General features: G+C 41.7%; 3 protein-coding genes across 8 annotated transcripts in view; 1 reads left to right on the top strand and 2 right to left on the bottom strand.

Moving 5' to 3' along the window:
• Positions 1–9,785: 9,785 nt before the first annotated feature.
• siah1 (siah E3 ubiquitin protein ligase 1) lies at positions 9,786–48,208 on the top strand. Of its 4 annotated transcripts, XM_047381299.1 has the most exons (6): positions 9,786–10,334; positions 17,874–18,011; positions 37,252–37,308; positions 42,681–42,862; positions 43,150–43,446; positions 46,396–48,208. In XM_047381299.1, the coding sequence occupies exons 3-6, from the start codon at positions 37,299–37,301 to the stop codon at positions 46,765–46,767; spliced, it is 861 nt and encodes a 286-aa protein (XP_047237255.1). In that variant the 5' UTR covers positions 9,786–10,334; positions 17,874–18,011; positions 37,252–37,298; the 3' UTR covers positions 46,768–48,208. The 4 variants fall into 4 exon arrangements, with proteins under 4 accessions (XP_047237255.1, XP_047237246.1, XP_047237262.1 ...); XM_047381290.1 differs by lacking the exon at positions 17,874–18,011 and having other exon boundaries at positions 9,789–10,334; XM_047381306.1 differs by lacking the exons at positions 9,786–10,334; positions 17,874–18,011 and adding an exon at positions 28,298–28,318.
• A 6,413-nt stretch (positions 48,209–54,621) lies between these two features.
• lonp2 (lon peptidase 2, peroxisomal) lies at positions 54,622–94,838 on the bottom strand. Its single transcript, XM_047381268.1, has 17 exons — positions 94,543–94,838; positions 91,410–91,545; positions 83,940–84,056; positions 72,889–73,020; positions 72,678–72,800; positions 71,348–71,511; positions 68,812–68,906; positions 66,932–67,050; positions 63,405–63,544; positions 61,176–61,317; positions 60,935–61,085; positions 60,060–60,186; positions 58,989–59,122; positions 57,929–58,014; positions 57,490–57,697; positions 57,210–57,400; positions 54,622–55,266 (listed from the first exon to the last, which is right to left on the bottom strand). The coding sequence occupies exons 1-17, from the start codon at positions 94,773–94,775 to the stop codon at positions 55,036–55,038; spliced, it is 2,529 nt and encodes an 842-aa protein (XP_047237224.1). The 5' UTR covers positions 94,776–94,838; the 3' UTR covers positions 54,622–55,035.
• A 2,859-nt stretch (positions 94,839–97,697) lies between these two features.
• Positions 97,698–144,179, bottom strand: part of il34 (interleukin 34) — an 82,956-nt gene continuing 36,474 nt past the window's right edge. For 2 of the 3 annotated variants that reach the window (XM_047353264.1, XM_047353271.1), the window contains 6 exons: positions 128,303–128,406; positions 123,448–123,525; positions 123,091–123,159; positions 116,703–116,810; positions 113,273–113,456; positions 97,698–104,788 (listed from right to left, as the gene is read on the bottom strand). In XM_047353264.1, coding sequence (XP_047209220.1) covers positions 104,706–104,788; positions 113,273–113,456; positions 116,703–116,810; positions 123,091–123,159; positions 123,448–123,525; positions 128,303–128,406 — 626 coding nt within the window. In that variant the 3' untranslated portion in view covers positions 97,698–104,705. Of the gene's footprint in view, positions 104,789–113,272; positions 113,457–116,702; positions 116,811–123,090; positions 123,160–123,447; positions 123,526–128,302; positions 128,407–129,642; positions 129,900–144,179 lie in introns of those variants that run through there. The other variant, XM_047353257.1, reaches the window with a different exon arrangement.

Genomic DNA, 144,179 nt, shown 5'->3' on the forward strand with positions numbered 1-144,179 from the left:
TGCGGGGAGTCGGGGTCTGGGAAGGGGTCATTCGGTTTCGGGCGGGGCCAGCACTAATCTGGACTTGAGCTGGGGCGGTATGTCTCCACCCCAGAATGAAGAGTACCATTTCCTGGGGTATCGGTACCTGGATCTGGGAGTATAGAGTTTGTATGGGGAGTGTAAGTAAGTGTATGACGTCCATTGTTGTGTGTCGTGACATTGAGTGTGTGGGTGTGAGTGTTTTTATGTGTACGCATGAAGAAGGAAATGTGTGATTGTGACTGTTTGCACCTGTTTTTGTGCCAAATTGGGTCTTGGGCTGCTACCACTATGGCTGCTACCTCTCCTGGAACCCCCCCATCAAATGTTGGGCCTGTTTCCTTCCACCACACTTCCTGCTGGTGGCTGGTGTCTCTGCCTGCTGGTGGTTCTCTGTGTCTGGGGCTGGGTGCTTTGGTGTGAGCTGGCTCACTCCCAGCGGCTGCAGCTGGGGCCTGGGCCCCCTGGCTTTGTCTGGCCTCTGCCTGGGGGTGATGTGCCCTGGAGTCTCGTGTCTCTGGGTCCATGGCTGGATCTGCACTGATGTAGACGGCTTACGGCGGGGCCTGTGGGCTCGTCTATGCAGCTCCCTGGGGCTGGGGCTTCTGCACTGTGGCTGCTGGGTGGTTCCCTTGGGGCTCTCCTCTGCTCTTCTCTGGGGGGGTTGTGGTAGTCCCGACGGTGGTCCTCCCAGGATTCCCATGCTCTGGGGGACCTTTGGTTGTCTGTGGCTGAGATCTTCTCCCTGTCTGTCCTATGGTGCAGGTCTTTGGCTCCTCACACCCACTTATTGCATATTTTTATGGAGAAACCTTATATACACAAGCACTCACACATACGTCCACAGATGTTTTGATTCAGGTGTTAACAGATACACAGATGTTCTTTATTGAGCTGCAGTCGGCACTAAATACATCTTGCATTCATTAGTACCGTGCACTTTTCTTTAACATTGCTGTTGTTATATATGTGTTTCTACAGTTGTAGAAGCCGTCTTTTAGGGTGTTATCTTGTATTCTTTTCATCCATCTTTCTCTTCTCTATTGTTTTCTCCTTCTCTTCCTTTTTTCTTTTTGCCTGACATCTCTCTCTTTCTTGCTTCTTCTTTTTCCTTTTCATTTTTGTCTTTGTGTCCATTGCAATTGAAATAATCCTAAAACAATTTCCAATAAAGTTTATTTATATATATCAATCAAGCGGAACATTTATTGTTAGCCGAAACGCTCCACTTGCGAAAATAAATCTCTTTGGCTTCTTCTTGGCACTCAGATGATAATTCTGAGTGCTACTCTGCTGTACAGGACACATTTTTAAAAAAGGGGAATACCCCAGGCGTACCCCTGCAGCCCTCATGTTTGGTCACAAACTGCAGACACCTGTGGACCTAATTTTTGGACTACCCCCAGAGCCTGGTGTAGGAGGAGGGGGACCCACAGGATACTCAGTTGCCCAGCTGCGTGAAGCTGACACCCCACCCACTTGAAAAATTCCAGCAAATAGACAGAATGGTTAGTGCTTCGTTTGTGCAGGTTTGTGCCGTTAAAATTCTTGTTTGTGCTGTTTTGGTTTCTGAGATATTAAAGATTATTTTTTAGGTCATCCAGAGGTCACCATCCCCCCATTTTACTCCGAATTGAACCGGAGTGGGCTCATTTTTTAGTGCTTCGTTTGTGCAGGTTTGTGCCGTTAAAATTTTTGTTTGTGCTGTTTTATTTTCTGAGATATTATAAGTTTTAATTTCGGCCGATGACGTCACCATCCCCCCATTTTACTCCGAATTGAACCGGAGTGGGCTCATTTTTTAGTGCTTCGTTTGTGCAGGTTTGTGCCGTTAAAATTTTTGTTTGTGCTGTTTTATTTTTTGAGATATTATAAGTTTTAATTTCGGCCGATGACGTCACCATCCCCCCATTTTACTCCGAATTGAACCGGAGTGGGCTCATTTTTTAGTGCTTCGTTTGTGCAGGTTTGTGCCGTTAAAATTTTCGTTTGTGTTGTTTTAATATCTGAGATATTATAAGTTTTAATTTCGGCCGATGACGTCACCATCCCCCCATTTTACTCCGAATTCAACCGGAGTGGGCTCATTTTTTAGTGCTTCGTTTGTGCAGGTTTGTGCCGTTAAAATTTTTGTTTGTGCTGTTTTAATTTCTGAGATATTATACGTTTTAATTTCGGCCGATGACGTCACCATCCCCCCATTTTACTCCGAATTGAACCGGAGTGGGCTCATTTTTTAGTGCTTCGTTTGTGCAGGTTTGTGCCGTTAAAATTTTTGTTTGTGCTGTTTTATTTTCTGAGATATTATACGTTTTAATTTCGGCCGATGACGTCACCATCCCCCCATTTTACTCCGAATTGAACCGGAGTGGGCTCATTTTTTAGTGCTTCGTTTGTGCAGGTTTGTGCCGTTAAAATTTTTGTTTGTGCTGTTTTAATTTCTAAGATATTATAAGGTTTAATTTCGGCCGATGACGTCACCATCCCCCCATTTTACTCCGAATTGAACCGGAGTGGGCTCATTTTTTAGTGCTTCGTTTGTGCAGGTTTGTGCCGTTAAAATTTTCGTTTGTGCTGTTTTAATTTCTGAGATATTATAAGTTTTAATTTCGGCCGATGACGTCACCATCCCCCCATTTTACTCCGAATTGAACCGGAGTGGGCTCATTTTTTAGTGCTTCGTTTGTGCAGGTTTGTGCCGTTAAAATTTTCGTTTGTGCTGTTTTAATTTCTGAGATATTATAAGGTTTAATTTCGGCCGATGACGTCACCATCCCCCCATTTTACTCCGAATTCAACCAGAGTGGGCTCATTTTTTAGTGCTTCGTTTGTGCAGGTTTGTGCCGTTAAAATTTTCGTTTGTGCTGTTTTAATTTCTGAGATATTATAAGGTTTAATTTCGGCCGATGACGTCACCATCCCCCCATTTTACTCCGAATTGAACCGGAGTGGGCTCATTTTTTAGTGCTTCGTTTGTGCAGGTTTGTGCCGTTAAAATTTTCGTTTGTGCTGTTTTAATATTCTGAGATATTATAAGTTTTAATTTCGGCCGATGACGTCACCATCCCCCCATTTTACTCCGAATTGAACCGGAGTGGGCTCATTTTTTAGTGCTTCGTTTGTGCAGGTTTGTGCCGTTAAAATTTTCGTTTGTGCTGTTTTAATTTCTGAGATATTATACGTTTTAATTTCGGCCGATGACGTCACCATCCCCCCATTTTACTCCGAATTGAACCGGAGTGGGCTCATTTTTTAGTGCTTCGTTTGTGCAGGTTTGTGCCGTTAAAATTTTCGTTTGTGCTGTTTTAATTTCTGAGATATTATAAGGTTTAATTTCGGCCGATGACGTCACCATCCCCCCATTTTACTCCGAATTGAACCGGAGTGGGCTCATTTTTTAGTGCTTCGTTTGTGCAGGTTTGTGCCGTTAAAATTTTCGTTTGTGCTGTTTTAATATCTGAGATATTATAAGTTTTAATTTCGGCCGATGACGTCACCATCTCCCCATTTTACTCAGAATTGAACCGGAGTGGGCTCATTTTTTAGTGCTTCGTTTGTGCAGGTTTGTGCCGTTAAAATTTTCGTTTGTGCTGTTTTATTTTCTGAGATATTATAAGTTTTAATTTCGGCCGATGACGTCACCATCCCCCCATTTTACTCCGAATTCAACCGGAGTGGGCTCATTTTTTAGTGCTTCGTTTGTGCAGGTTTGTGCCGTTAAAATTTTTGTTTGTGCTGTTTTATTTTCTGAGATATTATAAGTTTTAATTTCGGCCGATGACGTCACCATCCCCCCATTTTACTCCGAATTGAACCGGAGTGGGCTCATTTTTTAATGCTTCGTTTGTGCAGGTTTGTGCCGTTAACATTTTTGTTTGTGCTGTTTTGGTTTATGAGATATTAAATAATATATTTTTTTAGGTCTTCCAGAGGTCACCATCCCCCCATTTTGCTCCAAATTGAACCGGAGTGGTCTACCTTTTTAATGCTGTTTGTGCCGCTTTTATGTACAAGCTATATAATTTTCTTTCAGGTGATCACTGACGACTTAAATCGATGACGTATATGGCCTGCGCTGAACATCATCACCACCAAGCAAGCAGTTATTAATTTCGTGTTTTTCTTTCATCATGCAAGTTAAATTGTGTTTTTATCCGATGTTGTAAAATGTATGCCTTGTTATAGTGTTTTGCACTTTATTCCTTAATAAAGATTATGAAACTTTTTTGGTCTCAAAGAAATTTGCTTTAAATATGTCTACTAAGTCACCAATACATTTATCTTTCTACACAGTAATTCAATATTATCCTCTCGCAAATGGGGAAAAATCCACCAGCTGCAGCTACACATTCCTTGCCCAAAACCTGACATGGTCTGCGACCACTATGATGTAATGTTTATAATTTCAATAACTGTTCTGTTTTACTGTTGTGGTTTTAATAATCTAATTCAGCTCGTGTACGCTGGACAAAAGCGGAAGTGCGAGTAGGTCATTGGCTCAAAGTTCATAACCAAGTAATTTACTTTTTGTCCAAATAAAAATTTAAAATGCATCAAGCATTAATTTCTAATTTCTGACATTAAATGTAAGAATTTTTAAAAGCGCTTGGCAACTTTGATATACTAAGTTCTCACACAATGTCATAGGGATTGGCTCCACCCACGTACTGACCCCCACCACTTACCTTGTTTTGGCGGTAATTTAAACGTTTTACTACTTGTACAAGGTAAGTAAGCTAATAATGTTTAGGTTTTAGATAAAACACTGTTTTTTAAAGTCCAGACTTTTAAAAAATGTTGAAACAAAGATTCTGCAAGGTTTCATTTTGCAGCTATTCCATTCATTTTTAGTCATTGATGTTTAGGCACATCAGTAGACTCCACAGAACTAAGACAAATTTTTAAAGTTGAACAGATACTTCAATTGAAAATTCACAAGACAAGTAGTAGTAAAAAATTCAACATTTAAAATAAAATAAAAACATACTATAATTACAACACAGCATAAATGGCTTACAGATTTGAGAGAACAATTTAAACTGAGTTTTTGAGTTGTGATAGAATGCTGAAATATCAATGTTTTGTGGCTTTGGGAGATTATATAGGCCAGAATAATATTTTGATTAATGCTAATCAAAGCCTTTTCGTTCTTTAACTAGATGCCTCGACAGCCATCAATAGACAGGGAATCCCTTGTTGCAGTTCTCTGCACTTCCAAAGAGGATATCCTTCTAAATGGCAAAATAGCCACTCCAGCTGCCACTATTTGGACAGTATTAAGTCAGCAGCTGGAAAACAAGATGTCTCCAAAAGCCCTGTACACTTTTGTAAAATCTAACAGACACAACATCTGGTCATGTTTGGAGATCAGTGAGCAGGAAAGTGATCGTGAGAGCAGTGTGGACACAGAGTTTGACTCTGGCTCCATTTCTCCTGGACAAGACGACTGCTCAGGTTTTCAGCTTGAAGTTCCTTTTGAGGAATGGATCAAATTTGTACCTGAGAAAGTGGAATATAATGACTAGTTTTCATCATCTGGCAAAAGGGAATACATGATTTTGAAGCCTGGCACTTGGAGTCATGTAATTAACCATCTGATTTGGAAAAAGATCAAAAGCACAAGTACATTTGTGTTCCAGAGAGCAAAAGTTTATCCAACTGTCACAAGCAACTACATAGATATCAAAGGCTTCTGTAAAGAGTGTCAAGGCCATATTAAAATGACTTGTGCTAGAGAGCCAACGGTAAACAGCCAAATGCTGCTTCAGTGTTTCATTGAAGACACTGATATCTCCCTGCACACTGGGCAATCCAAGAGGTTCATGTCTGGAAACCTTCGTGCACAGATTTCAAAAGAGCTGTGTGAGGGCAGGATGGAGCCGGCTGTATGGAGGTCAGCGAAGGCATCAGATTTGATGGATATTGGAGATGCTGAGCCAAGTCACCTTCCAAATTTGGCCACCCTACGAAAAGCTAAGCAGGAGAGAAGAGATTTGGAATTAGGTGACAAAGATCCCATTTTGTCTTTGCAGTTATTAAAATATAGCACACCTCACAGTGGTAGTATAAGAGACATTGGTCTAGACAAGTTCTTCTGCCACTATTGGAGTCAAACACAGCTACATGTGTATAAGGCATTGTCCAAAAAATGCCCCTCAGTAGTTTGCTTTGACGCAACTGGCTCAGTTGTGAGAAGACTGGTGAGACCAAATGGTACATCTGGCCACATCTTCTTATATCAAGGTGTTCTGACAGGGGACAACTGCTCAGTCCCAGTTGTGCAAATGCTGTCAGAGAGACACGACATTAATGCAACATGGCTGACAGAATGGCTTCGTACAGGTGCTGCTATACCAAAGGAAGCCGTGAGTGACTTTTCTCTGGCTATTCTTGGTGCTCTGGTGAAGGCCTTCACTCCTTACCCCGATCTGAAGACATATATTAACGAATGCTTCCGTTTGCTACTTGGGAACCAGTCTGCAAAACTTCCTCCTTGTTTTATCAGGGTTGATGTGGCACACTGCATAAAGATGATCTTTCAGTGGGACTGCCTGAAAAACAAGTCACACCGTGTCAAAGATTTCTTTGTCAGGGCAATAGCAAAGCTTCTTCAATCACAGTGCTTGGACCATGCAAAACAGCTAATACATGCCATCACTGTTGTGGCCCTCAGTGAGGCAGAGGGTGATGATAGTTCTGGAGTCCCTCTCGAATCAGAGATGTGCAAAAAATATCTAAAAGCCCAGATCACAGAAGACTCCATCATCATTCCAGCTGAAGATCCAAATGAAATGCATCAAGTGGATTCTTTTGACGAGATCCAGACTGACCTACGCGGCTGGGTATCAAACATATGCGAGGAGAGCAGGTCACTCGCTGCAGCCAATGGGGATAGGGACAACATCCATTTCCTCCCTGATATTGTTCCACACATAATAAGACTAGCAAGTTACTTACCACTTTGGACAGGAGTAATGGTCCCCCTCTTCAAAAGCACCAACCTCACAGCAAGCTCAGCCACTGTTGAAGCAGAATTTAAAAATGTAAAGCATGGCCTTTTTAAACACGAGAACTTACCCATTCGAGTTGATCGCTTTATTTCTCGTCATCTTTCCTTTATAGAAGGAAATATGCGGATTTGTTCTGCAAAAGCGAAAAATGATGAGGAAACATCTGGATTAGCAAAAGTTTCCGAAACAAACTCTGTATCCATGACTACCCACAGTGCTGAAGCCAAGACAAGAATGGATTCTCACCAATCTGTAGAATCCGATGAAACCACAAACATTCCTCCAACAGATGAAGACGTGGTTGAAAACTGGAGGGGACTGATTCTTCCACCCAAAAAAAGGAAGAGGACTTCTTATCTCACTTCCTGCACTGAATGGCTCCATGCAGATCCATCTTTTGGGGCAAAAAGAGTGAAAGTGGGACTATTAAAAAATGGAAACCTGCATCAACCGATTAGAGTTGGGAAATCAACAATCTCTGTTCTGAACACATGTGCATTTGATGCGTTTTGTCAGTGCTTATGCTGTGCTTTCTGTGACATTTCAAAATGTTGTCAGGAACAACAGTGACAACCCCATCTTGCTGCTGGTAAAAGCCATTGCTACAGATGGTGTGACCCCAAAGATCTATTCACAGAGGGCAGAGCTGCTAAGTGCAATGTTTGAAAAAATCCAGTTGAGGTCTGGTGCCCATCAAATCGATGCCCAGTGCAATATCTCCACGGTCATTGGAAAAACAATGAGAAATATATCCAGCGTTTACATCTCAAAACACTGCTCTTCACAGTTCTGCCAGCTAAACAAAGGAACAACAAGGGAAGTACCATTTGTTTCTCCTGACATTTCTGTGCTGATGGACTGTGGCATGGCTCAGCTTGACATTTCAGTGGAAAATGGACTCTTCCTTCCGGAGTCTCCCTGCCTTCGCCCACTACCGAAGGAATCAGAATGTCCACTTGAATTCAAAACGGGAGCCAGCACCTCAGGAAAAATGCTCTGTGCTGGAACTGTTACTCACAGCTACAGCATTGGAGAAATAACATGGATTGACACTGACCTTGCAAACACAACTCAGTTTCCTTTGAGTGAATTTCCCCCCACTGTTGCTCTCCAAGGAAAGACATTCTCTTTGAGAGGAGTCATCGCTTTCAAGGGAAGCTTGACTAAAGATGGTCTGGGACATTACATTGCATACTGCCGAAGAGCTCCATGTGTGTGGGAGCTTCATGATGACCTGGCAAATATAGTGAAGACTGTGTCTGAAAAGAAGACAATACAACCACATGCAGTGTTATACACAGCAGACTGAATGCTGTGAATCAACACATTTTGGGGGAAAATTTCTGAGAAGCCCAGATCAAAAGGCAAATACATTTTGCCATGGTTTTATATTCCTGACCAGAAATAGGTTCTATTTTAATGTTCTTTGTTACAAGTTCTTAGATGGTTAAGTATGCCATATTTTACCTGTGGTGATTTATAACATAAAGTTAATTTTCCAAATCAGAAGTGTTTATTCTTCTTTGAAAGTATAATGTAGATTACATTTTCAAACAGTAACTTGGTTATGTGTGATCTCAGAAGTCATGGTTACCTCTCTCAATTAATTAGAATAGAAAACCTTTATTGTTCCACAATAGGAACATTTGAGTGTGTCAGCACCAAACCATAAGGCAATGAAAGTACACAAGTTCATATTTATCTAAAAAAGTAGAAAACTTACCCAAACTAAAAGCTATAAGAAACAAAGTGCAAAAAACAATCACAAAAAGGCTGAAAGGGATTTACAATAAAAGAGAGGAAAAATACAATACTGTGCAGTTATCAGTAAGGTATAGGTTATATATATTAAATTAGGCATGCAGAACAATCAGGTGACAGTGGTGACAGCATTTATGTAAACTCTTGATCAGATAAAAACTTGATCAGATAAAAACTTGATCAGATAAAAACTTCAATATTGGCATGAAAGTAGAAAACCTATTGTTTGTTGGAAGCAGTGATGGTTAGTCTATAAAGTCTAACAGCAGCTCTGATCTGCAAAAAAGTACTTTTGTCCACTTAAGGTAAAGCTTCACTTAGGCTAAAGTACCTCTCCATGTCTTTACTAGCTTCATGTATGGGATGGGAAATACTGTCCAACTATGAATATATTGGTCATGTGCCCACCTCATGGTGGTGATGATGTTCAGCGCAGGCCATAGACGTCATCGATTTAAGTCGTCAGTGATCACCTGAAAGAAAATTATATAGCTTGTACATAAAAGCGGCATTAAAAAGGTAGACCACTCCAGTTCAATTTGGAGCAAAATGGGGGGATGGTGACCTCTGGATGACCTAAAAAATAATCTTTAATATCTCAGAAACCAAAACAGCACAAACAAAAATTTTAACGGCACAAACCTGCACAAACGAAGCACTAAAAAATGAGCCCACTCCGGTTCAATTCGGAGTAAAATGGGGGGATGGTGACCTCTGGATGGCCTAAAAAATAATCTTTAATATCTCAGAAACCAAAACAGCACAAACGAAGCACTAATCATTCTGTCTATTTGCTGGAATTTTTCAAGTGGGTGGGGTGTCAGCTTCACGCAGCTCAGTTGCCCTCATCAATGACAGGTGAGGCACCCTCAGAGTTAGGTGGGGGCTATGTTACGTCCTTTGAGGCTGGATAAGCCGCAAGGGCTGCTGGGTATTTGAGCCAAGAAAAACACATGGACTTGTCTTCCTAGTTGTGTGTTACAAGAAGGGTTTGCTCATGTTAGTAGCTCTGCTCATGCTGAGCTAACATTATGTTCTAGATTTTGCAATTGCTAACTGTTAATGTTGACACAATGGGAAAAACGTTGTACCAGGTGCAAATAAGGGGGAAGCATTTCCTGGTGTGGAAATGTCTAGATAGACCTGGGTCACGGGAATGTCTTTGAATGCTTTTTTAATGAGGTTAGGTCAATCAGATTTTGACGCACTTTATTTTTTTTTTTTTCCATTTATGTAATCGTTTTGTGCAGCGGTTTTGCATTTTAAAAGTCACCCCGCTATCACACGCCCCCTTCCTTCCGGGTGTCCCCGGCTCCTAACAACGCCCCTGGTGTCATATAGATTCGTGCAGCGCGCGCTCCCGACAGAAAACTTGAGCGAGCGCGCCCCGGCTGCTATTAAGCGCCTGGAGTCTGTCTGGGTTGGATCCGATGTGTTCAACAAGCAGACGGAGGAAAGACGACAAACTGGGATCCTGGCTCTGTCTCCTCGTTGTTCACCTGCTCAGTGACCCGCTGTGAGCTGAAGGAGCTGTCTTTAGAGGTAAGAGGAGTATTTTAGCGAGTACAACACCGGGTTTTTCAGAGCAACCTCCTTCGGTGAAAACAACAGCAGACGTTAGCTCCAGTCGTTAGCTCCATGCTAACAGCTAGGAGGTGTTATCCCTTTAAAATGTTGTTGTTTACGGTCTGCGATCGGGTGACATCGAAGACATTGTGTTGACATCGAAGGGAAGGTTGGTCGCATCCCTTTTTAAAGTGGTACTTGGCTGAGATACGGATTGAGCTAACCGCTAAAGGCTAATCTTATCCTGGTTTACGGCAGAACGGAGGCCTCCGCTGTCTGTAACGATGAGTACCGTCAAACCGGGCCGATTTATTCTTCAGAAACCCGTCAGCGTGTTGGCTTGGCTTAAAGCTTTGCTCTGGTAGTTCACTGGTTTTATGATAGAGAAGGTGATGAATGATCTTTACGGTTATCACCGTGGCTGCACCGAGGTCCACAGTGACTGCGTGGGTCTGCAGCTTCTCCTGCATCATTAGGATCAGGTTCGTTTAGGAGCACCTGTAGCTGGAGATGCTTTATGTTGTAGGAAAAACTGCTGTTGAAGTCGGAGAAGTTAACGTGTTGTTTTAGTTTAAAGGGGCTGTGATCGGCAGGGAGTGATGTAAGATCTTTTCCCAGCTGCAGCTGCACTGTTCAATACATCTGAGCATCCTGGGCAAAAATAAAAACTAACACTGGCTCCTGCATTTTAAGAACTAGTTCACTGCTTACGTTTGAGTTTTTCTACCCAACTGTCTTGATCATCAAGACATCACTACACGCACATTTTCTTCCTTTGTACATATGTTCATATCATGGGCAGGAGTTTATTTTTATCGCTAAAATATGTGGATTTTTATTGTTGTAGATGTTCGTCATTCTACACTGGAAAAAAAACTGTAATAATTGACCTGGCTGTATACCTACTATTATGTTACAGCAAAAATACCTAACATTTTTTGCCTGATGCAGATATACTGAAACTTAAAGTATGTTCTGAGCTAAAATTTGATTTTTGTGCACTTTTGAACGCCTAATTATACACCTAAATTGTATTTTAGTTCAGGTAAACAGTGTAGTGCTCCTATAAATAGGATATTGGCTGACGTCATTTTTTAACATTGGTATCGGTACTGTAAGTAAAACGATGCCGATATTAATTACTGTTTATTTTCATGTTGCCGTTAATCTGTTTCTGGATGTGGAGGGGTTTAGCCTTGTGGTATTTGTTTGAGCATGTGAAAGTGATGGAGCACAGGATTGTTCAACTGAATCAGAGGAGCAATGCCAGTGGTGTAGTGGTTTAGTCAAAAGGGTAGGGAATTATATATCTATAATATCAGTAAATATTGGTTATCAGCCATAATAGTAACGTTAATATTTAATATCAACCTAATTTTCATATCGGTGTATCCCTAGATATAAAAATCTAATTTAACGAAGAGGCCTAAGCACATTATGGCTGCTGACTTGGCAGCCTTAATGCTTTGCAGTAGAAGTGGAAAATCTCACAAAATTAAGCTATAGCAGTATTTCTCGGTTGCATGAAGTCAGTCTTGTAAAGCTCTTTCAAGTCGCTGCATGCGTAACTTCATCCAGTAAAATAAGAATGGAAGAAATTAAAACTGTGCTCTCTTTCAGACTCTAACCTTGAAAGCTGGCTCAGAGTTTATCTGTTCTTTCTTTCTAGGTGAAACGACTAAAGGAGCTACATCCATTAACATTTACTTTTCCTTCCCATAGAAAGTACTCCTGGATCAGTGCTTCTTTGTTCTCTTTGTGTCTCTGCTCTGTTCTTTCAAACCCCCAGTCGGTCGTGGCAGATGGCCGCTCACACTGAGCCTGGTTCTGGTTCTGCTGGAGGTTTCTTCCTGTTAAAAGGGAGTTTTTCCTCTCCACTGTCGCTACATGCATGCTCAGTATGAGGGATTGCTGCAAAGTCAACACCAGTGACTGTCCACTGTCTCTACATGCTCATCCAGGAGGAGTGACTGCTTCAAGTCACTGACTGGATGCAATCTGCTGGGTTTCCTTAGATAGAAAAACTTTTTTATCCACTTTGAATAAATAACTGCACTGCACTGTTCAATGGTTAGGATTAATTGGAATGTATGAACCTGACTGTTGTGAAGTGCCTTGAGACAACATGTGTTGTGAACGGCGCTATATAAATAAACTGAATTGAATTGAAAGAAACCCTCACAAGGCATGGATAGTTCCTATGACCAAAAAAGGTCCAGGTACTATATCACGAACTGCCAGTTCTGCAGTTCAGATCATATTTAAATCCTATGTACATTTGATTGAGTCCATGCAGGTCTTTGCAACAAATCCAAGTCAAACTTAAGTGCTGTGTACACAAATATGATCAACAGGTTGCAAGTAGAGCCTTTTTTGTTTGTTTTAAGCAAATAACACCGTTCTGGGTAATTCACTGCAGAATTTGTAAAATAGTGTTCCCAGCAGACCTAAGACAGTCCAAAACAGCTGAAATGAAGAAAGAAATGACAGTAACATGCTTGAAGTTGTAATGTAGCTGCTTTCAAATGTAGTCCTTCATCTGCTCTGCTTCTCCTGTTGACCCATCTCCCTGAAACAAAGACAACAGAAACCCGTATAGATTTTTCTACTTATGTTTGTGATTAGGCTGGACTCTAAACTGACATGTTATTTAGTCATTAATCGCTTATAGTCTTGGATCCATAATATCTGAACACATTTCGGTGGATAATTATTAAAATGAGCTGTTCACAATCTGACATCAACCTATAATTAAAGCTAAAAGCCAAGTAAATTTGAGGAATTCAGTTATTGGATTTAAACCAAAATGCATCATTGCAGGCTGCTAGGATCAAGGATGAATACAATATTGATCCTCGTTTTTGAAAGAAAAATCTGTTCTGTGCAGTTTTAGGCCAATGCAATAAACAAAAATATAGTTTGCATCTATGTTTCTGTTTTCCTTTCCAATAGCTTCTGCTTTTTCAGTTAACGTGGAATACTACAAAATTCTCTGATTATTATACCATGAAAGTGATATTAAAAGGCAAGCCTGTTTAATAATTGATGGCATGTTTTTATGTCCCAGCTGCATGTGTGTGTACGAGATTCTCTGCCTTCTAGTCTAGACCAGGTTCACTCACTGATGGTTTCCATGAACTAAACCACATTCCTACCCAACAAAACCAAAAGAGTGAGGAAGTGAGAGTTCATATTGCTCCATGTGTTGCTGAGTCCATGTGTCTCCCAGGTTTCAGGAGGAATCCAGGCTAGCTTTTGGTTCTTGGTTGTGGTCTGAGGTTACACATCGACATCCATCATCTGACATATTTTGGGCTGATGGCCATCCTGGTTGTAAGACAGAAGGAAAACTTCGAGCAGAAGGAAGGAATTGTTTGAGGCTGGGCTTTGAATAATAATAATAATACTCTTGGTTGGTCTGCAGAACTGCAGCCAAATAGACGTTTTTGCATGCTGTGTAATTACACACATGCAGCTTTGTTACGTGACGGCATCGATGCAGAGAAACAGACTTACTCCTTCACTGCTAATCGTGCTAATTTTACTATTACATTGCATGAGCTGCATCTGCAGCTGGAATAAAGCAGTTAGGGATTTGTTTTAATGTTCATAAATAATTAATTACAGTGAGAATGTTGTAATCAGAGAAGTTAACATGCAGTTGGAGGGAGTTATGGTTCTAAAAATTGTTTTATTGCTGTAATCTAAGTAAATAGTAATGATGATGGCTTCATTCTGCTGACTAAGGGCTAGGAAAAGGATGGATGTTTCCATTTCTTTTTTTATTAAATTTGTAAGTGACTCTGTTACCTGTAAGTTATTTTCCTGCTTGGCTGGGACTCACAGGGTTCAGCTTTAGTAAATATCAGGTCTATTTCAATGCTTCAAAAGCCCATCAGGATTTATTCATCACACGCTCACTGCCCTAGTACACGGCGAGGGGTTAGACTTTAGGAATGAGACCTGCCAGATATGTAAATTAATAAAATCTCTTGTTAGGCATGACAAATAAAAGGGAAACACAACCCACATGTATGTTGCAGAGGCTCTAGTTCAGGTAGTTAACACAGCAGCACAGAAGAACTTGTTTTGACCCTCAGGTTTAGAGTAGCCTTCAGAGAGGAGGACTTGTGCCACCATAGGATTGTTTTTTTAGTTTTTTTATGAGGACTGATGATGTGAATTTACGTTGTTGATGCTAACAGTTCATTCATATGAAGTCCTCGATCAGGAAGTGCAAATAACAATTTTTATAATGATATAACAAAAGATGACTCATTACTCGTGCATTATTGTGACGGTGCTAAGTGTGCACGCTGACAGGGGCAATAAATCCTTCAGTCACTTAATGCGTCTTGGCAGATTTCGAACATGAAGAAAGTCGCTTGTAATTTCAACATTCACTTGAGGTGCACTGCTTTCGCTGTAGTTCCTATTTTAAACAGTAGACGACAATTGTTAGCAGAAGAAGAATCTGTAGGGGAGATTCATCCTAATAAACAGTTCTATCAACAAAGTTTGAGCTTTTTATAAGTGCTACTTGTTTCCTGTTTATGAAAGTTCATTTAACAAGTATTATTACCTGTGTTTATAATCAGGCTAGTCAAAAAAACTTGAAGCTTAACCCAGTGGCCATCTCATGCTGCACGAAAAGTTGCAAAGATTGTGCCAGGCACGAGCTTCTGGAATAACGGAAAATCCCCTTTACTGACAGCGGGTGTGTGCCCTTCTCTTGTGACATATTCTGCTGCCTTTTATCCATTTTGATCATTTATCTCAGAATAACAAGGACCCAAAACCACATTGAGTTTCTGATGAGATCATCTTCGTCTCATCTAGGTAGATGGTGTAGAAACCACCTCATTATCGCCCCCTATATGTCTGAAGTTAAAGCTGTATACCTCTAAGTGGAGTGCTGCTGTTTTTCTCTGATCAAACAAGTCTTAGTGCTGTCTGTTTACACTGGTAAAGGACAAACTCCAGCACAAACTGTTTATTGGGCCACAAATGAGTAACGCTTTCATCAAGAGATGGAGGGTGGGGGGTTAACGAAAAGTCTGGAAACAGTTTGACTGTTAATCTGCCTAATTTCAGACAGAAAGCAATAGAAACACTGAACATCAAATGTCAGATTAGCTCTGGAACAACATGAGTTCACTGTCTCTCATCTTCTTGCACTTTTAAAGATGACTACAAAGATGTAACTAGGTAACTATTGAACAGTAAACCCTTTTTCTTTTTTATTCCAAGTCTTTTACTTAAAGATTAAAAGTGGGCGGCTGTGGCTCAGGTGGTGGGAGTTTGTCCTGTAATCAGTTTGTTGCCGGTTCGAACCCCCGCTCTGTCCGTCTCAGGCGTTGTCCTTTGGCAAGACACTTCACCAGACTTGGCTGCTGATTGTGGTCGGGGGTCTCGTTGGAGCCTGTGTATGGCAGCCTCACTTCTGTCAGTGGCTACAATGTAATCTTTAATCTGATTTTCATTAGATCCTGAAGTTTTTTATCTGTTTCTGGGTCTTGGGTTGTTGTGAAGTAGTTTTGAATTTTCATATCTATATCTGTATAAGTTTTGTGTTATTAACACTTTTGTTTGTTTTAATTCTATGTTTTAATATTGTGGCTATAAGATGGCTCTTGCTGTGGAAAACCCAAAACTGATTTTTACTGTAATTTTTAAGAACTGGCTTTGACACCAACTCTGGTTCAGACCTAAAACTACTTGGATGGAAGTGATTCTAGGTCCTCACCTGTGGTCTCCTAGCAACTACTTTATGTTATCATATTTTTAACCATATATTTGGCGATCATTATTGGAGATGCACCGCTGGCCATTTTCCACACTGGTAAGGATTTTTTTTTTCACCTGGCCTGATGATTCTGGTGTTGACCATTTCCTAACCTGTCAGTTCCAGTGCCAATCACAGCTGGTGCAAGAGCCAGTTTTGAATTGGCTCTATAAAAGAACCGGTTTGGTTTTCCAAGATGTGTGAACCAACTCGGACCCATGTCTTTGTGTCACTATATAAGTCATCCGTTTGATTTTCCCTTGTTTTATTCAGTCTTTTGGAAAGATTGCAGACGATGCAGACCATTAAACGCCACTAATCACATTCTTTATCCAAGGAACACAGCAAATAGCTGCTCTGATTATCACCACCTTGATTTATCAGCGCTGTTTTAAACATCAGCTAGTCTTAAGACCAATCAGAGCAGCCGATCTCTGATCTGATCGACTCCTGGAGCGCTGGTAACACAACATTTAGAGCGACATTTGTTAACGTCTGGTGATGCCTGGAGTCAGAAATGGCATTTATGGATTCAGCTGTGGGAGCAAGCTCTTTGTGGCATGTTGGCCTCCTTAAACACCATGATGGGTGATATCAAAATAAACTACAGGAAGATGGGTGACAGTGAGGTCATGCTAACCTAATGCTAATTGTTTTCTTAATGATAAACCTCTGTGTTTTTGTCTTAGATTAGACAGATCAAACCTAAATAAACTGTGCAAGTTTAAACAAGGTGCTAAAACGATTTTTGTTAATTGTTGGCCTCCATAAGTATAGCTGCTGGTGAAAGTTGTTCATTATCTGGCCCAGCTCAAAGTTGATGCTAAGAAAGAACCCGTTTATTGGGCCGTAGCTTGTGCAAGAGGACACCACAGGGGACTGTCACCTCTTTACTTTCTACACCTCAGACTTCCAGTACAAGACAGACTCCTGTCATCTGCAGAAATATTTGGATGATTCTGCAGTCGTGGGGTAGATCAGAGATGGACAAGAAGCTGAGTACAGGATGGTGGTGGACCTCTTTGTGGCATGGTGTGGAAACAATCATCTCATTTTGAACGTGACTAAAACAAAGGAGATGATTGTAGATTTTAAGAGAAACAGGAATAGGTCAGACACTATTTTCATCATGGGAGGAGAAGTGGAGGTGGTGGAGGAGTATAAATACCTCGGTGTTCACCTGGACAACAGACTAGAGTGGAGATGCAACTGTGAAGCCATCTACAAGAAGGGAAAGAAGGATTCTTCATAAAATGAAGAACATTATGGAGAACTCTGAGCATCCTCTTCATGAGACTGTCCTACAGCAACAGAGTTTCTTCAGTCAGAGGCTTCTTCAGATCTGCTGTAAGACGGAGCGCTACAGGAGATCCTTCCTGCCCACAGCCATCAGCATCTACAACGGCTCTTTGAGGAAACCTTCATAATATGAGCTACAACATTTAATTTCCCTTTGGGATTAATAAAGTATTTTTGAATTGAATTGAAGTGGAAACAGAAAAGAACCAGTGCAAAGTAAGTACCAGCACCAGTTTTGACTGGATCCGGTTTGGTGGGAAAACCACATGACTGGCCGTCTAAACAACTGCCTCATCTCTCAGCTCGATATCAAACTGCTGCTATTTAATGTTTGGTAAATAAGACCTAATAGCTTCATAGAAACATGACTTCATTTTGACCATGGGAGCCATGGTCTGTTTTTAATTAAACCTTTCTGTCTCCCCCTTCAGCTCTACTCCAGGGAAGGAGGTTCTTCCTGAAAATATTTCAGGTTTAAACGTGATAATTACCTGAATTCCTGGAAGCTTTGCAGTGGGATTAGAGCTCTGAAGCCTGCGTTTGGTTGAGTATTTCCAGCTGATATTCATGTACGTCCCAGGATTAGCTGGGAGAGAGTCTGTGATTCTTATCAAAGAATGGCTGATTTCAGTCTGGCTTCATCACACCAGGGATATAAAATTTATTTTTTTTACATAAAAAGCAAAAAAACTTCCTTCTTCCTAACTTTGTTCGAGAGTATTGTCAGCCTTGATTCATACTTAACAATTATTTAATTCTTTGATTTGTTTCCTGCATCATATGACCCACTGAGCTCTAAGTCTAAATGGATTTTGACCCATTCTGACATTCCTGAGTGCTTTACCTTTCTGCTGTTCAGAGGAGTGACCTGCCGTTCCTCCTGCTCTTGTTGGTATGTGTCCTTTCAATGAATTGTTGAAGGTTTCCACCAACACTGCTTTGGTACGCTAGGTAATGTTGATCTGTTTAAGTTTGAATCCGAAGTGTGATGGTCCTGCTTCTTCAGCTTCACTGAAACGGGATGTAGTTCGCCTTCAGATGATCCTTAGCCGTTCAGATTCCCTTACTGGGGCTGCATGATGCCAGAAATATTGGTAATTTGATATTACTGCTGAAAATTACTGTGCCAATATAAAGTTTTCCAGACTCTTTTTCTTTCTTTACAATTCCACAATGTCCCCACCCCTCTCTAGGAGCTTTAGGATAAAAAATAAACAGCAGTCCAGGCAGCCAGCCACATGTATTAACGCCGTGCAGATTGTAATTGACCTTTCGCAAAAGCCCTGCCCCCTTAGTTACTGTTACTACGCCCGTCAAGCTTTCTGTAGCCGACGGAGTGTTAGCGCATGTCATGACAGGGATAGCTTCTTTACCAGTGCGTGTTAGTGACTCGTTTTGGAGCAATACTTGCGCGTTATCCTCCAGATCGAGGCAAAAGGGGTTACAATATGCCGTGGAGGGTTATATTCAAAATATTACAATACGTAATGAAGGGGACACAACAATTCTCGAGGCTAAAGCATACCGGTCTCAAGTTGCTCTTCAAAGTGGTGTAATGAGAAGTGCAACTTATAAGCATTCACTGCTCATTCTACCTAACTGGTTAGTGCAACCCTTTTTTCAAATAAAATATTAGCATGTAGCCCTACCGATGTTTGGGTGGCTTTCGACAGGCTCCGAGCTGCTCCCTAGTCTGGTTCAGCACTTGTACAGCAACTACAGAGTTGGGATACTCAGGGGTGGGCTTCCCATTCAGGAAATGCTAAATGAAAGATGAAAACAAAATGATTTCAAGTTGCTTGTTAGGAGGCTAACATTAAATGTTAGTTAGCTAATTACTTTTATGTAGTTAAACTGAAAAAACATAACTTTAGAGGGTTACCAGCATTAAGAGCCAACACGACAGTGAACATCTACTTAGACATTTACCGAAGTTAGGTAATGGACTTACTAAACGTTTAGTAAGAGGGTAATCTTTTGGCAACAATATCCTAAATAATACACAATATTAACGAATATTATTCATAACCTTGATATTATCACCTCTACAGCAGGACAATACTTGCCTTACCTTTGAGCAGACGTACGTATGCTTGTTAATTTTTGAGACATTCAGCTGGGAGTGAGGCCTTCCACACCGTTTTATCCATTGTAGGCACCGCTCCAGTTGTGTTTTCGGCTTTGGGAAGGGAAAAAACACAACTCCCCCAGACAAACTCTTAGGATACCTACTGTCTGATTTACATAAACCATAGGCGCATCGCTTCACCATCTTGGGGAATGTCGGACCTAGCTTACATAGCTAGAAATGCTAATGATGTGTGATTGGACAAGGACCGTTTGGGGGCGGGGTTTTGCGAAAGGTCAATTGCATGACATGTGAATATTAGTATTACACCTAATACTGCGATTATGATTTTGGACACACTGATGTCATGATGACGATTGTGATTTAAAAATATTGTGCTGCTCTATTACAGAAAATGTGCGAGTCTTCTTTAAGCTCTGCAGTGCACTGATAATATATAGATAGAATAGGATGGGTAAATAAGGATGACTTGTAGTTTTTCAAATGTTTATCCAACGTAATGAAAATGTAATTTTTTAATTAGTCTTTGATTATTTTGATCCATGTCTCCTTTCTGTGGACAGCTTCTAGTTTCGAGTCCGGTTAATCTTTCAGCTGATCTGCTCCACTGACCTCCACTTGTGAAAGTCTTCCCTGTTTGGTCTGACTCAACCTAATACAGGTCCTTCTCAAAATATTAGCATATTGTGATAAAGTTCATTATTTTCCATAATGTCATGATGAAAATTTAACATTCATATATTTTAGATTCATTGCACACTAACTGAAATATTTCAGGTCTTTTATTGTCTTAATACGGATGATTTTGGCATACAGCTCAGGAAAACCCAAAATTCCTATCTCACAAAATTAGCATATTTCATCCGACCAATAAAAGAAAAGTGTTTTTAATACAAAAAACGTCAACCTTCAAATAATCATGTACAGTTATGCACTCAATACTTGGTCGGGAATTATTTTGCAGAAATGACTGCTTCAATGCGGCGTGGCATGGAGGCAATCAGTCTGTGGCACTGCTGAGGTCTTATGGAGGCCCAGGATGCTTCGATAGCGGCCTTTAGCTCATCCAGAGTGTTGGGTCTTGAGTCTCTCAACGTTCTCTTCACAATATCCCACAGATTCTCTATGGGGTTCAGGTCAGGAGAATTGGCAGGCCAATTGAGCACAGTGATACCATGGTCAGTAAACCATTTACCAGTGGTTTTGGCACTGTGAGCAGGTGCCAAGTCGTGCTGAAAAATGAAATCTTCATCTCCATAAAGTTTTTCAGCAGATGGAAGCATGAAGTGCTCCAAAATCTCCTGATAGCTAGCTGCATTGACCCTGCCCTTGATAAAACACAGTGGACCAACACCAGCAGCTGACACGGCACCCCAGACCATCACTGACTGTGGGTACTTGACACTGGACTTCTGGCATTTTGGCATTTCCTTCTCCCCAGTCTTCCTCCAGACTCTGGCACCTTGATTTCCGAATGACATGCAGAATTTGCTTTCATCTGAAAAAAGTACTTTGGACCACTGAGCAACAGTCCAGTGCTGCTTCTCTGTAGCCCAGGTCAGGCGCTTCTGCCGCTGTTTCTGGTTCAAAAGTGGCTTGACCTGGGGAATGCGGCACCTGTAGCCCATTTCCTGCACACGCCTGTGCACGGTGGCTCTGGATGTTTCTACTCCAGACTCAGTCCACTGCTTCCGCAGGTCCCCCAAGGTCTGGAATCGGCCCTTCTCCACAATCTTCCTCAGGGTCCGGTCACCTCTTCTCGTTGTGCAGCGTTTTCTGCCACAGTTTTTCCTTCCCACAGACTTCCCACTGAGGTGCCTTGATACAGCACTCTGGGAACAGCCTATTCGTTCAGAAATGTCTTTCTGTGTCTTACCCTCTTGCTTGAGGGTGTCAATAGTGGCCTTCTGGACAGCAGTCAGGTCGGCAGTCTTACCCATGATTGGGGTTTTGAGTGATGAACCAGGCTGGGAGTTTTAAAGGCCTCAGGAATCTTTTGCAGGTGTTTAGAGTTAACTCGTTGATTCAGATGATTAGGTTCATAGCTCGTTTAGAGACCCTTTTAATGATATGCTAATTTTGTGAGATAGGAATTTTGGGTTTTTATGAGCTGTTTGCCAAAATCATCCGTATTAAGACAATAAAAGACCTGAAATATTTCAGTTAGTGTGCAATGAATCTAAAATATATGAATGTTACATTTTCATCATTACATTATGGAAAATAATGAACTTTTTCACAATATGCTAATATTTTGAGAAGGACCTGTATAACAGAAACTGAAATAGTTATGAATATGCATATACTGACTGGCTACTTTATTAGGTACAGCTCGGTAGTATGGGGTTGGACTCAAGTTTGGCTTCAGAAGTGCCTTAATTCTTCATGGTGTAGATTTAATAATGATTCAGAAACATCCTCCTTTGGACCTGGTGGGAACATGGGTCCTGGACGATGGGCCTAACAATGATCATTCACACCTAGTACTACAATCTGTCCTGAGTGATTGTATCATAGTTACTCACTTTCCAAGTAAGTAAACGGTCTTCAATGCGTTCACACCCGAGTTTAATGCTGACTGGATACGACTCTGAAATGTGTCATGCTGTGTGTTGGTGAAGCATTTGGTTTTTAAGACTTTCTTTGGCAGTGTTGTGTTTAAATAAAACCTTGAAAACGTGAGGTAGCCCCTATTGGTTTGCCTGAAGCTTGTTTGTTGTTTTTAACAAACAGCTTTTGCTTTCTGCTGATGGTTTTCTGTTTGTGTGTTTTAGGTCCTTTTTATATTTTAGTTTTGAGTAGAGCTCAGCGTATGTTCAGAGGAATGACAGCTGTCAGCTCTGAAAGACGAACTGAGAAACAGAAATGAGTCACTGACTCTGTAATCGTAATTGAAACTCTGGTGCTAATGCCAACGGGAGGCCGTATTTTCCCTTGGTTACTTTTAGACGTTTGTCTCTGATTGTGTGGATGGTTCACATCTTGGTTTGTTTTATTAGACAGTATTGATGGTGCGAGGCTTTTTTGTTTGCGTGAGTTAGGGATGGGCTCTGCATAGCCCTGCTCTTCCTGCTTCATATGACTTCACCATGGTAACAAACTGTTTAGAGGCGTTCCTCGGTTGTTTTTCCTGCTGGGGTTAAGATGGGAAAGCTGAATGAAAATAGCAACCCTCCCTGAATGCAAGAAACAAACCGTTTGTGTTCGCTTTAGAAGCTTATTCTGGTTCCTTGCTGCTGAAGGTCTTAGATGATTCATTTTACTCTTGGATAAGATAAATCGGTCTGATAATCCTAATCCTGTTACCGTTCATCCTGAAAAAGTGGTAATGTGGATCAGGAAGGTTGGACAACACACAGGAGTGAACGCTGATTTAAAGCAGCAGCAGGTGGCAGTCAAACATGACCTGCTGGTTTTACTCTGTAAAAAGCATCACAAACGTTTCCATTGATGATTTAGCTCTCCATTGTCTCACATGAGTCCTTCTGTGAAGAAGATTATATCAGCTGAGTCTTAGCTGTAACCAGACCATGAATAATCCATGCATTTATGTGTAACTGTTGTGCTTTGGGCTTTCCTTGTTGCCTTAAACAGGATTTATGTTAACTTCCACGCTTCTCAGAATGATGGGCATTCATCCAGCATGAAAAGGTTTGAATGTTGTCTGTCAGAAACTGATCCAGACCTGGTTCCTTGCTCTGACCTTTAACCCCTCCAGTAGGTTACATGTTGTTGGATTTAACTGAAGTTAAGAGACCCCAGCCTTCCTCACTCTAAATGTAAAAACACTGCATTGACATGTTTTAGCTGGGAAATGCGATGTAACCCTAGATGCTGTTTGCAGCTTCTCTTTAAGCAGCAGTGCAGACTTAGATGCTGAAATGTCTTCATTGTCAGCATCTTCTTTGTCAGTACAGCTGCAGTCCACGCAGAAACAGAACTTGATCTGTCTTTTGTCTTGGTGGGAAAGTCTGAAACACCGACACAAATCAGACCTGCCTCCATCTGAGATCGGTAAGAAGAAAGGAAATCTTAACAAAGGGATCTCAGGGTCTGCAGGTGTTGTGATCAGAGCTGGATTCATCTTGATGCAGACAAGTTTACATCCTTCAACTCGTCATAGCAGAGCTGAGAATATGGCAAAAATATTAACACCCGTTTGTTTTATCACAATTCTACATAAAAAAGGAATATTTTCAGATTCGTATTAGTTTGCTAAATTTTATGACATTGTGTCAAGCAGTTGACATTTATTATGTTGGCGTATAAAGGTTGAGGCACACTATATCTCAGTTTTTCCTAATAAAAATAACAATGCCACCACTTTGTTAAACCACAGTATCGCTGCATAAACAGTATAAAATATTATTTTGTTATTAATGTAATTAATAATGTTTGCAGTTTCATCAAAGTTATCAGTTTGAACTCAGCATAAATTTTAACATTATTATATACAGGGGTTGGACAATGAAACTGAAACACCTGTCATTTTAGTGTGGGAGGTTTTATGGTTAAATTGGACCAGCCTGGTAGCCAGTCTTCATTGATTGCACATTGCACCAGTAAGAGCAGAGTGTGAAGGTTCAATTAGCAGGGTATGAGCACAGTTTTGCTCAAAATATTGAAATGCACACAACATTATGGGTGACATTCCAGAGTTCAAAAGAGGACAAATTGTTGGTGCACGTCTTGCTGGCGCATCTGTGACCAAGACAGCAAGTCTTTGTGATGTATCAAGAGCCACGGTATCCAGGGTAATGTCAGCATACCACCAAGAAGGACGAAGCACATCCAACAGGATTAACTGTGGACGCAAGAGGAAGCTGTCTGAAAGGGATGTTTGGTTGCTAACCTGGATTGTATCCAAAAAACATAAAACCACGGCTGCCCAAATCACGGCAGAATTAAATGTGCACCTCAACTCTCCTGTTTCCACCAGAACTGTCCGTCAGGAGCTCCACAGGGTCAATATACACGGCCGGGCTGCTATAGCCAAACCTTTGGTCACTCATGCCAATGCCAAACGTCGGTTTCAATGGTGCAAGGAGCGCAAATCTTGGGCTGTGGACAATGTGAAACATGTATTGTTCTCTGATGAGTCCACCTTTACTGTTTTCCTCACATCCAGGAGAGTTACGGTGTGGAGAAGCCCCAAAGAAGCGTACCACCCAGACTGTTGCATGCCCAGAGTGAAGCATGGGGATGGATCAGTGATGGTTTGGGCTGCCATATCATGGCATTCCCTTGGTCCAATACTTGTGCTAGATGGGCACGTCACTGCCAAGGACTACTGAACCATTCTTGAGGACCATGTGCATCCAATGGTTCAAACATTGTATCCTGAAGGCGGTGCCGTGTATCAGGATGACAATGCACCAATACACACAGCAAGACTGGTGAAACATTGGTTTGATGAACATGAAAGTGAAGTTGAACATCTCCCATGGCCTGCACAGTCACCAGATCTAAATATTATTGAGCCACTTTGGGGTGTTTTGGAGGAGCGAGTCAGGAAACGTTTTCCTCCACCAGTATTACGTAGTGACCTGGCCACTATCCTGCAAGAAGAATGGCTTAAAATCCCTCTGACCACTGTGCAGGACTTGTATATGTCATTCCCAGGACGAATTGACCCTGTATTGGCTGCAAAAGGAGGCCCTACACCATACTAATAAATTATTGTGGTCTAAAACCAGGTGTTTCAGTTTCATTGTCCAACCCCTGTATATATTATTATTATTATTATTAGTAGTAGTAGTTGTAGTATAAGTAGTTTTATTATAATTAGTAATATTTTTCATTATTTCATGACACTCCCATTAACACCTTTTTATTGAAATTTAAAGACCACTTTTTGGTGTTCAAAGCATCTTTTACATGGATTGGGCTCTTATTGACAAGGTTTGTCTTATTGATGCTAGGAAACGGAGGCATAAACTGTTATTATTTTTGGATGGCCTGGAAAAAAGTAAATGGATACACGGCCTGTGGTCCAATACATCTCACCAAGTAGTTCCACCTTAAGCAGACAAACCAGAGTCCAAACATCCAGCTAAATGCAAATGCGTTCAAAGAACGACAAAGTTTTAAGTTTTAAATAGCAAGGTAACTGAAGATGGCTTTAATGTTTTTTAGTAAGAATATTAACTATAATAATATAACACTACCATGCCATTCTATTAACCGTTACCTGTTTCTTCCTTCCTACGTGAGTTGGTTTATGAAGCTGCAGGTAGAGGAAGAAATCAACTGATACTCCTGAGCAGGAGCATAGCTCTACAATGTTTACAATGGGCTCTCTGCATGGCCAGCTCGCCAATACTTTCTAATCTTTACGATCTAATATCGTCATATCGTCCACCTCAAGGTTGTTTACATTAACTGTTAGTTTTACATTAAAAAAAACTAAGCTGCGCCTTGAGCTTGGAAAGAGGTTCAACTGCCATTAAAAACAAAACCTTGATGTAGATCTGCTAGTTTTAGTGTATTTCCTTCAGGTGGCTTTATCATTACGCTCAAGTGTTCTGAATATATGAATTAAATAAATGCGTGCTGTTTATAAAATCTGCCTTTCGGAAATAAAATCTTTAGATGTTTTCACACAAACCAGATACCTGAAATCAAGGGAGCCAGATGAGTGTGACCATAAGTTCCTACTTTGATTTTCATTTTTATTTAAGTTGAATTTTTCATGAAAAATGTATGTATAGAAAATCTTTGATAAATCCATGAATAAATCTTTCATCATACATGGCAGGTTAGTGTCCATACGTTGTCATCTAAAGCTCGCTCTGTGTGGTCACTGTTCGTTAAGCCGATGTAGCGGTGCACAGAACAGTGGATTTAATGCTTCTTCTCAAGCAGACTGACTTGTAAATATTCAACTGCTGCTGTTATTACAGTGACATGCAGTTCCCCAAAAAGTAATCAGTCGTATCTGTTCACTGTCACATGTGACTGAAGTTGGAGGTAAAAAGATTTATAAAAAAATAATTGGTTGACTCTTTATACCTTAGTATACTTGCTCCTAAAGTGCTTGTTGAGGGGCAGGAGGATATCTTTTGTGGACTTGATATGGTGGATCTGTAATAATGAGTTTCTTTGAGCCAAAATGGATTCCTAATGTTAAGGCAATCAATAGATTAATTCACGCTTGTCTTGCTGCATGCATTAGTGAGTATGTATTGTGTTTAGAGGATGCAGCACAGAGGCACTGAAATGCATCTTGATACGCCGAGTAGTGAGACCAACTAAGATTCCCAGTAGGAGGGATTTATTTCACCTTTAAGTGTTGATCTTTGTGCTTTATTTTAGTAATACTCACGTCTAACCTTTCTGAACTTTGAAAACGTTTACATCAGGGCCAGATGTCTTCATTTATTTATTAAATTATTTTCACATTTTTTCTCTGCAGCATTTTCAGGATCAGCTGTGTGGTGAATCCTGCTTAACCTGATGTGCAGATTAGATCTAACCTGGCAGATATTCCTGTGATCTCTCCGTTGTAGATGAATGTTGGAGGTAATCAAAGCATTTTCCTGCCTTTTGTCGGCTCCTTGCATCCCGGTGTGAGACAGTAAGTGAAATGGACAGCAGGCGTTGTTTCATATGGAAATGTGAGCTCGTGCTTTACTCCTCCCCCCCGATGGTCCTCTGGCTTCAGCACATCCTGACTCGCTGGTTTTGGTGTTTCTCTTTCTGAACCTCAGTTCAAAGATGTTAGTTTTTTTTTCTTTTTTGTTTTTTTTTACAGTGACAGATTAAAGGCGTTTAAAATGTAAATGACCCATCTTCGTTCCTCCTTCCTCCCCTTTTCCTCTTTGTAAACTTCCTGGCTGGAGGTGATGAAGTGTCTGGGTCGCTGCTGATGAACTGCTGCCTGGTCCAGATGGCTCATTGTTATTTCCCTCGGCCTGCCCCTTTAATGACACACTTCAGGCAGGGGCCGGTTTCACCGCTGCTGTTTTTATAACTCACAGTTGGCATGTGGGACGCAGTGGGGTCTCTTTGTGTCCAGGTCTTTCTGCTGCTGAGGTTCTGGCCATATCATTGTTTATGTTCTCTGGTCATAATGTGACCAGCTGTGGTGGATCAATTTGTGTAGCGAATCCCGCAGCTCCGTTTAGAAATCACGATGACTTAAAGGTGAATGACGACATGTTTGTCCAGCAAAGTCTGGGAGACTGTAGCAACTGTTTGGATTTAAAGATTGTGCCAGGAGATGACGAGGGCTCAGCCTGAGGGAAAACCTGAAGATCCAAAATATGTAGGTAAATATCGTGATGACCATATCAGTTGAGTTAAATCCACTTTTTCTTCACGATTATTCATCTGTGACCTTTAACCTTTTAGGATCTATAATCTTTCTCAGTTTTAATTTGATGTTAATTGATCATGTAAACTGGTATAAAAAAATCTGTAAATGTTAGATGTGATGAGAAGGGCAGATGTTTTATATCAGTCCGTTGCATCAGCTGGCACTACTCATATAACTATAATATAACTATAATCATCACTACTGTGATGATTATAGAGTTCTGACGTGGACCAGGTGGGGGCGCCAAATATTAGCAAGTTGGAAGTTAGCTGCTGAAAATGATAAATACAGTGACTGGCCAATATTTCCCCCACCCTCTTGTCTGAACATGTATATAAAACTTATAAAATGTTTTTTTGTGTATGTTTGTGGTTAACGGTACTATAACTACCCATCCCTACTGTAGAGTACCTCGGGAACATGGAAAATAACATGGAAGGTGTGAATAATTTGGGACTTCACTTTATCTGGTAAGTCTATGTTTTTAAATAACATGGTTTTAGCTCCTGATATTCTGAAGACTTTACACCAGAGCATGGGTTTAAAATACTGAACAAAAGGCCAAAAATACAAACCTTTTTTCTTCGTACTTTGCTTCCAAAAAGCATAGCGTTGTGATCCCCGAATCATTTCTACATCTGCAGCTTCAGTGAGATTTCTGCAGTAGTTGGGAAGGTAGAAGAAAACTGGTAAAAATGTCAGTGACAGCTGAATGTTTAATGTAGTTTGTGGACAGCAGAGCAGTGGAATCAGTGAATTTATTTTCCATCATGCGGATGTTTGGTCTGGTTGCGTATCTCACCTCAGAGAAATGGCACCAGGATGCATTATGGTAAGCTGGCAGGCACCAGTGTTATACTTTGATAATGGTCTGCTGGGAAATCTTTGGTTTTCCCATTCCTGTGGACGTTACTCAACAAAATACGTTACTAACAGAGTCCAAACCGTTTTCAGGTGTTAACCTGGTAACCAGATTTTCCAGATCTCTGTCCACAATTCTGATCCAGAGAGGCTTCTGCTCCTAGAACTAAAAGAATCTGCTGCTGACAGCTTGGAGCCAGATGCCACAGCAGGCCTTCACAGGTCCGCAGTACTCTGTGTCCTGATGGGTCAAGACTATTTTGGGAGCCAAAGAGTCGGGCAGTTGTTGATTGTGTTAAATCTGATGGTTTCTATGATGTTTGTCTAATCACAATACCACGATACCAGTTTCCGATACCAGAGCTTTGTTTGCTTTACTATTGTCATGATTATTGTTAATTTTATGAGGCTGCAAGAAATTTCTCTTTACAGGCAAGTATGATTTGACCAAACGTATGCATGTATGTTCCAAATGGCGACCTGAGGTAAGTATTGGGTCAGAAAAATAGGAAATCCTGTAAACTATGCTAAAATTGACTGTTAATATTTGTTAAATCCAAGACGGAGACCCATAAAGGGTAAACGTCTATACCTCTATCTCTCTCCAAACAAAAGTACAAAGGGACTGCTTTATCTGATCAGCACAAATTAAGCATACTGGCTCTTGTAGCAGCAACAAATCAAGGTTTGCAAATGTCGAATACCAAAAAAAAAGTGCAATAAGTGTGAACATTCACACTATCAATAAAACGGTTTGCATCTGAACAGCACAAATCAAGTACAGTAAGAGGTTTGGCATTGAAGGTGACCTGGATTAATCTTAACGCCAGACTCTGTAGGTATTTTTCAAAAGAAAACGATGAGTAAATGACCCAGTTATCACCGAGGGAGTGATCCAGTGCTCAACAAATCTCACTTAAACATTGGCAGGTACTTTTTGAGGAATATGAGCATTTCTGCTCTCTGCTGTCAGACGATTCCTCTTTTCATCCATGGTATCGGAGACAGCATGCACCCACACACACACACACACACAACTGCTCGTTCCGTCTTACCCAATTCATTGTAGACTACAGCTAACAAATATCCACTTTCAAGCTAGGAATCAATCAATATGTAGTTTTGATTTAGCAGGATTTCATTTTCAATGTAAAACTTGGACAGCATTAATAAAAAGGCCATTGATAAAAATATGCCTCACCTGTCTTTGTATTTTGTGTCAACTAAAGTGGCAACAGCGTAGAGGGGTTCACCTTCGGTGCCGCAGAACTGTCTGCTGACAGCTTTGATGCCGCTGGCAGTACTGCTCTCCTCGGCAAAATAGGCGTTTTAAAATGGTGACAGCTGGGATTATGTTAGCTGCAGAGGAGGTTGAGCTGATTTTCCTGGATTAACTCCTCGAAGGGTTCCAGCAGTGTCACTGTTTTTTTCTGCAAACCCCACTAGTTGGCTGACAGCGATGCGAGGAAGTTGTGGTCGGCAGCGAATACACGGAGAGGTCGCTTCTCTCTTGGAAGGCTATTGACCATGTAGAAGGAGCTATTCCATCTTGTTTGAACAACTTAAACCAGGCGAATTGGGGTTGTTGTGGTTCTTCCACCTGGCATTTCATGTTGCAGGTCTTCCAAGCGAGACTGTGCAACTTGGGAATAATTGAGGTGTGCTACGATCTTCCTGTTTGCTAATGCTCCACTATTGCTGCACCATGACATCTGTCCTTGGTGCACAGCGAGCTGCACCGTGTGACTAGGAACTAGGAACTGCCATGTCTTCCATCCCAGCCTTCATGTTACTTGCGTTGTCCTGTAGAATGGCAGGAACTTTATCCAAAAGGATCTCCCAGTGATTTGACATCCCTCTAGAGGATGCTGGCATTTTAGCTTGATTAAGTGAGCCTCTGCACTTTCTTACCCGAAGCACAGCACTACAGTGGTTATGTGTCCGACTCAACCCAGTGGACAGTGAGGCTTATCGGTGACATTGGCCAGACATCTGAACCCCAAATAACTCTAACCCTAGTAAAGCTCAGGGCTGGGACTTCTCAGCTAACTTGGTTGACGCTTGGTTGTATAGTTCAGGTAGTTTCACTCGTGGAGTCATTTCAGCAGACAACAGTACAGCACAGACGTAGCTCATGGATCAGAAATCTCCAATCTGAATTACGTTGGTATTGGAACCTGATACTGGATCGGATCAGTACCGTCTCTACAAAAATAAGAGACACTTTTGCTGCCATTTGCTTTGTCTGGAGCTGATTGTGGTTTGAGTTTCATTTTAAGTCTGCTTGTTCGGGTTAATAGTTCTGTTTGGTGTGTTCATGTGTGCAGTAATGAGGTTGTGTAACAGAACGAGCGATGGAACGAGCAAACATTTGAAATTCATAGAATGGCACCAGAAAGTAACATGTGCAAAATGCCTGTAACAAAATCCCAAAGGAGTTTGTTTTAGTGGTGTTAGAATACCTCATTTCCTATTTGAGCCAGTTACTGTGGAAAAAGACAGACAGGGAAACGGCCTGGATGGAAGGGAAAGGAAAGCAGTGAGAAAGTGAAATATGGTGTCAGTGAGGGCAGCTGGTGGTAGAGCCTGCAGCGAGACAAAGCTTGAAATCTGACACTTTCACAACCAGCACTGGGCGAAGGGGGGCGGAGAAAGTCGGGGGGGAAAAGGGTTGAAATAAGCAGGATTTAAGCTGACATAACCGTGAAAGGAAGTGCTCAGGAAGAAGGGGAGGGTGGTGCAGCTGAGACGATAACAAGTGGAGTAGAAATCTGTTAGAAAAGGCTTGGTGTCGTGGAGGAGAAAGCCGTCTCTGTTAGGGTGAGGAGTTGTAAACGGGGGACAAGGAAGGGCGGGAGTGAGCATGCTCCGTTCGGACTGATATTGGATGCCAGCTTAGTTTAGCTCTCGCACACAAGGAGGCAGCTGCAGAGACACCTACCTCACTGCAGGGGATAGAAAGATCATCGCTGGAATAAAAACAATACGAGGAGACGAGGAGTTTACTCCAGACTTTCCCTTCTTTTCCTCTTAGGACACCAGGAGCGCTGAGCTGTTTTTCCTTTCTGCAAAGGTTTATCCCTGTAGGAATGCCTTGAAACTGAAAGGGATTTTCTTTGTCCTTATCTGTTAGAAATACAGTTTTAGAAATGGCTTTTGGAAGAACACCTACCTGAAATCTGCAGCAGAGGAAGGCAGAATAGTTCATGAAAATTTGGCACAAGGAAGAGAGACGCTGGAACTTGGACATGGATAATTGCCTGTTGTTGGCTGCGTTGCTTCACAGTCTGTCGAAGAGTTTCGACTCAAACAAAAAGCAAACCTGTGATTCTGTGTCAGAGTCCCTTCCCATCAGCTGTTCTCAATTAGTTTGACTGATTCCTGACAGCCAGGTTGGATGGAAGCTCGTTTCACTGATCAGCTGCTGCTTCCAAACACGTCCTGGTCCACACACAGGATTTTTCTTTTTTTATTTAGTTTTAATTTGCAGTCCTGCTTCTTTTCTTGACCTGGAATTTTTTTCTGGCTGCTAAGGATCCCATTCCTGTTGCATGGACACCTTCTTTGTTTCTTTACTCCAACATTCCCCAGACCATCACAACCTTCCTATACTGGGGGTGGGAGAAAGAAATATGAGTCTGTGTTTGGGCAACAGCGTAATGGTTTCTGTGAAAAAGGCCAGAGTAATGTGGCACAGAGGGGCTGCATGAATGTCTGCGGTGAAATCTAAGCCTGCAAGTGTAGCTCTACATTCTCCACCCTGGAATTCCTTGTTCAGACTCTTCCCGTGCGTAGCCACCAGGAACGTCCACTCAACTAAAGGTGAACGAGTGTGAAAACGGCGAAGCATGTGCACGTTTCACTGATTGAGCTGCTGTGTTTTTGCAGCTGTGCAGCTGAGCTGAGGTGGGGTGCGGAGCAGTGATTTCCTGCTCTCAGTTCAGCTGCTGGTGTTTGTGGCGGCTTCATGAATTCAGACTGTGTGCAGAGAGCCTGGATGGGTTCTGGCTGTGGGTGAGAACAGAGGGCTCTTTAAGCTTCGTACATTATGTTTCCTTGTGGATGTCTGTGAACGCTGTCTGATGATCGGGGCCGAGAGAAAGTGGGCCATGTTAAGAACAAAGAATGACGTTTGTGTCGAAGCCCACCTTCTGATCCGGCTCAGTCCATCTTCTGCCTTGATCCGTTTCTGTTTACTTTATATCCTTCCTTCAATTCTTCTCCTTTCTGCTGTCATGATAAACATTAATTACACCAACTTTTTTTTTTTTGTAGAAATTGAATGATTGAAATAAAATACCACACAAGGATTAAAACTGATATTTTTATGAGCTTAGTAAAGGTACAAAATAATGAGGGGTCAAAGTAACTGAAATGAATTGAAGCAGCCCCGGGGGTTGCCGCCCCGGCCCCTGACACCGCCGGGGTTGCTGCCCCGGCCCCTGACACCACCGGGGTTGCTGCCCCGGCCCCTGACACCACCGGGGTTGCTGCCCCGGCCCCTGACACCACCGGGGTTGCCGCCCCGGCCCCTGACACCGCCGGGGTTGCTGCCCCGGCCCCTGACACCACCGGGGTTGCCGCCCCGGCCCCTGACCCCGCTGGGGCTGCTGCCGTATTCTGATCGAAGTAACATTTACTCTGTGAACATGATTAATGATAAAATTTAAGGGGTAAAAATGGAAGCGCTGAAGTCATGGCAGTGAAGAAAAACAGGCAACGTTGATTTGATAACTCTTAATATCTATAACATTAATATTTACCATGTTATTATATTAATGACTTCCAAATTCACAGATTCTAATTTTCAAAGAGGCGAAATTAATCAGGCTGGTTTTTATGGCATTCAATTTTACCATGTTCAGTATTTCACACCTTCAATTCATCTTTATGTTAATTTCTGTTACTTTGACTCCTCATACCAAGTTAAAAAAAAACTAGGCTTTAAAGTATTTCCTTTTATTGAAAAATACTCCATTAATTGTTTGACAAGTCAGAGTTATGGATTTTAATATGACCCCGATCTAAGTTGGTCCCGATAACAAACACATGTCACTGGACCAGACTTGTAAAATCTGAAGCCAGTTTCAGGATTGTGTCGTTTAATTGGCAGTGGAACCAACTGACAGGAAGACCCGACCACTTTACAAGCAGGTTTATGTTTTATTAACCTAAGACAGGAGGATGTTATTCTTTCCTGAGAAGTAAAACGCACGATATTTTTCACAATGTCTGCAGCTGCTAAACGCTTTCATCTTCATGCGTTTTATTATTATTTTTAACATTGAGTCGTTTTCTCTTGCAGAGGTCAGTGCGAGTGTTTTTCTGATTTGTTTTTGTTCCTAAGGGCAATGAGATAAAAACATAACCTAATAGTGTGTCTTTCCTGCATGGTAAAACAGTAGACAACACAACTGTTGCTAGAAGTGTCAATGTCCTCGATGGGAGAACCTCGGCTTCAGTGGTTCAGGTAATTCGACAACAGGTTTCATTACAGTAAACAAAGGCCTGCTCCATGCAAATGCATTCAACAACAGCCTTGGATTCAGTTTGTTTCTGTGCTAGTTTTGCATATGACATTTTCATTGATGCAAAGGTGAGCAGGGTAGGTTGCTACGGGTTGGGACTACTTCCTGGTCGACTTGTAAGTTTTTCTGAATTTAAAAAAAATACTGATCTGTTTAAAGACTAATTCAGAACTACATTTATCCATGTATAAATACATAAGACGTGTAACGTTTCTTTAGCATCACTCACATTAGTTTTAGCCCTAGACGCCAGCTCCTTTACGTCTGAACAGAGAAGGGAGGGGCTTAGCGCCTGCATGTCAGCAGGCTGCTGTGTGAAATCTTGTGCCAACGTGGGAGATGAAAATGCCTCAACTTCTATCAGTTTTGAAGCAAATATTTTCATCTTTTGGTATCGAATAAATCAATATTTTAATATTATTACCTTGCCTGGTTTAAATGAATGATGCACCAGTGATGTAATTGGGCCAGTTTCCTTTGACCAGCTCTGAATGCTGATTGTTGGGTCAAATACTGAAAATCAAAACTTCAGCACATTTTTTCTTTTGCGGTTGGTGTTTGTTACATTTTCTTCTCTCAAGTAAATTAAGTTTACACAGATTTAGGTTTGAGCATGGATACGGTAGAGTCTCAAAGAGGGTCAGACTTGAAGGAAAACTGGCCATCCAGTGAAAGCCTGATTGGTGCTTGTTTAGATTGGACATAAATGGGTTTCCAGTCAGCTGATGGGGATTTTGTATGCTGAGAACATTTTTACCGTGAAACATTTGAACTTCAAACCACTTTGTTTTCAGCTAAGGAGATGCAGGCAGCACGTTTCCACTTCCACTTGTTCAGATTTTGTTTATGTCTGATATTAATGCCAAGTTCTGAATTCAGCCCTGCAGGGAGAAGCTGTTTAGAAAACAAACATCTGTCCTCCTGAGCTTTTTCCTGTTTCGTTCAGAAACAAAGTTAAATGTGTTGCTGGGGAAACTCGTTGTCTCTTCTGTTGATGGTTTACACATAATGACATAATAAATCTGTATGAAGCGATGAAGAACAAGACTCTGTAGAAAACAGACTGGGTTTTTAAAGTTGCATCACGAGTAGGGTTGGGCATGTTTTAAATTTGGACGATTCTGGGAGAATTGGGATGTTTGTCCTGGTTCCAATCGATTCTCAAGACTTGATGCCCAACCCTAGTCAAGGGTGTTGGAACAGATTTGTTTGCTCTCTGAGCTGCAGAAAAATATTCCAGAAACAAGAGGATCAGTAGTAGCTTTGTGAAAATATGGTCTGATATCGATGTCCAATGTTAATTTTGCTGTTATGGCCGATAACCCATATTTACAGATATTATATAAATCATATATATTTTCAAACCCTTTTGACTCTGTAAAAAGCGACCTCACTGCTGACGTAGCTTTTATGGTTCAGTTAAACATCCCACAATCCTGCACTGCATCACCATTACTGTCACATGACCCAACAAACACCTCATGGACCGCTCCTCCTCCTGAAACACAAACGGCAACAATATGGAAATAAAAAAGAAAAATAGCAAAGTTAATATCGCTGAGTTGGTGAGTGGGTGTGAAGTGGGGAGTCTTTATTATAAACGACGGCGCTGCTGCTTACTGCTTCTGTGATGCTCCTCGTCGTTGGACATGGTATCTCTAGTGGCAGACGTTGTTTTTTAGTGAAAACGCCTAAACTTATACATTTTGTTCCTTGTTCTTCAAGAACCAACATGATCCTGGGATCTTGATGAAAATCTAACGGCTTTGGAATCACCACAGTTGAACAAGCAGCTGTTTTATTTCAGGGTGATTATTACTGTCGTAGAATTAGACATTTAACATGAGTCCTTCCAGAAAGTTCAGAATCAATTCTACTTGTGTTAACAAACTGCTCTCTGGTTTCATTGGGCTCTGAAGAGAAGAAAAAAAAAAAACAACCATTACCCAGATCTGATCCCACCTGAGTGGAAAACACATTCCTTCAGCATCCTGGAAACAGGTCTGCTACATGGTATTTACCGCTGCCGCTATTAATCTATCAGCTATGTTTATTATTAATCTGGATGACCAGTTTTCCTCTAAAAAATAATGAAGAACTTTACACATTAAAGTAAGAAATAGTCCACCGGTATAAAGTGGCAACTCCAACTTAAAAAATATTTATAATATGCCTTTAATATTTATGATTTAAAATAAAAACCCTAGTCATCACAACCCCAAAGGAAAAATAATCTGTTTCTCCTAAAAGCACAAGGAATTGAAATGATAGACTGTAATATTTCCATGTAACATGCATGTTACTACTACAATCAACCGTATATATTATTTGAGTTTCTTTCATCTAAACGTTATTCATTTAGATATCAGCATTATATAATGTTTATTGCGCTTAAAATGGGCAGAAGTGAAAGTCAGCACATCAACACAGGCAACGTTAAGCATGGGACCAGGTTCTGGGGCCCAGGTTCTGCTCTAAACACTGTAGTGGAAAATTCAGCACAAAGAACATATCTGCCTTTCTTAGCATGCATTCAGCAGCTTAAACATACTGTGGCTTTTTCTGTGCTTCCATGTTAAACCAGTAAACAGGAAACCTTTGATAAGCTGACTAATTCATCACTGAAGCAGGCGCTTTATGCACCATGACTGTTTTGAAAGTACAGTTTGGACTGAGGTGACCAGTAGCTGGAGCTGATCTCTACTGATTCAGACAGAGCTCATAAACAAACAAACAAACACAGGATGCCCACAGACTGCAGCCAGAGACGAGTCTACACACAAAGAGGTGTGGATATAAACACAAAGTTTAACAATCCAGAAAACTAAGGAATTAAAAGTAGGTGTTGACCAACAGTTGTGATGTGGATGGAATATTAAAGTCATGACAGCCCTAAATTTTTATTTGCAAATGATCACAAACCTTAAAGAGAAACTTTTCACACTCAGTGACGCGATGTGATGTTCTGTTTACTGTCAGGTTTTTTACCGTTTTTTAAATTCTTGTCTTTTCAGAGGTCCCCACATTTCAAGATCAGACGAAAGCCTTCTTTGGAAATCTTATGGACGAAGGTGAGTACATCTTAAAAACAGCTGAATCATTATTGCTGTTTGTGATCAAGTCTCTCGTGTCCAGAACCTGATGAAGGTTTCTGCTGTGTTTGAACAGGCAGAAAAATGAATTTTACACTGAGGTGGATGTTTTCATTGCTCTCTTTATAGAACTGTACAGTAGCAATAATCATTATTTACTGATATTATATATATTAAAAATATATATGATAATATATATATGACATACAGAAACGGCAAGAAGATGGAAAACATCGGTTATTAATGTCAGAGCAGTTTTCCTTATCGGACCAATCCCTATGTGTTTGGCCGATACCGATATTAATGCTGATAAATCCCTTCAGCACAATATATTGAATCGCAGTATCCCAGTGGCGAAGCACTGTTTGGGTGTGAAATATCTAGAAGGATATTTTATTTCTAATGTCAGCCATTAAGACTTGGCATATAAATGATATATTTGACCAGCCCTGCCTGCCTGACTGATCTTTGTTTTCAGTCCATGAGAACCAAACACAGGTTCTCCGTGCGGTTCAGATTTGGGGAGTTTTCTCCTATCTCAATGCTCTGATCTTTGATATTTGAGCCAGTTTATCATTTTAGCCTTAGGGTTATGGAAGGACAAGGTGGTCCTTCATACTGAGAAATCCACAGATCATCTCTAATCTGATCCTGGATTGTTGGAGGAAGTTGTTCTTGGAGGACATTTTGATCCATCCCTTATTCCTTAGAACTATTCCTGGACATAACAGTGACTCTGCTACCTTGGTGGAAACGCAACCACACTCAAGAAGTCCAACTGCATGTTTGGCTGTTGGCACCACACAGGACTCAGAGGAGCCTTCAGCTTTTCTTCTCCAGATTTCCCAGACGATCTGGAGGAGGGTCCATTAGAATAGTGTGTGAGCTAATCTTCTGCCGTCCATCCTGCAGGATCTCAGGCTGCCCTTGGTTTTCTTAGACAGGAGAAGCTGCCTTTCTTTGCTCTGCACTGGTGACGACATGTTTTTCTCGTAAACCTGCACAATATATCACTAGTTTATGGTTGTCGCAGTATCACCGTATGAAAGATGCGTATCCTGAAGACCAGCTTGGACTACAATGAATGTTTGCCTGTTATTTAAGTACCAGGCATTCAGATCCTCTGTGCCAGTTATATATTTGGTGACATTTTCTGTTTAATGCAGCATAAAAACATCTAAAGGTAAAGAAGTAGTCAATTCTTAAGAAAACTACAACTTGGCCAAAACAGCGGATGTTGGCCAGAAGCAATTTTTTCTGTTAAATCAAACCTTGTTGCTGGGATGGAAACAATGAATTTAGGGTGTTTCCAGGAACTGGTTAGACTTCTCATCATCTGGAGGTCCACGTTTGCTATGGACCCAAAGCAGAAAGATTACTACAGTTTATTTATTTATGGCAAGTCATGTCATCACCTCAACATTCACCAGTATTATCACATTCCATATTTTGTCCCAATAACGTCCAGCCCGTTTGGAGTGCACCGCTCCTCCAGCTTGCCTCCTGAAGCTTCTTCTCTGCAACTTAACCTCTCAGCATGAAGTTCATGAAGTTCTTTCAGCTGTGACATTCTGCAGTGAGGCGGTTTTGATCCAACGTGATGATGGCCTGCAGGTTTTGAAGCAGCCCTTTCTTACACAACGATTTCAGCTCATCGGTCTGCTGATTGGATTATAAGTGATTTCTGCTGGACTGTCTCACAGGATCATAGAGCTTCACAGGTTGCTCTTGAAAATGAGACCTTGTGTCTCAACGAGATTGACCCGTATAAATAAAGGTGAAAATGGGGGTTGGTTGAAAACCAAACTTTTTAAACAAATATTCTTTCAGATGAAAATGCGGCATTTGCTGACTGAACCTTCAGCACAGAACCTGAAGCTGTGTTTGCTTGGAGCCGTGAGGGTTTACAGAGTCTATGTTTTTGATGACCTTGCCTGTTGGAGTTGTGCACGCAGGCCTTTCTGCATGTCCTGAACTAATTTGGCTTCGCTGCTCATACTGCTGCTGTTAGCGTGTTAAGAGCTTCTATTAATAGCTGCTACGGCTGGAGCTCCATCATGGCAGATGTTTAGAGGCGGTTTTTACTTCTGCAGCTGGTTCCAGCGTGCACATCTGCATGAATTAGATGTTTACACCAGATGAACTGTCGGTCTCCGTTGTGTACTTCGTCATGCTGTCAGGCAGTGATCTAAACTGTGGAATCATTTTAGTAAAGTTTCTGAATAAGAGCAAAATATTAACAATATTTCTTTGTTGATCACGAATAAGACGAGTTTAAATGCTTTTCAACAGAAGCTGCTGCTGGTTAAAATGTGCAGGATTAAATATTTAACAGCTTTTCTCAGCTTCTGTCTGTGGACATATTGTTCTGCTGTCTCCCCACCTGACTCTCGTCTCCTCCCACGCACAATGCCATCACTTCTCCACATTTTACTCGTCTCAGCTCTGGGCCTCCCTGTCTGATTCCAGCACATCATTACGACCGAGAAATCTTTATCATTGTTCTCTTCTGTCTTTCCTGATTTATTCTTTGGAACATTTCTTATTTATTCCATGTAGATCTTCATTTTTGTAAAATGGTGAAATGAGGTCAGTCTGCTGTCAACACGTTCAGTGATGTCTTTATTAATATTATTAACAATGTATTGATTAATTAATAAGTGGCTGTGTTCTTTAAACCTGGGTTTTCTCTTGTATCAAAATGTTATGCAATATGCTTAAATGAATGATTAAATTAAAAAAAGGACATATAATAACATTATATATATATATATACACACACACATGTACAGGTGTTGGACAATGAATCTGAAACACCTGGTTTTAGACCACAATAATTTATTAGTATGGTGTAGGGCCTCCTTTTGCGGCCAATACATCGTCAATTCGTCTTGGGAATGACATATACAAGTCCAGCACAGAGGTCAGAGGGATTTTAAGCCATTCTTCTTGCAGGATAGTGTCCAGGTCACTACGTGATACTGGTGGAGGAAAACGTTTCCTGACTCGCTCCTCCAAAACACCCCAAAGTGGCTCAATAATATTTAGATCTGGTGACTGTGCAGGCCATGGGAGATGTTCAACTTCACTTTCATGTTCATCAAACCAATCTTTCACCAGTCTTGCTGTGTGTATTGGTGCATTGTCATCCTGATACACGGCACCGCCTTCAGGATACAATGTTTGAACCATTGGATGCACATGGTCCTCAAGAATGGTTCAGTAGTCCTTGGCAGTGACGAGCCCATCTAGCACAAGTATTGGGCCAAGGGAATGCCATGATATGGCAGCCCAAACCATCACTGATCCACCCCCATGCTTCACTCTGGGCATGCAACAGTCTTCTTTGGGGCTTCTCCACACCGTAACTCTCCCGGATGTGGGGAAAACAGTAAAGGTGGACTCATCAGAGAACAATACATGTTTCACATTGTCCACAGCCCAAGATCTGCGCTCCTTGCACCATTGAAAGACGTTTGGCATTGGCATGAGTGACCAAAGGTTTGGCTATAGCAGCCTGGCCGTGTATATTGACCCTGTGGAGCTCCCGACGGACAGTTCTGGTGGAAACAGGAGAGTTGAGGTGCACATTTAATTCTGCTGTGATTTGGGCAGCCGTGGTTTTATGTTTTTTGGATACAATCCGGGTTAGCACCCGAACATCCCTTTCAGACAGCTTCCTCTTGCATCCACAGTTAATCCTGTTGGATGTGGTTCGTCCTTCTTGGTGGTATGCTGACATTACCCTGGATACCGTGGCTCTTGATACATCACAAAGACTTGCTGTCTTGGTCACAGATGCGTCAGCAAGACGTGCACCAACAATTTGTCCTCTTTTGAACTCTGGTATGTCACCCATAATGTTGTGTGCATTTCAATATTTTGAGCTAAACTGTGCTCTTACCCTGCTAATTGAACCTTCACACTCTGCTCTTACTGGTGCAATGTGCAATCAATGAAGACTGGCTACCAGGCTGGTCCAATTTAGCCATGAAACCTCCCACAATAAAATGACAGGTGTTTCAGTTTCATTGTCCAACCCCTGTATATATAGTTTATTCTTCCAGCTGTATTAATTACTGACTGATGAGGCAAAAAAAAAAAGGGGTTTTCTCACAAATCATTAAACTTAGACACAAAATATAAAACAATACCCTATAGGGTTACTGAATAGAAACCAAAGATGAATAAAATAAAATCAGCCATGAACAGAGAGATGTATAGCTATCATTTAAAGACAGGGTAAGCGATGTCATCAGTTAATCGAATCAAACAAATTTTAATAGAATAAACCATTATTCAACAATTAATCATAAGTCGATTATTTGTTTGTATCCCAAATGTTTATTCTCATTTTGATTCATCTCAGACGTTTGAGCTCAGTGCTGGGAATGAAGTTGGGATCGTTGTAGTTCCTAGGAAAGATTAGCTCTAATCTGCTGTTAGCAAAAAAAGCTAATAGCATAAAGTAACATGCTCACCAGTAGTTAATTTACTGCACTGTGTGCATCACTGGTCAAATGAGACACAAACCATCGGAAGCTCTAATAAATGTTTGTACCAACAGCTTTTAAACCTGCATGCAGCCATGTTGGAAACTGATCCGAGCTGCTCAGCGAGCTCCGACTTTCCCAGTCCGAATCCTGACTCCAGGGCCGTTCTGGGAGTTTTTCTAACTGGAACTTTAAATATTCTGGGAGTTTAGAGAAATTTTTGGCCAAATTAATAATAAAGATTAGAATATGGATGACAATTCTAACGATTTAATAACGACAAACATAATAATGAGCATGATAGTAAAACAAAACCTGAAAATAGGAATAGAAAGAAGAATAATAAAATAAAAAATTAGCTGTACATTTTTATTATTTAAAAAATTAAAAATAGTTCCATAAAACAGGATGCGTAAATAAGGAAGGTTTATTTTTTAACAGGCTTATTTACATCGACGATGTTCAGCACATTTTGTGGTAATGGGAGCGTTTGCAGTGAGAATAAAAACCAGTCTTTGTGGATTTAAAGACGCAGAGCATGAAAAACGAGCGTTAATTTTAGATTGTGATTTATAACTGGTGTCATGTTAATATCAATGATTTTTCCTTAAGTCTTAGCATTTATTTTTCTGGTGAATAGAGTAGAAAAGGAAAGTGTACTTGCGTCCACCCACATATATGCTGCGAGACACACGGTGTAGACCAGACACCTCCTCAGGTGGTGGTGGTTTGATTCGTCTGCACGGTGGAGCAGTGGGATTTCACTCACTGCCTGAAGCAGGTTTTATAGCAAAGGTCAACTCCAGGATCTGAAGGTGTTTAATTCCTCCTCTGTTCTGTCCTCTTTCTCATCATCAGAAATGAGTCGCCAGACCGCCACCGCGCTGCCCACAGGAACCTCCAAGTGCCCCCCCTCTCAGCGCGTGCCCACCCTGTCAGGCACCACGGCCTCCAACAGCGACCTGGCCAGCCTGTTCGAGTGTCCAGTCTGCTTCGACTATGTGCTGCCCCCCATCCTGCAGTGTCAGTCCGGACACCTGGTGCGTCGCTCAGATCACTGTTCTCACCACAGAACCTTTTGGGTCTGCAGAAATAACACCAATTTAACTCCAGTTAAACTCTGTCCTGTTGGAGTTAAATAAGATATTTCACAGCATGAACCTTTAAACATAAACGTGGAGCTTTAGTGAAACTGAAGTCAGAGTTTTAGGACTTTCCGTGTCTCCTCCACCCTCAGCTCAGACAGATTAACTCGGCCCAGCACCGAGGAATGTTTGTTTTCAACATCGAGCTCAGAGTAAAGACATTATCCCGTATTTTCTCCCAGGTGTGTTCCAACTGCCGGCCCAAGCTTACCTGCTGTCCCACCTGCAGAGGCCCCCTGGGCTCCATCAGGAACCTGGCCATGGAGAAGGTGGCCAACTCGGTCCTGTTCCCCTGTAAGTACGCCTCATCGGGTTGCGAGGTCACGCTGCCGCACACCGACAAGACGGAGCACGAGGAGCTGTGCGAGTTCCGGCCGTACTCCTGCCCCTGTCCCGGCGCCTCCTGCAAGTGGCAGGGATCCCTGGATGCCGTCATGCCGCACCTGATGCATCAACACAAGTCCATCACCACTCTGCAGGTCAGAACCTCACATTTTATACCGAGTCATTCAGCCTCCAAAGGATTCTGTGCTTATTCAAATGTTTGTCGGAGAAAACCGTCTCCTGATGAAGGATCAGTCGGATTTTGTAAATATTCCTTAAATTAAACCTTTTTCCTTGAAGCAAACAAACATGCAGAGGTACAGTACCTTGAAAAAGTATTCCTGCCTCTTAAACCCTTGCACATATTGTCACAGTCACAAACTTCAATGTGTTTTATTGGGATTTTATGTGTCAGACCAACACAAAGTGGTGCATGATGGGGAAGATAAAGAAACATGATCCATAGATTATTTTACAAGTATGTTTAAAATAAGTGGTCTGTTCTGCTTTCGCTTCAATATCAATTGCATCTGGATTGGATTGAGAGCACCGACAATATCAATTCTCAAGTCTCACCACAGATTCTTAATTGGATTTTGGTCTAGACTTTGACTAGGCCATTCTAACACATGAATACCCTTGACATAAACCATTCAATTGTAGCTCTGGGTGCATGTTTAGGGTCATTGTCCTGCTGGAAGGTGAACCTCCACCCCAATCTCAGGCGTTGGATTAAGGTTAGCCTTTAACAGGTTTTCTTTCAGGGTTACTGGGCATAGCTCCGTCCATCCTCCCACCAACTCCGAGCCAAACCATGATGCTGCTACCACGTTTTCACCCTGAGGATCGTGTGTTCGGGGTCGGCGGTGGTGCTTTCAGCCACACAAATCGGTCTGCATGTCGGCCGAAAGGTTTTCGTTTAGACGTCAGTTGGTCGTGTTTGCTGACTCTCCTACATGGTTTGTGGCTACAAGAGGATTGCCAACAACTTGAAACTGAGCTGGAGCACAGTGGCCAAAATCATCCAGCGTTTTAAAAGAGCAGGGTCCACGCAGAACAGACCTCGCGTTGGTCATCCAAAGAAGCTGAGTGCACGTGCTCAGCGTCACATCCAAATGCTGTCTTTGAAAGATAGGCGCAGGAGTGCTGTCAGCATTGCTGCAGAGATGAACAGGTGGGGGGTCACCCTGTCAGTGCTCAGACCATACGCCGCACACTACATTAAATTGGTCTGCATGGCCGTCATCCCAGAAGAAAGTACCTCTCAAGCATGTGTGGCGGCAATCAGGTGAGGAGTACAAAGATAAGTGTGTGATGCCTACAGTCAAGCATGGTGGTGGGAATGCCATGGTCTGGGGCTGCATGAGTGCAGCAGGTGTTGGGGAGTTACACTTCATTGAGGGACACATGAACTATGAATATGTACGGTGAAATACTGAAGCAGAGCATGATCCCCTCCCTCTGGGAACTGGGTCGCATGGCAGCGTTCCAGCATGAAAATGACCCCAAACACACCTCTAAGACGACCACTGCTTTATTGAAGAGGCTCAGGGTAAAGGTGAGGGACTGGCCAAGCATGTCTCCACACCTAACCCAATAAAACATCTTTGGGGCATCCTCAAGCAAAAGGTGGAGGAGTGCAAAGTCTCTTATTTCCGCCAGCTCCATGATGTCATCATGGAGGAGTGGAAAGGTATTCCAGTGACAACCTGTGAAGCTCTGGGAAACTCCACGCCCAGGAGAGTTAAGGCAGTTCTGGTAAATAATGGTGGCCACACAAAATATTGACACTTCAGGAACTTTCACTAAGGGGTGTACTCATTTTTATTGCCAGTGGTTCAGACAATGGTTGTATCTTGAGTTATTTTGAGGGAAGAATAAATTTACACTGTTGTATAAGATGCACACAGACTACTTTTCATTGTGTCATTTTGTCAGTGTTGTCCCATGAAAACATATACTTAAATATCTGCAGGAATGTGAGGGGTGTACTCACTTTTGTGATACACTGTAATGCCCAGCCTGTCAGTTTAGATGGACCTCCATGTCTTGGTAGGTCTGCAGGTGGACCATCCTCTTTCAATGTTCAGATGATGGATTGAACAGAACTCTGGGATGTTCAAAGCTTGGGAGATTGTTTTAGGATCTAGCTGTGCTTTAAACTTCTCCACAACCTTCTCCCTGACCTGTCTGCTTGGTTCCTTGACCTTCATGATGCTGGTTGTTCTCTAATGTTGTCAAACCTCTGAGCTTTATACTGAGATTAAATAACATACAGCTGGCCTATATTTACTTAACTGCCGACACCTGAGGGCAGTTGGTTGCACTGGCTTTTATTTAGTGGTTACAAAATAATTGGGGATAAATAGAAATGCACGTTAAAGTTTTTAGATTTTCAAATTTTGTACAAATGAATACATTTCCTGTATTACTCTGTGTTGGTGTAGTGTATTAAATCTCAATGAAATGCATTAAAGTTTGTTGCAACGTGACAAAGTGAAAAACCTTATGGGGTGTGAATACTTCATCCCACTCAGTGCAGATCATCATCTTGCATCTTGTTTGTTTCTGAAACTGATCCCTGCTCAGTGTGTTTGTTTAAAGAGAGCCTTTAATGAGCTAAATGACAGCAACCAATCAGAGAGCTGCCAGCTGAAACGAGCGTGGAGAAACGTTCCCATCAGCTTCCGACTCATTTTCTAATACCTTCCTCTCAGGACCTGAAAACATATTTTAGTGACAGATGTGTCACTGATTCCTTCTGGACTGTCTGGAAAGTTTGAATGTTGAATGAAATATTTTTGAAACATTTTTACTAACTTCCTCTGAGTCATGTTTTGTTTTTTGTTTAGTTCAGAATAAAATCTGAGTTTTCAGGATGTTTCCCAGATGTTGTATCCCACACTACCACGATAGTATTAAGAGCACCCTCTGCTGGAGGACAGAGTAGACTACCTGGGATGTAGATGTAATTCAGTAAAGGAGCAGGAATAAACTGAAGGAGTTAAAGTTGTGAATTTCTCTGGATGTGAGGAATCTTCACACAGATCTGATGATGCTGCAGCATTAAAGCGCTGAACGTTAATGCGGGCGTCTCCCTGCAGGGGGAGGACATCGTGTTCCTGGCGACGGACATCAACCTTCCGGGCGCCGTGGACTGGGTCATGATGCAGTCCTGCTTCGGCTTCCACTTCATGCTGGTCCTGGAGAAGCAGGAGAAGTACGACGGACACCAGCAGTTCTTCGCCATCGTCCAGCTCATCGGGACTCGCAAGCAGGCCGAGAACTTCGCCTACCGGCTGGAGCTAAACGGCCACCGGCGCCGGCTCACCTGGGAGGCCACGCCCCGCTCCATCCACGAGGGCATCGCCACGGCCATCATGAACAGCGACTGCCTGGTGTTCGACACGTCGATCGCGCAGCTGTTCGCCGAGAACGGAAACCTGGGCATCAACGTCACCATCTCCATGTGCTGAGAATGTTCCACAGACTAGTGTCAGAGTGCAAGATTGCTGGGGAAGGGGCTGTTATTATAGAGGGTCCAGTCAGTTAGGAGCCCATGGCCCCTCCCTCTCTCGGCTACACCCCTGAGACGAGGAACTGGACTGTGTTCGGGCAGCACTGAAGGCCCAGGGGTGTCGGATGGATGAGTGGATGGATGGATGAATGGATGGATGCGTGCAGTGCATTAAAAAACAAGGACGTAACTGTGTAGTGAGGACTTCTTAACAAACACTCGTGTGAGACTCGTGCACGCGCATGTGTCATAAACCCAGAGTCAAAGTGAGAAGGTGTTCAGACTTTCTGTTTGTCCTCTCCGCCTCAGATGTTTTGTTTTCTTCCATGCTCTCATGTTAATGTCCCGTTCTCCTCTGAGCTTCTCCTCAGACCTCTTCAGACATTTCAGGATGAGGAATCGTCTCTGCGTCCTCGGTCTCCCTAAAGACGATCCGACCTAGAAGCTAGCCTGCTACCTAGCTTGTCCCTTTCCCTTAATTTTTCTCCTCCGGCTGCTCCCGTCGCTCCAGCAGGAACTTCGGTCCCTTAAAACGTTGTTCCAAATTTTCCTCCTCCTTCCTGACTGGCATGATTCCGGTAGCAGCAACTGTAGCAGTCATCTGTGTTACGTGGACAGCTGCAGTTCCCCGACCGGAACCGCAGGAGCTCACCTGGTCTCCACCCAGAGCAGGTCATAAGGTTGCAAACCGAACCCCAGCTGCTTTTTCCGTAGTTTCTGATGGATTCACTGGCAGGATTGTTTCTTGGATTTAAGGAGGAGCACATCTCCATCAGCCTGGATTATAGAACATTTATTTTAGTTTAGAAAGTTCTCTGCAGTTCGGACCGGGATGAGTTGAGGGCCAACCCGAGGGAAACGCTGCATTTCAGTTTGCTTTAGGCTTTTATTTCATGGGTTTGTTTTAATGTTTTTAGTTTTTGTCTGAGAGGACGAAGAACTCCGGCTGTCTGTGTGAGGGAACTCCAACCTGCTCCTCTTACCTCCTGTGTCGCTCTCAGCCACCCATCCAACACCCAACCAGGAACGAGGGACACTTTCTACTGTTAAAGCATTGCTGTTATAAATAAATAAAAATATCATAATTCTCATTTTTTTGTATTGAATTTTAAGAATTAAAAGGCGGTTGTAAAACTTGTGGCTAAACTTCAGTGTTTGTAGTTGAAAAAAAACGTCTGTTGTTCTCTGAAGGTTTGTTTTCCAGAGTTGGGCTGTCTTCATCTCTGTCCTCCTGTGTGTGAACTCTTTCTGTTCTACCTTTTTCCTTTCTTCTCTGTGGAGGTCGATCCCGTCTCCCTCGTTCTTCTCGTGGAGTCTCGGTAATGTTGCTGCTCTTCCTCAGAAGCTCCATGACTTCTTTCTGTTTTCATTTGTCATTAAATAAATCTATCTTTTTCATAGCTCTCGCTGCTTCCTTTCTCGTTTCTAAGGTTGACTGTTGATGATTGTGGGTTTTGGTTCTGGTTTATTTTAAAACCTCATCTGAAAACGGTAACATCTGCTTTTTAAAGCTCTCACCAACCTCCAACATATTTAAAGAGGTTAAAAATGTGCTTCAGTTTGTTTACATTGTTCATCTACATTTTTCACTGTTGCGGAACATTTTGGGCCTAACAGTCTGGTGTGTTTTGGTTTTTGGTTCTGACCCGTTTCAATTCGATGCTGCTCCCACATTGTGGCAGAAACCAGAGCTCAAGGATCTCTTTAACTGGTCCCTCTAGAAAGTTCTCCCACTCACCGTTCAGTTACTTCAATGTCTGAACTGCTGCAAACTCCTTGGAAAAGGAGGGAATCACCAAGGCAACCAGTGACTCAGCATTTTCTGAGTTTGTTTTCTACATTTTTCAGTCTTTTTGATGTTGATCTATAATATATTCATTATGGGTTAGTAGAATATCAGATGAATTTAACCGGACCACCAAAATGCACCAGACGTTCCCCCAGCAGCCACTTTATTAGGTACATCTGTTAATTAATAGTGAAGCTAACTCAGTGTTTCTGCATCTTGACGTGGTGAAAACGACCCACATCAGAATGGGGAAGAAAGGAGATTTAAGTGACTTTGATTGTTGGAGCCAGATGGACTGGTCCAAGTATTTTAGAACCTGCTAAAAATACTAGATCAACTTCCTCTCAGTTCTGTAGAGAATGGTCCGAAAGAAAAGAATGAATGCCTTGTTGATCTGGAGCACAGAGGGACAACAGTTGTTCTGATAACCACTCGTTGCATCCAAGGTATGGAGGACACCATCTGAGGATGGGCTGCTGCAGAATTTGGCGTGAACATGAAAGCAAGGAGCCATCCTGCCTTGATCAATTGTTCAGGTTGGGGATTAAAAGTGTGTGGAGCAAAGTTTCACACTTCAGGGCCCTTAATACCTGCTGGGCTTTGTTTAAACCCCACGGTCTTGCTGAGCGTTGTGGCTGAACATGTCTATCCCTTTATGGCAACAGTGTTCCCATCTTCTGATATCTACTTCCAGCAGGTTAAACGCACCATGTCACAAAGTTCAAATCATCTCGAACAGAATAGGGTTCACTGTGCTCACCAGGGGCCTCATCTACGAAAGAGTGCGCAGCTTTCATACTAAAGGTTTGCGGTAGAGAGAAATTCTGAAACTTGCACAAAAAAATTCAGACGTACGCACTGCGTAGATGCGTCACCGCACACGTAGCCTTCACACATCCCAATCTGCGGTAAAATTCTGCGCAGCTGCAGTGGTGCATGCACCAGCCGGTCCCACGCCCCCATTTACATCTGCAAAGTAGTATAAATAGCCGGAAGGTACCCGTCAAGTGTCCAAATAACCATGGCAACGGTACCGACAGTCCGAACCGGTTCCTTTCGACGGAAAAACGCGAAGAGAGACCGTGTCTGCTCACCATGAAGGACATCTGTAGTCAGTTACTGCAAACCAACAACGTCTTGAATGACTTCAGCGAACCCGTTAGGTTCTACAATGTCTCCATCAAGTCCAAACGGTGCTGTCTAGCTGCTGCATGGAGCTCAATGCTGATCATTATAATGACGTGAAAATTCCTCCTTTATTTCTATTAGGAAGACTGTCACCACACACTATGCGAAGTCCTTTAAATCTTCACAACTATTCTCATCAGATTGACCCGTGTGTGGTGTTCATTTTCATTATTTACTGAAGGAAAAATGATACAATTAATGTAAATTAATTGTATCATTTATTTCCACTCATATCATGATTTTAATTGTTTGATTGTGAGGCATTAAAAATCACAAAATGCAACGGGTCCACCAGACCCAAAAACATTAGCTGAGTAAAAACAATATGAACACACAAGGGTTAATAATAATTATAGTATAAAGGAATGAGCTCAGGAGGCCAACGTCTCATTGCATTTGTGAGACACATTTACGCATCACTAATAGGTTGCACATATATTGAATGACAATGCTGTTTATCCACAAAAGCATATTCACGTACAGATGGGGCCCTTATAGTGGCATGAGTGCGGTCCATAGTTGTGATTACATTCAGAAATCGGCTCCTCGCTGCAAATGAGAGCCACAGTTTAGGGGAACAATAAATATCAGAGCAATGATGCCCGGCTCAGGGATGACTGTTAAATACCCGACCTGTCAGTCAGCTCCCTCTGAAAAGCCCCAGTAAAGGACCGCAGCGTAGTGAGAACTGGTACCGGAGACGCACCATTCCTCCTGGTTTCCATCTGTAACATGAGGCCACAGCTCCTATACAGCTATATAAACCACGCATCATCATGTACCAGCAGAAACGTCTTCCATTGGTGATGTCCTCTAGCTGAGCCAAAGCTGCCATCGTGCCACCATTACGCGCAACATTATGCAGATATTCATGGATATGATTGTCTCCAGCTTGTCCACCTCAGGAATCATCAAACCTGACTTGTTAGAAATTAATCTGCTAATCTGACACCGTTGTATTCTCAGTGAGAATGAAAGTGCCCCTTAGATGATTCACATTCATTTTCAGCGCACAGACCGGTGCACATTTCCATCTACAGGTGACAGAAACAGAGGAAGTTTAACAGTTTATATCCGACTGAAGTTGTTTCCATCATTTTCTGAGGTGTTACATTATTGTATGAGGCTAAATGTGATTTTGTTTCATCGCTCTGGTTTAAACCATACAGGCTCAAACTCATTAAAAACATCAGGTTTGATGCTCCATTAATGAAATAAGGCTGAATGGAGTCATATTTCAGTGTATTTAGGTAAGTTTTAGTTTTCTGTAGTATATTATTTGTCGATTGAAAAGGTTTGCGAGGCTACCGCACATTTTCACGGCAGGTCAAAAATTTGCGTGGATTTACGCACACTTTCAAGCAACGTTCATTTTAGTACATGCCATGTTGTGCGTAAAACATTACGCCGCAAGGTTTTTGTGCGTCACTACGCTTCGTACGTGGGGCCCCAGATAATGACTTCCAAAACTGCCCCAAATCTGAGCTGCAGACAGTTGGCCTCTGGACGTCTGCTGTGGTATCTGGCTCTGAGCCAACAGCAGCAGATCTTCAGGAGTTGGTAGTTCTAGTCCCTGAGAGCCAAGGTCCTGCAGGTTTTAGACGTTTTCCTGCTTCAACACCTCTGATTTAGATAGTTGAGTTACCACAGGAGCCTGTCACCAGCGTGTCACCTAGTTAGTCAAGTCAGGTTTGTGTCCACTGGTAGATTTCTGGAGAGGCCTTCATGGATCAGAATCATGTACTCGGAACATTCAACTGGTGCTTGCTGGGAGGTCAGCCATCGGGAAATACTGCTTACATGAAGAAAGGACCTGTTTAGTAACGTGTAGGTAGATGTGGAGCTGCACAATAGTATAAGTATGCAGGACATCCTTGGATGAAAGGTCTTGGGGACAGCGGTGCTAATGCACACACCTTGCAGATGGAAAAAAGTGAGGAGTGACGAATGTGGAGGTGTTGATTCTGCAATATAGCAAATGCATGGTTTCCTAAGACAGCACAGCGGGACGTTTCTGCTGCAGGTGAACGTACCATGATCAACCAGCAGACCCTTGGTCCTTCCTCCCATAATGCATCCAAATGCCCTGTGTTTGCAGGTAAGAAACGTAATCAGATCAGCTAGCTACATGATGGGAAAGAACACATCAGACCAGAACACCTTCTTCCATTAATCAGTTGTCCCTGAGCTTCACTTGTTCTCTGGGTTTCTTCCCGTTCCTGCATAAAAGAGAAATCCCAGAGGCGCTGCACTTATGAAGATGCTTTGAGGTCCTGGTAGAAAACCTACTGTGCTGGTATATGAAAATATAAACAAACCTTTAACATAGCTGCATTTAAACATCTAAATGTTTAAGTTGTAGAAGCTTCCTGGCTAAGATTTTATTGATTTAGTAATGACTGATGTTTTTTCTGTCACTGAGAAGTTAAATTTTATTGTATCCACAAGGCAACTTGTTTTGCAGTCAGCAAAGAAAAGTACAAATACAACTGACAGAGATACCAAAATATAACCACGTTTTGCTCTTCCTCACTGGTTTCTGATGAAAGCCCAATACTATAACAAGTATGGACCAATAAAACCTGCCAGTTTGTTCCGATGGAACAAACGATTGGGTTTACACGGGAAAATAAGCCTGATGCCCTCTGATGTATTTAAACCAACCACTTACTCTATTTGATGCAACTAAAATCTGCTCTGCCAATCAGAAGAGATCAGATGATTTGTACATTTTTCACCTTTAACCTCCTGGCAAACACAGGTAAGCACTGCCCCCAGTGGCCACGATAAGTATAACAACCTACATTTGCAAACCTCATCGCTAAAAGGAGGTTAAAAAAAAAAAATGGTTTCAAACATTATTTGTACAGTAGCTTAAATACAGCTTTGTGGCCCGGCACCCTGTCTTACACTGGAATCAACTGACTAAACAAAGAAAATATATGGCTGAAAGCTGTTTAAATCTGTCGGTGTAAACCAGAACATAAACTGGGCTGCTGTGGAGGAAACGCTCATTTTTCTACGATTCATCTACAAAAACAGTATAATTAGACATTAAAATGACGGTAATACAAACTAAAATCAATAATAAATGAAACACTGAGAATTAAAAATGCTAATAAGTAAAAATAAGAAAAATGTATTCTTCTCTGTATTTTAAAGTGTTAAAGATAAGCCATTTAAGGACAGCAGATGTGTTTTATCTCCAAATTAAGTATAAACAGCATGGAGAATAATCAAATCAGAAATTTTCTTATACTTGAACAATTAAACAAATTAAAAGTTAGCTCAGTTGTTACTAAAATGTCATAAAAATACCAAATTAAACGGACGTCTTTGACGGATTTTTACAAGATTCCTACCCTGAGTTTAAATATGGAACTAGGAAGGGAGGTCGGACACAAGGAAAGAACGACACAAAGGGCAAGAAAGGACTTAAGGAAAGAGGGAAAGACACAAAGAAGCAAGGAAACAGGGAAGAAATTAGTGACAAAAGGTAGGATATCAGGGTAGAAGGACAGAAGGAAGGAAGAAAAGCCAAAAGAAGGTAACGTTTTAAGGCCACAAGAAGAAAGGAAGTAAAGGAGGAAAGACAGGTAAGAAAAGGATGGAGGGAATAGGAGCGGGATGTATGAATGACAAGTGTCCCACTGTCTAAATTTAGCAACCTTCCTTCTGTCCTTCCTTCCATGTATACTTTCTCCCCTCCTTTCTCACTCTCCTTCCTGTCTGTCCTTTTTCACTTCCTTCTTTGTCCTTTCCTGTCCTTCAATCCCATCCCTTCCTTGTCCTCTGTTTCGTCCTGTGTTCAGTTCTTGTGTCCAACCTCCCTTCCTTCTGTTTTTCCTTCCTTGTTTCTTTCCTCCATTTCTTAGTCATGTTTCTGGTTTCCGTATTAAATCCTGCACGCTGTAGTAAAATCTGCCTACATTCATAGAGAACTTTTATGTTTTAAAACTGTGGAAAGCTGATTCTGGAAAATTCTGTAACTTGTACATATAAATTGTGTGGAGACCCACACTGGATGTTGCTGAGACTTTCCACCTACCCAAGCATTGATGCAGACCAGGTACATGCTTCCATGGGCAGGATGGTGGATGTGGCCCATTTCAGCAGAATAATGCATCCTGCTGAGAAGAAGACGAATGGTTCAGGAATGATTAGAGTAGCACAACAGGTTTGAGGCAGAATTCTCTAGTTTTGAATCCAATCCTGCATCTTTGGGTTGTGCTGTACAAACAATCCAATAAGCAAGGCCCACTCTCACAGCAGCCAGGACCTAGAGGATCTGCTGCCAACGTCTTGGTGCCAGATACCTCAGCAAACAGTTTAGAGTCCAGTGGAGTCCATGCCTCGACAGTTCAGCGTTGTTCTGGTCGTTATCCTACGCCTGATGGTGTATGATCAGGACTTAAAGGAGATGGGTGAGCTCGGAGTAGCTGCTGCTCCTCCATGTCAAGAGGAGCCAGCTGGGGTGGTTCATCTGATCAGGACCCCTCCTGGACATCATCTTATACTCATCAGGAGATTCTGGGACAAACCAAGAACCTTCTGGATGGACATTTGATATATTCTGGTCTGGAAACACCTTTGTATCCTCCAAGCTGGGGAGTGAGGACGTCTGGGTTTCCCTCCTGGTCCTGTTAGCTCCATGATCCGTTCATGGTTAGTAGGAATAGGATGGATGGACGTGTTCAGCCTGGAGAATGACAGTTCCTGTCAAGGTTTAGGAATCTTTTTATTTTCTTAATGTGTAAAAAATGTTTTATGAAATGATTCTCCAACATCCATTCTCCTAAACTGACAGTCAATAATTCAATAACATCAAGAACAACCTTTAATATTTAAAATTCAGCATTTCATTTATTGAATGCTTGTGTAACAGGACACACAAGTGTCCGTTCTGTCAGGAATCTCATTTAATTTCCACCTTCGCTCATCCTAACTGATTATAATAAATCATAATAACAATCAAATTAAAATCAGCTGAGACTGAATTCACTCCACTATTGGAAACATTCATCAAAAATAAATCCAGATGGCAGCAGGAAAAACACCAGCCAGGAGGCTTCAGAACAACATTCAAAACCAATCTGGACTCAAATAAAGAATCTGATTTATTGTCTAACGGCTTCCTGGTCCGACTCCAGTTAGCTCATATTATTTCTAAACGGATGAGATGGGTCGTTTTTTAGTATTGCTGCTTCTGCTGGTCAGTGAGAAACACGTCAGACATCTCTCTGAACTTCCTCACAGTTTGCTGCTGAGCTGAGGGTGGGAACGCACGCTGCTTTTCCCTGGAAAACCGCCATCGAAGGAGGCATTCAAAACCTCGTCCAGGTTTCCGGTCATCACGAAGTCCAGGTCAGCCCGGACGTTGGCCGGAAGCTCCTCAAGGTCTTTCTCGTTTCTCTTCGGGAGGATGACCCGCTTCACTCCGGCTCTGTGGGCCGCCAGGACCTTATCCTTGATCCCGCCCACCTACGGAAAACACACGATTTATTTGGATTTGCACAAAAAAATCAAAAACAATCACAGAACATCCGCTGAATGTTAACTTTGGGAAACAGACCCAAAACTAAAATTGTTGGAAAAGATTTTCTTTTTTGTGCAAGAAAAGTAAAAATTTCCTCAACCTCATTTGATAAAGTTTAATTAAAACAAAAAGTAATCCGGAGAAAATCAGACCAAACCAACAGAGATTTGACCTGCAGGAGTTTAATGTTCCACACAAGTGCAGGAGGTAGTTTGTTCCTCCGCTGAAGGAAAAGGTCTCCCTTCCTCTACAACGGCCCACTCTGACCGGATGCTTCAGGACCGAATAAGGGAAGCCCTGAAGCTCTTTTTCTGATCATTTTAGAGAATCCAAACAGTTCGGATCAGGGATTTCATTCTGAAACAGGTGGCGTAAACCCATCCAGCTGATCCAAAAGAAAAAAGATGGAGGTAGTTTCCTGCTGCTTCTTCAGGCAGTGTTTCAGGAGCTGAGGCTGAATTCGCAACCAGCTCCTCCTAGAATGCTGCCCTGGTCTCCATTTTCCAGGTAAGGTTCTTTTCTTTTCATCATCTTTCATTACGGTGTTGGAACAACGTCCAGTCTGACCGCTCATTCGAGGCTTAGTTTCTTAGAGACCCTAAAAGGAGTCGTAATTACGGTTGAAACAAAGCCCAGGATCGAGGAGGTTCTTAAAGTTCTTCTCCATAGTAACAGATTCCTTCTGGCCTGGAAACACGTCTTCTCGCAAAATGAGGTTTCCCTCCTTGACCCGTTACCTCAGCAACCCCACCTGGGATAAAGGAAAGAAAATGGATGGATGTACGTAGAGTCAAAGCATCAGGAGATACGACTGAAGGCAATATGGCTTAAAAAGCATAAACTGATCCACAGTCAGGAGATATGGATCAAGACCAATAGAACCCAAAGGTTGATGGGCAGCTGGTTGGACGGAAGGAGGGACCTACAAACATAATGATGGATGGATGCACTGATGAATGGACTAACGGTTGGATGAAGGAATGGGTGGATGAGGAGCAGATTAATGGAAGGAGGGACAAAGAGTGTTCCAACATTTCTCCAGGAAACAAAGATCAGCTCAGTAAGAAGTTGGATCTCAATCCAACATGAAGTTTAAGATGGGGTCAGGAAAGTGCTCCATGATAAAGCTCCACCCTGTGGAGTTGCTCCACCTTGAGCTGCTCCACCCTGCAAAACTGCTCCACCCTGCAGAGCAGCTTCATATTGCAGAGCAAAACCACCCTGCAGCAAAGCTCCACCCTGCAGCAAAGCTCCACCCTGCAAAACTGCTCCACCCTGCAGCGAAGCTCCATCCTGCAGAGCAGCTTCATACTGCAGAGCAAAACCACCCTGCAGCAAAGCTCCACCCTGCAAAACTGCTCCACCCTGCAGCAAAGCTCCACCCTGCAAAACTGCTCCACCCTGCAGCGAAGCTCCATCCTGCAGAGCAGCTTCATACTGCAGAGCAAAACCACCCAGCAGCAAAGCTCCACCCTGCAAAACTGCTCCACCCTGCAGCAAAGCTCCACCCTGCAAAACTGCTCCACCCTGCAGCAAAGCTCCACCCTGCAAAACTGCTCCACCCTGCAGCAAAGCTCCACCCTGCAAAACTGCTCCACCCTGCAGCAAAGCTCCACCCTGCAAAACTGCTCCACCCTGCAGCAAAGCTCCACCCTGCAAAACTGCTCCACCCTGCAGCGAAGCTCCATCCTGCAGCGAAGCTCCATCCTGCAGAGCTGCTCCAAGAAGCTAGAACCTGACTGATGTAGTTTTATTCAACAGAGCCAGAATGTTTGAGCTGTTGAAACAACACATTTCTACGATCTGTTTTCTCTGAACCAAACAAGTTCAAACCTCTTGATGGACCTCCCCATAAGTTCTGCTTCCATTCCCAGAGGTGAAAACTCACCGGCAGAACCAGCCCTCTCAGCGTGATCTCTCCGGTCATGGCCACATCGGATCTGACCAACCGGCCGCTGAACAGAGAGGCCAGGCAGGTTACCATGGTGACGCCAGCAGAGGGGCCGTCCTTGGTGACGGCTCCTGCAGGGAAGTGGAGGTGAATGTCCGTCCCTTCCATCGGATCAGGACCCCCCACCACTAGCAGACACACACAGACAGGTTCACAGGGAATCCCCTCACTTAGCGGTTCTTATTACTGCAGCAGCTTCACTCTGACATGGACTCACGGTTGGTGAGCTGGTAGGTTTTAGCGTTCGCTCGCAGCCAGCTGATGGCCAGATGAGCAGATTCCTTCATGACATCTCCCAGCTGACCCGTCAGAGTCAGCTGACCGTCTCCCTCCATCCGGCTGGCCTCCACAAACATGATTTCCCCGCCGAGCGGCGTCCAGGCAAGGCCCAAAGCCACACCGGGAAGGGTCAGTCGCTCCGAGACCTGTGGACACATGAAAACACCAAGAAAGAGCCAAGTCAAGGGAGGTTACAACTGAAAATGGGACCTGAAGCTTTTACAAATGGCAGCTGGAGACATTTCAGGATCATCTGAGATCCACAAAATGTCTGCAGAACTGAAGCTCAGGTCCTGCACACGGTTTAAGAACAGGTTCCTTGATGAAGCCCTGAAGCTTGTGAAAGCTCCGACTCTTCCTGAGGATGTCCTGCTTACCTCCATGTCAAACAGCGGCGGTCCCAGGATGTCCTTCAGGGCCACATGATCAATCACGATAGGCATCTCAGGTGGTGCTGCCTTATCTGACGAAACAAACATCACGTTTCTCCAGGCTCTGACTGTAAACTGCTACAGTGCTGTGCAAAATGTCTCAGCCTTTAGAGATTTCTTCTGTTTTTGCTGCTCAAACACAATTTCATGTCAGACAAAGCATAACCTGAAATAAACACAAAAAATAATGTTTTCAAATGTCTTTTCAAAGGAGACCAACGCGTCTCTCTTGTTATTAACCAAATGTTACTGGAAAACTGAGGTCATGTCAAGGGCCACAGCCAGGCTTCATTACTGCCAGACTTGTAGAATCAGGAAATCCCTTAAACAGAACCTGTCTGACAACATGAAGTAGGCTAAAAGATCTTCAAAAGCAACCCATCATGCTCCTTACTGCCTCAGTTAGGGGTCAGAGTTCATGATTCAACGATAAGAAAAAGAGACTGGGCAAAAATTGTTCCAAGGTCAGAACGGCTGTTGACCCAAAAGGGACACAAAGCCCATCTCACAACATCTCGATGATCCTAAAGATTTTTGTGGACTGACGAGACCAAAGTGGACCTTTCTGGATGTATGCCTTGTAGAAACAGGCCACCATACTGCCAGACAAACATGGTGGTAGTAGTTTGATGGTCTGGGGCTGCTTTGCTGCTTCAGGACCTGGATGACCTGAACAGTAACTGAAGGAACCTTCAATTCTGGTCCCTGCATTCAGTTTGTGATCTTCAGTTCAAGTAAGCTTGGTTTATAGAGCAACACACACCTGGAAATCCACCTCTGATGACTCAATGATCTACTGATCATTTCTATTAGTTCAAAACAGTCTAATGTGGCTAAATTAAAACAATTCTGCAAAAGAAGAGTGGGCTAAAACCCTTCCACAGTAATGAAGAAGACTCATTATCATTTATCCAGTGATCCTCTAGGTCCTTAAGGTTTTATTCTAGTGGTGGAAAATCATCCTGATTTTAACCATCAAGTCGATCCTAAACCACCAAAGTCCCACCTTCCTGCTGCGGTTCCTGTCCAGAGGACGAAGTCTCCGGGACTCTGTTACCCTCAGCGACCTTAACAGCCACGGCTCGACAGATCGCTCCGATCTTCCTTTCCAGGGAGCGCACGCCTGCCTCCCTGGTGTACCTGTCGGGGCAGCGACAGGAGAGGATCGCAGAATAACTAATGGGAAAAATATTTCCTGAAAATAAAAAAGCTTGACCTATATTCCAACTGGAAATCATTCGTTGACAGCGTCAGTGCAAGGCATGGTACTACACTAGGTGGCACTGCTGAAAGAAAGCTGAGAGAAAATCTTTAGTAGTAGAAGAAGTAGTTTTCAATGCTGGAGAAAAACGGCTGTGGTAAAAATGTTGAGCCATAGAACATCAGACAGACAGAGATGTTTATGCTGACGAGCTGCCTATTTTAGTTTCTTGATTCGTTATATTTTGGTCATTTAAAAGCTAACTTTATGAAACTTGGATTCTTAATTTTAAAATCCAACAAGCTCCTCTATTGCATGGTGTATAGAATAGGAGCTTTGAAAATATACCTACACTCTTTACTTTAATACTCTCATATTATAATAGAATAACTAATAAATCCAAGTCTGGTCTTCAAAATAAAGGACAAACATAATTTATGTGTTATTACTCCTCCAAACCATCAGAGGCAGCAGAGTTCATCACATAATACTTCAGCAGAGGTCTTGTTCTCTTACCATACAAAAAACATGGCAATAAAAAAGCTGAACAGCACATAATGGTGTCTTAGCGACTCGTATAAAGCAAAGTGAAATTGGTTCAGAACGTATTTTGTCTCTGTGAGAAATTTGATTCGGTTAAGGCAAAACATTGCATTTTATGATTTAAAAAAAACTCTGATTAGGCCTGAAGTTATTAAACAGATTTGAATAAAAAAAGAAAATCATATCTTGTATTTTTATTAAATTTTTCTTCATGAGAAAGACCATTTTGGAGCCTAAGGGTAAAGAGTATATATCAGTTTTGTTGGAAAAATTCTCATCCCACTAACGCATCAGAACAAATATCAATTATTAAAAACCAGAAAGTGATGGTACCTGCCGATCACATCCTGGGTGGTGTCCTGAGGGATGTGCAGCTGCTGAGGGGTTAATCCATGCTGCTCAAGCTGGTTTGGAATCAGGTGACGATGAGCTATCTCCAGCTTCTCCTCCTGTGTGTATCCTGAAACAACGGTGGTTCAAAAACACAACCTGATGGGTACGTGAGGGAAACAAACTCTCTGGGTTAATAAATCTGACACGACCGGTTGTTTTAGCCTCTAATCTTCAGGTCTCAGTTTTATCAAGATGTTCTCCAGCTTGGAGTCAAACTAGGATCAATTAAGACTGGGAGAAATATGGAAAAACTGATGCCCAATGACCGCTAGAGATAACAAGGACAAGCAGGGATGGATGGATGGTTGGATGCAGCAAAACATGCCTACATGGTGCTGCCTCTTCACCGTTGGGATTTTGTTCCCATGTTTGTAGGTTTCCCCCTTTTTTCTCCAAATGTGACAATGGCTATTATGGCTGAACACTTCTTAGTAATAATAATAATAACAATTAACTTGAATGTTATTAATTAAACTATCAGAAACTTAGGAAGCCATGACATCATCACCTGAGCTTCCACAAATTGCCAAATAGCATAATAATCTATATAAACATCTAACTTTAAAGAAAGTTAATAAAATCTCTCTCTTGTTATTCTGGCAGAGGTAGTCATTCTGGCACCCGGGACTACTGGCCTCAGTAAAGTCCAGTCCAGGCTTGTGTACCAGAGGAGGAAAGGAGGAGATGGAAGCAGATGATGTGCTGGGGCGCCCTCTTAAAGAGGTAGAGCCATACCTGGAAACCACTAAAACTAAACCCCTTCCTCTTCCAGACCTTTAGGAGTGTGTAGGAACACGGTTTGGAAGGTGGCTCACCTGGAACCTGCAGCACCTCCATCCTGTCCAGCAGAGCGGGAGGAATGGTCGCCGTTGTGTTTGCGGTGGCGATGAAGAGCACCTGGGAGAGGTCAAAGGCCACATTGAGATAATGATCTGTGAAGCTGTGGTTCTGCTCCGGGTCCAGAACCTGAAGGAGAGAAAGAAAGCAGAAGGCTGATCAGTAATTAAGGTTATGATTAAGTAACGAACCGCACATGATGAAAGAAACAAGTTTGACCTCCAGCAGAGCAGCAGCAGGATCTCCCTGCAGACTCTTCCCCAGCTTGTCCACCTCATCCAGGAGGAAGACCGGGTTATTGACTCCAACCGTCTTCAAACCGTTGACGATCCGGCCGGGCATGCTGCCTACATATGTTCTCCTGGAGACAGAGCAGAGAGCTAAAATAACAACCGTTTACAAAATAACAAATTAAAAACAGGTGTCCTGACATGAACTTTAACCTTTAACCTGCTAACTGAGGCCAGTGGAGTCTGAGTTGGAGCTCTTGGATTTTTAAAAACATGATCTGGTCCAAAAAAGCTAAATAAAACACCTGATCTTCGTAAACAATTCGAAAGCATTGCAGAACCACCTTTATCAATGAGTCTCAGCAGTGATCTTCTGTCTGACTTTTGTGACGGTGGCAACAGTTGTAGGGGTTCGTCCTGTAACTGGTGGGTTGCTGGTTTGAACCCCCACTATATCTGCCTCAGTCACTGTATCCTTGGACAACCGCCTTGCCTGCTGATGGTGGTCAGAGGGCCCGGTGGTGCCGATTGTATGGCAGCCTCGCTTCTATCAGTCTGCCCCGGGGCAGCTGTGGCTACATAGTAGCTGACCACATGACTGATTGTAGTGTAAAGCCCTTTGGGGTCTCTGGGGACTTGTGACGGCCTACAAGTGCAGGCCATCTCATCGGTTTCCCACATCGTTGTGGAGGACTTTTGGTCCGCTTTTCTTCACAACGATGCGTCAGTTCAGTAAGGTTTGCATATATTTGCTCCTGTGCAGTTCTCTGAAGTTCCTATCAAAGCATCCAAATCAGGACTTTGACTAGGCCATTGCAACACCTTGACTCTTCTCTTTTTCAGCCATTCAATTGTAGATTAGCTGCTGGTTTGGGATCATTGTCCTGTTAGGATGGCCTCATATTTGACTCTAGAATACTTTGGTATACAGAGGAGTTCCTGGATGAATTATGGACTGCAATGTGACAGGTCCTGGCTGCAAAACAACCCCAAATCATCACACTTCCACCACTGTGCTCAACAGTTGCTCTAGGATGTTTGTGCTGAAATGCAGTTTTCTCCACCTTCTGTTACTGAAGTCTTAGGGTCTTCATTAGGTACAGCTTTGCAAATCTAAGTTGTGCTATTCTTTTTCAGAAGAAGAGGCTTTTGCCTTCAGCTTTTCATTCTTTTTTAATGATCTTGTCATTGACTGTAACATCTAACATGCTAATTGAGGCCTTTAGATTCAGGGATGGAGCTCTTGGGCTTTTTGTCATTTCTGTTTGAGTTGCACGCTGTGACTTTGGGGATAATCTGCTGAGACATGCTAAAGATTTTATTTCATCTTGATTCATAATATTTTTGGAATCTGATGCATAAATTCAAAGAAATAAGCCATTATCAGTTTAATATCAGCCCGTCTTAATCCTGTAATACTTCATCTGTCCAGCAGGTATCCTCGTTCTTTCATGACTGCTGACTGCGCTGGTTAACATCCCTAAGCCCACCACACACACCCACACCTGCTATCCATCAGCTTTTCAAGTCAGCATTCCTGCTGCTTTTCCATGAACTGTCACATCAATAAAGTCTTATTCGTTATGGATCTTCTTCGCAGCCAGAATCAGAATAGCCTCGATTATTTACGGTAAAAGAAAACCCATTAACTGTTCTGCATGGGGGTCTTCTTTAGTGTTGGATAGGGAACACCATCTTATATAATCACGATTTACGACCAGAGTCAAATGTCTTCAAGTGATTTCCACACCACTGTTCCTGTTGTGATGAGAACAATGGGTCCACTGAGCGAAGCACATCTAGTAGTGGAAGTTCTGTTGGGATCAGGAACATTCCTGGAAGGCCTCATCTCTTTATCAGGCTATAAAATCAAACACAGGTGATGTTTCTGCAGGGTGGATGGGGTTCTAAGCGATTTGTGAGAATCTCTGATGACTGAAAGCTCCTCTGCAGGTGCATGTCTGGGAACAAGGCAGGATAAAAACGAAACCTTCTCTGTTGAAACACTCAGTGTCAGTGATTGATACCGTCAGCACTTTATCTGTCCTGAAACATTACTGTGATGTTACATTCTGCGTCATATTAAACATCAGAACTCAAAATTTCTCTTTTTTCTGAGAAATGTCAGGTCACGGTCAGGTTTCTTTGCGTCACCAATCTCTGATCAAATAAAACAATTTAAACTCCACTTTATAAATCTGCTCTCTCAGGCATGTACCTGTGTCCTCTGATATCCGACTGGTCGCAAACGCCTCCCAAAGCGATCCGATGAAACTCCCTGCCAAGAGTCCGGGCAATGGAGCGACCCACGCTTGTCTTTCCGACTCCAGGAGGTCCAACGAAACACAGGATCGGGCCCTGCAGAATCATTTATGAGAAATATAGAGTACATTTTCAACTTTTTGGGTGGTTTAACTTCATTAATAAGGAATAGTGTGCAGTAACCTTTGGAAACTATACATTGAACCGTGTTTACAGAATTTGCAAAAGAAAAAAAAAAGGATTGAAAAAGAAGGAAGACCCAGCCCTGTTCGGAGCTCCAAAGCTCAGGAATATTTAAATTCATAGGCGGGTCCACCCTAGACAGGTCATCAGTTCATTGCAGGGCAACACAGAGACACACACAGGACAAACAACCATGCAAACACTCATTCACGCCTAAGTGCATGTTTTTGGACTGTGGGAGGAAGCTGGAGTACCCAGAGAGAACCCAAACATGCACGTGGAGAACATGCAAACTCCATGCAGAAAGACACCCGGCTGGGAGTCGAACCCAGGACCTTCTTGCCGCAAGGCAACAGTGCTACCAACTGTGCCACCGTGCAGCCCCAGTTCATCATTCAAATTGGATAAAAAGTTTTTCTATCTAAGGAAACCCAGCAGATTGCATCCAGTCAGTGACTTTCAGCATTCACTCCTCCTGGATGAGCATGTAGCGACAGTGGACAGTCACTGGCGTTGACTTTGCAGCAATCCCTCATACTGAGCATGCATGTAGCGACAGTGGAGAGGAAAAACTCCCTTTTAACAGGAAGAAACCTCCAGCAGAACCAGAACCAGGCTCAGTGTGAGCGGCCATCTGCCACGACCGACTGGGGGTTTGAGAGAACAGAGCAGAGACACAAAGAGAAAAAAGAAGCACTGAACCAGAAGTACTTTCTATGGAAAAGAAAGGTCAAACATTAATGGTAGCAGCTTTTTTAGTGACTTTATCTAGGAGAGAAAGATGGCTATTTTCAAGCAGAAACACCATTTAAAGTTCTAACGCCTCTCAGAAAGCTGGTATTTATCTGACTGAACTGGCATTTCGATACCTTTTACAGTTTTTACACAATCTCAATTTAAGTTTATTTTTTTATATCATTTTCCCACTGAATGATCAGTTTAGTGTGTGATGGTACCACACAAATTTATATACCTTTGGGAGCTTTGTACAGTTTATACATTAAATTGAAAGTATATTTGTGTGTGTCTCCCATTGCTATAGACCCCCCAATCTTTTCACTCTCATTGTATTTCAGCTCAGAATGTTTCGGCCTCTGTAACCTGTGATATCTCCTAAACAAAACATGGTAGAGTAGTAAAATGTTAAATGTGTGGCCACCAGAAGGTTCTGCCACTCATGGTTCAAGAACTGTTTTGTTATGACTCATAGTTTTCACACAGAGACTTTGTTTCAGCGTTTAGCTCGTCTGTTTCCCGCCTTTTCTGCTGCCCAGCAAAGGAGGGAATCACCATAGCAACTTATAAAATGTCACTCTTGGGTTATTCTCACATTACTCAGCAGCTACTTCTTTCCTACTTTCATTGTCAAGAAAGCTTTAATTCCTAACAGCAGGAAGCTGATGTACACTTTGTTGGGTCAGTAATTAGGAGTTGCCTTGAAACCCTTCGCATATTAGTTGATAGTTTAATACACTGCTCCAAAAAAATAAAGGGAACACTCAAATCCTAGATCCTAGATCTGAATGAATGAAATATTATCATTGAATACTTTGTTCTGTACAAAGTTGAATGTGTTGAAAACAAAATCACGCAAAAATCATTGATGGAAATCAAATTTATTAACCAATGGAGGCCTGGATTTGGAGTCACACACAAAAGTAAAGTGGAAAAACACACTACAGGCTGATCCAACTTTGATGTAATGTCCTTAAAACAAGTCAAAATTAGGCTCAGTATTGTGTGTGGCCTCCATGTGTCTGTATGACATCCCTACAACGCCTGGACATGTTCCTGATGAGACGGCGGATGGTCTCTTGAGGGATCTCCTCCCAGACCTGGACTAAAGCATCCGCCAACTCCTGGACAGTCTGTGGTGCAACGTGACGTTGGTGGATGGAGCGAGACATGATGTCCCAGATGATCTCAATCAGATTCAGGTCTGGAGAACGGGCGGGCCAGTCCATAGCTTCAATGTCTTCATCTTGCAGGAACTGTTGACAAACTCCAGCCACATGAGGTCTAGCATTGTCCTGCATTAGGAGGAAGCCAGGACCAACCGCACCAGCATATGGTCTCACAAGGGGTCTGAGGATCTCATCTCGGTACCTAATGGCAGTCAGGCTACCTCTAGCGAGCACATGGAGGGCCGTGTGGCCCTCCAAAGAAATGCCACCCCACACCATTACTGACCCACTGCCAAACCGGTCATGCTGAAGGATGTTGCAGGCAGCAGATCGCTCTCCACGATGTCTCCAGACTCTGTCACGTCTGTAACATGTGCTCAGTGTGAACCTGCTTTCATCTGTGAAGAGCACAGGGCGCCAGTGGTGAATTTGCCAATCCTGGTGTTCTCTGGCAAATGCCAAGCGTCCTGCACGGTGTTGGGCTGTGAGCACAACCTCCATTTGTGGACGTCAGGCCCTCATACCGTCCTCATGGAGTTGGTTTCTAACCGTTTGTGCAGACACATGCACATTAGTGGCCTGCTGGAGGTCATTTTGCAGGGTTCTGGCAGTGCTCTTCCTGTTCCTCCTTGCACAAAGGTGGAGGTAGCGGTCCTGCTGCTGGGTTGTTGTCCTCCTACGGCCTCCTCCACGTCTCCTGGTGTACTGGCCTGTCTCCTGGTAGCGCCTCCAGGCTCTGGACACTACGCTGACAGACACAGTGAACCTTCTTGCCACAGCTCACATTGATGTGCCATCCTGGATGAGCTGCACTACCTGAGCCACTTGTGTGGGTTGTAGAGTCCGTCTCATGCTACCACGAGTGTGAAAGCACCACCAACATTCAAAAGTGACCAAAACATCAGCCAGAAAGCATCGATACTGAGAAGTGGTCTGTGGTCCCCACCTGCAGAACCACTCCTTTATTGAGTGTCTTGCTAATCACCAAAGATTTCCCCCTGTTGTCTTTTCCATTTGAACAACAGCTGTGAAATTGATTGTCAATCAGTGTAGCTTCCTAAGTGGACAGTTTGATTTCACAGACGTTTGATTTACTTGGAGTTATATTGTGTTGTTTAAGTGTTCCCTATATTTTTTTGAGCAGCGTATTTATTTAACATCAAACAGGATCTTTTAATTTGGTCACACGTTGGTATTATGTTCTTTAGTCTCAGGATGTTTAAAAGTTGTTACAGTTCCAGCTGGGAAAAGAAATCACAGAGCTTGTGGATCTTGCAGATATTAGATGTTCAGATTATGTTAACATGGTAATCTAATGTTTGTGTGGCCAAACAAAAAATCGGCTTAAAATAACTGAATTAACCCTTAATCGGACTTTGCAGCCGCTAACAATCACCTTTAGTGACGTCTTCAGCTGTCTGACAGCGAGGTACTCCAGGACGCGCCTCTTCAGCTTGTCCATGGCGTAGTGATCGTTGTCCAGCAGTGTCCGAGCGGCTCGGATGTCCAGGCAGTCTGAACATGTTTAAAACAGATAAAACGTTAACGTTGGAGAGCGGTTTCCAGAAACAGTCATATTCAATAAATTGGAATCTGTGTTCTAATGAGGCTCATTTCTCAGATTAGAATTACTTTTAAAAAAATAACCATTAACTGGATATTTAACAGATTCTTAATTAAGCCCACATTTCTGTATTACTGACATAATATTTTAATCTTAAATGTAGTGTTTTGATTGGTTGTAAGTGGAAAATCTTCATAATTAACAGAGATAAAGGCTTGAAACCATCAGTCTGTGTGTAATTAGTCTAAACATGTTTCACTTAGTGAACTGAGTTACTGAAATAAATGAACTTTATAATATTCTCATTTATTGAATATGAATGTTTTTGAGATAAGACGCATTGAAAGTTGAAATGTTTAAATGAGTTTGAAGGTTACCAAAACACACATCAAGTTGGACAGACAACATCTTTCAACCAAAAGCTAAAATTATTAATTATTCCACGTCTTTAAGACAGGATCTACTATCTTAGCAAGAGAGCACATGTTTGCATAAATGATCAATATTAAACATCTAACGTTTATATGCAGCAGCCAAAGGGATCTGTGCAACAGCCACAGTAATGAGGACGCTGTGCCGGTCCGTTGAAGCTCTTGATTTACCAGTCTGTCTATGTTCCTGGGCATTAATTTGGGTCATGACAGAAAGAACGAGATCCTAAATACCAGCTGCTAAAATGAGCTTCCTCCGCAAGGTGGCCGGGCACTCCCTTACAGACAGGTTGAGGAGCTCGGAGTAGAGCCGCTGCTCCTCCATATCGAGAGGAGTCAGTTGGCTCAGGCATCTGTTTTAGATGCCTCCCACCTGAAAAGTATTTCTTTATACGCAACCCAAATATACAGTAAACTAATGATGATATTTTCCCAATAAATGTATCAGTCTTAGTGTGAACAGAACGCTGAATCTTTGAGAGACTAAGAACATGACCCGGGGCAGCAGTCCTCCATCTCTGAAATGTTGCTGGTTCTGGGGAACAACTGAAGATGACACACATCTCATGTCTTTAGTTCTGGGCCAGAACACAGATTCAAACACAGCTAAATCGTGACATTTGACCGTTTGGACGGAGCTGATTACTTTAAAATGATTACATGCGGTATCTGGATCATTTAACATTCCTGGCGTACTAACTGGGAATAATCTGTTATTCAGTGATCTTTGCACTTAAGAAAGGTTTTTCGGCATCAAAGAATTGGCTCTCCTTTAGTAGGGGAAGATAATACTGATTGTTGGAGCCAAGCACATGGAATTACACTAAATAACACGTAACAATATCATCACTTTTTATTGTCATTAAATTAGAGTTGCAGTTAATTGATCGTCTTTAAGTGCATCAAAACTATTAACTCCCACAATTTGTGGTCTGTAAACACATCGACCGACTTCATGCTCTGTGTTTGGAGTTTCATAAAAGTTAGATAAAGATTAGAGGCAAATTATTTGATACATAAACAGAAAGAATCTTTTAATTTATTCCTTTTTTATTACATTTAAAACTATTTCATATACCAATGAACCTGAAGCACATTTCCTTTCTATTATGTGTGAAAATAGTCCTTAGAACAATAAATCAAGGTCGGCAGGTCAGACCTCTTAGAAAATCTGCATCGGCCAGGAAGAGATCTGATTGGTGCATCTAAGAATAAATAACATTCTGACCCAAACTGGAGAAACTGAAACTGAATGGCCCAAACTCTGGGAGCTCTGTTTACCTTTGGTGCTTTTGCTCCACGGCAGCTCCACCATCAGGTCCAAGTAGTTTCTGGTCAGCGCATACTCAGGCATGGACTGAGGCATCTTCTTCAACCTGAAAACACGGAAACAGGATCAGATCTGACCCGTTGCCAGGTTAGTGGGGGAGAAAAGAAACATAATACACATTAAAGATGGAACCAAACGTCTTACGCCTCACCAACAAGATATATTACACCTATCTTCTAACTGGGTGGAACACAGTATATCCCACACACATCCCTCACAAGGCCTGCTTTCCGCGGCTGGGACGTCTCCCTGAGCTCCACATCGGTTTGACAGAGAATTATTTGACTACTCAGATGAGTCACCAGTTTGCAAACATCTGGAAGAAGACCAGGAAACTGGGTAAGATGATCAGGAATAACCCGAGAATCACCAACGGTCAAGTCTGCCATGACACGACATGACAAATTTGAAGGTCAGATGAGACAAAGATTTAGTTGTTTGACCACAAAACATCTGCAGGGAGACGTCAAGGTGAGAGGCTTCCAAACGTAAGAACACTGTTTCAACGGTCAAGCAGGGTGGTGGCAGTATCATGCTGTGGTTTCTTCAGCTGAAAGGGGAGGACTACTTTAAGTTCACCTCAAATCAGCAGCTTGATGACTGAAGCCTGGACACAGATGTTCCAACAGGACAACGATCCCAAACAGTAATGGAACAGATAAAGTAGGCTAACATTAAGGTTCTGTAACAAAAGGTCCGACGTTGAAAATCTGTGGACCATGTTTTTAAAAGCTGGATATCTGACACTCTTCTTGTCCATGTGGATTTATTCATATAGCAGATTAAAAACAACAGACGGTGACCAACATGCTTCACAATTCAGTCAAGATAAGCAGCTAAACAGCATAAACAACAAGAGGCAACAAACAAATCAAGTAGATTAAAATATCAACTCTAACTATCAGATCCAATTGGGTCTCACATTCTGCTTCGGTCAAATGGCAAAGAGAAAAGACGCTGTTTTCAGCAGAGATTTAAAAGTCTCAACACTCTTAGGGTGAACTATTCCAACGTTTTGGAGCAGGTGCTGCAAAGGTCCGGTCACCTTCATGTTGTAACCTGGATCGTGGAGCAACTAAGAGAAGCTGCTTTGTTGACTGGAAAGCTCTCAGTGGAGTGTAGATGTTGAGAAGATCACATAAATCTGATGGGGCCAGAGCATTTAAGACTTTGGAAATAGTCAGTAGAACCTTAAAATCACTTCTAAAACAGCCAGTGGAGAGAAGCCATGATTGGAGATACAGTACGTGTTCATGTTTTTAGTGCCTGTTAAAAGACGAGCTGCTGCGTTCTTGACAACTAGTAGTTGATGCACAGATGACTGATCTAAGCCGGCATTACAACAGTCAAAATGAGAGGTGATGAGATGAACCCCTCGAGGTCCCATCGACCCAGTGTAGTTGATGGGAGACAGAAGGACTCTGGCAAAAATAACATCACTGTTGGACAATGTCTCCCACCCCATGCACGAAGCTGCTGCAGAACTGGAGAGCTCCTTCAGGGACAGACTGCTGCATCCTAGGTGCACAAAGAGCGTTATCACAGATCCTTCCTCCCAGGAGCTGTTAGACTTTGTAACCATCACTGCTCCCAACAAACTCAATAAGTGTTCACATCCCTGCTGTTACCTGCACAGTCTGTTGTTGTTTTTTGTGCACAATTATACATACCCATTTTGTACATTTTTTTAAATTACCCTTTATAGGCTGCACTTTTCTTTTAAAATGAGTATGTTGTAAATTTTGCCCTTAATGTCCAGTCTCATTTCTTACTTTTATATGTTTACCTTTGTCTGTATCTGCATGCCTTTCACTTTGCTGCTGGTACACCTGAATCTCCCCGCTGAGGGAAAAAATGATTGTATTCTATTTAATCCAGAGTTACTGTAAGCAGAATATGGTCTCATGATTTCAGTTTTATTTTCATTGAGATTGAGAAATTTACATTTTAACAAGACTTTTAAGTAATTTAGACGGTTAAGTAACTATTTTGGATTAATTGGCATAAACCTGGATATCATCAGAAAAACTATACAAAGGGAAGTTATGTTTTCTAAAAATACAACCCAAAGGCAGCAAATACAGATTAAAAGATTAAATAAAGTGGATTTGAATGTGTGTAATCTAACATGTACACAAATAGTGTAATTATGGGAACTGAATCCTTGGGAATGGTTCTAGGAGGCTCTGTGTAAAAATGTATTAAAATCAATTTTAAAATATTAAAAAACCTTTTACTCAAAACATTTTTTGAGGAACAAAAACCCCTCTCCCAAACCAGAGTGATCTGTATTAAAACAAACAGGAGGGGACAGTAAAGATATACATAATGACTCCTCAAGGTTATAATAAAAAACCTACAGTTTTGAACAACTGCTTTTTAATGGCTGCAGCTCAGACAAACGATGGTCAAAGATGCTCTTCCTGGGAGCAAACAGCTGCTGTAAACTAAACCTGGTGGTTGAATCATCTGGAAGAACGTTTTTACCGTTTGAGTTCTTTCAGACAAACTCTGAGTGCAGCTTCTGGCATGCTGGCACCATGGATCTTCCTCTCCAGAGCTGTCATGTCGTCCCCATCCTCATCCTCATCCTCCTCGTCCAGATTGAACTGTCGCCTTGGGAACACTCCGCCTTTACGCACTGATAACACCTGAGCACGTGACAAAGATTTGGCTTTATTTACACTGATCGGTGATCTCACCCAGAAACAACGTGTACACTGTGCCTTGCAAAAGTATTCCCACCCATTTCAACTTTTCACAGCTTACGGAAGGACAACGATGCACAGTTTGGTTTACTCAGGTGGGAGGGTCGGTTAACAGGACAATAATTAGCTGTGCACTCCACAAAGGTGGTTGTTACGGAAGAGTTTGAGATAGAAAGCCATAGTTTAATGTGCGCCATAAGAAGTCCTGTTTGCAGTTTGCCATAAACCATGTAGAGGACAAAGCAAACATGTGGAAGGGGGTGCTCCGGCCAGATGAGGCCATAAACTGGCCTACATGCACATGCTCCTTGAACACACCATCCTCAGGATGATACATGGTAGTGCCTGCATCGTGCTGTGGGGATGCCTTTCTTCAACATGTACGGGGGAACCGGTCAGAGTTCATGGGAAGGTGGTTGGAGCTAAATACAAGACAGTCTCAGAAGAAAACCTGTTGGAGGCTGCAAATGACTTAAGACTGGGGCAGAGGTTCACCTTCCAGCAGGAACATGATGATAAACATACAGCCAGGCAGAAATGTGTTAAAATGGCCCAGTCAAAGTACAAACCTAAATCCAACTGAGAATCTGTGACGAGACATGAAAATTGATATTCTGAGATGTTCTCCATCCGATATTTGGGCAGAAATGTTGTCTCTGGATTTAATTACATAAAAGGTTAGTTTTAACAAGTTATAGACTCAGAGGGGCTGAATAAAATTGCACTGAAAATGTTCAGATTTTTATTTGGAAAATATTTAGAAAACCGTGTATCATTTTCATTCCGCTTCATAATTATACACTACCTTGTGTTAGTCTATCAAATAAAATCCTAATAAAACACTTTGACCTGTGACTTCTGAGGCAAAGACAGAGCAGCTGTATTTATACTGACTCTATTTACTAATTAGGTTTCGTCTGAAGACAACTGGTGGCACTGGACTTTATTTATGGCTGTCAGTGTATGACAGGCCGGTTTACAACGATGGGCCCGTTTGTTCTGGTCTGTCAAAGGAAATCCTGATTAAAACACTGAGGTTTGTGACAAAATGTGAAAAAGTTAATGAGGTGTGAATACTTTTTCAGGCGTGAATATTAAACATCTGGTACCCTCTTCTCAGCGTCAGGACTCATTTTCCTGGTTTTCTGCAGCAGCTTCAGTCCCTCGATCTGCCTGGTCAGCATGGGCAGAGCCTTCCTGAAGCGCTCCTCCAGGCTGACTGCGTCCAACACCTTCACGGACCACAAACACAAGCAGACGGGCATTTTTCCAACTCAGCCGCGTGGTTTTTATTTTTCATGCTGTAATCTGAAGGCCCACCTGGAGTTTCTCCTTGTTGGAGGTGCGGATCATCGAGGCAACCACATCCGGCAGAGTTTCCCTGGGCAGACTGTCCAACAGGCGTCTGAACTTGGCCACCACTGGGACCGACGTGTCTAACATTCCTAAAAGCTGCACACACACACACACACACACACACACACACACACACACACACACACACACACACACACACACAGAAGCATTTGGATCTCATGAAAATGACGAAAGCCTTTTTCCACAACCAAGTCTTTTTTGTGTCACATCCCATCAACTTGTTTTGCTATGATAAATTATTTATGGTCATCTCTGAAAACACAGCTCGCTTTCATTTTCACCGGCGAGACTGGGAGCTGCTCCGACATCCACAGGATTTACTGATCCGATGAAATCGGTTTCGGAGAGACGCTTCAGGAGAGGTTTTGGAGTGATGCGATTAGTCAGAAACAGAATTATTTAGAACAGAAACCTGAAGGATGTCTTGTCAAATAATACAGTAATATTTCAGTCAGTAACACCCCGGCGTGCCGAGTTTTCAGCCAGCAGCTCTTTAGAAATCATCTCGGGAGTTTAGAACGATTTTTATTCTGATACTTTTATTCTGCTCCACTACTCCATGAGAGCCGTACAGTTAAGCCCAAATGATTTATACCCCTGCCTGACTCAGATTTTAGGTCATCATTATTCAACCTAGAACCGTGCTTCTTATTACAAACAGCACAGACACATCTAGAAAGATAATCAGAAAATATTCAAGCGGTTTAATTTTAAGCAAAAAAGAGATTCATACCTTTCTTAATTATCCATGGAAAATACATCAGTCAAGCCCTGTTTATAACTGCTGACCAGGTTTGTCCATTTTTCCACTGGTATAGAGATGATTAATCATTAGTGATGAGCTTGAAGCTATTGAGGTTGGGAGGCCTCCTTGCCATAACCATAATCTTTAGCTCCCTCCACAGATTATCAATCAGATTTAAAATCGGGACTCTGGTCAGGGCACAGCAAAACATTATTACGCCCAATATGAAGGAACCTGCTGGTCAGATTGAAAGATCACTTTAAACCTAAACCTACCGGTTGTATGAATAATTATGAGCTTCACCGTAAATGTGATAAAATGAGCTGAAGCTAAACTCACAAACCTCACTAGATAACATTAACTTGGCCTCCAGTATGAATGTAAATAACCGCGGTGTTGTCTTTCATCAGGACAGGTCCGCTAAATAGTTCAGATCAGGAGGGTCCAAAGTGTGGTTCGTAGGCCCGTATTTGTGGCCTTTGGAATGAATGGTACCAATCTGAACCCAGGTTCTTTAGGACCAGATTTTCACTGGAACGAGCGAGAAAAATTCTCATTTTCTCAAAATAGAAAAACTAAGGAGCAACACAAAGTTTTCATCCTTTAATAAAACATTTTTCGCTTTCATTTTACGTCATACTAAAGATGACCACAAATGTCGAACAACTTTCACTGAAAGGAGACCTGGGTGCATCCATTAGTTAAACCGAATTAGTTAAACCTGCCTAATGACATCAAGAAGACAGAGAGACCGACATCCAAGGTGTTAGATACTCAACAAAATATTAAAAACCAGAAAAACCTGGCTGATTGAAGCAAGTGTAGATGCAGCCCAGCAGGACGGTGACACCGTCCTCCCCTCAGAGTGCGGGCTGGTGGGAGAACTGGAGCAGGTCCAGATGGGTCTGATAATGATTCAGGGTCTCTATACAGTTACCATTTCTAGATTCCAAACTTTTCCAAACCTGAATTTCCAGATGTCAGTTTTAGGTCCATTTATAACTACAGAGGTTTACTGTGAATTTAGTAGTGGTCAGGCTTTAAATATGGACGGACGGATCCATGCTTATCCACATCTTGAAAATACTTAAATCAAATTCCTCATTTCTTGATTTTTAAGGATCACATAGAAACCCTTATGATAGTTTATGCCTGAATAAATCCAATTATTCTAAAGTCCAAAGAAAAACTGAAAGTTCTAGAGTAAGACCGGAGACCTGCCGAACCATGTGAGAAACTTAGAGAAAGGTCCGGATCACAAGAAGGAAACAAGAAATGAATGAGTAAAATGTTCAACTTTTGGACAGATCTGCAGGTCACCTCTTTTCAAACACGAATCAACAGATTAAAAACAGAAACAGTTAAAATCTGCAGATCTTCAGTTCAAGTTCGCAAAGTGAGATGGAGATGCAAAGACGAGGAATGATTCAGTCCGACTGCATGCGTACAACACAAGGTCAGAGAAGCAGCTGGAACTAATCACAAACTTGGATGAAGATCAGCACTATAACGGTACAGAAGGATAAAATACAGCCTGTTCTCCATTTGGGTGTAGATTTACCCACCCACCTGCCCGCCACCCCCACCCAAAAAAAACAATCCTATCAACCATAGATGTTCACCTGTTGGATTACTTTATGTTTTACACAAAGTACAGCTGGGAATCCTGGCTGACCTCACAAACAGGTCGGAGAACAATTCTTCAGCTAATGTTCTGATCTGATCATCTCAATTTGTTGCCATCCATAATTACTCCAACGCCTGTCGTACCAGCCTACAGAACCCATGAACGCGCTGATTCTGCAGGTCGGTATGAGGGGTAAACAGACTGCTGAAGGGCATAAATGGGTTCAGAGTAAACCCACTCCTCCCTGTGGACCGCTGTGTGACCCAGTCATTGCAGTGGGCTTCGGTACCGCAGATAAGACCAGAGCTCAGACTTCCTGCTGTTTTCCCACTGCAGAATAATTCTGATTTGGCTCTGAAAGCTGATGTAGTTTTCCTTCATCTCCTCTTTCAGCGTTAAATATAAGCGACAATAAAACAGCAACACAGCCAACTTACAGCGCCATACCGCTTGATTTATAAAGCACTTCAACAACAATAGCTGAACAGAGTGCTTTACAAAAAAATGTAAGAGAATAATAAAACAGCAACAGGTTGCCATATAGCTACAGCCAATAGCACAAAGAAAGAGTAAAAGACGAAGACACAGATGACGATTCACACAGGGTTAGAAGTCGGAATGCATCGATATTAGAATTTGGACCGATATCGGTGTCCGATATTAATATTACTGTTATGGCAGACAACCAATACTTCTATATTACATATATTTCCATACAATTTCAACATGGTAACAAAATGACAACACCGCTGACATTGCTTCTTTGGTTCAGTTCAACACCCCAGAATCCTGTGCTGCGTTCAGTTCAACACCCCAGAATCCTGTGCTGGGTTCAGTTCAACACCCCAGAATCCTGTGCTGCGTTCAGTTCAACACCCCAGAATCCTGTGCTGCGTTCAGTTCAACACCCCAGAATCCTGTGCTGCGTCACCATCACCTCTTTAGGAGCCAAAACTGAAAAGGCTCCGTCTCCTCTGGATTCATAAAATGTTTCTTCGAGACGGTGAAAAGACACAAGAAGGTTCAAGACCATTTAAAGACTTAAAAACAAAAGAATTTTAAAATGGACTCGAACTGAACAGGAAGTCAGTGAAGCGACGCAAAAACCCGAGCTAAAAATCTTAGTGTTTTTTACCAGCCATAGGCGTGAGAGGGAAGCCTGGCTAATTTCAATCAAAGAAGAGCTGTAATAATCCAGGCATGAGGGGATAAAAGCATGATTACTGTCTCTAGGTGCCGTCCAGACAAGAGGGTGATGCTGGATTTTTCATGTGGAGCGCTCCAAGAGGAAAAGTCAAAGGAAGGGATACAGTTGGAGCCACTGGTGCCATCCTTCCCCAGATGTCACCAAGACAATCAAGGAAAGGCTGAACAGAACCATCATGTTTTAAACGGAAATAGACTTGACATTTTCCCTTCACGTCTGCTGTAAGGGCAGTTTTCTGTTGAATCAGCCCAGAGTGCAGAGAGCGCACATCCAAACTCTAATTCACTCTCATTATGTTTCCGCTCTGAATCTCTTTCTAAACTGGAACTGAAGGATCTGTTTAACCTGTCACATGTCCTCCATGAAACACTGTAGACACATAAACTTTGACGTGTGGTAGTTTTTACACTGATCATTTCCAGGGGTTCTGCAAGCCTCACAGTTTTCCTTTGGACTTCAGCTGTTTTTCACTCAGTTTCAGTCCAGTCCTGAGGTGGGTGGAGCTCTGTCATAACGTATTTGTGGATGTTTTAGAAACTGTTGTTCTACATGAGAAGCAGTTTTCGGACCTACATCACTTTTGTGCCTTGTGAGAAAAGTGTAGCGGTTGAATATCGAGCACGACATTCACAGAAAGCATGTAGGCTACGTTCTCCCGACCATCAGGAGTTTCCTTTTGATATTAAAAATAGAGGAAACATTTAACGGGTATCACAACCTTCATGTTTTACACTTAAAGCATGAACATAAAGGTGCACAGCTTTAACTTTAAACTGACACCGAGACGAGGTCCGTTCTGTCTCCCGCGCTGTTCATCATCTGTTTAAGTCACGTCAAGAAAAAATGACTAAAGCCTTGTTTTTCTGGAGGAAAACTGATGACTTGTGGTTAAAGAAATACATTTTACTGTCTAAACTATAGAAGCCAGCAAGTCCAGCTGTTGACAATTTCTTTATAAAGAAATAACAGTAAACGTTTCCTGCTGGTTTCAATGGAAACCATAAAATGAAATGTTGAACCACTTAATGCTTGCTTTTAAACAGATCCAAACTGATTATTGTGATTTTTGGTTATTTTTTCTTTTTGTTCAACAAAAGTAAAGAGAAAATTAAACATGAAAGCTGTGTGTGTGTGTTTTAAAATACATTCATTTCTTTTTTGTTATTTCTAATCATCTAATTTTATTGTCAATCATTCTCATCTCTGTTTCTCATTATCTGCTGAGATTCTGTTCAAAATGAACAGAATCAAAACATTATGGGCTCTGGCTAAGCACCATAACATTGCCACTATAATCAGGAATCAAAGAGTTTTTCCAGCAGTACAGATTTCTAGTAAGAACCATTCATCCACTGACACTAAAAGGAACGCTCCGAAGTGGATCCAGACCGTTAATAAAGTCACTTCTATCCTTGCGTAGCTGCAGGGATTCACCTGCTGGATTGCTGAGGCCCCAAATGAAACGGCAGAGGGAAACCGAGCGACAATAAAAGTCAGGAGAACAGAACCTCTACATCAAGTCTGAGCTGAGGATCCAAATTCGTGGAAGGGAAAGTTAGTGATCCAGAGGTCGATCCCTTTTGGGGCTGAGAACCTTGAAAACCTTTAAAGCATGCTTCCCTGCAGAAGTTCAGCTATTAATCAAATGTGATTGTTCTAGGAGCTAAAATAAACCCAGTCAGCTATGATACAGTGAAATCTTTCCATCTGTAAAGCCAAGGAAGGGGATTCATATCAAAGACTTAGAAATCATTACAGAATGGCAGTTGATGGAACCACAGCAGTGCAGAAAAAGATTTTCAAACACCGGTCAACTATTTGCTAAAACAACACATCTGCTGGGCAGGAAGACAAAGTGAAATGTGCTCCAGAGCTGCAGCGGGAGCTTCTGGAGTGGTATTCCACAGGTCCATTCTGAAGCCCTGCTGCACCAATAGCCTCTACATAGAACGCTGAACAGGAGAAAACATCACTACTGACCTCTGTTATATACGCACATTTACCGCCAAGGTTTACGGTTGTAAATTAGTGGCACCTGTTGACGGTTCACCGCTGTGAGAGGGCGTCAAGTTGACCCAACCTTTTAGATTGGCCTGGCGACACACCTGGGAGAGGGTATGGGAATGACGTATGTGGAGTTGCTGCAGCAGAGTGTTGTTTACAAGGAAAATAATCAGAAGAACAGCGCAGGAAGGTTTTCAGGTGAAAGAAACCTTCACCGCGGATCAGATCGACCCAGAGAGGAGCGTCGGTTTTTATCTTCAGAGATGAACGGGGGGCAGAGGAACCTAAAACCTGAGTTTCAGGTTCAGTTTCCCTCTGCGGAGCTAAACCATGTGAAGAAATAAAACGTAAATTAGAATTGTAATATTTCTACTGATGTGCAAATTAACATCTAGAGTCATGGTTACAGCCTCAGTCAGTTTTAGGGTTTTTACCCAGAAAGCACCAGGTTTGAGCCTGACCGGCCAGATCTTTCTGGTCCAGATGAGAGCCACCTGCCATGGGATGTCTGACCAATCAACTCAAATCCACTTTGACCACAAATTATTATTATTATTATTAAGTAATGTCCCATAATCTCCTAATTGTCTATATTAAGACATTGGGACTTTCTGCATGAAGTTTGCATGTTCTCCTCATGCATCTTTGGGTTCTCTCCAGGTACTCCAGCTTCTTTCCACAGTCAAGAAAACATTACTGTTAAATGATCTTTTTGTCAATCCTCACGTGTGTGTTGGTTGTCCTGTGTGGACTGGAGACCTGTGCAGGGTGCACCCTGATCCTCACCCAATGACTGGTAATAGGCATCAGAATCAGAATCAGCTTCATTCGCCAACATTGTGTGCACATACAAGGAATTTGACTTCAGCTTCAAACGCTCACAGCTTACAGAACTTTAAGTATAAATATATCGACAGTAGAGAAAATAAAATATAGTATAAAAAGGAACAGTATCGAGACATTTGGTGTAACACCTTGGTGTTATTTTTGACCAGGACATGTCATTTAAATCCCATATAAAAACAGGTTTCTAGGATTTACTTATTTCACCTCCAGAACATTGTCAAAATTAGAAATATCCTATCCAGGAGTGACACTGAAAAACTAGTCCATGCATTTGTTACTTCAAGGCTGGACTATTGTAATTCGTTACTATCAAGATGTCCACAAAATGCAGTTAAAAGCCTTCAGCTGATCCAAAATGCTGCAGCAAGAGTTCTGATGAAAATTAAAAAGAGAGATCATATTTCTCCTATTTTAGCTTCCCTTCATTGGCTCCCTGTTAAATCCAGAATAGAATCTAAAATTCTCCTCCTCACATATAAAGCCCTTAATGATTTAGCTCCATCATACATCAGAGATCTGATTGGTCCATATGTTTCTAACAGAGCACTTTGTTCTCAGGCTGCAGGTTTACTGGTGGTTCCTAGAGTCTCTAGAAGTAGAATGGGAGGCAGATCCTTTAGTTATCAGGCTCCTCTCCTGTGGAACCAGCTCCCAGTTTTAGTCCGTGAGGCAGACACCCTGTCTTCTTTTAAGGCTAGGCTTAAAACTTTCCTTTTTGATAAAGCTTATAGTTAGAGTGGCTTAGTTTATCCTGAGCTATCTCTGTAGTTATGCTGCTATAGGCTTAGTCTGCTGGAGGACAAAATGACCACTTTCACTCTCTCTACCACATTCTCATACCACTCTCCAATTTTTCATTATTTGCAGTTATTTTAGCTTTTAACTTTACGTTCTCTCTCTTCCTAGAAGCTACACCTGGCCTGACTCTGTATCTACCTGTGATACCTTCCTGGAGGGAGGCATCGTCCGAGCTTCTGGTGGCAACAACTTAATGCTCACCCTCTACAGATGATTCTCATGGCCCTGTCTTTCAGTGTTTAACCCTGTCTCTCTTCATAGCTACTGACTGAGCTTTTACTGTAACTAATTATAACTGGCTCAGAGTTTATCTGTTCTTTCTTTCTAGGTGAAACGACTAAAGGAGCTACATCCATTAACATTTACTTTTCCTTCCCATAGAAAGTACTCCTGGATCAGTGCTTCTTTGTTCTCTGTGTCTCTGCTCTGTTCTCTCAAACCCCCAGTCGGTCGTGGCAGATGGCCGCTCACACTGAGCCTGGTTCTGGTTCTGCTGGAGGTTTCTTCCTGTTAAAAGGGAGTTTTTCCTCTCCACTGTTGCTACATGCATGCTCAGTATGAGGGATTGCTGCAAAGTCAGCACCAGTGACTGTCCACTGTCTCTACATGCTCATCCAGGAGGAGTGAATGCTACAAGTCACTGACTGGATGAAATCTGCTGGGTTTCCTTTGATAGAAAAACTTTTTATCCATTTTAAATAAATAACTGAATCTGACTGCACTGTTCAATGATTAGGATTAATTTATGTACCTGACTTGAAATCTGTATGATTTGACTGAATTGACTTAGCCGATTTTAAAGTTACCCACCTTTCACACAATGCAACAGGAAACAACACTCTCCAATTATTTTTAGCTCTGCCTTCCTCCCTCCCTGTTGGTTGGAGTAAGGTGGAGTCGGGTTTAGCCTAAACCGGTTCAGTTATGGTTGAGGTGCAAACACACCCTCCATTTCTGCTACCTGTGTGACCCCTGTGTGACCTGTGTGATCCAATGGTTATAATCAGTCTGACAGAGGGAGGTACCCCAAATCATTGTGGTTTTTAGTATAACAAACTTTATCAGTGTATTATTTTACTTAGTACACATAGCCCATTCTAAAATGGCCAAACTCTAACACTCAGTAGTTTAATCTAACCTCCCCAACAACCCTGCACCATTCCAGACCCTTTGTGAAGTACCTTGAGACGACATGTGTTGTGAATTGGCGCTAGATAAATAAAACTGATTTGAATTGAATTAAACATTTGTGTATGTACACCCGATTTATTTCTATATAAAATAAATGAAAAATGCAGGCAATGAAAACATGCTTATTTTGTTTCACAGTAGAGTAGTTGACTGCTGAGGTTGTGCCGCCGACCTAAAGGTAAAAGACTTAACTGTTTGTGTTCAGGATGTGTGGGGTCTGCTGACACGTTAGCTGCCTTTCTCCTGAACCTACAGGTCATTCTCAAAATATTAGCATATTGTGATAAAGTTCATTATTTTCCATAATGTCATGATGAAAATTTAACATTCATATATTTTAGATTCATTGCACACTAACTGAAATATTTCAGGTCTTTTATTGTCTTAATACAGATGATTTTGGCATACAGCTCATGAAAACCCAAAATTCCTATCTCACAAAATTAGCATATCATTAAAAGGGTCTCTAAACGAGCTATGAACCTAATCATCTGAATCAACGAGTTAACTCTAAACACCTGCAAAAGATTCCTGAGGCCTTTAAAACTCCCAGCCTGGTTCATCACTCAAAACCCCAATCATGGGTAAGACTGCCGACCTGACTGCTGTCCAGAAGGCCACTATTGATACCCTCAAGCAAGAGGGTAAGACACAGAAAGAAATTTCTGAACGAATAGGCTGTTCCCAGAGTGCTGTATCAAGGCACCTCAGTGGGAAGTCTGTGGGAAGGAAAAAGTGTGGCAGAAAACGCTGCACAACGAGAAGAGGTGACCGGACCCTGAGGAAGATTGTGGAGAAGGGCCGATTCCAGACCTTGGGGGACCTGCGGAAGCAGTGGACTGAGTCTGGAGTAGAAACATCCAGAGCCACCGTGCACAGGCGTGTGCAGGAAATGGGCTACAGGTGCCGCATTCCCCAGACCTGGGCTACAGAGAAGCAGCACTGGACTGTTGCTCAGTGGTCCAAAGTACTTTTTTCGGATGAAAGCAAATTCTGCATGTCATTCGGAAATCAAGGTGCCAGAGTCTGGAGGAAGACTGGGGAGAAGGAAATGCCAAAATGCCAGAAGTCCAGTGTCAAGTACCCACAGTCAGTGATGGTCTGGGGTGCCGTGTCAGCTGCTGGTGTTGGTCCACTGTGTTTTATCAAGGGCAGGGTCAATGCAGCTAGCTATCAGGAGATTTTGGAGCACTTCATGCTTCCATCTGCTGAAAAGCTTTATGGAGATGAAGATTTCATTTTTCAGCACGACCTGGCACCTGCTCACAGTGCCAAAACCACTGGTAAATGGTTTACTGACCATGGTATCACTGTGCTCAATTGGCCTGCCAACTCTCCTGACCTGAACCCCATAGAGAATCTGTGGGATATTGTGAAGAGAACGTTGAGAGACTCAAGACCCAACACTCTGGATGAGCTAAAGGCCGCTATCGAAGCATCCTGGGCCTCCATAAGACCTCAGCAGTGCCACAGGCTGATTGCCTCCATGCCACGCCGCATTGAAGCAGTCATTTCTGCAAAAGGATTCCCGACCAAGTATTGAGTGCATAACTGTACATGATTATTTGAAGGTTGACGTTTTTTGTATTAAAAACACTTTTCTTTTATTGGTCGGATGAAATATGCTAATTTTGTGAGATAGGAATTTTGGGTTTTCATGAGCTGTATGCCAAAATCATCCGTATTAAGACAATAAAAGACCTGAAATATTTCAGTTAGTGTGCAATGAATCTAAAATATATGAATGTTAAATTTTCATCATGACATTATGGAAAATAATGAACTTTATCACAATATGCTAATATTTTGAGAAGGACCTGTATATGGGCTTTCTTAGGGGATAAATTCCTGCCCTGGTCAATAATTTTTACCCTCCTTAATGCGGTGGAAACACTGGGGGGTTAAATGGCCCAGGAAAACTACTCTGGTTCCTGGAAAATGTTCCTGCTGTGGAAACGTCCCTTTACCTTTTAGATTCTGTTTTACACGTTGGCCCTTATTTTGGAGTCGGAAGGAGCAGTGGTTGACCTGGACTACTGTTAAATGGGACGTCCTTTTTGGAAATCAATGAATCTAAAATATATGAATGTTAAATTTTCATCATGACATTATGGAAAATAATGAACTTTATCACAATATGCTAATATTTTGAGAAGGACCTGTAAACCTGCATGAGTCCTGGATGGAGGGAAGGTCTGCCCTGAAAATGTGGGTATAGACGATGGATGGATGGACCGATGGTTCTATGGCTCCATCAGAACAACACATAACACATTAACCTGACCTGCTCGTTTCTGCACAGCTGGCAGAGGCCGGAGAACCTGGAGAGAACTCGGGAATGCACGGAGAACATGCAAACTCCATGAAGAAAGAACCTGACTGGCATTTGAACCGAGGGTGTTCTTGCTGCAAGGCAAACGTAGTAACTACTGCACCATCTCGCAGCTGGCGTTTGGTTTATTTTTGTTAATGATTTTACATGCCAAGTAGCAGAACACAGTGGGAGTCACCTTGTTCTTCATCTACCTTTAAAAAAAATCCATATCAAGTGTTGCTGAAAGAAATTACAAACACACCTGAACAGCAGCCTGGTAGAACTTCTGAGACAGCTCCCCCAGCTCTCCATCTTCTCCATCTGTACTGCCCTCTGCTGCTGAAGTTGTGTACTGCTCCAGTTTATCCAGCTGCAGCACCTGCATGTTTTCACAAAAATAAGCAATAGCAGAGAAATCTGTGTATTCTTATTTCCAAAAATGTAAGAGTTACACCTTACAAACAATAAAGACAGCGTTGTGAACTAATGCATTCACTGAGCATGTTCATGAGAGGGAATACTTTGAACCTGGCACTTCGTATTTGTATTGCCACCCTGGGCGGCAACAACTCAACAACTGGCAATGAGTATTTTACATCGCTGTGGGGACATTTTGCTTTCTGACAGGTAAAGCAAGGAAATCTGTGAATCAGATGAACTATTCATTTGCTTTTCAACAACAAACAAAAATATATGAAAATATATGAATCTGAAAAGGGCTGGAATGATAAAAAGTTTCTGTAGACAATAATGGGATTTTGGCAAAAGGAGAGGGGAATCCCAGCTTTGTTTGGAACGCCTGGAACTTTCCAGCAGAAACAACTTTGAAAGTTCACACAAAGTTGGACTTTACACGACTGAATTAGTGTCTGAGACCTTTTACAGCTTTTACACAATCAGTTTAATTTCAATGATAAGTTTGATGATGATTAGCTGATGAGTCATGATGTCACTCGGGATGGGTACCTTTCACATTTGAACCGATACGGTACCGATGCCCTGTACCTGGGTATCGATACCGGTACTCAAGGGTACCAGTTTACGGTACTTTTGTGTGTTTATATTCAATTCAATTCAATTCAAATTCAAAGATACTTTATTGATCCCCGAGGGTACATTAGAATTCCAGTACAACCCATCCAAACATACATCATGACACAAGACAAGGGGGGGACAGGTCACCGAGGCTTTGCTGCCCGCTCACAGGCGCTGCCCTTACTAGATGAGAAAAGAGGCCACATTTGGAAAGTAGAGGAAAAAAATCATATTTCACACTTTATCCTTAGCAGGATACAGTTTGAGATTGCAAAAAACCTCAGAACAAAGAAGCAACAAGTTGACAAAACAACATCATGCCGGGAACGGTGAAGGTGGTGTGAGGGGTGCATATGTTTATCTTGAGCATGTGTGTGTGCAAGTAAGTCCATGAAGCTCTGTCACAGAGGCCATTGTCCTTGATGGTATGTTGGAATGTTCATCAACCGGCCACAAAGTTCTGAGCAGGTCCACAGATGTCCTCAGGGAAGTGAGGGAGCAGAGCGTCATGTTTACATAACTTCCAGGAGAAGTAGAAGATAGCCAGCCATCAAGGCCGTGTAGGGGAGCCAGATTCAGAAAAACAATAATTATTTGGGTCAGGCCGACTCTTAATTTTCCATCAGCCTTGAGAGTCTCGCTGGTGCTTCTCAAAGGCGAATCCAAACAGCCAAATTTCTGGTCTTTCGCCAGATCCAAGCAAACAACTTTCTCCAAGATTTATCCCACTTCACCCCTGAGTCCAGGAACCACAACCTGCCTGTGATCCTGTGTAAGGATCACATCCAGTCTGCGATTCAGCTCACGTAACATCTCAGTCTGAGTGCTGATCACCTTGAAGATCCCATCACACATGCCAGGCAGCCTCACAATTGCCAGAACAGCTGCTGACATTCTCTGAATTTCTCGATATGCCAGGTAACCGCTGACTCCAACAAGCAGAAATCCTGATATCAAACATCCAATTATATACATATCTTCCACATCCTCGACTGACATTATCGACAAACACACAATCCTCCACTTCTGCCAGGAGTCCATTGTGTATCCAGAGAAAAACGTCCCGTCCGGACAAGTTGGGCTCTCCTTCACCCTGTCTTCTCCTCGAGAAAATTTTATCAATTGCATTGAGAGACCAGCTGACCAAATCCATAACTAAGAATTTGGAAGATATGCAAGAAGAGGCTCCAAAGACAAGACACCGAGCTGAAGCAGGGTATGTATTGGAGGGGGTGGGAGACAGAGAAAAAGCGTCCACCTCCACCGAGAGCAGAAAGAAAGATGGTAATGGTAATAAATGTTCATTTAATGTTCATTTAATAATGAAATCTCAAATTTTTTAAGTTTAACATATTTATTTCTCAATTTGTCATCTTCCGCTTCATCTGGGACTGGATTGTGGGGGCAGCAGAGGCAGAGACACCCAGACTTCCCTCTCCCCAGACATCTGGGGAATCCAAGGCCTTTCCCAGGCCAGCTCAGAGACATAATCCCTCCAGCGTGTCCTGGGCCGTTCCTTGGACCTCCCCCCGGAGGGACGTGCCTGGAATACCTCCCGAGGGAGGCGTCCAGGAGGCATCCGGTATAGATGCCCAAACCACATCAACTGGCTCCTCTCGATGTGGCAGAGCAGTGGCTCTACTCCGAGCTCCTCACCTTATCTAAGGGAGTGCCCGGCCACCCTACGGAGGAAGCTCATTTCAGCCGCTTGTATCCGGGATCTCTCAATATATAAACTTTAATGAATATATCAAAACAACATCCAGCTGTTTGTATTTTAACGTCCCAGTTGTTTCAAACATTTCTTCTCTCATGTTGCTGGCTTCAGACGACAAGTCGCTAACGGCTGCAGGCGTGTTAACGGCGCTGAATGCAGGAGATGTAGCCGTCGATCTGAGGCTGATGAAAATTGCTCTTCAGCCTTGAGAAAAATCTTGTGGTTAACCAGGTGCTTCCTCAGATTAGAAGTATTCCTGCCGCTGACCTTGCACTTCATGTCACAAATATTGGACCAAGCTTAATCTGCGTCGCATTTTGAAAAGTGGAGCCATACTTTCAAGCGCTTTGTATCAGCCATGCTTTGTGGACGGTACCAGCGGCTCCTGACGTCATTATGCTCTTGTGCTGCAATGCTGTGTTCATGTCCGGCATGGAAAATCGCCCACTCTTCCACTCCCTCAGTGTCACAATGATGTGTTTAGGTACTGAAACATGGTACCCTGAATTGGTACTCGGTAGTACTGGGAGAATTCGGTCGGTACCTATAAAAGTACCGAATTTGGTATCCATCTCTAGATGTCAGACACTACACATTCTGACCCTGGGAATTTTTCAGAAACTTTTTTAATCAAACTTTCATGCCCACGGTTTTATCTCCACATGTACAGTTTGTAGATCAAAATGTAGGTATTTCTGTCTACTTCCACCCAGTGTCTCCCACTGCTAGAGGACTAGAGGCAGTTTTCTGTCAAATCGTAGAGCCCACACCCAAACTCTCATTCACTGCCATTATGCTTCAGCTCTGAATCTTTCTTTTCAAACTGAAACTGAAGGGTCTCTTTAACCCATCATGTCTCCTCCATAAAACACTGTAGGCAGCTAAAAAATTAAATATACAGCTAAGAGACGATTCTGACACAACTTATTTTTAAAAAGTGATTGAGGTTTAAATTATTGTCTTCTTTGTCCTTTCAGATAAAATGAGTGGTGCTTTGGGCTCCCTCTCCTCCCCACAACCTGAAAAGGAGGGAAACGCCATAGCAACCAGTGGCTCAGCAATTTGTGGGTCTCAGGTTAAAACATTACTTCGCAGCTTCTTCTTGCGTATAAATATCCATTATGGCTGCCTCCAGAGACGTATGATCTCAGTGATGATTTAAACGCAGATAATAACCTATGAAATAAAGAATTATATGACTGAACTCGACAGAATTCAGTGTTCATAGGCCTAAAAACAAAAATCTATTTATCAACTGTCTATATAGGAAGTTGTTTCAAACTTGGACTTTCAAAATAAAGCCAAGAGGAACTCTCCAAAATAAGAATCAAGAGTAGGTTGGAATCTTGGACTGGAAAGAAGAAGGTTGAGCTACGTTGGACAGTCGAGCAGTAGCTCTATTCGAGCCTTTAAGAGCTTCTTATCTCAGTTGGACTGATTCCCTGGAAACATTCAGGAGGAAGGGCCGACATCACAACAGGGGTCAGGTGAAGCCGTGTTGCTGCGTGGCCTCAAATGTTTTTCTGCCTACAGAAAATGTTATGGCCATCTTGAAGCGTTGCAGGAGTTCCATGCATTGGAGTGAAGTCCGGTGACCATTAAACTTTCTAGGAACGGTGATTTGTCTTACAAATGCGATCAAGCTACATGACCCTTATTTACAACTTACTAAGACCTGATGGCAGCGTGAAACTGGACCCTGCTCCATATCATGTTTTTTGGACTTTAATTCCCCTTTCTTTTAAATAATGCCATATGTCCTGCTTTGCGGAACATCTTTTGGATTGACAGAATGTTAAGCGGCCAGTAATCGCAGGCAGTGAGGGTTATTTACGACCACAGAGACATAAAACTGCCTCTTAACTGTTCTTCTTGACAGCAAAGGTGTTTAACAGCTATGGTGCAAAGAATCCAAACATAGACAGAACCACCGGACTGCTGCAGCTTCCTGTGGTCAGGAATGTTTTATTGTCTAATTTAGTCTGTAGGATTCAAACACTTGGCTTCCACTTTCATATGAAGCAATGAAGCTGAGGCCTATTTTGAATTCATTGATGACTGGGTGTCAGAATGAAAACATTTCTTTTGGTTTTTTACAGATTGTTTTCAACAGAACCAGGGCTTTGATTAAATTTCATTCAAAAATCCTGAAATATTTTCATGGTTTTCTGTTTGAGGAACATTTTATTTTAATAGGGGGAGTCAAGCCCGACCCAATCTCTTTAGGGATGCTCTGGAGGGTCACCACCACTACATCTGCTGAGGTTTGGGGCTGCTTTCTCACATCTGGTGATCTCACCAACATCAATTACATCCCACATTTGCCTCCCCCTTCCACCTGTGTCTCTCAAGAAGTCAGGTGAAGAGACAACTGGAAAGACTGGACCAGAATTAGGCTGCAGGTCCAGATCATGTCAGCCCTAGAGTCCTGAAAGCCTGTGCAGAGCAGTTCTGTGGGATTCTGCAGCACCTCTTCAACCTTAGCCTGACCCAGAAGAATGTTCCAGTGTTGTGGAAGACCTCCTGTCTTGTTCCGGTACCAAAGAAAACTCACCCATCAGTCCTCAATGACTATAGACCTGTTGCCCTGACATCTCACATCATGAAGGTCCTAGAGAGACTCCTGTTGGCCCACCTGAGTAAGCAAACAGTAAACCATCAGGACCTTCTTCAGTTTGCTTATTGCTGTGGAGTTGGAGTTGAAGATGCCATCATACACCTGCTTCAACAATCCCACTGATCTGGACAAAGCCAGCAGCACTGTGAGGATCATGTTCTTTGATTTCTCTGGAACATTTAACAATTCAACCTGATTTGCTTTGTCAGAAACTCCAGAAGACTCAGGTGGAGGCCTCAACAATCTCCTGGATCAAAGACTACCTGACAAACAGACCACAGTTTGTGAGACTGAAGGGTTGTGAGTCTAACCAGGTAGTCAGCAGCACAGGAGCACCACAGGGGACTGTACTCTCACCATTCCTTTTCACTCTGTACACCTCAGACTTCCAGTAAAAGACAGACTCCTGTCATCTGCAGAAATACTCAGATGATTCTGCAGTCGTTGGTGGATCAGAGATGGACAAGAAGCTGAGTACAGGAAGGTGGTGGACCACTTTGTGGCATGGTGTGGAAACAATCATCTCATTTTGAACGTGACTAAAACAAAGGACATGATTGTAGATTTTAAGAGAAACAGGAATAAGTCAAAAACTATATCTATCATGGGAGAAGAAGTGGAGGTGGTGGAGGAGTATAAATACCTCGGTGTTCACCTGGACAACAGACTAGAGTGGAGATGCAACTGTGAAGCTGTCTACAAGAAGGGGACCTCTGGAGATCATTGTGCAAAGAAGGATTCTTCATAAAATGAAGAACATTATGGAGAACCCTGAGCATCCTCTTCATCAGACTGTCCTACAACAACAGAGTGTCTTCAGTCAGAGGCTTCTTCAGATCGGCTGTAAGACGGATCGCTACAGGAGATCCTTCTTGCCCACAGCCATCAGCATCTACAACGGCTCTTTGAAGAAACCCTCATAATGAGCTACAACAACATTTAATTTCCCTTTGGGATTAATAAAGTATTTTTGAATTGACTTAAAAACTAGCTGTGTCCTCAGAGAGCCAGATCAACGCAGTGACCTCTTACCCACTGAAAATATAACGACAGTTAAACTGGCCAGTTTCCTGTTGAGCTGAAAAGCCCATTTATGCAATCAGTGCAGTAACTTTAGCAACCAGGTAACAAACAAACAAACAAACAAACAAATAAATGTATGAATTCAATTTAAGAAAGAAGAAGCTGTTGACTGAAATGAGAACCAAAAACCCAGAAAATGCTGAGTCACTGGTTGCTATAGGGATTCCCTTCGCCATAGCAACCAGGGGAGGGGCAGCTTTTTATATCAGACAGGCAGAGAGAAACATTGTTAATAGTCTGTTATTTTTGCGCAGACACATAAAGCACAGTTTGTACATTTTTAAATAGTCAGACTCAGTTGCACATTTTTTTAACCTGAGTATGTTTGTCCTAACAGTACAGTCTTTTATTTTATTCTTGTGTTATTATTGTTATTTTTACATGCATCTGCCTGACACTACACCTGGATTTCTACACTGATGGACAATAAAGGATATTTCTATTGGATTACACCCTATAGTATTCTATTCTAAGAGGCACTCTAAAAAGACCCTTCAATTCCAGTCGAGAATGGAAGATTGAGAAGGCAGTTTAAATCAGAGGAAGCTAGATATTAACTATAAAATGTTACAAAAATGTCAACTGAGTCAGTTAAAGTGAAACTTTCTGTGAGCAGTTTAAACTTTGAATGGTGTTTCTGCTGGAAAGTGTGGCTGAGCTACAGAGCTCCAAACAGGCCTGGGTTTTTACGCCCCTGCAGTCTGTGGCTGTTTAGGCTCTCTAGAGCGGCTCTTAAGAATATAACCAAAGTAACGACATGAGCTGTGGTTTTATGTAGAAAAGCGATAAAAAGCCTAGTTTTAGTAGTTTTAAGGGTTTTATTAAAAATATTTCAAAATGTCTTTTTAAGATCAATTAGGCCAAAAACTCTTTATACATATGGAACATTCTATTAAAATAGATTTTTTACTTGGAGTTGGATGTTTTTCTTTGTTTCTAAATATTTAAAATAGAAAATAAATTACAAACCAGTCTAATTATATATAGTTGATCCTCATAAAGTTTGTTAAATTTGCTGCTGTGGGTCTAGGCTAGTGCTATTTGGAAGGAGGGCACAAATAGTTATCTGGGTTGCAAAGGTTGACCTCTGGCGTTTGGGAACATTTTCTTCAGTTTTTTTGTAAATTGTGTAAAACAGTGCATACAACCAAAGGTCAAAGCAAGTCATTGTAATGCGTGCTGAATTATTTTCAGTATTTGTTGTATCAAACACTGAGAAAGAACAAGCAGAAAGAACATGATGGACAGTAGAGCAGTCCAAATAAAAAAGAAGCTGTTACCTCTGCCAGGACAAATGGTCGTTCCTTCAGCAGATTTGACACCCTGAAGCGACACAATCCAGTGATGAGGAGGGTGTAGTGGGGTTTAGGCCAGTTACTGCCCACCACCTGCACTGCTATCCCAGCTGTACCAATTCTGCACCAAGAGAGACATAGACAGTGAGAACATGACGGCTGATGGATGGATGGATGGATGGATGGATGGATAGATGGACTAAAACATGGAGGGACAGACTGACAGGTAGATTGATGGAAAGACACATTCTTCATTCCACAAAAGATCCTACACAGAACACAAAGAATAGAATCAGGTTCTACTTAAGTCAAATGCTGAGGGGATGGGGGGTTTTAACAGGCTGGTATGACCCTTATGAGGCTCTGAGGAGGCCTCATAAGGGTCAGTAGATTATCAGCAAAGTCAGAAGCAGCAACTGCAAAGCTCTGATCTTTCAGACATGTGTGTTTGGATCTTCTAATGTGTGGAAAAAATCCCTACTGAACAAAACATCGTCTGAAGGAAAAAGACCAGCTTCCCAGGAAATAAAGAGCAATCATTACCATAGCAACACAACTGGTTTCAATGAACCCAGCACAGAAGAATCTCCTCTGTTCCTCCTCCAAACGCTGCCCGTCTGGAGCGTTCACTAATGAACACCAAAATGTAGAAAATGATTGGAGAAATGAAGCCCATCTAAGGAGAGAGACAGAGCCTTTGGTTTTATTGAGAAAGATATGAGAGACAAATGAAGGGACCTAAACTCAAGATGAACAACAGGTGGACCCGACCTGAAGAGCTGTGAAAGACCTGGTTTGTTCCTGCAGGTCTGACTGACAGCAGATGGACCAAACAAAGGCCTTAAAACGTATGTTAGTATAAATCTTCACATCCAATGAGCTTGAAATCACTGCAGAAGAAGAAAGATTTATTTGCAGAATAGGTGTCTAAAGGATGAAAGTCAAGTGTTTGAACTTTTACTTTAAGCTTTTTAGCCTTTCAAGCTTCCACAAATGACTTGGGATAACCACCCACACGAACACTGTTACCTCACCACTGCTTTTTGTTTGGAGAATGATGGATGAGATCCGTTTCATTTTGGACTTACGGATCAAAAATGCACACACTGTCTACGACTCATAGCTCAGCATTCAAACACCAATCTGCAGCCCTTTTTGGTGACTCTCCCTGACTCACTCTCACCAGATTTATTTATTTAAATGTGGACCGCTGCAGTGATGAGGACTTCAAGATCTTGGTCCAATAACAAGCCGTATCCGGTGCAGGTCTCGGGATGGTGGGCGGGTTTTAGATCCGAGCCTGACTGATATAGAGACAACATTTACAAACAAACACCTCAGATAATTAAAGCCCCGCGCCTCTGACTGCCGCCCAGATCGCGCCGTACCAGTCCCTACAGCGCCTCCTGCAGGAGCTGGGTCCACAGAAGGTTGGCCCCAAATGCCATGTTGGACTCCAGGGGTAAGAGACGGACGGACGGACGGACAGACAGACAGAAGAAAAGGCTTTTTAAAACTTGAAATTATCACTAATCTGCTTTAAAAACCTGCTGTGTTTAAATATTTTGTCCACCAAAGATGCTTCAGTTCCGGCCCGGATTTTGTGGTGTGTTTCTGGTCTCCCCTGTCAAACTGAAAATAAATGTCCATTAAAAAGGGCCAAGTGGGCCAAGATACTGCAACTCTGAAGAAGAAGACAAATGTGTCATCTGGAAAGCTGAGTGAATAATGCAGATTTAATCCTTCCTACATCTGTGTGGAATTATCACACCACCAGATTCCTTTCCTCTTCTCGCACAGATTCTTCTTTTAATCCCTTCATTCATAAGGTCCAGGTGCTCCGATACCAGCTGCTGGCTGCAGTCCAAATACAAGCTGCTTAGTCGAGCTATAAGATTACAGAACACTGTGTCTTTCTCATCATTTTCAACACTCCTGAAACATGAAATGAGTAGTTCGGTCTGGTTCGAGGACAAACCATCAGAGAACCTCGGTTGCTACTAAGTAACCAAGCAGAGCGAGGTGCAGCTGATAAAAGGTTTAAAGTCCGCTCCTCTGTGGTGGCCTCCACTGAGAACGCTATGGCTGGACTGTGGAGATTTCTGGAACAAATCACCGCTAAACTTCAGGGCAAATGTCCACAGCAAAAAAACATGTAATTCAGATCAATGTAGAGGCTTCCAGTACAACGTAATGACAATAGCTGTACTGTTAAAAACAAAGAGGCCTTTTCCTGCTTTGTATCATTCAGACCACCTCACACCTTCAGTGGTCTTCTGCATTTTAAAAAACATTACTCAAGTTTAACAAGTGAGAAAGTGCTTTAAATGTGAGTTCTGTCCAAGTTTCGCAGTCCAATCTGGATTTGACTGGTTTAAGACTTCTGGTTTTTAACTTGGACCAGGTCTAATGTGGTTTAGCAGATGAAAATAACTGATAATTAAACTTATTTTAGTCATGTCTGAATAAAATTAGACATTAAATTCTCTGATTGGTTTATGAAACTCTTCATTTGTTTGGTAATTAGCTCCTTTTTATATTTCTTGCTTTTCAGAACCTTTAGGATTTTTTGTCTCCTTGTGAGCCTCGTTATTGGAATTTATTTATATTGTTTATAATTTATGTATTGTTTATAATTTATATATTGTTTATAATTTATGTATCGTTTATGACTCATGTTTATATTTAGTTTAATGTATTTTTATTTTTTGACTGAAGAACCCTCATTATTGTTTACTTATTTTGTGTATTTCTATTATTAAGTATTTATATACTGTTGATTTATGATACATTTTCTTCTTTTGATTTATAACTGTTATTTTTAATAATTTATGAATTTTGATCAATGTTCCTCTTTATTGATACATTACGTTTGATTTGGTTTATTTATTTTATTTAGGGTTTAAAATGCCCCATATTTGATTGTATTTAAATGTATTTCTTTGGGTTATGACCCCAGTAAGGTTTTTTATTTATTTTTGGTGGATGACCCCTGAACAGGTCCCCTCTATCTGTTAGGTCACATCTCCACACCTGGTGAAATCCAGGCCAGCCAGACCAGTAACCCCACTCCCACTTGTTCCCAGTATCTCCAGCAGAGCAGCTGACTGGTTCTTACTGGTGTAGCGGCGGCAGTGGGTCGGAGTCCTGCTCGGGGTCTCTGGTGTTGGGGATCACTCCGATGATGGTGCTCTTCAGGGAGGTCCCCTTCAGCAGCCGCTGGCTCACCAGCTGCATGTTCCGCGGCGAGTCCACGCTGAAGCGGACCGTGGAGCCCGGCAGGAGCACTCCTTCGTGGGTTAGCAGCAGCGGCAGGCGGCTCGGTATCTGGATTCCTCCAGCAGAGGCCATTGCTGAGGAGTTTGACCGAACAAGTCTGTGTTCAACACAGGTTCCTGAACTAACAGCCAGTTCCGGGTTAGTAATTTCAAAACAAAAGCCTTAACAACAGACAGTGATGTGAAAATTCAAGTCTACGGCAAAAGCCGAGGGACATAATACTATGTAAAGAAACATAACTACATATCGCGTTGAGTTTTCAGTAGAATACTTTACGGCAACGTGACTGGATTTAATAAAATACATTTAAGATCTTTTGCAATAATAAATGCATTAGTATGTATATGTTAAATAAGAACTAACATTCTGGTGTGCAAGAGTATTTGCAGGGAAAGCTCATACTCATTTCTTTCCAAATTTGATCCTAAAAAGTTGTTCATTATAAAGGAATGGGAAGCAGCCCCTATGTCCCTGTCCCTGCCTGAACTCCATGTAAAGGCTACCCTGCCCCTTAGAAACATAAGGCTAAAAATAAAGGTTCAGCCTTGTAGTCTGGGTGTCTGCCCCCAGTAGCCTACTGGTTTGACACAAAACTGTAACAGGACACACATTATTGTGAACGTAAACAAAAACACCTACAGTTAAGGTTACAGTTTATACCTCTGGTAGATTTAGACTGAACATTATTTTCACAAAAGAAAGAAAGAAAGAAAGAAAGAAAGAAAGAAAGAAAGCTTGCAGAAGATTTTATATATATACAACTCACAAGAATTTAGGGATATTGGGTGACAAGTTATTAACACAATGATGTTATTCAGGTAGTATGAGCTTGTCACTGTACCATTCACAAAGTGTAGGGCAGTTCTGGATTGACTAGACACATCCGCCCACACTGTAACACCACCACCAACAGCTCATTTGGTGACAACAGTGTCTGATGCATAGCCCTCGCCTTGACACTATGCACCTCTGACAACGGCCTTCAACATTGCTCAGCGTGAATGGACTTTCATCAGAGAACATCACCAAGACCCATTGGTCCCTCCTCGTCCAGCATACATTTTATTAAATTCAATTAAATATTGTTATAGCTCATTATGAAGGTTTCTTCAAAGAGCCGTTGTAGATGCTGATGGCTGTGGGCAGGAAGGATCTCCTTTAAGGCTCCGTCTTACAGCAGATCTGATGAAGCCTCTGACTGAAGACACTGTTGTTGTACAACAGTCTGATGAAGAGGATGCTCAGGGTTCTCCATAATGTTCTTCATTTTATGAAGAATCTGTCTTTGCACAATGATCTCCAGAGGTTCCAGAGGAGTCCCCAGAACAGAACCAGCCTTCTTTATCAGCTTGTTGAGCTTCTTTAAGTCCCTGGCTCTGATGCTGCTACCCCAGCAGATGATGGTAGAAGAGATCATACTTTCCACAACAGACTTATAGAAGATATGCAGCATCTTGCTGCAAACACCAAAGGTCCTAAGCTTCCTCAAGAAGTACAGTCTGCTCTGTCCCTTCTTGTTGCATCTCCACTCCAGTCTGTTGTCCAGGTGAACAACGAGGTATTTATACTCCTCCACCACCTCCACTTCTTCTCCCATGATGGAAATATGAAATGCTCCCTGGCCAAAGTCAGACCATGACACCTGTGCCTGGTAAAGGCTTTGCAGCAGTCACACCCTTATAACTGCTGACCAGCATTTTGTATGTCTCCCCTGGAATTTTGGATTTCACCATTAATCTTTAGCTCCTTACGTAGATTCTCTATTGGATTCAAGTTGAGATTCTGGCTGGGTCATTTAAAAGCATTACTATCACAATAATGTTGCTACCAGCCAGACGAAACATGTTGGTGAAATTAAAATAATACTTATGAATCTGGTAATCTGGTATGAAATTTTTTTTGCCTAACTGTCCATTTTGTATAAACTGTAAACATGTATAAACATATTGCCAAAAGTATTGGGTCACACCTTCAGATTATTAAATTCAGATGTTCCAATCATTTTCATGACTATAAGTGTGTAAAACCAAGCACCCAGACTGCTTTTATGTGGAAGAATCTCAGGAGCTCAGTGACTAACAGCATCATATTGTGGTAACACACCACCTGTGAGACACATAGTGTGCAGAGCTAGCCAATTTTCTGCAGTCAGCAGCTACAGATCTCCAAGCCTCATGTGGCTGCCAGAATACTTTAAGAAAAGTGAGTAGAGAGCTTTGTGGAATCTGTGTTGGAGCTTGTAATGTAAAACACACCACCATTGGAGGAGTAGAGACGTTCGGTCCAATGGAAAACTGCATCTGGAAGTTGCTAGGAGAGCAGCATTTGTCTGACTGCATTGTGTTAAGTTTAAAGTTTGTTAAAGTGGGAGTTATGGTGTGGTTATATGTGATTGTCAGGAGTTGGGCTCAGCCCATTAGTTCTAGTGAAGGGAACTCTCAATGCTTCAGAAAATTTGCAAAATCGCATGTTTCCAACTTTGTTGGAACAGTTTGGGAACGGCTTCTTCCTTTTCCAACATGACTGCACCCCAGCACACAAACAAGGTCCCCAAAGACATGGATGAGTTAGTTTGTTGTACAGAGTCCTGATGTCAGCCCAGTAGAAAACTGTGAGCCCCACCTTCTTGTCCAACATCAGTGTCTGACCTCATAAATGAGCTTCTGGACAAATGGTGAGAAATTTCCAAAAAACACACCCCTGAACAGTGTGTAATTGAGAAATTCTGTAGACACCATATGATGTATAAATACCAGTAGTAATAGTAAATTATTCCTGATTGAGGCACACTTTGTAATGTATTTTCTCAGCATAGGAGTGCAGTCACTGGTATAATCCCTCAGAAAATGTATAAAAACCTGGAAGCACTGGTTTTGATTCATATAACAGATATACCCATGTTAGGAAGCTAAACAAATGCTTTTTATGTAGAAACAATAAATCAATGAAAACCAGAAACAATGAATTAATAAAATAAGTTGAATCAGGACACAGTTAGATGATAAAAATATTGATTTATTTTCATATTTATTTCATAAAAGAACTGTCACAAAGCATTATACACTACTTGCAAAAAATAAATATTCAATATCTTGTGTAGGAAACAAAAATCTGTGAGACCACAAACATCTATGTATTTGTAGTTTTTTTTCTGTTGTCACTTTGTCATCACCACAGAGAAACCAGCTGCTCCTGCCGTTACATAAACAGAACCCCACAGTTACATCTGATTTCTGAAGCACAAAAAAAAAAAAACAAGCACTCAGATCATTTTATTTGGAAATATACAGACATATAATTTGTTGTGCACATTGTCACGTTTTCTTACATATGGGAACCAGCTTTAAATACCCCCAGCTGTTGAAAAAACAACGTGATTAGACCTGCAAAACTAACTGCATCGACTTTATGCAAAAAGAAGCATTTCCTAGATTAGAATTTAATCCAAACTTTTATGCGAAATGTGAAGCTGAAAGGTGTTTAAAATGACTTGAATTGAACAAGAAACGCATTTCTAATCAACTTATTTCCAACTGCAGTCTTGAAACCTAAACCGTTGTGGTTTTTGTGAGCAGGGATTTTTAAAGGCAGCTCTGCTTCAAACTGTGAGAAATAAAAAACCAAGTGAACCAAAGAGTTACACGGGGGTAATCCAAGCATAAACAAACCATCTTGACAGGAGTTACAGGAAATTAACCATGTGCCTCAAGTTAACATCTGTGCCACTGCAAGACATCCAATAACAACATGATTCCACCGTTTAGCCTCCTGTTTGTCTGAGGATGAAACTAAAACCAGTCTCCTGCAGCTGCGAGTCTTCAAAAAAAACTAAACTCAAAAAGATTTTAGTTGCTCCAATAAATCCTATTTGTAACGGATAAAAACAATTAATCGCTCACACCGAATGGCCCCATTTGGATGCAGGGTGGTCCCCATGCAGGCGTTGTGGATGGAGATTACGCACATAGAGCTGGTACGGATCACTCTCTGTTCTGACTGACCTTTGGACGCTCCAGTAACTGCCTGTAACCATGTTGATGACACTCCCCACGCCTTCTGGTGGCCATTCTAGGTGCATATGCTCCTTAAAAATCATCTACATTCTCATTGCTCGTCTACATGTGGACAAACATGTGCACCAAGCCTTCAGAGTGCTTAACGTGGTACTGGACTGCTTTTGTCAGTAAATGTTTTATTCTCAGGATGCAATGAATTGCTTTGTATTTTCACTGCAAGCATTCCTCTGTTCATAACCTTTCAATAAAAAACCCAATTTAATCTAATAAACAAAAACAAAAAACAGCTAACTTTGAGGTCATTATTTCAGATGTTGTGAAGTAGGTCTTGTGGAGCAATGATCTAAAAGAGTAAATTGGATTAATAATTATGTGAAATACACCTGTTTATCTGTCCTAAATCATCTTGAGGTGACTTCTGTCATGCATACAAAAATTTACCTAAGTAATCAATTTGTTAAAGTATAATTTTTTACAATCCTAGTTTATCATACCAAATAACCATCATTGATAGCAAGCAAAAAGTTAATGACCCTCTAAGACCAGAGATGAATTTGAGGTAAATACAGCAAGATGTGTTCCTTGAGTTAGTTCACACTCAGGTGTGAATCAATACCACAGTTTATGTAAAAAACAGGGGTGCTACTTTACTGTTAATATGGAAACTGAAACAATAAAAAGAAAACCATCTGTGTAACATAGTGGTGACGGTATTATGATTTAGGTTTGGTTTACTACACATAATGTGGTCCATGTGGACACTAATGTCACCTTTATGCTTTAAAGATTTATTTATACCATTCTTTTTGCAGGATGCATTGCTTATACCACACACAACTGCAACAATATTGAAAAACATGAAATGTTTGAATTTCTATGATTTAACACAGTGAGAGGCTCAATTATACACATACATCCACTCAGATCTTTTAATAACTTGAGCTGAAAGTTTTAAAACGTCTTCTTACTTGAAAGGGCCAAAGCCTAGTAATCTCTGGTTGGTGATTTTGACTGAATGTAGCAAGTAGTTTCTTTTTAGAAGCAGAAAAGGAACTCAGTGGAGTAAAGAATTCGCAGAACAATGGAAAAATTAACTTAGTGAAGATCTGAGAAACAGAATGTATTTACACATAATGAGAGCATTGAAGAATTGTACATAGGTCCAATTTTTGGAGTTGTGTAACCATGTTGTCAAGGTCGGGAAGAAGACCTAAACTGTCCCCCCTCAGATGAAGGTTCAGGGACAACCGATCAAGACTGCCATAAACTGAAAACTGCTGGGACACCAGTGTCACTCTCCACGGTGAAGTTCGTTTAACATCACCCTGGATTTAGAGGGTGCTAACAAAGAATAAAGTTCCTGCTATAAAATCGACACCATCAAGCCAGACTGAAATACGAAGCTGCCTACATGGACAGGCGAGTTGATCCTGGAGAAAAGTTTTATAGCGAATCAAGACAGATTGAGCTGTTTAGCCACAATGACAAGAAGTAGGTGTCAAGATCAGGCTATCAAGCCAAAGAACACTGTTCAAGCATGGTGATGGCAACACTGTACTGGGGGGCTTTTTAGCTCCCAGTGGAGAACTATCTCCAAATTCTTCTAACTTCACCACATCTGAATCAAATGAATGGTTTGTTATTGGACCTCTGCAGAGCTAAATGAGATGCTGATGAAGGAATTTATCCATGTGATTCAGTTGTGACAAGAGATGCATCCAGAAGTTGCAGGATACTAGCTGTTAAGGACTGGACTTGGGCTACCCTGAGTTAGATTGAAAAGTGGACACAACTGGTTGTTCCAACAGGACCATAATCCCAAACACACATTCAAACTGGTTTTTGAATGGATAAGGCAGGATTACATTCAGCTACAGGAACGGCCTTCCCGAAGCGCTGACCTTATCTCTGATAAAAATGTGTGGACTGTGTCAAAAAAACGGAGTCTGTCTCAGGAAACCAACAAGTTTAAAAAATGGGCTCTGCTAACTCAAGAGTGGTCAAATATCCACCCAGAATGATGCCAGAAGCTTGTTAATGGCTACAAAAAGCCTGCGGTTGTAGGGGTGTATGTATATATTTGAGCTTGTATGTAGAATTTTTAAAGCTGTGTTAATTACTCAAAATCCACAATGAATTTAGTCTTGCACATCAAGTTTTTGGTTTTAAAAATCATTGCTTTTGTACATTGAAATAAAAAATTTTAATAAATAAAGTCTCAAATTAATGACATTCATGGAGCATGACATCTTGCACATAAATTAACAGGATATTTCAGCATGTATTTAAGTAGAAAACTATCACTTTGTTTGATCATGAAGAGTAAACCTCATTAACAACAAACTTGTCATGCTTTTGAGGTAAAAACACTGAGAAACATTAATCTGGATTTCTTCCACGTCCCAATCAAAGATTACGATCTAATATACGCAGTCACTGGGTTTTTGACTTACTGTCATCCAGAGTGTTTAAGTAAAACACCACAGAGATGTACAGTTGGATTGGAAACCATTATATATTTATTCTCAGCTTTTTATGTTGTTAAATCAGGTTTGACAAAACCAGACTGCCCAATGTTCTCAGCCCAGATGTTACAAATTTACTGGCTCCATGTACAGATTGACCTTTTGCCTTTTTGTCTGTGTGCATTAAGTCAGAACGTTTACTGCCAGATTGGCTCAGGACTTGAAGTGAAATAAACAAGCAAACTGCCAGCTTTAAGCAGAATCTTTCACAGGTAGGTCAGATTAATTAAAAGTATGAAGTATGCATGAAGTTTGCATGTTCTCCCCGTGCATGTGTGGGTTCTCTCCAGGTACTCTGGCCTTCTCCCCACATTCAGTAGACATGACTGCCCTTAGGTATGAGAGTTTGGTTCAGGGTTGTTTGTCCTGTGTGTCTTTGTGTTGCCCTGTGACAGACCGGCATCACCTCTCTGTGGTGTACCCCGCCTCCTGCCCAATAAAAGCTTAAAATAGCCACCAGCCCCGTGCAACGCTAAATGGATCTGTGGGAAAAACGCCCAAATCTTTTACAGTTTCTATAAAAGTGTAACCTTTCTACACTTGTCAGCAGAATATATTTGAGCACAGTGAAGCAAGTGACCAATAAATTGATGATCTGATGTCAGACCTATCCCCGTTCCTAAGTTTACTGTTGTTTTGTAGCGGGAGAGCAACGGGACCGGGATATATTACCCCACAAATAAATTCCAAACAGCAGGTGTCTAGTTAGAAAAAATGAGTCGTCATTTAATTCAGTCTAATTTAGTTTCTTTATATAGCGTCAATGAGAACAAAAGCAATCTCAGGGTGCTATGCTATGCAGAAAAAGTAAAGCAAGCCATCATTTTTCCACACCTGCTTCATTTAGTTCATTGCGGTCTACCAGCATTTCTAGGTATTGATCACCTCTTTGTTTTCCTGTATTTCTTTATTATGTTGCAGTCAATCACAAAAATATGCCAGAGATTATAAATGAGGACGGCATACTGGAACTTCAGAAAGAAATGGTCGGATCAGCGCCACCCGATGCTGGATGGATTTCCAAAAAGGACGTCCCATTTAACAGTAGTCCAGGTCAACCACTGCTCCTTCCGACTCCAAAATAAGGGCCAACGTGTAAAACAGAATCTAAAAGGTAAAGGGACGTTTCCACAGCAGGAACATTTTCCAGGAACCAGAGTAGTTTTCCTGGGCCATTTTACCCCCCTGTGTTTCCACCGCATTAAGGAGGGTAAAAATAATTGACCAGGGCAGGAATTTATCCCCTAAGAAAGCCCATATATATAGAGAGAGAGTTTGTACTTTTTGTATTTACCAGACAATTTTGGTTGGAGTCCTGTTAGGAAAGAGTGCAAAGTATTTCGATTTGGTTGAAATTTTTTTCAGCATTATGATTTAGTCATATCATCTTAAATTATTGTAACTTTAACTGTCAGATTTTAAATAGTCGGTCTCCGTTTACAGCAACCACAAACCCTGTGCATCATGAATCAATCAAGGCGCTGCTGCTGGTCTTATGTTCCTTTGATACACCCCTTTCAGGCTTTTTTAACTAAACATCAGTGAATTTGAAAATCTTCCTCTGACTTTGGGGTGATTATAATTCAGTTCCATAGTGTAAGCGCTGTGAAATGATTACAAGTTTATGGCTGAACCATCGCGTTTTAATGAAAGCCGTCTCTGCTCTCGCCTCAGAAGTGAGCAAACACAGAAGTCCACATCAGCAAAATCTCTTTAAATGTGTGAGTTGCTGTCGTTGACACGGCTGCGGTGGGTGGAGTTACACCTCTGGGTCTGCTGACGTAATGGCCAAAAAAAAAAACAAAAAACTATAAACACTGACAAAAAACAGCCAGGGTAAATGAAGGTGCCTGGGTTTTAGAGTTATAACGTGTTATATATAAAATACTTCTGTCCATTCTGTTTGGGGACTTAAAGTGAAACAGATGTGATGCTAAGGGGGTCTACTTCTTACACCCATTAACTAAAGTCTGGTCTGAAGTAAGTCACTGGATGTTTTCAGGGACTTCTGAATTCATTAGGAACCTAAATGACCAGGGTTACATTGCATGATGAGATTGATCTTTAAAAAGATCTAAAATTAAAATCTTTGAAACTTGAAACAGCCAGGTTGCGCCTTACACCATCAACAACCAGCCTCATGGTAGCCTTAAAAAAACCTTCTCTGTAACTACATAGGTAGTTAAAAACAGTTCTTAACACCTCTGGACTCGGACCTCCGAGATGGTTCCTGTGAAGTAATTCTGGGAAGTTGACAGCTACTACTTTGGGTACTCTGTGGGTCTTGGCTTAATGCTCCATCAGATGAATGGAGTGAGTGGGTCAATGCCTTGGAGAATTTATGGTGTTTCTAAGGCTGTTCTAGAAAAGACGTTCTGCAACGTTCTGCTCAGGAAGTGACAGTCTGCCCAACCAAAGCTTTTGTAGCTCATTGCATAGAAGTAACAGTCTCTTTACCTGCTGCTTGCTTTATTCTGATTTCACTGTATGCTTGGCTCTTTGTCATCATATGTTTCTTGTGGATTAGGAGTTGTGAAAGCTTAGCCAGAGATTCCAGGGAACACTGATGTCTTCATAGTAAAATCTCAGTTTGAAGATTCTCTAATTTTCGTATCAAAACCAAACTCTCGACTCTCGTCATGTTTCGCAAAGGCACAAATTTGGTGCCTCTCCAGATTCCTTTCAAAACTCAAAAGCCTCAAACTAGACTCGGTTGCCAATTATACATCTTTCATCATCATTTTCCACAAAACAGTTTTTCAAATCATGGCATACCTGGTAAAAAACAAACTGAAACATATTTATACTGAACACACAGTTCAAAAGAAGGAAGATAAATATGCTGTCAGTTGACCAAGTTCACTTTTTTTCCTCTTTGCACAGATAAAAAACATAAATACACGGAACATCGAATAAAAATGAACATACTTTTTGGACAGTTTTTGGTTATGCAATCCAGGCCTGTAGCACAGCTTTAAAACATTTGTTTTTAAATAACATGATATATTGGAATGTTTAGCTATGGTACAAAGTTTGCCTCTTTCTGTTAGCTTCTCAGTGAGAAGCTCCCTCCCAAAGAATCCATCTCCGAAAATAAGGCATTGATCATTATTAACGTGAAAACAGAAACACATCTGATAGATGAGTTACCAGAAGCATGTCCTCAGCAAGAGATGTCCTCAAGCGGGGAAAATATCCAGCATCCTAACTGAAGTCCTGATGTATACCTGTGTTTTCAGCTTCATGGAGGGTCCATACGCTCTGAAATTAATCACCGGCGGCATCACCGTGACAAAATGTTCTATCAAATCTCAGTGGAGGCGTGCCAAGGTTTTCTGTCAATACAACAATCTTGGCTCTGTTTGGTACATTGGGAAATGACGGAAATGGGTTTTACTGAGAACCCTGAAGTCAGGAGGGATAATCACTGGAGTCTCTGGGCAGTATGAACAAGGAAGTCATCACTCTGTAGGCTCTGTAGGATCCATCTCGGCTTTTTGGCTCAACGTCTTTCTGCCTTTCTTTGAATGAGAGACTTTACAGTCTGAAAAACAGGAAAAGATTTACGTCATCATTTTCCACTAATTAGAAAATATCATATAGATGCTTTTTCGTTCATGCTCTGATTATAGATCATCTTACATTCAGTTTGAATGATAAAGGGCCTTTGCAACCTAATGCCACAACTTTTAAAGAAAGAAGCCAGAATAAAGCCATACAACCCTACAAAGAGCTGTTTATCCTCCTGTATGGTAGAAGCTATCAGTCATGGTAAGGATATGCAACACTTTTCTCAGGAGCCGGCCCAAGGCAAAATAAACTAAGCCCAGAATATAATTAAATTTGATTTGATAGTTTCTCCTAACTCCTGTCACTCAAGTCTTATGGGAAAAATGTTCCTATTTTCTAGCAAATTTCACACCATATGATGCGTCACCATCAAAACTCATATTATAGGTTCAATTCAATTCAAAAATACTTTATTAATCCCAAAGGGAAATTAAATGTTGTAGCTCATATTATGAAGGTTTCCTCAAAGAGCCGTTGTAGATGCTGATGGCTGTGGGCAGGAAGGATCTCCTGTAGCGCTCCGTCTTACAGCAGATCTGAAGAAGCCTCTGACTGAAGACACTCTGTTGTTGTAGGACAGTCTCATGAAGAGGATGCTCAGGGTTTTCCATAATGTTCTTCATTTTATGAAGAATCCGTCTTTCCACAATGATCTCCAGAGGTTCCAGAGGAGTCCCCAGAACAGAGCCAGACTTCTTTATCAGCTTGTTGAGCTTTTTTAAGTCCGTGGCTCTGATGCTGCTTCCCCAGCAGATGATGGCAGAAGAGATCACACTTTCCACTACAGACTTATAGAAGATATGCAGCACCTTGCTGCAAACACCAAAGGACCTAAGCTTCCTCAAGAAGTACAGTCTGCTCTGTCCCTTCTTGTAGATGGCTTCACAGTTGCATCTCCACTCTAGTCTGTTGTCCAGGTGAACACCGAGGTATTTATACTCCTCCACCACCTCCACTTCTTCTCTCATGATAGAAATAGTGTCTGACTTATTCCTGTTTCTCTTAAAATCTACAATCATCTCCTTTGTTTTATTCACGTTCAAAATGAGATGATTGTTTCCACACCATGCCACAAAGCAGTCCACCACCTTCCTGTACTCAGCTTCTTGTCCATCTCTGATCCACCCCACGACTGCAGAATCATCCGAGTATTTCTGCAGATGACAGGAGTCTGTCTTGTACTGGAAGTCTGAGGTGTAGAAAGTGAAAAGGAATGGTGAGAGTGCCGTCCCCTGTGGTGCTCCTGTGCTGCTGACTACCTGGTTAGACTCACAACCCTTCAGTCTCACAAACTGTGGTCTGTTTGTCAGGTAGTCTTTGATCCAGGAGATTGTTGAGGCCTCCACCTGAGTCTTCTGGAGTTTCTGACAAAGCAAATCAGGTTGGATTGTATTAAATGCACTGGATAATCAAAGAACATGATCCTCACAGTTCTGCTGGCTTTGTCCAGATGACAGTGGGTTTGTTGAAGCAGGTGTATGATGGCATCTTCAACTCCAACTCCACAGCAATAAGCAAACTGAAGGGGGTCCTGATGGTTTACTGTTTGCTTACTCAGGTGGGCCAACAGGAGTCTCTCTAGGACGTTCATGATGTGGGATGTCGGGGCAACAGGTCTATAGTCATTGAGGACTGATGGGTGAGTTTTCTTTGGTACCGGAACAAGACAGGAGGTCTTCCACAACACCGGAACCTTCTTCTGGGCCAGGCTAAGGTTGAAGAGGTGCTGCAGAATCCCACAGAGCTGCTCTGCACAGGCCTTCAGGACTCTAGGGCTGACATGATCTGGACCTGCAGCCTTATCCTGATTCAGTCTCTCCAGTTGCATCTTCACCTGACTTCTTGAGACACACAGGTGGAAGGGGGAAGCAAAGTAAGCATCAGCATCTTCTGATATGGTTGAAGGTAAACATGTAGAAGCAGAAGGGTCTAGGGCTGAGGTGGAAGATAAAACATTTGAGGTGTTACTGGACAGCTGTGGGTCCTGTGGGTCAAAGGAAGGTGGAATGTCTGTTTGGCTGTGAGCAGGAGAGGAGGATGCAAAGCTTGTTTCTGAACTGAACCTATTGAAGAATGTGTTCAGTTCATTGGCTCTGTCCAGACCTCCATCGGTCTGATCATCCTTCTGCTTGAAGCCCGTGATCTTCTTCATCCCTGTCCACACATCTCGGATATTGTTTTGCTGGAGCTTGCTCTCCAGCTTCTTCTTGTACACCTCCTTGCTGTCTCTTATCTTGACTTTAAGTTGCTTCTGTATATTCCTCAATAATTCTCTGTCTCCCTCTCTGAAGGCTCTTTTTTTCTTGTTAAGCAGGTCCTTCAGGTCACTGGTGATCCAAGGTTTGTTGTTGAGGAGGCATCTCACGGTTCTGGTGGGGATGAAGTTTATATTGTCGGTGACACACTCAGTCATGGCATTGATGTCCTCTCCATGTGGCTGGCACAGTGCGTCCCAGTCTGTAGCCTCAAAGCAACCTTGCAGAGCTTCTTCAGCTTCGTGTGATCATTTTCTCACAGTCCTCTTTATTACAGGTTGCCTCTGAAAAACAAGATTGTGATCTGATTTGCCTAGAGGAGGTCTTGCTGTAGAGATGTATGAGTCCTTGACAATTGCATAAAACAAATCCAATTTTTTGTTTCCTCTGGTAGAGCAGCTGACAAATTGTTGAAACGTTGGAAGTGTAGCTGAGAGTGAAGCATGGTTAAAATCACCAGATATTGCCACAAAAGCATTGGGGTTTTGTGTCTGTAGCTTAGCAACAACTGAGCTGATTCAAAAAGAAAAAAGAATAGCAAAATATCTGCTTTAATGCTTTTGTATTGGCACTCAAGAATACACATGGTCAATTACAAAATCGTCAAATATTTTGATACTTTGTGTTTTAAGCATATCAGCTAGGCCTTTTGTTGGCACATTTATTCAGTTTTTAGCTTCACCACTTCATACTATACAGGTCCTTCTCAAAATATTAGCATATTGTGATAAAGTTAATTATTTTCCATAATGTCATGATGAAAATTCAACATTCATATTTTTTAGATTCATTGCACACTAACTGAAATATTTCAGGTCTTTTATTGTCTTAATACGGATGATTTTGGCATACAGCTCATGAAAACTCAAAATTCCTATCTCACAAAATTAGCATATCATTAAAAGGGTCTCTAAACAAGCTATGAACCAAATCATCTGAATCAACGAGTTAACTCTAAACACCTGCAAAAGATTCCTGAGGCCTTTAAAACTCCCAGCCTGGTTCATCACTCAAAACCCCAATCATGGGTAAGACTGCCGACCTGACTGCTGTCCAGAAGGCCACTATTGACACCCTCAAGCAAGAGGGTAAGACACAGAAAGATATTTCTGAACGAATAGGCTGTTCCCAGAGTGCTGTATCAAGGCACCTCAGTGGGAAGTCTGTGGGAAGAAAAAAGTGTGGCAGAAAACGCTGCACAACGAGAAGAGGTGACCGGACCCTGAGGAAGATTGTGGAGAAGGGCCGATTCCAGACCTTGGGGGACCTGCGGAAGCAGTGGACTGAGTCTGGAGTAGAAACATCCAGAGCCACCGTGCACAGGCGTGTGCAGGAAATGGGCTACAGGTGCCGCATTCCCCAGACCTGGGCTACAGAGAAGCAGCACTGGACTGTTGCTCAGTGGTCCAAAGTACTTTTTTCGGATGAAAACAAATTCTGCATGTCATTCGGAAATCAAGGTGCCAGAGTCTGGAGGAAGACTGGGGAGAAGGAAATGCCAAAATGCCAGAAGTCCAGTGTCAAGTACCCACAGTCAGTGATGGTCTGGGGTTCCGTGTCAGCTGCTGGTGTTGGTCCACTGTGTTTTATCAAGGGCATGGTCAATGCAGCTAGCTATCAGGAGATTTTGGAGCACTTCATGCTTCCATCTGCTGAAAAGCTTTATGGAGATGAAGATTTCATTTTTCAGCATGACCTGGCACCTGCTCACAGTGCCAAAACCACTGGTAAATGGTTTACTGACCATGGTATCACTGTGCTCAATTGGCCTGCCAATTCTCCTGACCTGAACCCCATAGAGAATCTGTGGGATATTGTGAAGAGAACGTTGAGAGACTCAAGACCCAACACTCTGGATGAGCTAAAGGCCGCTATCGAAGCATCCTGGGCCTCCATAAGACCTCAGCAGTGCCACAGGCTGATTGCCTCCATGCCACGCCGCATTGAAGCAGTCATTTCTGCCAAAGGATTCCCGACCAAGTATTGAGTGCATAACTGTACATGATTATTTGAAGGTTGACGTGTTTTGTATTAAAAACACTTTTCTTTTATTGGTCAGATGAAATATGCTAATTTTGTGAGATAGGAATTTTGGGTTTTCATGAGCTGTATGCCAAAATCATCCGTATTAAGACAATAAAAGACCTGAAATATTTCAGTTAGTGTGCAATGAATCTAAAATATATGAATGTTAAATTTTCATCATGACATTATGGAAAATAATGAACTTTATCACAATATGCTAATATTTTGAGAAGGACCTGTAATTACATAACTGAACCACACAATTAAAATGCTGCTGTGGAACATCAGTTATCAAATCCAATTAAAATTTGCTGCAGAGCCAAATTCAGTTTAGTTCAATATCATCTAAGTAATCTCGATAGGAAAGTGGATGTTTATGAGGATGGGTTTTACACAACTCGGGACTCGGACTAGTTCTAACCCTCAAACAAGTCCTGGAAGATTCCAGCAAATTACTGCTTCCTGTTAAATATTAATTTTCGAGCATTAATGTTCTCATTTAGGTTGATATTGTTAGATTTTATAGAATCCTTGCAAACATATTGCTTGTAATAGATATAAAAATAAATATAAAATAATTTTAAATAGTAACAAAGTATCTTCTCAACATTTCTTATTAAAGCTTTACTTCTTCTGACTGCTTTTTCATTCTCCATTGTTGTTGGAGTTGTTGAATCATGTTTGAATATGTCACTCGATACCAGATGCTGACCCATTGCTAGGTGTTTTAAATCACTTAAAACTGAACCCATCAGATTTCTGGTGGCATTTTTATTGCTTCAGACATGCTGAATTAGGATAAACGTGGAATCGGGTGCAGAGATGGTTTAAGACTTAACTTGCACCAAAGAAAAAAAAAAGGAAATTTCACAGCCCGTTAAAGCCCATCCACTCGGTCAATGTGCATGCAAGAGATTAAGGTCTTAACAAGTATGTCACCCAACACCTGTAGAAGACACATATTGGTGTAACAGTGTGTGCACAAGGAATGCAGCAGCCTTATGTGCACCAAAGTTTCAGGCTTCACAGACGCTGTGTAGGTTGCATCTTTACACTGAAAGATTGCCTCACTTTTCAACAGATGGACAGTGTAGAAAATTTATTCTGAAGATTATTGCATGCGTCCAAAAACAAACAGTCCGGGCTCTTTTGACAGTTTTTGCTGATGAAGACATTCAACGGGACTTCGAGTAGGCAACAGTGAAAGGGTGTATGCCAAAATTGCCGCAAAAAGAAATCTCATTACCGCCACTCGGTGGACTGTCGGTGCAGTGCAGTTTTCTTTACAAATTCCCCGTATGACAGGCTGATTTAAATACATTTTCCGGGACGTTCGATGGAAAAAGTGGCTAATGATCCTCCTGTTTGCTTTGAGAACCAATCCCAGAGAAAACACTATCACCCTCATCGTCACAACAGCCCTCTTGCATATCCTCTTTTACTGCATTCATAAACCTTCCTCTATGGTCTTCCCCCTTCCTGGCAACTCAAAATCCATCATCCTCTGTGAAATGAATCCACCACCTGCCCCCTGCACATGTCCAAACCATCTCTGTCTCCAACATGAGCTGCCCTTCTGATATATTCACCTATAACACTGTCCATGATGGTCCCTCCCACAGAAAATCTGCACATATTCAGCTCAGTCTCCTGTCTTTCTGTCAGTCCCACCATCTCCAAACCATCCATCATATCAGAACTTACGACCCTCTAAGGAACCTTTCCTTTCACATTCAAAAGTGTGAATCCGAATTCTTCTGTCTCTGTCACCACCTCTTTTGACCCAGGGGATGGGCCTTGACAGTAGAATGTGAAATGTCCTGATGGGATCGGGTCAGAGAGGCATAAATTGCTCAGAAATGGGTCAGCATCTGGTATCGTGTAAAATATTTAAACATGATTCAACGAGTCCAACAACAATGAAGAAAAATAAGCTTTCAGAACAAGTAATGCTTTGACTAGGAATGTTGAGGAGATATTTTACTACATGAAATTATTTAATATTTATTTGTATTTGTATTACCAGAAGCATGTTTGCAAAGGAAGCTGTAACTTGTTGGAATATTGCTGGAATATTTCCGGACTTCAGGTTTAAGACTAGAGATTTGCAGAACTCATCTTTATGGAGTGAAGAAAGATTAAAGCAGACATATTACCATTCTGTTTCTCTTTAAATCAGGAAAAGTAGCCTATACTATAAGTTTTAGTAGTGATGCATCGTATGTTTGATAAAAAATAGGAAATCTTTCCCCATAATAAGACTTTAGTGACAGGAGTTAGAAGACCCAGTCCTGTTCGAAGCTCCACAGCTCAGACATACTTTGCTGCAGTTTAAAATGTAAACAGCCCACAGAAACTTAAACAGAAGAAATCATCAGTTGAAAACTGCTTTTTGTATTTACTCAGGTTATCTTTGTCTGGTTTTAAAATTTCCTTGACAATAATGAAACATTTAAGAAAATGTCAGAGAAAAAGCAAAACAGAATTAATCTACAAGATGCTCACTGAAGCACGGCTCTATTTTTATTATCCTTAGATGTTTGAGTTTTTTTCAGTTTTTATCATTTCCCTGTTTATTGTTATCTAAGTTTTGCCATTTTAGTGCATTATTTTGTTTATTAGACTAATAGTTTCTGTGTTTGTATCTTCTCTGTTCTGCTCCTGTGTTCATTATCAGATTAGGACTCCTCTCGAGTCCTAATCTGAAACTGAAGTTTCTATCTCTGACAGTACGACAGCTTCTCTCTCTGTGGCCAATCATCTGCTTCCTCGAGACCCACATCTTCTCAAAACCTCTCCATCAAAGCAAACATCTCATGTGTCCAGCTCCTTCTCTGCATGAAACCAAACTGTTTCTCTCGATCATTAACATCTCTTGGCTGATCTTCAACAATTGTCATATGTTCATGGAGAAGCTCCTCAAATTTGGTGCAAATTCTATAAAACCTATCAAAAAAACAATTTCCTGACAAAGGTTTCCAGCTCTGCCAGACTACATTGCCAAACATATTTGCTGACCCACCCAAATCATTGAGTTCAGGTGTTCCAATTACTTTCATGGCCTCAAGTGTATAAAATCCAGCACCTAAGCATGCAGACAGCATCTGAAAATATTTGTGAAAAGTTGCTCGCTCTCAGGAGTTTAGTGAATTCCAGTGTGGTACTGTTATAGGATCCCACCTGTGCAAAAGGTCTAGATGTGAGATCTTTTCACCACCAACAGCAGCAATTTTGCCACAAATCTGTAGGCCATGTAAAAACACAGAGGGGTCTTAGCAAATGCTGAGGAGCATAGTCTGCAGAGGTTGCTAACTTTCAGCAGTCAACATCTACAGACACCCAAAATTTGAGGCCTTGGATTAGCTCCAAAACATAGACAGCTTCATGGGAAGAGTTTCCATGGCTGAACAGCTGCATCCAAGCCCTACATCGCCAACTGCGATGCAAAGGGTTAAAACTGAGTAGCATGACTTTTCATAATCACGTGTGGTCAGTCTTCACATTTTGGGACCCTAAAAAATAGGAAAATCAGCATCCTCATATCATGAAGAAGACCTTAGCAGATAGCTCTTTCACCTAAATCCAGAATCTTCTGTACCAGCCTTCAGTGAAACTGCTGTACTCGGAAACACCCTGGTTTATATCATCACTTAAAATCTGGTTTGCAGTAATTGAGTGATGATTGACGCAGATGAATGGTTTACTTGAACACCTCCTGAGGATTTTTTTGAAAGTGCCTGCACCTCTTCCTAACACATCCCAGTGGCAGTTCTACAGATGGTTCTTTGTAAGGCAATGTCAAGGATGTCAGGTTACACATTAACATAGCTTCGTGGGACCCTGCAGGCACAAAATCTGACCAGATGGCCTGGCAGAGTCTGTTGCCCAGCCTGGAGCTCAGATTGTTTTTGATAAAGAGCTGCTGAGACCATTTCACAACATCAGATAGCTAAAGTAAGGCAAAAAACAATGGATGCTCCTGGCTTGCAGGCTGCTAAACTGACAGAAAGACCTGCTTTCCACCTCAGCTTTAACATACATCAGGATGCAAACATACATCTTATGTAGGAAATCAATGAATGTTGATTTGGTGTAACATTTTTATGTGCTAGATCAGCTTTTATTTACAACCCGAAGCTTCACTGAAGGGATTTAAACGTCTTCTGTGTAGAACTCACAGTCCTGAGAAGCTTCTGTGCTGGAAAAGCACTCCCAGAAAAGGCAGTACATGGTGTGGCACAAGTTGTCCACCAGGAATTTTGGAGAAGCAAACCTCCAGCTGGACTCCGGCACCCTGCCGGGCTCCTCTGTTAACTGATCCCAAATGTCTTGGATCATCTCTGGAAGCTCCTGCTGGAACACCTGGACACACCAAAACAAACACATAGCTAAGAGACTGACAGTTAGGCTTTACATTGATGGATAAATAAATGAGGTTTACTGCTGTAAAAATCACCTGTTAAAGTTTCTTATTTGATTCAAATAGTCATCCCTTTTGTCAAGTGTCTTCCCCCAGTCCTTAAAAACACCAATTATTCAATTCAATTCAGTTTTATTCACTTAGCGCCAATTCACAACAGATGTCGTCTCAAGGTACTTCACAAAGGGTCTGGAATGGTGCAGGGTTGTTGGGGAGGTTAGAATAAACTACTGAGTGTTAGAGTTTGCCCATTTTAGAATGGGCTATGTGTAGGGGTACTAAGTAAAATAATAAACTGATAAAGTTTGTCCATCTAGAGCCCACAGGTGGCCATTGTTATACTAAAACCGACAAGCATTGGGGGAACATTTCTCTGTCAGACTCATTATAACCATTGGAAAAGAGAAGGGGTCACACAGGTAGCAGAAATGGAGGGTGTGTTTGCACCTCAACCATAACTGAGCCGGTTTAGGCTAAACCTGACTCCCCCTTACTCCAACCAACAGGGAGGGAGGAAGGCAGAGCTAAAAATCATTGGAGAGTGTTGTTTCCTGTTGCATTGTGTGAAAGGTGGGTAACTTTAAAATGGACTAAATTAATTTAGACGAATCATACAGATTTCAAGTCAGGTACATACATTAATCCTAACCATTGAACAGTGCAGTCAGATTCAGTTATTTATTCACATTGGTTTTTCTATCTAAGGAAATCCAGCAGATTGCATCCAGTCAGTGACTTGCATGTAGAGACAGTGGACAGTCACTGGCGTTGACTTTGCAGCGATCCCTCAATTATCAAACCACTGTTGAAAAGGAATAATCTGGACAAGTCGATATTGCAGAATTACATCTCAAATCTCCCATTCATCAGTAAGGTTATTGAAAAAGCTGTATCAACAGTTTTTTGATAATTGTTGTAACGCAGCTATATAACCTATATAACCAATAACCTTTTCCACAATGACCATCCACTTTGACCTGTCAGCTTTCCGTGCTCACCACAGTAGACTGCCCTTGCCAAGGTGTTCATTTGCATCTGTATAAATGCAGACTGTGGAGGAATCACAGTGCTGATATTTTTGGACCTTTAGCGCAGCATTTGACACTGATTATCAGGGTATATTACTGGAGCAACTGGAGGACTGGGTCGGTCTTTCTGGTACATCACTTGGGTGATTTGAGTCCTACTTGAAGGACAGGGACTTTTTGTGTCAACAAAGTTGAGTAAAATCACATCTGGGGTTCCTCAAGGGTCCATCCTGGGACCTCTCCTATTCCATATCTACATGCTCCCCCTAGCTCCGATCATAACAACAAACATGATAAGTTACCATAAGTATGCAGATGATCCACAGCTCTACATTACAGTGTCGCCAGGTGACTATAATCCTGTTCAAGTGTTGGGTAGATGACGCCATTGCCTGCGTCCTCAATAAAACAAAAATTAGAGAACATCACCCCAGCTCTAAAGTCCTTCCACTGGCTTTGGAAACTTTAAATTTTAAAATACCTCTGTCAGTTTATGGCTTAGCACCAAAATACATTAAAGATGTGTTGCTGTATCAACCTTCCAGGCCACTCAGGTCTTCTAGTTCAAATCTACTCTGCATCCCCAGAACCAGAACCAAACATGGAGCAGCAACATTCAGGTCTTATGCTCCACTAATCTGGGACAAACTTCCAGAAATTGTAAAAATGTTGAAACCCTCAGTTCTTTCAAATCAAGGTTAAAAAACCCATTTGGTAAGAGTCGCCTTTGACTGTTCTGTTTAAACTGTTAACTGAAACATGATCAAGTTTTGCAGTCCAACTTTTCTTTACTTTCTATTATTTTACACCTGCCATGCTTTTGTCAGTGTTTTCTTTTCTAATGTTTCTATTGTGTAAAGCTTGTAAGAATTTACCATGTTACAATGAATTGTCCTGTTGCTGAAATGTAATATAAAAATCAATTTGTCTTGATAATCAGAATGAGACTTTAAGAGTTTTCTGAAAAGTGATGATGCCCTTAACCTCAAAAAGTTCAGCTCATTCTCATCAAGGAGCGTTGGTCATTATTACAATAGGTCCAAAAATCAGGTCCAAATGTTGTAGATTTGCTGAAGAACATTTCTAAAGATTTAGACTAATTTTAAACGTTTTTATTATCCAATCTGACATGCTGTATGTCAACATCTGAACCAAGTCCTGACTGATCATGACTCATTCTTGTCTTCATGTGTGGAGTTGATGCCAGGTTGCAAGCTTCTGTTTCTCCACCTGCTTCTTTAGAAGCAACCACAAGTTTTCAGTGGTGTCAGAAATTTCTGTGTCCTGACCTTTGAGCCACGTTGCTCTAAGAAGAGGTTTAAATCCCATACCACACCTCTGAGTCCAGAGCTATACAAATAAACTGAATTTAATTGAATTTTTAACTCCACTGCTCCTTCAGGAATGTAATCTAAAGTTTTAAAATGGCTGAAAGCTTTAAAAAATATAATTTATGTGATTTAAGGTCATTACTGGTACTGGTCATTAGGGAAAAGATATTTCAGCAATGTGACCAGGGCAGTCTGATATCCTAATGTTTAAAGAAGATAAAATTACATGGGGTCACCAGCAGGCAAATGTTTATGGCCAACAAAAGAGCCTCTATTTTGGTATGTTATGTTTATCTGTTAAACAAATCATTCAGTAAAGACATGAACAGAGAAAAATACTTTAAACTGCAAATCACGAGAGGAGGAGTGAGATATGAATCCAGCATCAGATATCTGATCAGCTTTGCTCCAGACTCTGTTTGTTGTCTTTGCCTCATTTATATTCTCCTTTAAAAGGCTGCAGGGCACTGTGTGATGCTGTCTGCAGGGGAACCACAGTGATTAATGGGCGCCCTGCTTTTGGAAAAAGGTCTAAATTGAATAAACTGTATTAAAATATCGGAATTAACAAAAATCCCAGCACAGATAAGCCGCTATAAATGGAAAACATGCAGACAGAGCCGGTATTTATTCCCTCATCTGCACTTTTCTAAATAATCAGGCGGCGCATCTTCTACACTCACCTTCTATGAACTCCTGTTTTTAATCATAAACAGAAGCTACACTTAGTTTGCAGCAATAGGAGAGTGAGTTTCCCATGTTAACAGATTAAATCAATGTGACATTAGTTGCTGAATTGGTTCTGTGGAGCAAAAATGTGAACTCTTACCTCAGCAGGATGGGACTGAACAAAGACTCCTTCAGCATCCCTGAACCGTCTCTCTAACTCCGCTGTGTACGGACGAGAGGGATGTCTCTCAGGCAGTACCCGGATGATCTGAAATTAAAACCCACTTTCAGTTTATAGCCGCTTTGATTTGGCTGCAATAAATTATAGAAAATAAAACCCAAATATATCATTGCAAAAGCATGAAGCACAAAAATGAATCCAAAACATTTTATAGATGTCAGTCAGTCAGTCATTTTCTACCGCTTATTCCATAGTGGGTTGCGGGGAGCTGGTGCCTATCTCCAGCAGTCTATGGGCGAATGACTTATAGATGTTCAAATGAATTGCGATCTGGGCTATTTGGAGGGCAAGTCAACACCCTAAACCGGTTGTTGTGTACCTCAAACGTCTCTGGAAACATTTTTCGCCGTTTGACAGAGAGCATTTTCCTGCTGGGAGAGGCCAGTGCCGTCAGGGAATGCTGTCTCCATGAAGGACTGGATTTGTTCAGCAACAACGCTTAGGCTGGAGCTTAATGCCGGAGTAACATCTACATGAATGGCAAGACCCAAGGATTCCCAGCAGAACATTGCTGGCTCACCTTCTTTCCATATGCATCCTGGTGCAATGTCCCCCCCGAGGACAGAAACACATGTTCACACCTGTATCCATCCATATGATGGAAAATATGATCCATCAGACCAGATGAGGTGTCCAAGGGTTCCCGGCTGATGATTCTCGTCCTTTTTCTCTTGTCTTGTTAAAGTCTAACTTCCTGTGAGCTGTTTAAAACTCAAATGGTGTTTTGCTGAAAGTACGGCTGATCTGTGGAGCTCCAAAGAGTGCACGGTTTTTTCAGTTTTCACTGAAACCTCAAAGTCAATGCCAAAATGGTGTTGGACTTTTGTAAACTTTTTTAAAAGGTGGAGGAACAAACTGAAAGCAAAACAAAATAAGGATTATATTTTTAACTCTTTAAAGAAAAAACAGAAAAAAAAAACCATCCTCAGAAATCACTTAATTAGCTCCAAAGATGTAGTTTGAATATAGATCTGAGGAGCAACTATGGCGATTCTTTTGTCTTTAAATATTCCCAAACCGCTGTATAAGCAAATGATAGTGTTAGCTAAATAAATAAAATAGAACAATAGGAACAATATTTGTAACGATATAGCACTGTTAATGTGCTGCTAACATGTAAAAAAGTAAAAAAATACCATCTAGTGTTCTGAAACCCTGAAGGGTCTGTTGACATTACATAGATAAGGAACTTGTTTTATCAGTTTTTACTTTCTGCTGAAGGAAAAGCTGTGATCAGATCATGTGTTTGTGAAATCAACTGCGTTTTAGTGCAAGGAGAAGATTTAACCTGGAGTCACGCCAACAGCACAGCGTCAGCTGTTTCAAACAAAAGCTGCGTGACAGAAAACATCGTGGTGGACAAATTCTGGAAAAGATCTTTGAACATTAACGGGTTAAATTTTAGTGTCTGTTTATGTTAACTGCATTCATGAGCCTGACTAATGGCTTTGCTTTTAACTGTGCAAAAGGGAAGAAATTAGTCAACTGTTTGATTGGTTCTGATTGGGTGTTTATAATTAAAACCTTGTAAATTTGAAACTGCAACATTATTTAAGCTCAACCAGTTCTGCATTTCAATTAAATGCCATTTTAAACAAAAATGGAAACAGCAAATTCCTTATAAAGAAATAGGAAGTTACTAGTATGTAGAGCTGGGCCCAGTGGGACCACAGCTAGGACCACTGAAGCACAACATGAGTTTCCATGTTTCCATCAACAAATAGGATTAATTAATCCCTGAGATATGAAAGGCTCAGTGCTGGAATGATGTGCTGCAGCAAATAACAGATCAACTCACTTATCTCCAAATACCAGCCATTATTAGGTTACATGTCAGTCAAATGCAATTAAGGGAAGTTATTTTTCATAAGTGGTCAGGATTTATCCCAGTAATTCCAGACGTGTTATTCTCAGAGTGAGTCAGAGAGGCGGTTTATCACAGAAATCTGGAATATTTAGAGCATTGATGTTCTTTGGAAACAGGTTCGTTGATCCGAAGTTAGGTGATCCGACTGTTAGATGAAGCTGGGTGAGAAGCGTGTGCTGGCATGCAGAGAAATGTAAAGCATTAATCTGCTGGGTTAAAACAATAACAAGCAATAACAAATAATGGTTGTGATTTGAGCCGATTTGATGCGCATGATCTTAGTTGCTCTGGTCTTGGTCTCGTGTGGATCAATTCCTGATGGAACACCGCCATTGTGTGGACATTTTAATGGGTTAATGGTTAGGTATATACTGGCGAGGGTCAGGTTTAGGCTATAGCAATGAATGGAAGTCGTTGTAAGGTCCCTGTAAGAATAGCAAGACATTAATGTTTGTGTTTGTGTGTGTGTGTGTGTGTGTATTCTTGTACTTGTTGCTGAGTGAGAACCATTTTTTGTATTTTTATCACAAAGTGAGGACATTTTGACAAAGTGAGGACATTTTTCTGGTTCTCACTTTTTCAAATTCTGTTCTTGGGACAGGGGTTAGGTTTAGGACTAGGGTATGAATTGAGTTATTGTTAGGGTTAGGATTAGGCACTAAAAATCAAGGAAAATGAATGGAAGTCAATGGAAGTAACCGAAAAGTCCTCATAAAGATAGTAAAACACAGATGTGTGTGTGTGTGTGTGTGTGTGTGTGTGTAACAACAGCTTTCAACATTTCCTTTATTAAAAAGTGTAGCCAGGTGGTACATCCATAGGGCCACAGATTACATGGACTGGTGAGTTTTCATGGTTGGATGGGTTGGCCCCGTGGTTTACGGTCCCACTGAAGTTCTGTTATTACACTTTTGGTCAGTGGGGGGCAGTGTTGTGGTAATTGCGAATTAACTTCTGGTTAGGTTGAAATTCATACAAATTATTGGAATAGGCTTAAAAAAATAATTTAAAGAGGTCATTATACTACATTCTGATAAGATGTACAGGTCCTTCTCAAAATATTAGCATATTGTGATAAAGTTCATTATTTTCCATAATGTCATGATGAAAATTTAACATTCATATATTTTAGATTCATTGCACACTAACTGAAATATTTCATGTCTTTTATTGTCTTAATACGGATGATTTTGGCATACAGCTCATGAAAACCCAAAATTCCTATCTCACAAAATTAGCATATCATTAAAAGGGTCTCTAAACGAGCTATGAACCTAATCATCTGAATCAACGAGTTAACTCTAAACACCTGCAAAAGATTCCTGAGGCCTTTAAAACTCCCAGCCTGGTTCATCACTCAAAACCCCAATCATGGGTAAGACTGCCGACCTGACTGCTGTCCAGAAGGCCACTATTGACACCCTCAAGCAAGAGGGTAAGACACAGAAAGAAATTTCTGAACGAATAGGCTGTTCCCAGAGTGCTGTATCAAGGCACCTCAGTGGGAAGTCTGTTGGAAGGAAAAAGTGTGGCACAAAACGCTGCACAACGAGAAGAGGTGACCGGACCCTGAGGAAGATTGTGGAGAAGGGCCGATTCCAGACCTTGGGGGACCTGCGGAAGCAGTGGACTGAGTCTGGAGTAGAAACATCCAGAGCCACCGTGCACAGGCGTGTGCAGGAAATGGGCTACAGGTGCCGCATTCCCCAGGTCAAGCCACTTTTGAACCAGAAACAGCGGCAGAAGTGCCTGACCTGGGCTACAGAGAAGCAGCACTGGACTGTTGCTCAGTGGTCCAAAGTACTTTTTTCGGATGAAAGCAAATTCTGCATGTCATTCGGAAATCAAGGTGCCAGAGTCTGGAGGAAGACTGGGGAGAAGGAAATGCCAAAATGCCAGAAGTCCAGTGTCAAGTACCCACAGTCAGTGATGGTCTGGGGTGCCGTGTCAGCTGCTGGTTTTGGTCCACTGTGTTTTATCAAGGGCAGGGTCAATGCAGCTAGCTATCAGGAGATTTTGGAGCAGTTCATGCTTCCATCTGCTGAAAAGCTTTATGGAGATGAAGATTTCATTTTTCAGCACGACCTGGCACCTGCTCACAGTGCCAAAACCACTGGTAAATGGTTTACTGACCATGGTATCACTGTGCTCAATTGGCCTGCCAACTCTCCTGACCTGAACCCCATAGAGAATCTGTGGGATATTGTGAAGAGAACGTTGAGAGACTCAAGACCCAACACTCTGGATGAGCTAAAGGCCGCTATCGAAGCATCCTGGGCCTCCATAAGACCTCAGCAGTGCCACAGGCTGATTGCATCCATGCCACGCCGCATTGAAGCAGTCATTTCTGCAAAAGGATTCCCGACCAAGTATTGAGTGCATAACTGTACATGATTATTTGAAGGTTGACGTTTTTTGTATTAAAAACACTTTTCTTTTATTGGTCGGATGAAATATGCTAATTTTGTGAGATAGGAATTTTGGGTTTTCATGAGCTGTATGCCAAAATCATCCGTATTAAGACAATAAAAGACCTGAAATATTTCAGTTAGTGTGCAATGAATCTAAAATATATGAATGTTAAATTTTCATCATGACATTATGGAAAATAATGAACTTTATCACAATATGCTAATATTTTGAGAAGGACCTGTATGTATGATGTGGATGGTGCCAGGTCTGTGTGTGTGTCGCATGTTAATGGTGGACACGTTGTCTGGTTAACACAACAGAATCGGGCCTAGTGTCTCATCCTTGGTATCCAGTGCTACAAAGATGTTAAAAGTATAAAATACTTTGTGAGCTTGTTCTAATTTGTTTATCTTGAATTTTCTTGTGTACAGCCAGAGCTCACTGCTGTATTTTTTCTTAGGGTTGTTTTATTTTCTTTTTGTTTTTGTTGGTCGTGTGACCACAGTGAAACAGTTCACATACGAAACCCACAGTAATAATATTTTCTGTATATTTTACTCTATTTTTTATTTTTGTAATAACATTTTTGCAGAGGTTAACTTTTGCGCAGGTCCACAGAAGTTTGAAATTTTATTTCTCAAAAATAAAATACACTTTCACACTTATTACAACAAATGGAGAACACATCTCATTAATAATATTTTACATTAATTAATAAACAAAAAACACCTGGCATGTTTTTAGCAGGAATAACTTTCAGAGACGGAGGCCTGTACTTTGACTGGATCACTACTGTGGAAATATAAATGCCTTATCATTAGTAGCAACCTCTAGTCCGTGTTTTGTTTTCTTAGACATTTAAGTTTAGTTCTTCTCACACAGAATTAAGATGCTTTGACCAAATAAACGAACGCGCAAGAGTTTAGAAGGACACAACTCCACACTACGTTACTTGGACGTCTTTTCTTTATCAGTCATTGTGTCATAGATTTACTGCTGTGTTTGGGATTATTGTCCTGTTTGGGCCAAACTTCACCAGTTTGACAGATGATAGATAAGATGGCTTTGGTGTACGTAGGAGTTCATGGTTCATGGTGGACTCATTGTCTACAAGATGCACCAAATGCCAAACCGTCATATCTCCATCACCGTTGATACGAGGAGCTCGTGGTGAAACGATGTTTGGCTTTCTCGAAACTCTCGGTACTTTGCTTTGTAGTTAAACATTTCTACATCAGACTCATCTGTCCAAACAACACTGTTCCAGTGATTTTATTCTTTATTTAGATGCTGCTTTGCACATCTAAGCCATGCTGCTATATTCCCTTTAGAGAGCAGATGATTTCTCCTTCAACCCTGTGGAAGCCTGTAGAGTCTGAGATGGAGATCTTGGTTTCTCCTGTTATTTTTCCAAGCACTGCACGCTCTGACCTTGGGCTAAATTTGCTGGGTCCACTCGTGAGAAGATTGGAAGATGTTTTGATACCTTTCAGTTATGAATAATCTTTCTCTTTGTAGAATGATGAACTTCAAACTGTTTAGCAACAGCCTTATAACCCTTTCCAGATTGATACTTAGTAAAAAATTGCTTCTCTAAGCTCATTGCTGATGTCTTTCCACCCTGGCATTGTGGTAGTACACACACGTATGCTTCAGAGCAGAAAACTCCCGAAACTCTTCTTTTTAATGGAGGGGCTCAATAATGATGATGATCAGTTAATTAATATATCTGATCCTCCTCTTAGATTCTTTGGGAGCAGCAAGGATGGACTTGCCACTTTTTAACCACAGCTTTTCCATCATGTCTTCATCTTTGTTGAATACATCATGACAGGTGTGTATAAATAATCTTTGTCTTTGTAGAAGACTGACGTTAAATAGTACGAAATGGCCTTATAAAATCTTCCCAGACGGATGGGCAGCAACAGACCCCTCCCCGGTGTCCCCGTCTTATTAGCATTGGCAGATATTGTGTGTCATCATGAATGGTTGGAGTACCCAGCCCCTTAAATATGAACAGAAACCTACCTTTTTTAAGATGCCTTGGTTGACCTGAAACCACAGCCTCTGGAGAACTAGCTCATCCAATCCTTCCATCTTTAAGTTCCGAGGAACCGGGCAGAGAAAACATAAAATAATATTAAAACAAACACAAAAGTCCACAAATAGTTTAGCCAAACCTCTCCAAATCAGAGGCATAAAACTGAAAACACAGCATAACAATCAAACTTTACAAAATATGTCTGTCTCTTTTGCTCCAGTTGATCCAGACATTTGACCAGAACATTAAAGCTGCAGACCTGAATGTTCTGCACGCTCTCTGAGACAACCATACAAAACACCGAACTGCAGCCTATGGTGAAAATATGAAATTTTGATCCGTACCATTTTGCTAATATTTGCCAGTTTAAAGATTTCCTTGTGGTGAACTCGGATGGAGTAGTTGATGGGGAAGTTGTGCTTCTGCAACAGAAAAACAGAGAAACTCATTGAACATTAAACCAACCACAGATTCAGAAAAATCCATAAAATCCTCTTTAAAATGGTGTCATTATGTGCAGCAGGAAAATTAATCTAGGATGAAGGTTTCTGAAGCAAATGTTTAACAAACTCTGCAGCTTCAGGTTTTTGGCCAAAACTTCACACCGTTTTCAGTTTATGGTGCAGATTAATCAGACGCTTTATTAGCTTCAAGTTGAGCAATTGTCATTGCATTTTAGCCCAAACTGATCAACTAACATCAGCTCCGTTGTCCTCATCATTACAGGTGAAGCTTTGACAGAGTCCAGCTGAAATCCCTCCATCAATCTAGTCGGCAGATTGCTATTACAGAGGAGCAGATGTGCTAAAATTATCTTCTTCTTGTATTAGCAGTAATGTTTACCTCCAAAGAAAAGCTGCAGCCATCACTCATTTGCATCAAAACAACCTTACAGGCAGGAAACTGCAGCTGAAAGAACAGTTTTTTGGATCATCAAGAACTTCAAGCTGATATGTTCAGCTGCAGAGATCAAGGCTTTGGGTTCTACAGGGTCATTGGGCAACCAGTGCAGATTGCTCAACATCAGCTGCTGGTGGCTCTGATTGCATCTGAGACTTTTTCACAAAAAAGGCTGCAAAGAAGCCACTTCTGCCCGAGAAAATGATCAAGAAGAGCCTATAATTCTTCAGGAAGAACATGAATGGACACCAGAGGACTGCTGTAATTTCTCTAATGAATCCTCCTAGAGAGCTAAAGTCACAATGATGTGGCTCAAAGATCAGGGGCCTCATGTATGAATGGTGTAGCGCACAAAAAACCTTGCGGCACAATGTTTCACGCCCAACTCAGCATGTACGAAAATGATCGTTGAGTAAAAGTCTTCAGAAATCCATGAAAACCTTTGACCTGCTGTGAAAATGTGCAGCAGCTATCGACAGTAACAGACTTCCTACACTCACCTAAATGCAAACGTCCTTAAACTGACCTAAATACATTGAAATACAACTCCATTCTGTTCATTTAACTCAAGGAGCATCGAACCTGATGTTTTTTCATATGGTTTAAACAGTCAGTCATTTTCTACCGCTTATTCCATAGTGGGTCGTGGGGGAGCTGGTGCCTATCTCCAGCAGTCTATGGGAGAGAGGCAGGGTACACCCTGGACACGTCGCCAGTCCATCGCAGGGCAACACACAAACAACCACGCACACACTCATTCCTACACCTAAGGGCAATTTAGAGTTACCAATTAACCTAACTGGCATGTCTTTGGACTGTGGGAGGAAGCCGGAGTACCCGGTGAAAACCCACGCATGCACGGGGAGAACATGCAAACTCCATGGAGAAAGACCCCCGGCCGGGAATCAAACCCAGGACCTTCTTGCTGCAAGGCAACAGTGCTACCAACTGCGCCACCGTGCAGCCATGGTTTAAACATGAGCAATAAAAATGAATCACATTTAGCCTCATACAAACACGTAACACATCATAAAATGATGAAAGCAACCTCAGTCGGATATAAACTGTAATTTTTGCATCACTTGACACATCATGTACACGATCTAAAGGCGCATATGTCTGTGCGCTGAGGAGCATAAAATGCATGTGAATCATCATCTTTTTCATTCTCACTGAAAAAGAAAACGGTGTTGGATCGGCAGATTAATTCAATCGATCAACCTCAATGTGCAGCGAGGAGCCGGTTTCTAAATGGAATCAGAGCTAAGGACTGCACCCATACTGCTATAAGGGCTCCATCTGTACATGAATATACTTTTGTGAATAGAAAGCATTTTTATTCAATATACGTGCGACCTATTTGTGATGCGCAAATGTGTCACAAATGCAATGGCGAGTTGGCCTCCTCAACTCATAATCCCTTCATACTATAAAAATAATTATAATTAATCTGATAATAGTTGTGTTGGGAACAAACCTCAATCAGGCTCCATGCGTGACGGCTGCTTCTAGGTAATGTTTTGTTTATTTTATATGACATCCTGAATCGTTTAAAGATTTAAAGTTCTTCACATTGTGTGTGACAGTATTCCTAATAGAAATATAATGGAAGGCATATTCACATCATCATGATGATCAGCATTGAGCTCAGTGCAGCAGCTAGACAGCGCTGTTTGGACTTGAGGCAGACATTAAACTAAACATGTTAGAGCCGAAAAAACGTTTTATTATTGGTCAGGTTTTAGTTGCTGATTTCATTCAAGACGTGGTTGGTTTGCTGTAATTTACTACAAAAATCCCTCATGGTGTGACTGCCGCAGCACCTTTGCCATGGTTATGAGTGCCTTCCAGGTATTTATACTACTTTGCATATGTATTCAGGGGCAGGGATCAGGCCATCTAAGATGCACATACAGCTACGTCCAATTACACGCTAAGTGGCATGTATGAAGAAAAGGTGTGTGGTGACGTGTATGCATGGTTTCTTACGTCTGAATTTTTTTGTGCGCCACAAGTTTAGGATTCCTCCTTACCTCAAACCTTTGGTATGAAAGCTACACACTCATTTGTACATGAGGCCTCAGAGCTTTGAGATTTTGGGCCTGTGTTCAAGAAATTCACCTGAACTAAACCCCTCAGAGAACCTGTTGTCAGTTCTCATGAAACAGGGAGAAGGACAAGATAACTAACTGAGATCAAGTCCAAGCAATGAGAAGACAGCAATTGGTCACTATCAGTCAGGATTTGGACCAGGAGTTGATTTCCAGTAGGTTAGACATAACTGCAGGAAGTTAGTAAGAAGGAACAGCACTTGAAATATTAACTTTGAATAAATCTGATGGATTGTATGACAAAATGTACCACAAAACACAAATTATCTCACAGTTGCCACTATCACCTTCAAAGAAAATCAAAATGGTCAGTGGTGGGACATTTCAGTCCAAATCAAGGTGACACTTTAGTTTTTTTTTACTGTTTTCTTCTGTTCTTCTGTTATGTGTTGATAAAACAGTGGATCTTCCCTCAGGTGTAGCTGCCTTTTTATACCTCAATGATTGAGAGGTTGGAGTTGGCACATTCCTCTGAAAATGGTCAGTACTGGACTAAAACTGAGTGAAAAAGTCCAAAGAAAAAGTGAATTCTGGAGAACAAAAGGATAAAAACCATCTAAAAGATTACAGGAAAATCTGGATTATTGGAGCAGCTTTAAAAATATTTAAGAATGTTGTCCTGGAAAACATTGGAAATGTTTTGTTTTAAACTGGTTAATGATCAGCTGAAAGAATATTTGTGTGCAACAAACATCTTGTCATGTCATCAGTCTGGTTTCAGGAAACAGCACATTACAGTTACAGCCACCATAAAAGTTGGTAATGACATTGGATTGCTTGGATGCTAATGACTACTGTGCTGCCCTTTTTATTGACTTGTCTAAGGCATCTGACACTGTTGATCATGCTATCCTTTGTCAAAAGCTGTCAGATGTTGGTTATTGTTAGTTTTCTAATTAGCTGTCAAATCATAGACAATGTGTGCAACAGTGTTGGTCTGTCATCCAAATACTGTAACCAAAAGGTGTGCCACAGGGTTACATTTTAGGTCCAACTCTGTTTTCAATTTCTGTAAGTCTCGCTGAAAATGTCACTGATGCTTTTTATGCTGATGACATTGTTATTGCTGTGCTTGGGTGACTGTAGTCTGCATTGGACAGAATCTGACTTGCTTCATCTGTGGCTCGTCTGAAATATTAAGACAAAGGTCATGCTGTTTTGCTAACAAAAAGAAAGTTCTACCCTTCCATAAAACAATGACACCAATAGAGTTGTTGAAACTTACACAATTAACAATAAGCTTTAATTTAAGTAACATTTTGAATGTGTTGTAAAGAAGTTAAAGATCAACCTAGGGTTTTTCTTCAGAAACAGATCTTGTGTTTCTTTCAGTGCAAGGAACCATCTTGTCTCCCTACCTCTGTTAGATTACTCTGATGCTTTTTATATGCACCTGCTGCCTCTGCATATGTTGGATGCCATCTATCGTGGAGCATTACGGTTCATAACAGGGTATAAATCTCTAATTCATCACTGTACTTTATATTCTCGAGTTAACTGGCCATCATTATCGATCCGTAGACTCATGCTTTGGTACATTTTCTTATATAAATCAATCCTTGGACTGTTCCTACCAGTCCAGCCACAGGCTTCAATCTCAGAACTTTATCTCCTTCAGCGGTCCGTTAGTACATTTAGAACTTAAAAAAAAAAGCATTTTCTTACTTTGACCTGTCAACTTGGAGCGCTCTACAGCAGGATCTGAGACTGTATCTGTTTCTAGTCACCCAACAGCATCTCAGGGAGATCAATCTGGGCTTGGACTCGGCCAAGGACTTTCCATTTCTTAAATCCCAGCCAGTCTGTGTTGGATCTACTGGTATCTTCAAAGTTATTGTGATATTGCAGAGCCCAGTTCTGCTTCAGGTTTATTCTCGTTGCACACCTCCTGAGGGGATCATGGTAGCAGAATATTCATGACGTGGGGCCTGATTGCTCCAGCACGGCTTTACTGTGGAGAATTTGAAGGCTAAAGTTCCACGCTGACCTCACTGCTTCATCTTGTTCATCCCAACAAGCTACAAGCCTTCATCATTTGCTTTTCACTTGAAAAATAAAAACTCTGCAAAATCAGGAGAAGGTTGACCTTCCAGTGAGTTGTTTATACAGATCATGTCCTCAGTTAAGCTTCTAGAGGAAACCACAGACAGGTGAAGGGTTTTATTCACACACATATCCCCTGTCTTACCATGTACCGCCGCCTGTGACTGAGGCTGTCGTTGAGTGTCTTCAAGGGCGTGCACATGCTGGCTGGCGTGAAAGCCATCAGAACAGGAGCCATTAGAAACAGGCCTAGAAGAGACAGGACAGATGGAGCATGTGATTAACTGTACAACTGTCACCATGTGTAGCTCATGTCTCAGATATCCAGCTATAACCAGATATAACATATATCCAGATATAACTGCTGGAGTTTACTCATAGCCTGACTTAACATTGGATCTGGGCATGTGCAACGTGGTGTTAAAAGGCACGCATGTGTCTGTGGTCAGGACCTCTTATGTTTCCATCGCATCTCACTTTGAGATGATCCAGTTAAAGCCCGGGAGAATCAGTCATTCAGTACAGTCATGGTCAAAAAGTACAAATACTGCCATTTAATCTCAAGCGAACAAACGCACAGCGGATTGTTCACTGTCATTTATTCAGCAAAGACAAAATAAAAAAGCTGTAAGGGAAAAACTAAGTACACCCTTACTGGTTCTACTTAGGAAGGAAAGTAGAAACTGAAATAATTTGCAAGCCTGGTGAAACAACCGATTTGTTTTGTTATGTGCGAACACTTCTCAAAGAGTGTAAAATAAGCACGGAGGTGAATACTTCAGTAGACAAGTCAGGTTTTTTAAAATACATACTAGTGAATATTTATACTTGAACCCTGTGAATTGCCAATGTTAAAATCTTTTTTGTATAATCGTTCTGTCCTGGAAAGACAACTAATTAAAAACACCCAAATTATGACACCAGTCATGCCCATGATGAGTGGATGGAAAGTTTCTGACTGGAGCCGCGTAGATGATCTTTATTATGCAGCGATAAAAATGCAAATGTCCACAGCACCCCCATGTTCCCACAGTCAAACCCACAACAGTCACGAGTGCAGCTTTGTGAAGCCAAACGTGCATGCTTGTTAAACAAATGAACAGGGTTTGTACCATAAAATTTGCTAATTATTTAAACCCAAAAACGTCATTTTGTTTGCAATAGATCTGACCCACATGCAGAGAACACTCTGGAGAACAGAAAATGTAAAGGATGTTTATTGTGACAAAGATTATCAGGAACGTAACAGATGATTCTCCAACTGTATGGGAAGAAGGGAAGAGCACTGGTGAAAAATAGGGAACTGAATAATGTTGAATTAAGAACAAGGAATTAATGCAATCAAGAGAACAGCTTACTAAATAGGTGTGGTCGGGTCACCAGGGGAAGAGGCATTCAGGATCCTGGTCTGTAGAATGTTCTTTAGGTGCTGTTCATTGTGAGCTCGGAGCAAAACAGGAATGAGTTCGGTGTGCAGATGCTTACGTTGGAGGGTGGACAGGCTACGCTTGCGACTTGGTCCAGGAGGCGAAGGTAGCAGAAAACTGCCAGCTAGATGCAAATCCAAACGAAGACCGTAGATAGGAAATGAAATCCTCAGAACGTAGATAGCCTTGATCATCCAGAAAGACTTCCAGACACATAGTCAGTATTCAGTGACATAAACCCAGGGTTCAGGTTTACTTAGCCAGCAAAGGAGCATAAACAAAGTTACACAAGGACAAAGAACAAAGCATAGATTTAGTGTTTAGCTTGAGCTTGTTACCACTGAGGGCTAAACACTCTGTCATTGAAGTGCTGGCAGCCTCCTGCTTAAGTACTGCTCAAAGTAATCAGTAGAATAAGTCGCACCTGTCACCCAGCACACCTGAGAACTCCAGCTCCGTCTGAAAACACTGAACACATGTAGCAAGCACAAAAACACAAACACAACCCAGATCCCGACAAAAAATGAAAACAATTCAACAGAGATGTGCTGTATTTCCACAGGAAGAGGGCAAACAGAAACAAATAATTTCAAGTGAGCCAATCAGGGCATGTTTGATTATTTTTATAAAGATATAGAATATATTTGTAAAGAATACTTTTTATATATTTTAGAAAAAAAGGAAGAAAATGAAAAACAAGTAATGCAGATCACAGGTCAAATTAACACAGAGGAACCTGAGCTAAGACACAAAAGAATCAATAAACCAGAAATGGACAAAGCCTGAGACTAACATAACAGAATAAATGTACAGAGGAAAGAATGCAAGAAACTCAAAGGAACGCCTATATGGGAACAAAAATAAATAATCAGAAAGGAAAAACAAAGAAAACCAAAAGCACATGGATCATAACACTGTGAGGATGTATTAAATGATAATAATGGGTTCCCCATTAAAAAGCTTGGATATGTGACACCTATTGTAATGGAAAATTATTTTAAAGTGCTCTGATATTCCCTTCACCTCTCTCCTCTGACCTCTGTGTTTTATTAGTGTTCTGTTATTTAGAGCAGATGGACTCTAAATTCAAATGCTGGAGAGTTTTATGGTTAACACTTCCTGAAGTGTATATTTCAAGGGAAGGTAGATGGGTGCCCTCATAAATAACTTTGTTAACTCTGACCCGGGGAGGGTCTAGGGGCCATATTTCTAAAACTCTTTGCAGTTGAGATAACACTGTCATGTTCTGGTATAAATACTGTGTGTAAATGTTGATCGGGGCTCTGTTTCACTGACTAACCTCAGTGTCAGGGTCTTCAAACGCTGAATGCCTTTGAATAAAACTTATAAGACAAAGTCTGGATTTTCTCTTGTTATGAGTCAACTTCTACCCACTTTGATAAGAAAATTCCACAACAATTTTAGCGTCATGAACAGGATCTAACGTGCCAGAGGAGACCGCAGGATGGGACACGGACGCCTGGCCAGCCTGGAGACGTTGTCCTCAGTCCACTTCCATGTTACGGAGGGGAGTCCTCATGTCCGCCTGCGGCTTCTGGCTGATTAGATCCGAACAATTTGTCTTCAAATATATCTGGGTGAGAAGTTGCTCTGTATGATATAATGTATATTATTATTTTTATTACACATTAACCATCATCTCCTAACTAATTAATTAGGTCCCAGAGTTGCGAGAGGGAGGACATCAGCTGAGGGCCCAGTTACCCTGCAAAAGGAATTGCAGGGAGGTTCTTATTGGTAACAATAAGATAAAGCAAAACACAGGGTTTTGCGGGTGGTTTTTAGCAATTTTCTACACCTCATAAAGGAGAAAAGCCAGTGGGCAGACGTGCCGCTGAACGGGTAAAAAAAAATGGTTCCGGAACCTTGAGGCATCAGGGGTGTCTCCTTCTTCAGACTCTGATTTATAAAATAATGAAAGGAAAAAGTGGGGATGATTGTGTTAAATGTGCTTTAATTTGGAAGATAAGTTTGGTTTTTCACAGCGTGGAAGTTTGAGTGTAAATAAGTTAAATAGTTTAAAAAGTTTCAAGTAAAACAGTTGATGGAAAAATAAATAAAAAAAACATAAGAAGAATATTAAAAAGCACAGAGTGCATCAATTAAGGGGTTAAAGAGTTAAAACTTTCCTGAAGGAAGTTTTGTTTGTCTTAAATATTGCGATCAGTCGGAAAAGAAGGTAAAAGTGAAAAGGGACATTAGAGATGCGAAAAGAAAGTTGTTTTAGAAAGGAGTATAGTTCATGTTGTGGAAGGAAGTGACAGACAGGGGGACAACTGACTGACTGACTGATAATATGTATTTGTACAAAATCTGAACCTATACTAAACTTTTCTTCTGCCTCTCTCACACACAAATACACACATATATGGGATTTGAGTTCAACATCTGCGTTTTTGAGTCTGGACCTTAGAAACCTGCCCTTCTCCTGGGTCGTCCCCTGGGCCTCCTCCCGGTGGGACGTGCCTGGAACACCTCCTGGGGAAGGCGTCCAGGAGGCATCCGGTATAGATGCCCGTGCCACCTCAACTGGCTCCTCTCGATGTGGAGGAGCAGCGGCTCTACTCCGAGCTCCTCCCGGATGGCCGAACTCCTCACCCTATCTCTAAGGGAGTGCCCGGCCACCCTACAGAGGAAGCTCATTTCAGCCGCTTGTATCCAGGATCTCGTTCTTTCGGTCATGATCCAAAGTTCATGGCCATAGGTGAGGGTAGGAACGTAGACCGACTGGTAAATTGGGAGCTTTGCTTTTCGGCTCAGCTCTCTCTTCACCACAACGGACCGGCACAGCGCCCCCATTAATCTAATCAACCGAGATGAACCTGTAAATGAAATCATCTTTATAGGTCATTGCCCATGTACATTACAACAAAATTTGTCCTCTGCATTTAACCCATCCCTTATAGGGAGCAGTTGGCTGCCAGTGTGCGGCGCCCGGGGAGCATTCTGGGGCTAAGGGTCTTGCTCAGGGCCCCAGAGTGGCAATCTGTGGGATACGAACCCGGCCCCTTGTGTCCCCTCTGGAACGCAAACCTCCTGTTCTAACCACTAGGCTTAACGTCATACGAACGCGGATTCTGCGAATATTTCGCGTCATTTGTGTGCTTTTGCCCGCTTGACATTCCGCGTGAACTCCGCGTTGCCATCTGGCAACAAACGGCAACCCTTCGCACCGTCATCAAATAGGAGGAGCTTCCATCTGCTGCTTGCTGGTTTCAACTGAACATGGCGGACATGGATTTCACGGATAATTACGGTGTTTTACCTGTGGAGAGCCGAAAAACGCCGTCGACATCCCTGGGTTCACCAGATTCTTCAGGGACGGGAACAGTTTGGAGAGTACCACCACCTACTCCAGGAGCTGCGTCTGGATGACGGTCGATTTCAGCGGTACTTCCGTCTATCCAGGACCAAGTTCGAAGATCTGCTGTCCCGCGTTGGGAGACGAATCGGCCTCCGGGACGCCAACTACCGGCGCTGTATCCCCGGTGCTGAACGCCTGTCAATCTGTCTTCGGTGAGTAAATAAATCTCAGCTCAATAAAAAAACAGCCAATTTTTAATGTCCACATCTCCTAAATATAAGATATTTGTGCCTAAACATAACCAGGCCAGGTCCTTTCTGTACTCGTCTCGGTAAAAGTCATTAGTTGAGTCATACAACTCTGGCTTGCCGCACACCGCCACTATGATCTGGTCCTCCATCTTCACTGACAACCACTTCTTCTCCGCTGCGGTCTTTCACCCTACGTCACAGCCACATCCAGTCCCTGATTGGTTGACGCGACGCGAATTTAGGAAAAAGTTCAGATTTTTCAACTCGTCCATTGCTCTCGCTCCGCTCCCGGTTCGCTCGGCGCGCCTTCCGCACCGCGTCCTTCGCACCGCGCTGCTCCGCTCCTGAACGCGCCTCTACATAGGGATAACATGTAAATCAGCTGCTCCTTTCGCAGAAACCGCGTTCGGTGTGAACGCACCATAAGAAGTAAGAAATGACCAGTTGGCTCAGTGCAACACTTGCAATAAGATTAAATCATGCAAAGAAAGGGTCCGAATCTGATAAGTAAAACAACACAATACGTCTTATACAAACATTGAAGCAGCAAACAAGTAACACTCATCCTCAAACGGTGGGTCAACTCAAATGCAAATACCCAGCTAATGTTAGCCCACGATGAATTGGCGACCTGTCCAGGGTGTACCCCGCCTCTCGCCCGTAGACTGCTGGAGATAGGCACCAGCTTCCCCGTGACCCACTACGGAATAAGCAGTAAAGAAGACAAATGAATGAATGTTAGCCCATGTATGTATTTTTTTCATAGACAAACAATCTGAAATTGCTAACGTTAGCCAGGCAGTTGACCAGATTCCACGATGTGCAACTCTGTTTATAAATCTTAGCAACAAGCTGTGATCTGATGTTAGGAATAACACTTTGTTTCAGAAAGTTGTATTTATTCTTCTTTTTGAAGCAGAGAAATCTCCTTGGCACAGTCTTCTTCTGACAACAGTACATCATGAGGTGACTTTGAAACCTGCAGGGTCAGAAGGTTCAGGAGGGATTTTCTGTTCATTTATACCTTGTTTTCAGGGTCACTCGACCCTCACAGTGTTTAGTCTGTCTGCTTTGACCTGCGGGATCTCTGGAGGCTGGTGCAAAACGTGTTTTTCTTCAGAGGAAGAATAAATTCATTAACACTGAAAGTGCCGTCATTGTGTCTGCAGTTGCTGCGAAGGGTTTCAGAAAACAATTCTGCCTTTCAAAGAGAAAACCATGTGTAGCTGCTGCAGGTAAAAGCTCCTCTTGTGCTCCTTCAAGCATCCTGCAAACCTTTCCCTACTTCATAATGGCTTGGTACTTATCTGATGATGCGAAATGTTCAAAGCCGTCCTTATCTGTCCCTCTCCCAAGTCCTCCTGCTCAGCTGCATTGTCTCTTGTGAGCGACGACCCCTTAAACCTAATAACTAGTTGTGCCAACCCATGGCAGCAACAACTGCCATCAAGCATTTGTGTTAACTGGTTACTAGTCTTTACATCAATGTAAGATAAATGTGAAATATTTAGAAACCTATTAATTTACGCTGCTTCCATGTACACAGTTTTTCATCCCCACGTGTATAGTTTATGCATCAAAATGTAGGTATTTTATCTGCTTTCCCACCACTGTGCCTCCGACTGCTATTGGCCCAGAGTACAGAGAACGCACACCTAAACCTTGAATCACTCTCATTATATTTCAGCTCTGAATGTTTCTTTCCAAACTGAAACTGAAGGCTCTCTTTAACTACTCATATCTACTACATAGAACACTGTAAGCACATAACAGTTTAAATGTCTAGCTGCCAGAAGGTAATGCTACTCACGGTTTAAACATTAATTATCGATTGTTTGCACACAGTGACTTTTCAGATTAAAATTCATGTCTGTGGTGCTGTGGGCTCCTTTTCTGCCCTTGAGTCATCCCAGCAAATCCCCCGAGGAACATGCAAGGCTCACATAAAATGGTAAAAGTTAATGCTCATGACATCAATAGACCAAACAGATATAGCTTGAATATGGCCGCATGACTTAGGTCTACAAAGCTAGACCTAGATAAAGCAAAAGATTTTTGGAACAATGATCTTTGAACAGATGAGACCAAAGTAGAGATGTTTTGGCATTGATGTACAGCGCCATGTTTGCGGAAAACTAAATAAAACATAACAGCACAAACACCTCATACAGACTATCAAGCATGGTGATGGTAGAAAGATTCGGTTTTGTCTCAATTAGTCACCTCCTGAAGCTGAATTTGGGGCACTTTAATTTTCCTGTGACCTAAGAGGCACTGTAGAAATGTCCGTTTCAAGAAATGTCATTAATTCTGAAACAGACAGATTTAAAATGATATAGCTAGAAATCAGTACAGCATGGCTTTAATAAACATTGCTGTAAAAACAATTACTGATCGACATTAGAAAGAACGTTCAGTTAACATTAAACATTATGGTGCGTTCACACCGAACGTGGATTCTGCGAAAGGAGCGGCCGATTTACATGTTATCCCTATGTAGAGGCGCGTTCAGGAGCGGAGCGGGGCGGTGCGAAGGAGACGAAGGACGCGGTGCGGAAGGCGCGCCGAGCGAACCGGGAGCGGAGCGAGAGCTATGGACGAGTTGAAAAATCTGAACTTTTTCCTAAATTCGCATCAACCAATCAGGGACTGGATGTGGCTGTGACGTAGGGTGAAAGACCGCAGCGGAGAAGAAGTGGTTGTCAGTAAAGATGGAGGACCAGATCATAGGGGCGGTGTGCGGCAAGCCAGAGTTGGCCCAAGTATTGCGCCAAGGGAATGCGTCAAGAAATACTCTGAAATTGTAAATATTTGTCTTTTTTTCTGACTGTTTAGTCCAGAAAGCCTGTCTGTGGCTGCAATGACCAGCACCATATATGGGTCACCAGTCTCTGTATTTCACAGGAGTTACACAACACATTTTTACAAGGGCGAAGTCTAGTTTGCTGCCGTGAAATAGCTGAATTTAGTTTACATAGATGCCCTCTAGTCTGCCTAAAACACAGAACTGATGTAGATTATTCATTTATATGTTTATCCTGAAGCCTATTTTAACACTTAATCATGTAGTATTTTAAAAACATTAAATTCAACGTGAACAAAACTTTTAAAATATTGTGAATGCTTTTGAAAATTAGTAAGATGCAACATTTACCCTGTTAAAATATAAACATGCAATTATGTTGAAAGAAGACCAGTAGAAATAGGTTAAAAGCCAGCTAATGGGTTTCTTAATGAATCAAAAAGAGGGGAGCTCTTATTTTGAAGATCCAAAAGCATCTTTGTAATGCCACTAGCTCTCAGTGAATAAATAGGGCACAGAGTTGAGTTTGAGAGACATAATAACATTACTATGATGCCAAAAACAAACATGAACAGGTTGCCATGGGCTATTAACATCCTGCAAACGTACCAGTTTAATAAATAACCTAACAGTCATGTTTTTGGACTGTGGGAGGAAGCCAGAGTACCCAGAGAGAACCCATGCATGCACAGGGAGAACATGGAAACTCCAGGCAGAAAGACCCCTGGATGGGAGTCAAACTCAGTACCTTCTTGCTGCAAGGCAACAGTGCTACCAACTGCGCCACCATGCAGCCATCTTCATATGAACATTTGCTGATATGTTGCAGCAAGGCAGTGGTCTTCTTTGACCCCTCATCAAAATGCATAATAATGCAGTTTGATTTGCTGATGGAAATCAAATGATCCATTTTAATCCACTAATCCCTGATTTGGTCATGGAGGTAACAGCTCTGGGAGAAGCAAACATAGTCCAAGGAAAGAAGGTTTGATCACCATAGGTGCGTGCCTGGAGGTGCATGGATTCTGGATAATCCACACCTTCCAAACGGTTCCTCACTGTTACATCTTCACTCACTTTGCAGCCGGTTTGGTCAGTTTTCCTATGAAACAGTCGATTATTTTGTATGAAACTGAGTCCATGCAGAAACCTGTGTTTCTGTTTCTGAACCTGCAGGTCGACACATGTTTGTGGGCGAGAGCCTGAATGGATTCTTCTGCTCTGGGAAACACAGAGCAGATATTGTTCATGCTTTTGTCGAGGGAGAAAGTTTTTCCCTGTTTTAGATCAAAATTCACAAACAGCCTTCAGTCAGATCAGGTGTTTATGAAGTGGGAGACACTGTACATGAGAAACAGAATGCAGATCATACAGCAACACACAGCAACCTGCTTTCAATGACCTCCCCCTGTAGTGTCCAAACACTTGATGACATTACCCCCTGAACAACAATAACTTCTGCACATCTGTCAACAATCACAGAGCAAGACAGAAGATCTGAGCAGCACTTAGAGGATGCAAACAAGTAAATCCTGCCATCCGTCCATCCATCCATCCATCCATCCACGAATGATCAGGACTGGAAGTAATGCCAGCTAGTGGGTGGTGGGTGGTGGAAGCCTAACAGGGGTGACCCTTCATAAGTGACAGGTAGTTTCACAGAACCTCTCTACCTCCAGTCAGCTTTGGTGGCCAATAAGAGGACATCAGCAGTAAAGGCTAGAGATGCACTGAAAAAGTCTGTCTTTGATTGGCTGAGCAGATGGCTGATGGCTCCTCTCAAGTACTTTCCTGGAGCAGCTGCTAATTGCTGACCCAGACAGGAGTGTGAGAGAAACAGAACAAGGCCAGACGCCAGAAGTCATTGTGATCTCTTAATAGAAACACCTACACCTATGGTTCTCGTTACCAGAGGTGAGGTTTGGATAAAAGATGGACCGATAAATCAAGAGGTTTCCCTTCACCCCCACAGACTCCTTTCTCACCACAACAGACTGGAGTGACATACTTATTAATGCAGACAAAACTGTGATCTATTCTCCATCTCCGAAGGAAATGTTGGCCAAACTAGTTTATTTTCTGTCATGAATCCAACCAAACTTATGGTCTAAAAAAAAAGAAATAAATAAAAAGTCTCTTTTTAAGCTTCAGTAGTCAGATGACAATAATAGAGTGCAATGTCTTTATTGCTGCATAGCTCTCATCTATCTACTGAAATCAAGAACAAGACTCTAAGCTATTCAAACTTAATCAGTTGCAACAGTAATTCATTTCCAACCTGACATGATTGAACAAAGTATCCTCCACCAATCAGCAAACCTACCAGCCTGCACATTGTGAAATAAATAAAAAAAGGTGAGGAAAAATACAAGTAAAAAGAAAGGAAAATTAAGCATAAAGTAAAATAAAATAGTAGGAAAAATTAGAATAAATTTGAAAAGACATAGAATTATAGAAAAATGTTTATGTAACAATTTGATAGATTGAGTGATTAGATAGAGTTTTTCGACTTCTTTCAAGACAATGACTTAATGTTCTTGGACAATCATGTCATTTTTTGTACACAATGTGAAATGGCATTCTTGTGCTCTGAGAACTCTGTGTTATGGCTTGCGAGATATAGGACCCCAGAATGCAGACGAGCAGGCAGCGTGATGGTAAGTGCAAAGGTTTAATAACAAAAACTCACTCTCAACAGGAGGCAGGAACAAAACAACAAACGGGCAGGCGAGACAGGCATGGCCAAAAAATAAGACATGATCTGAGAAATGTTTCCGCGATGACTAACTGAACAGGTGTGTATATATGGAGTGAAAACCAGGTGGAGCAAGGAGACAGACTAACTTGGAGCAGGTGAACCGCATAAACTTAATTAACAGACAGAACAAAACGTGGCTGCGGCAAAAACAGAGACTCTAATATACAAACAAAACCAAACTTGACAAAACATGAACAAGACTAAAACATGACCAGAAAAATAATAAACAGAAGCATGATTCAAAACTTGAACTGTAAAAAACAGAAGAAAAAACCCAAAACCAAAAACCAAACAACCCCAAATCATAACACTCTGATTAAACATTTTCTTTAAACATACACATAAAAACATCCAGATGGGCATTCCCATGTGTAGTGTGGCAGGTTTGCTAAATGATTCATCCAGCCGATGTGCCCTAAAACTCACTTCTTGTTACCACACTGTCACAGTGGCTGCAGAGCTCACGTTTAAATGTTGATCCAAAATGCTTGCTCTGAAGGGGAAGATAACTTCTTACTACCTTGTCTGTTAGAACTGGTGTTCGTCTAGATGAAATCATGGGCAGATTGGCTAAAAATAGCCAAAGTTATGAATCACCTTGAAGAATTCTCTAGTTGCATTTAATATCAGGCGTGTATGTCACCACAGACAATAAGCCTGATGAAAACCAAGCATGATTGCAACTAATGGGTCAGATCTGATTTTAATTGAACTGTGATGTAAAATATTTATAATATTTTATTTTAATGCTTGTTCATAAATTATACAATGACTTTTTGACAGTTTTCTTTTATACCCTCAATCAGTGAAGTGATCCATGAAGTCAATATCAAACAGGGATTTATTATCAACATCCTCCTCTAAATAAAATTTAAAAAAATGCCACGGTCTCAAAGCTGTCTAAGTTGGATTGTATTATTCTTTTTGTTTTTGTTTTTTCTGTTTTATTTTTTATATATTTTTTAATTGATGTCAGTCTGTTGTTACTATATTTCACATTGAGATGTAAGGAGTGTAATCCACAGCAGACTCTAATGAAGACCTAACATAGTTAAAATGATTTTATTTGAAGTGGCTGTAAAAAAAAAAAAACCTTCCCCAAAGTCTGTTTCTGATTGGCTGAGCAGGCCCTTCTGACGGCTCCCCTCCAGTATGTTCCTGGAGCAGCTGCTGACTTCATCGCTGTTTTGTTTGCTCATGCAAACCCGATGCATGACCTACAGAAACCAGTATACTAGAAGCATAATTAAAGCACCTTTGTAAAAATAGGTACCAAGCAGCCCTTCTAAACTTCTTCCTTTCAGATTTCTTACTGTGTTTTTTCACTATATGAGCCATACATTGGAAAGAAGATCAGACCTTCTATAAAGTCCTTTGGAATATACAGTGCCTTGCGAAAGTATTCGGCCCCCTTGAACTGGTCAACCTCTTGCCACATTTCAGGCTTCAAACATAAAGATATAAAATTTAAATTTTTTGTGAAGAATCAACAACAAGTGGGACACAATCGTGAAGTGGAATGAAATTTATTGGATGTGTCAAACTTGTTTAACAAATAAAAAACTGAAAAGTGGGGCATGCAATATTATTCGGCCCCCTTGCGTTACAGCTGCAAGTCGCTTGAAGTATGTCTCAGTTTTGCACATCGAGAGACTGAAATTCTTGCCCATTCTTCCTTGCAAAACAGCTCAGGTTTAGTGAGGTTGGATGGAGAGCGTTCGTGAACAGCAGTCTTCAGCTCTTTCCACAGATTCTCAATTGGATTCAGGTCTGGACTTTGACTTGGCCATTCCAACACCTGGATACGTTTATTTGTGAACCATTCCATTGTAGATTTGGCTTTATGTTTTGGATCATTGTCTTGTTGGAAGATAAATCTTAATCCCAGTCTCGGGTCTCTTGCAGACTCCAACAGGTTTTCTTCCAGAATGTTCCTGTATTTGGCCCCATCCATCTTCCCATCAATTATGACCATCTTCCTTGTCCCTGCTGATGAAAAGTAGGCCCAAACCATGATGCTGCCACCACCATGTTTGACAGTGGGGATGGTGTGTTCAGGGTGATAAACTGTGTTGCTTTTACGCCAAACATATCGTTTTGCATTGTGACCAAACAGTTGGATTTTGGTTTCATCTGACCAGAGCACCTTCTTCCACATGTTTGGTGTGTCTCCCAGGTGGCTTGTGGCAAACTTTAAACGAGACTTTTTATGGATATCTTTGAGAAATGGCTTTCTTCTTGCCACTCTTCCATAAAGGCCAGATTTGTGCAGTGTACGACTGATTGTTGTCCTATGGACAGACTCTCCCACCTCAGCTGTAGATCTCTGCAGTTCATCCAGAGTGATCATGGGCCTCTTGGCTGCATCTCTGATCAGTCTTCTCCTTGTTCGAGATGAAAGTTTAGAGGGACGGCCGGGTCTTGGTAGATTTGCAGTGGTCTGATACTCCTTCCATTTCAATATGATTGCTTGCACAGTGTTCCTTGGGATGTTTAAAGCTTGGGAAATCTTTTTGTATCCAAATCCAGCTTTAAACTTCTCCATAACAGTATCTCGGACCTGCCTGGTGTGTTCCTTGGTCTTCAAGGAACACAGAGGGTTCAAAAGAACCCTGAGACTATCACAGAGTAGGTGCATTTATACGGAGACTTGATTACACACAGGTGGATTCTATTTATTATCATCGGTCATTTGGGACAACATTGGATCATTCAGAGATCCTCACTAAACTTCTGGAGTGAGTTTGCTGCACTGAAAGTAAAGGGGCCGAATAATATTGCACGCCCCACTTTTTAGTTTTTTAATTTGTTAAAAAAGTTTGACACATCCAATAAATTTCATTCCACTTCACGATTGTGTCCCACTTGTTGTTGATTCTTCACAAAAAATTAGAATTGTATATCTTTATGTTTGAAGCCTGAAATGTGGCAAAAGGTTGAAAAGTTCAAAGGGGCCGAATACTTTCGCAAGGCACTGTATGTCTTAAACTGAGAAATAAAGTGTCATGTGTCTTTTACATAGACACCAGCTCTGAACAGCTAACTATTACAGTAGGCTCCAGCAAATTTGAAAACAAAATCTGAAATAGGTTGAAACCTTCCAGTTCTTTTTATGCTTTGGTTCCAAACTCATTTTCAAGTGAGAAATTTACTCCCCGCATAGCCCATTTCTCACCAGCACACTGCACAGAAAGGAAAGACCTTTCCTCTTTTAGGTCAGGAAGAACCAGCAGCAATAGCTTGAAACATGCAGCTGAGACTACTCCTCTTGACTGCAGTTTTGTCAGGACGTCCCCTCAATAACACAATCATTAGTCATTCTCTGCTTCAAAGAAAAACTGGTACAGATGATGTACAGTAAGTCAGTTTCTTTTTATTACAACAAAACATCTGCTTAGATCTATCGCACAAGCCTGAATCTCAGAGCAGGAATGAAAAACAAACGCCTGCTCACCAAAAGTCAAAAGCATGGAGAAAAGCTCCGCTAATTGAAGAAGAGAATTTATTTGGATCTCAGGGTAACATCTGTCCAGCACAGCAAGAGGAGTTTCATCTCAACTGGAGTCTACTGAGAACCAGACGGTCGAGTCAGGCATCTTTTCTAAAGCTGCAGCTTTCTTCATACAGTCAGTGCACCAGAGGAAAACTGCAGCTCAAACCCACAACAGTATTTCCACAAATAAATAAATAAATCCTAAAGCTGTGGAATATTTTATTCATTGCTCCAGTATGCTACAAATGCGAGAAATAAAACAATCAGGAGTAAAAGTGCATCCTTGTTGCCTCCACAGGATCAATGATCATCATCAGTGTGAGCAGCTTTGCAGGTTGCCGCTCTGGTGCATATAGGTGTGTGTTAACACAACGCCAAGGTGGAACGGCATCAGCAATGACCTTAGACAAGGTAATATCCAAACTATTTGAAGTCCATCAGTCTACCGAGAAAAAGATTATTCACACGTAGAAAACATTTAAGTTAGCTGGCCTGGAAGTGCTGTAGATAGGCACCCGCCCCCACCTGGATCTGAAAATGTTGGTGCCCTTTTCAAAGGTGGAGAACTTTTTAAGTATTAAAGTTCCTGACAGGATAATTAGAAAAAGCTGAACAAGTAAGGCTTGTTTAGAAGAGTTGTGGGAAAAAGCAGGAAGCATAAGACTTCTGGAACAAGGACCTTCACACAGAAGAAACCAAAGTTGAGATGTTTGTCCATAATGAACAGCAGCATGTTTGGAGAAAACCACACAGCAAGTCAGCACAAACACCTCAGGTCAACTATCAAGCATGGTGGTGGAGGGATGATAATTTGGGCTTGTTTTGCAGCCACAGTACCTGGGTGGATCATGAACTCCTCTCTCAACCAAACTGTTCTAGAGTCAAATGTGAGAATGTCTGTCTGACCGCTGAACCTTGTCCCAAACTGTGTCACAAACCGGACAAAGATCTCAAACAGCAGCAAATCTACAGCAGAATGAAAAGAATGCATTTCTTCACAGAGCTGTGCAGAAACGAGTCTGAGCTTTTACTGTACCATGTTTCATCCTTCCTTCGATGGAAGAAAGGCAGTGTTGTCTTTAATTAAGCTCTAGTTAAAAGCCAAAAATATTCACATTCTAGAGGGAGTTCTATTTACATACAAGGGAAATGTTGCACCAAACCGTATTATCTAAAGCAAAATCTTCTGATCCACAGGTGTCAACAGACACTAGCGGGTACAGAGCCGGCCCAAAGCATAGCAAACTAATCCGCTGCTTAGGGCCATAAAACTGTCAGAGTCATGCCATAAATGCTAGAATTTACGCAGAAGCCATTGATCTAAAACTTTTATATATGGTCACAAATACATCTCAGCAAATAATCCCCAATTATCTGTGATTGCTGTCAAGTTCCCAGATGAAACACTGTTAGTGGAGGTGATGTTCCTAACAGGAAGAGGGGCCCTAAAACTAAATTTAGTTTAAGGGCCCAGTATGACCTTGGGCCAGCCCTGAGCAGGTACTTCCACTTAAGATAGGAATCTGAGCCAGAAACTCTTCTATTAATCAGCAGATGTAATTTATTCTGGCCAACATCTTATAAAGTACCTCATCTGATAAAGCGAGCTGTGAGCCCTTCATGGGCTGAAATGAACGCGGACGTGTCCTCGCTGACTGTGGGGTCAAATTTATTCATCAGTAGTTAAAACAACATTCCTTGGATCTACTGGCAGATGACCAACCATTACAGCAGACATTTTGAGCCATCCAAACACACTTAATGTTTAGCAAAAACCTTCTCTGGAGGTTCCTGCATTTCTCACATTCTCACAAAGTAATCTCCTTCAGTCAGGTCAGATGTACAGCAAGAGTGTGTTTAAATAAATTGCAAACTACCATGTCTGAAAACTGCTTCATATTGAGCAGTAGGGAAACCCACATATGTAAATATTCTTGAAAAAAACATCTTCCTTGTGTGTTGACT

Source organism: Girardinichthys multiradiatus, chromosome 2, assembly GCF_021462225.1.
Source record: "Girardinichthys multiradiatus isolate DD_20200921_A chromosome 2, DD_fGirMul_XY1, whole genome shotgun sequence".
NCBI lineage: Eukaryota > Metazoa > Chordata > Actinopteri > Cyprinodontiformes > Goodeidae > Girardinichthys > Girardinichthys multiradiatus.

Excerpts from the sequence above, each read along its gene's own strand:
- siah1 (XM_047381281.1), top strand. The coding sequence starts at position 32,420 with ATGTCTGCGGTGAAATCTAAGCCTGCAAGTGTAGCTCTACATTCTCCA. Across the intron at positions 37,309-42,680 it reads TGGAAATCTTATGGACGAAG|AAATGAGTCGCCAGACCGCC; the intron begins GTGAGTACATCT and ends TCTCATCATCAG. Across the intron at positions 43,447-46,395 it reads AGTCCATCACCACTCTGCAG|GGGGAGGACATCGTGTTCCT; the intron begins GTCAGAACCTCA and ends GTCTCCCTGCAG.
- lonp2 (XM_047381268.1), bottom strand. The coding sequence starts at position 94,775 with ATGGCCTCTGCTGGAGGAATCCAGATACCGAGCCGCCTGCCGCTGCTG. Across the intron at positions 73,021-83,939 it reads TCTACCAGGCTGCTGTTCAG|CTTTTAGGAATGTTAGACAC; the intron begins GTGTGTTTGTAA and ends GTGTGTGTGCAG. Across the intron at positions 63,545-66,931 it reads AGCTGAAGACGTCACTAAAG|GGCCCGATCCTGTGTTTCGT; the intron begins GTGATTGTTAGC and ends ATGATTCTGCAG.